The sequence below is a fragment of the Lampetra fluviatilis genome, chromosome 24 (assembly GCF_964198595.1).
Source record: "Lampetra fluviatilis chromosome 24, kcLamFluv1.1, whole genome shotgun sequence".
Classification (NCBI taxonomy): Eukaryota; Metazoa; Chordata; class Hyperoartia; order Petromyzontiformes; family Petromyzontidae; genus Lampetra; species Lampetra fluviatilis.
In genome coordinates, this window is record NC_136298.1 from 6,903,522 (window position 1) to 7,035,782 (window position 132,261).

Consider the following 132,261-nt stretch of genomic DNA (forward strand, 5'->3'; position numbering starts at 1 on the left):
TAAATGCTCGCAAATGATTTTGAACTGTTCACGGAAGCGTGGCTCTGATTGTGTCCCAGCGGGGGTGTGAGTCCAAACGCAAACCACTTGTTTACAATATTTGGCTTCGATAAATGTCCACGCGATAAGCCACTTTGTTGAGCTATCATTTGTAGCCAGGTGACATCTGAAAAGCTTCATAGCTCAGTAAGCTTCACCGGGTAAAATGCAAAGTTTAGTAGTTTATAAAAGGTGACTTTTGCAGCTTCGATTTAGCAGTGTTGGCTACGTATGGTGCGAAAGAAGTTCAAAATGAATACATTCTGGCAATAGAGAGAATGGGGTTGCTTCCTGGAGGACCCTGCCTGATACTGCGGATGTGGTGGGAGGTGTTAGCGCAGTCGACCAGGTAATTACGAGCGCCCAACCAGGTGCCCTCGAGTTAACACTTTCAGGAAATCCTGCCTTCAATCTGCCGCTGACAACTGATGCAATAGCACAGCAGAGGGGGTTGGGTGGCTTGGTTAGGGGGGGGGGGCTAGAGTGTCTTGGCGAGCGATGGGTCCCTGTTCTGAATGACTTCCCAGAGGGCCACGTGCATGGGGTCACGCGGACGCTCTGGGTGTGTTTTTCTTGCGTGCACGGCGGAGTCGACTTGCGTGCGACAGCTACAAACCGTGGTCGCTTTCGACTCAGCTGCTAAAGAAAATGGCGACCCCAATAGTCAGAGCCCTCACCTTCACCTGAATAAAAAAAATTCCAGGAAAACCTCTTAGAGGCTCCGTGAAGATATATTTTTTTCCAAGAAGGGGCCTAATTGCTTTACGGCTAGCGCACTGGACTTGCAATCCAGAGGTCGCCGGTTCGATCTCCTGAAAGCGCGGCAGATGAAACGATGGGGCAAGTTTATTAAACGCCCCCCCAAGTTTATTAAATGCCCCTTGAAGTTTATTAAATGCCCCCCCCACCCCTCGCATACCCAACCGCCTCTGTCCACCCAGCAGTGAAAATGTTTTCACCGGCGTCGATCAGCAGATCATTGGGAAGTGTTGGTATTCCCACATTTTTAAAGATGTTTGGACAATGTGGAAGAGTAGGCCCCAAGAACCCCTCTAGAGCAGTGTTCTTCACTAATTTTCAGAGGTAGCGGGGGGGGGTGCACTTTCGCCGATGAGACATCATCAGTGTGAGGGCCGCCACACATTTTAAACCATTGGGGGGGGGGGGGGGGTTGACAGCACGATGATGATGGGGGTGTTTTCACGTTTGTTTATTGTGGGGGGCCGCACTAAAGGTCATCAGGGGCCGACAGTCGCTCTCGGACCTTGCAATGAAGAACACTGCACTCGAGTGTCTCTCTCGAGCTTCTTCTAGTGGAGGCCCTTCCGCAGTTGTGCGACTAAGTGATGGCAGGGATGCACCATTACTTCTTTAACCATTAAACCTCTTTGATCACGAAGTGCAGGAGGAACTGATGGAAACCAACTGGTTGATGAGGAAGAATTGCGTTGCTGCAGATGGACGTACTTTATATTTCCTGCCTAGGGGCGCAAAGGACTTAAAATTGGTTAACAACCACGATTTCTCAAGCCGTTTTTATTGTTTTCCTAAAGTCTGCAGGTCAACCAATAACTTTTACTGTCGTAGTTCTTCAACGGTCATTTTCCTTACAATGATGCCACATTTTTGTGAGTATTCGCCCACTTCCCGTGGCTTACAAACACAGTCACAAAGACGCATTTTACTCACATATAAAACGTGTACACATTGTAGTCGGCTGGCAGTTTTGCACATGTGCAAACAAACACAAACACGCATCCGTTTATGTTACCGCAAACACAGTAATTCCCGCGCACCTGTTTTATTGGCGTGCGTTGCCCTACAGGGTTCTGGCGTCATAACCGCGGATGCACAGCTGCGTGCATTTACGATGAGACAGGGGATGGGGATGAGAGATGGTGAGGGGGGTGGTGTGGGGAGGAGGCATTCACCATTTGACCAAACGGATGGCTCATCCCGAGTTGGGGGTGGTGGATTAATGAGCATCTCTATCTATGACCCCCGTGAATTTGTTTAAAGACGAGTCGAAATATGGTGACGACCAACTAGGTCAGGGTTCAGAGGAGCTCTGACACCATTGAGATCCTGGGTTTTATTCCAGGTTTGAGGCAGTCGTGATTAAAACAAATCATTAGTACATTTAGTATTCGCACCGTTCTTAGAGAAAAAGGGCTATCTTTAGAATCAGAATCTTTATCCTGGAGAAATCCGATGAGCTATGAAGCTATTTTTCACAGATGTCCAGTAGGGGTGGATCAGAAATCACGAAACCGCTATTTTCACAGACGAGTATAGTCTGCAGTCGTTTCACAGTTAGGAGAGATGTTACTATATGGGGATATTGATTCAGTTAAGTTGCGAGTAATTTTTAATTTTGGCAAATTTGAACCGTGACGCCGAGACAACAAGGCCTACTCATTCGACAAACGTCACGAGAACTTTCACATCCACCGTGAATCCGAGGGTGCGTATTTACGGGTAATACACCCACAGTGTTAACCAGGGTGGCCGTGGGGGCTCGAACAATAACAAGTATCAAATTCGCTCCGCTCGGCCATGTCCCTGGCCAAAATCAGGATGTCATCCCGGTCAACAATGACTGCACAACAACACATCACATCAAATGTGTCTTAAATTCCAGCTGCATTTGGGATACTTGGCCCACACTACCGGTTAAACATATGGAATTAGGCCAACAAAATGAACATTTATTTCCATCGATGATGCCGCGCAGCGGCTACAAGTCAAACGCGTTTACCGCTGAACGCTAACACAGAAGCGAATGGTATTAGAAAATGTTACCAAATTGCATTCATCTTTAACTTGCACCGTGTCTACACATTGCAGGATCTATCTTAGGCATAAATCTCGCAAACGTGGGTTGTTGTTTTTTTAAGCTGAATTCCACTGGAGTGCACACTTCCAGCCTGGGCCGTCTTCACGCAAGCGAGAGACGGCTGTGGTGCATGAAGTGTGCGCGATGTGATTTGCACGAGCATTTTTGATTTGTGTGTGGAAAACAGAAATTTGGGCCCGCGCAATGCCCAGGAGTTTAACTTTTAAGAACAAATGTGTTGGCCGTGGGTCATTTTCGCGTGGCTCGATCCGCCAAGCACATTGTTTCAAACGGAATGAACCTCTTGTTCGCAAGACACAGATCTTGTGACTTGTTTGCTTCTTTAGTTTCTAACCAGTCCATAGTGAAGAAATGTGTAAAAACAAGTTCGAAGATGGTGCGTTGAAAATGCTTGCATAACGCCACTGCTGTGATGGAAGGGCCTTCAAGAGAGCAAGTCCTAGAGCCTCTCGGTGGTATATTGACCTCCTCTTCCACGTTGGCCAGACCTCTTGCAAGAGGTGGAAGTACCCACAGTTCACCTCACCGAACTGTGCAGTTCCCATTATTCTGCTGGGTGGACAGAAGCGGAAGGATTACAAAAGAATGTACCCACTTCGGGAGGTCAAACCGGCAATCTTTATTTCCAGTGGCCTTGCAATCCAGCTAAGGTGTATATCGGCGCAGTACAGCATTTTACAGGTAACTAAACGCTGTAAGCATTAATCCCTGGGCACAAGAACGTAAATGTCCTGTACAAAACACGTGACTGAGCGTTGTAAACATTTGAAATGTGAAAACAAATGGTGCCGCAGAAGGTTTTCGCATGGATTTTCGCCATGAAAACAAAACGAAAAACAACTCCCTCGATGAATGCCTTGCAGACTGTGTGCAGTCGTCGCTGCTAAGCCCAAGCTCTCGATCTCTTGCCACGTATCTCAACTCTGCAGGGCCTCGTACGTTCACGAACGCAACGCCTCTCCCATCCGTCATTTCCTCGCCACAGCTGCTTCTGCTGTTGCCTGCTTGCTGCTGCAGCTGGAGATCCCCGTCGATGCCTTCATCATCACATCCTGACTCGACTGCTCCAACTCTCTTCTCCCCACGGCCTTACCAAATCCCTCAAACCCACTCATTGCCAAACTCCAGATCATCTAGAACGCCGCTGCCAAAGCTCTCGGCTGCCGCCGTAAACAAGACCACGTCAATCCAGTAGTCGGGTCCCTCCACTGGAGTGCAAGATGGCAGCCCTCACGTGCCCCACTCTTGTGAAGTGAAAAATCACGACAAATGCCATCAACGCGGGCGACCGAACATCGATCATCATCGATCTCCCGGTCTCCAGAACAACAACACACAACTGGCTCCCAATACAGTCCTGGTTCAATTTCAAGACTTGACGTTCGCCATCCTAAAGAGCCTCCAAGGCCTCAATATTTCCGACCTCTCATCTCCCTCTACTCATTTCCGTGCACTCTCTGCTCCAGCAACCAAGCGGTTCTGCTAAAGCCACACCTCCGATTAGCACGGTTGGCTACTTGCGGTGTGAAGGAATTTTTACATTTTACTACTATAATGAGCTAAGAATGTCTGTGTGTCCCGCGTGTAACGTCACTCCACGTCGACTAGCCCCCCTCATTAATAATCATGAGCGGGTGACGTCACTACACATGTAACACCCCCCCCCCCCATCATTAATAATCATGAACAGGCGACGTCCTCCAAATAGACACCCCTCTCCATTCATAATAATTAACGGGTGACGTCACTCCACATGGGGGGGCGAGGCGCCTCCCCCCCCTCCTCAATGTCAACTGACAACCCTCACTACAAAGGCAGAACCCTCACGTCACGTGATCTCCGTAACGCTGTTGAGACATAGAAGTAAAAAGGACGTCATGATGAACAAGGGATTATAACCTTCAAATTAAATAGGTCTGTGTCACCGCGGCCTTACAAATTGCACACGAATGGATGCAATGAATATCACGTCGCGGTCTGCTTTTCACTTGCAAGTTTCAGATTTACTGAAATACACCCGTCCTTGGACGGGCAAAAGGCTAGTTTTAACATACATCCGTAGACACATGGAAAGTCCCCAGTTAACCGTTGCTCAATGAGAGGTCGCTCGTTATCCTCTGCTGCCCGGGCCGTCTGGAACTCGCTGTGCCCAGCCATCTGTGCCGTTGGCCCCTGTTCATGTCCAAGGCTCAAGAACTTTCCTTTTTTTTTGCTATCCCTCTCACCCGACTGCCTCTTTCTCTCTGTAAACAAAACTATGCCCATCTGTTCTGTGCAGCGTCTTGAGATGTGGTTGCATTTAGATGCTTTATAAATAGACATTATTTTACAATGGTGCATCACCGGAGCATGCGTTTGTTGTTAATCAGCACCTCCTATAAGGTTGGCACATCACACAAGGGGATGGACTTGGCCACCTTTGCATTTGCTGATGTTTCCACTCGACGTGCCAGGCACTCCTTACGACTGGGTAAGACCTAGGCGCTAATAGCGTTCACCTGCTGCCGTTAATCACGGCAGAGAATCGAACGCAAAGTCATCGGGTTCATAGTGCAGTGCGCGCCAACCACTGTCACCCCTCCCCTTATGAATACAGACGCACACACGTTTGAAAACTGAAGGATAACCAAAGCCATCTGACAGCTTTGGAGGGACAGTTCCCCCCACTGAATAACGTCCCCCCTCCTTGCAACATCACCGCACACCCCCCCATTTGTTCAAAGGCAGCTTATCAGGGTGGCTGGGGAGACACCCAAGTTCAATTGTGTGGTCATCACGGCCATTGCCTTTGATTCCACCACCCCAAGACATCACTTCCTTCTGCCAAGATACCGGCAGAAGACAACTCCACAGTCGGCACGTGACCTCCAAGGCCTCCCTTTATGTCGCACCTCTAACGTGCGGGGTGTTACAGGGGCAGCTGTGAATACCGGTGTCACATGTGGTTGCCTCCCTCGGCCGTGCCCTTCCAGTTGACTACGTCGCGTAGAATGACAACTGGAAAACACAGCAGACCATGCGTAACCCTGGGCAGTCTTTTGACGACAGAAATCGGAGAAAAAGAGAGACAGACAAGAGCAGGTTGGAGTAGGCATTTGTGAAAACTAAAAACATCCCAATGAGCACCTCAGTGTTTTCAATCGCTGCCTGTTGTGACATACGGATCAGAAACATGGGCCACTGAAAAGAGCGACATGGAGGGAACACATCCAATGAGATCAGTTCGTGTGCAAATGTAAAATGTAAAACTCTTCAGTAGCGTGCGACTGCGGTCATCCAGAACAGACCGACGAATCACAAATACGAAGGAGACATCACAGCGATACGAAACGAAACTTTTTATTTTACCTGGTAAGGCCCACTGAGCGACGTAGCTTTTTTTCAGACGTGACCTGGCCACAAAATGATAGCTCAACGAAGTGGCTTTTCCACGTGGAAATGTATAGCAGTCAAATTACTCTAAACGCATGTTTCTAAACGTGAAGGGAAAACCCGTAGGACCCGGAGAAAAATCCACGCGACCACGGGGAGAACATGCAAACTCAAAATATACAGCAGGCGTCAGGGTCGGGATCGAATCCACGACCTCCTGTACACCAGACGAGGTCGTGAACATCTCCTAGCCACCGTCGCTCCTGGCTTGACCACCTGAATGTGAAATTGTAGTTGTTGCTCCGCATGTACATGAGCCGTACGAAAAAAAGAAGGGGAAGAAGAAGCAGCTCGTGTGCAGGATCCAGATGGATCGTGTTGTGGCACAGGTCCCCGCGAGATGATGATGACGGCTCATGGAGGAATTTCGTGCAGCAGCGGATCGATCGTGGCTGGCTGAAGATGATGATGATGGAATCTTCCCGTGGAAGTTCTTAGTACAATCACGGACGAGCGATGGTTCTGTTTAGCGTCGCCTCTCGTTGTCGCGTTTAATAACAACATAATTGTACAAAAGTCGTAGACCTGATGGCGAGTGGTGGAGTAGACCAACCCTTAGCCAGCCCAAGGGGCTTGACGCATTCTTTGTCTCCTTTAGGGCCCCACTAGGTCTCCTGCCAAGCGAGTTGGGTGCTTGCCCTGTGCTGTTGAGCAACAACAGGGTCTGCGTTATTGTGTGCGCACGTGTGCGTTTACGGTCGTGTAAGAGGTTAGCGCTACGCTGCGTTGTGAACCCGGCTACCCGAGTTCGACTCCCGCTAAGAGCCAACACCGGTGACGATTATATGAACCGGTCCTGGGCCTCCCCTGAATCGACTCAGCCTCAAATGAGTACCTGGGGCAATGTGTAAACGTAACCACTAGGGAGACAACGCCTGTCGGCCGGGCGTGATGTTGTCCACCTACCCCTTCTTAGCGTGCCGCTTTGGCCTTCATATGTGCTCGCTAACAGTACTTGCCCCAACAGCCTGTTGAGGCTATAAGGTCGGTGCTTTGTCTTTGCGTGTTGCGGTAGCGAGCGCGGGTGCAGTTTTAGTGGTGAAAGCGGGGAAAAGTGGAACAAGACTCAACACAATCGCACAGTGTGTCAGTTTTGGGCGGAAAAAAAATTGTGCTGCCATTGTCAAATTGCATTCACAGCACACAATAGCGCGCCTGAACGGGGTATAGCGGTTAACGGTCTCATGGAGCAATTAGAGTATGACAGCCTCAGCGAGCACACTTAGAGACGCGATGCACATGACTGCGAGTCCTTTATATACAGAATCCTGGCCATGTGGAAACTTATTTATTTACACAGTACAATAAGACATGATTGTTGTGCTGGTGGTGGTGGTGATGTCAATAGAGGACATAATGGACCATGACTCACTGGCAGTGGTCTTTGCTGGTGCTGGTCAATGGAGGCACTCATGGTGGTGCTGGTGGTGGTACTGATAATGGTGTTCGTGGTGATGCCAGTGGGGTGGTGTTCTTCGTGGTGGTGGTGGTGGTGCTGGTTTCGATGTTGCAGGTAATAGTTGTGATTGTGTCTATTCCTGGGGAGCGGTAGTTTAACGGTTAGCGTGCTGCGCTTGGAACTCGGCGAACCCTCCTCAACTCAGCCTCAAATGAGTACAACCTGCTCCGATGTGTAAACATCGTCACTGGGGAGAGAAAGGCGGTCAGGCGTGGTGCTGGCCACCTACCCCCTCGTGTACTGTGCCGACCTTCTTAGGTGCTCGCTAACAGCACTTGCCCCGACAGTCTGATAAGGCTCTACGGGTGATCTTTGTCTTTGTATTTATTGTAGCAGTGGTGTTGATGATGCTCCTGCTCGTGGTTGTGTTGGCGGTAGTCGTGATGTTGTTGGTGGTGGTGCGACTAGTGCTGGTAGTCACGGTCGTAATGTTGTGCTGGTGGGGAGCGGTAGTGTAGTGATTAGCGCACTGCGCTACGAACCCCACAACATGAGTTCGATCCACGCTCATAGCCAACACCAGTGACGATTATCCGAACCTGTCCTGGGCCTCTCTTCGGTCAACCCAGTCTCAAATGAGTATCTGGTGTGATCTTTAAACATCGCCACTGGTGAGACAAAGGCGGCTGGGCATGGTACTGGCCACCCATCCGTCCCCTCGTGGTGCCGTACCGGCCTTCATATGTACTCGCAAACGGCACTTGTCCCAAAAGTCTGTTCAGGCTATCTTTCGTGTTGGTGACGCTGGTACTGGTGCTAATGGTGCTGCTTGCGATGATGATGGTGGTGGTGGTTGTGCTGCTGTTGCTGCTGGTGTTGGCGGTGCTGGCGATATCACAGAGAGTGGACATACCACGACGATGATGCATCAATGCCGGGGACTTACTCTCTCCAAACAAAAAGATTAACTGTAGAAATGCAATTACGGCAACGATCGGGTATAATTCAATTTCCACGCCAGGGCCTCGCAGGGAATGACTCCCGCTTGAAGAATGTTTATTACAGAGCCCTGGCAGCAAAGCGGCCCCCTCCAGAGGCCCGCCACTCGCTCTCATCGCTTGGCCAACTGGAAACCCCGGAGTTGTGGGTCTCGACCCGGGTGCGCATCGGGCAGCACGTGAGTCATGACGTTGGAGGCTTTTAGTGCCATCCGCTACTCAAGCGGATGTCCTGAGTGTTTTGCTTCCTCCTCTCTCTCTGTGTTCTTATTGCATCCGTGGCATGCCACGAGCGGTCGGTATGGGACATCTGGTGCAAGAAATTAAATGTCGAGGCACCTGTCCCATTTTCCCGCAAAGCTGCTTTGTAGCTGGGTGTCTGAAGTCCCACCAGGGCCTGTGGGCACCAGGTGCAGTAGCACCGCCTGCACACCCGATAGGTAGCTATGGGCCGCAGAAATTACATCCCACGTGGAAATCGAAGAGAGCGATGGTGATATCGGTTCATGTGCAGGAGTGTGCGTGGGACGGTGGCAGCACTGGACCGTTAGGAGTGGTGACGAAGTGGGGAGGCCTTCATCCAGCAGTGGATAGATAATGGATGATGATGCTGATGATGGTGAAAATAAAAGTCAAAGTAATTTCCTGCTCAAATGAGCACTGAGGCCTGGCGGGGGAGAGTCCATCCTTAGGCCACCCCACTGATGATGAAAAACCTAATTGGTAACACATTTCAACAAATAGAAATGCTTAAGGAAATGGGCATACATCACAAGCAGAACCCTCTTGAATAACTTAAGACTCAGTGGGACCTTTAAAATAAACAAAGAAATATATTGAAAAAAAAATCAAAGTCTATTCCCACTCGACCTAGCATGGGGTAGCGCTCATCTTGTTTACAACTAAGAGCCAGTGGTGAAAATCCCACATTCCTATGGCAAGGGTTCTTTTCCATTTGATCGTAATTGATTGGGAACACATGGATCACAGAACGTACGGAAAGTCAGAGGCATCATATTGACCGTGCACAACAGAGGTCAGTGGCCGTTGGGCAGAATGCGTCACTGGATTGGATGATGGCCGGTGTTAGCAAATAACAATGGAACGAGCGACAGCCAAATGAGTGGAAGGAGGCAGAGGAAAAGGGAAGGGAGAGTGGGATTTGTACAGTTTATAATATTTATAATGAGCACAAAATAATGAGCAGGAAAGTATTCAGTAAGGGTTATTTTTCATCACAAGGCGATGAGAGTGCATGACTCCACTAGCCCTTTATGATGAGATACCGATGCTTGCATTAATTACGGCGCTCTGATTAATATCCAGGTTGACAGGCTTGTCGTAATTTACTCATCATATACAGAAAGCTTCGCAGATTCCCTTCATCCAACACGTATGGGGGCAAGAGGACCAGCCCTGGCCCAGCCTCCTCTTCTGCAGTCAGTCTCCTCGTTGAGAGATGGGAGGCTCAAGTGCCATCCCCGGGCCAGATTACAATTTCACCGGCCACTCACACTCACCCCGCCTTTCCTGCCTTCCGGGAAAGTGAGCGCGCGCTGCTGAAAATGCTCGGTGTGATGTGCCTGGCAGGAATGAACCATCCAGAAACAGAAAGAAGAGAAGAACTGGCGGGAAAGTGGGGGTTGGAGGTGACAGCTTGAGATGATGATGGGTGGTGTGGGAGAGGGGAGAGATGGCAGTTGACGACCAATGCAGCTGGGATTAAGATCACGTTTCAATTTGCCCCCCGACACACACATACACTGACCGCGACATAACTCAGGAGCAAATCCACAACCTCTCCTTGTCTGTCGCTAATACTGCCTCATACCCAGCGTAGATGTTGAGTGTGTAGGCTGTGCAATTGCACCATGGTTCATGGATCCAGGCCCCGGGCTACAAAGAGGGGAAGGGGGAGGGAATTGCACTGGGGGCCCCATTTAATGTATTTGTACCAGAACCCGTGCCAACCATGATGTGCCACTGACTATACTTGATACTGTACCAGAAAAAAATACATAATAGGCGTATGCTTTGGCCAAATCTTCTTCAGAGAAACAGAGAGACTGCAGGATTATTTACCGACATAATTAGAAATCACACACACTGTGGCGAGTAAAACACTTTGAGGTTAACAAATGAACATTTCTTAATTTACAGAGTGAAAGCTTTTCCATGAACACATTCCTGCGGAGGGAGCTGGTAGGAACGTTGGGTTGCTTGGTCAATGGCCAGGGTCAACGGCAGCGTGGTGTAATCCGCAAATATGCCCGACTGTGAGGGCGGGCACAAGCCGGTGTGAGTAGGTTAAACGTTGAGTTTTATAAGGGCACCACGGGGTGACCAGCCCCTCCTCACCCAGCCCCACCCCTCCCACCCCCCACCCAGCCCCACCTTCCCCACTCAGCCTCTCCCCACCCTCCCCACCCAGCCCCTCCCCACCCAGCCCCTCCCCACCCTCCCCTCCCCTCCCCACCCAGCCCCTCCCCACCCAGCCCCTCCCTCCCCACCCAGCCCCTCCCTGCACGACGGACGTACACAATAATCCCCTGTGGGCTGGTGTAACCAGGAGGTTCCTACCAGTAAGATGTTCAAACAATGTACTGTACTGCAGTAATCATAATGTACAGAAATGTTTCTTCCCATGCTATGTAAATCATTGGGGTTGTTTGACCATACTTCACCACGCTGGTCAGTGCGGGGTGCTGAAGGGTGGGTGGGGGGGGTCCAGAACCGGGACCGGTTCAGATATCACTCGTCACTGATGTTAGCCAGGACTGGAGTCGAACTCAGGTCGCCGCGTTCATAGCGCAGTGTACTAACCATTGTCACCACTCCACCCCCTTCAGAAATCTCGCCAGGGTGGCGAGGAGATGTTAACTAAATCGCCTGGTATACAGGAGGTCGTGGGTTCGATCCCGACCCTGACGCCTGCTGCTGCTGTATATTTGGAGCTTCCATGTTCTCCCCGTGGTCGCGTGGATTTGTCTCCTTGTCCTCCGGTCCCCCCCCCTCCACACATTTAGAGTCAACACGCGTTCAGAGTATTTGGCTGCTACAAATGCCCACTCGATAAGCCACTTCGTTGCGCTATTGTTTGTGACGGCTAGGTCGCTTCTGAAAAATAGCTCAGCAGCCTTAACCTGTTAAAATAAAAGAAAATGCTTTACTTTGGTAACTCTCGCAGCTTTGATGAAAAAACCTTTGTGTCAATTGAAGCTAGACGGTATGACTGCGCTCCGGGAAGGGTGGATGTGCCTAGACGAACAGTGAGCAGCAGTAGGAGGGGAATGCTACCGGTGACTCGAGCTGATTGTATTTCCTCAGCGAGGGCACCTCAGGCTGCTTCCGCGAGGTGACTCGCTTCGCGTTTGTGCCGCTAGAGTGCGTTTGCCCCGCTTTGGCAACGCTCGAAGCGGAGCTTCCCCACGCGACTCATGGTTGGCGGCGTCTGTCCATGCAGTCGTGCCACCCAGGAGATCTCACCCTTCCCTTGCTCACGAAACTGATGAAAATAATGAAAGGAGTGAAAGTAGTTTGAGAAATTGCAGATCTTTCTGCCACAATCCAGTGGTGTGCATTCCACATTGCTGTGGCGGGGGACGAGTTCAACTCAAAATGACAAGAAGATGCATTTTTTTCACATTCGGTAACAAAACCCCTCACTATTTCAAGAGCCGCAGTGCATGTGAAGACGAAACGGCGGCCCTTAATGAATAACGCGTCACGAAGCAGTCCGTAAAAGAGCCGCACGCGGCTCCTGAGATGAAAGTTGCCGACACGCGGTCCAGCCGCATTTCTACTGGAATACGTCGATTTCTGGCGAAGGCCAAAACATCCCAGTGCGAGAAGAAGTGCCTGCAAATTGCCCAATTGGCGGGATCCTCCTGCAAAAAGAGTATTGAGACTCGGTGAGGCTTGCGTAGGTAGACAAGCCTAACGCGAATTGAATTGCAAGCGTACACTTCTCAATGCTTCTTTGTGCACTTATCAGCTTTTCTCGCACTTACTTTGTCGTGTGTCCATGTCTATGTTCCACGTGTCAGGTACTATAGTATAGTACCTGACACGTGGAGCATCGACATGGATGCCTTTTGGCGTCATCTGGTCCAACACCATGTGAGACTAGGCTCTTATAAAAGCTGTCTCGGGTGTGGACCAATCAACTTCAAGGACAGTGCATACATTATCAGAGTTGTGTTTTATGTTTGCATTCCGACCGCAGGTATTGTGGTCAATGCAAACATGACTCCTTGTAAAAAAGGTGTCAGTTTTGTTGCCAGATAAAATGGTAAAAAAACAATTATCGTAACTATCTTACTGAGGCACATTGGGAATAATTGTACGGATGAAAAGCAACATACCAATGTGCCTCATCCATAGAGTTAAAAATAAAATCAGTATTACCTGCTATGACATATGAATGAGAGGCTTGAATTTTTGTTGTTAGTGTTAATTCCATAGAATTTGGCTACGTTGGGGAAAACGTGTCACATTCTTTTAAAGTGGCAGCTTTTGGTGTGGCTCAACCTGAGGGCTGAGTGAATTCTGGTTGAACTAATAAAAAAACACTCACAACATGAATTACTAAAACTGCCTTATGTAATGGGGCCACCCACAGCAAAGGCAGATAATAGGTTAATATAAATTAGCCACTCTTCCATATCTTCACATCATTATCATCATCCATGGTTAATCCACTTCTAGATGAAGGCCTCCTCCAAACCGTCACCGCCTCTCACAAACCTGAGATGTAATAATACAAGTGATCATCCACGTAGTACCTGCACATGAACATATATCTCCAAACAAAATGACATTTAAAACAAGTCAATTTGCCCTATTGGCCTTCCACACTTGTGTCAACAAGCAGCAGTTGTTTAAGCAAATAAACTTTGCAGCGGTTTCGGCCTTGTGGGTCTCATCAGCAGAGTCAAGCTTGGTAAATAAATGCTGCGGGATCACCGGATGCCAATATCGACAGCATTTACCTAAAAAGTCTGACTCTGCTGATGCTGATGCGACCCCAAACATATTGAAACTCCGTCAAGAGAGAGTTTGCTTTCGGAAACAAAGATGCTGCTAGATAATATTTGGCCTGATAAGCCAAGAGGGTGATTTACTAAAATAAAAAAATGAGCGTTTACCCATACAAGCTACGGGTTTGGGTACAAATCTAATTAGGCTGGTTCGTCAGGCCCGCCAGATCGCTCAGTGCATCACCACAAGCATTAGCCAGCTTATTTCCGCGTCTTATTTAATTACTGGCGTGCCTGGGCTTAATGTATAACGCTTATCTGCTCGTATTGTGCGTGTGTAGCTTGCCATTGTTGATCCTGAGGATTTCTTTTTTAGGGGGAAAAAAAACTTCCATATAAGGAGCGCAGATGGATGTGCTGCTGTAAATGAGTGACGTTGTGAACGGGCTAAACGATGAGTCGCTTAGGCTCAGGGGAAGTGATGGGTGAGCGACTGTCAGCACCCAGCCTTGCAGGCCTGCATAGTAACTGATTTAAGCTCGCCGATAGTAAATTTGAGTCATGAATGTACACACGTCATATATAGAGGATGCTGCCGTGGTTTGATGACTAGCACACACTCGACTCGCTGTGGAGCTCTTTTTAGAAGCCACCTGGCCACAAACGAAAGCTCTACGAAGTGGGTTATCACGTGGACATTTGTAGCGGCCAAATACTCTCGACGCATGCTTCTAAATGTGGAGGGGAAAACCGGAGAGAAAAATCCACGAGACCACGGGGAGAGAGACACATGCATACTCCAAATATACAGCAGGCGTCAGCATCGGGATCGAATCCACGACCCCCTGTATACCAGGCGAGGTAGGTAACATCTCACCACCGCGGTGCCCCTACATGTCAACATGTACAGCATCGTAGCATAATCCAGAGATCGACGGTTTCGATGCCATCTCCCGGCGCGGCGATCGAAACATTTGGACAAGTCGCAGTGTGGGTACTGCCACGTCTCTCCAAGACGACTGGCCAGCGAAAACAGTAGGCCACATATCGTCTAGAGGGGCTGTCTGGTGTTCCCTCTCATGCAGTGTTCTTCATTGCAAGGCTCGCGGGCCACTGACGGCCCCTGATGGCCTTTCGTGAGGCCCCTGACGTGTGAAAACACCCCATCATCATTGTGTTGTCAAACCCCCAATGGTTTCAAATGTGTGGCGGCCCTCTCACATTGATGATGTCTTCTCGGCGAAGGTGGCCCCCCTCTGAAAATGAGTGAAGAACACTGTCCCAATGGAGGCGTTTCCGGCAGAAGAGGCGTCAAGCAGGAAATTGCAGGGCTGCACCTTTACCTTCTACTTTATACTATGCGCACACATCAGCTCGTGTGCAGGATTATCAAAGCGCAAGAATTATTTCGATGGATTGTGCGGTGGGGGAGAGGGAGCTCATCTAGCAGTGAAATGAACAAGGAGCTGTAAAATATGGTTGGATTACCAAATGGTGTGCAATCTCAGCTTATACGAATATATATTTATTTCTTGATATAATGCTCCACAGCTACACATTGAGGTTTGTGTGCGCTATTGCTTTTCTGTGCGTTGAACGAGGTACTATAGTTTATATGGAGTGCTCTTACCAATAACATCTGGTAATGCAGCTGCATTTGTTTAACACTCCCGACCGTTGATGAGACGCAGCAAGTCGAAACCACTCCAGGGTTTTCTCGCTTGATCTGGAAAGCCGATAGGCTGATGGACTAAAACGTGGGCGGCGCGGGGGAGAGACGTTAACTCCCTCGCCTGGTATGCAGGAGGTCCTGCGCTCGATCCCGACCCGGTTTTCCCCTCCACTTTTAGAAACAAGCGTTCGGAGTATTTGGCTGCTACAAATGTCCACGTGATAAGCCACTTCGTTGAGCTATCATTTGTGATGAGGTTGCTTCCGAAAAAGAGCTACGTAGCTCAGTGTGGCCTTACCTGGTAAAATAAAATAAAATTATCAATATTTACTCTTTGTTCTTTCGGTAAAGTCACGTAGAAAATAAAATAATAGAATACGACGTTTCGGTTGCAACACAAGCAGCCATCATCAGGTAAGAATGAATGATAAAACACAGACACGGAAACAACATAGGCAGACACATGCAGAGACACACCGAGCGAGAGACACATCAAGACAAACAGAAGGACAACGAATCTGTGCCGAGGCCTTAAACAGACTTTGACTTTTAAACAACTTTTATTGCCGCCAGCAGCAAAAGCACTGGAGGCGATTCCGATATGAAATACACAAAGTCACCAGCGAACAAATGAAAATAAACGCTACAAATCCACGCGCTGTGGCGCTAAATGCACCGCGCACAACACTAAAGAAAATGCACGTGGTTGTGGTGGTCATCGTGGTGAACACGAGGGTACCGTCCACGCTGGTACAGAGGGCTTTTCCGGCTCCCCAGCGTTCGAAGAAGACGTGCACATCACCGTAAACAGAGAGAGGGGGGAGGAGCTGGATCAGAGAGAGGACTGGGGAGGCGGACAAACGATGAGACCAGCAGAACAAACGTGGGGTCAATGAGGGAGCAGTGTGGAATTCCGGACCACAGTGGCCGGAGGAGAGACAATGGTGCACACATGCAGAGACGCACACTGCTCCCTCCTTGTCCCCTCGTTGTTATCATTCATTCTTACCTGATGATGGCTTGCTTGTGTTGCAACCGAAACGTCGTATTCTATTTTTATTTGATTTTCTACGTGACTTTACCGAAAGAACCAAAGAGTAATTCCTGCAGTCACGAAAGCTTCGAATATAGTTTTATCAATATTTGTGCAGTATTTATATGTGGAGCGACAGAAAACGAGTTCTGATTACGTTTTATCCAAATCCGAAGCGATGATCGCATAACACGTATTGAAAACGGGTAATTATTCAACTTGGGGGCAGTGACAATGGCCTGGTTGTTGAACAGGTTCACGGTTCGAACCCAGCGGCCGCCCTGATTATTGCTGCGGGTGTAATCACCGCAACGACGATACGCGCCGTCTGCCTCACAGCCGACGTTAAAGATCCCCGTGACGTCGTTCGCGAGAGTAGGGGCCCACATCGTGTGCCGGTGTCATGGTCCAAATTTGGCAAATTCGAAAATTACCCGCTAATTACTGTTGGGTTGATGCGCAGCAGTCACCCCCCCCCCCCCCACGTCATTCTTGCAAATGAAACTATCTCGGATAAACAAAATACACTTGAACGCATATGAACATATATCGATTAATATCGATTCATATTGATTCAAAGAAACACTGAGATGGATATTTTTTTTCCGCCTGCGGACGACCGCTTGTGTTGCGATCGAAACGTCGTGATATATTATTTTAATTTAGTTTTCTTTTCTACCTACGTGACCAAAGAGTATGGATTCCGGCAGTCACGAAAGCTTCAAATCAAGACTGAGTTGGTTATTTCTTCTGGAGGAGCAGTGGCACAGTGGTTAGCGCACTGCACCGAGTAATGTATCCTACTTATTACGGGAAGCCCCCAAGAGCTTTTCTTTCTTATGGAATTAAAAATCAACCGACAAAAAGACAACTGCGTCTTGCGTTTGGTAATACATTCGTGATGAGCAGAAGATTACACTTCACCATTTTCACAACAGCAAAATAAATAAGCAGACAATGTCCCCTTCATATGTTCGTCTCTCCAAACACAAACATTAATTCGTTCTTACACAACCCATCGGCCGCACACGCCTTCTGGGGGATGCATAATGTCAGCAGCATTGATTCAATGCAAGCAACCTCTGGACCGGTTTCGACATTCAGTCTCTCCAGCCACATGCAGTGTCTCTTCAGTCAGGCTCGCTTGAATCAATGCTGGTGAACTTAGACCCATTTTTACGATATGATAAAAAAAATTCGTCACTCTAAATAAACACAAGCGTCTTTGGGAAGAATATAAATCACACGATAAAAAAAGCGGGCGATATGCGTCAAGTCATAGCTGGGGCGACTCTTTTATTTTTCAACGAGTGAAGGGAATATCCGCACGTGCGCTGGTGCGTTGTTGGGACAGGATACAGCTCAGTCCCATTGCCTCTCAATCCCCCCTCCTCTCCCAGCACACAATCGTGAATATCTGGCTCGGAGGCCGAAGTTCCGCCCCCTCCTCCAGCCGCTTAAAGCTCGAGTGGCTGCTTTGGAAGCAGTGGGAGGAGCGGACTGTGTTTATACTTACTCGGCGAGCCATTCCGGATAGTTTCAGCGATTCCCTCCGCTGGCTCAGTCGGATGCCCGTGGCAGAAGTCGCCCTGGGCTTGGCTGTAAACACGGCGGCGATATAAAGAAGACGGGACTCGAGGGGGAGGGAAGGCTGCCGGGTCAGTCGGCGAGCGATCATTGTCGCGAGATTTCCAGCGGAGTCGTGCCACGTCTGTATTGTCGAGCGGGCAGACACGTCGTTGGTTCGTTGAGCTGTGCACGGGCGGCGCTTCCAATGAAGACGAGCGGCCACGGATCTCCCGTAGGGTAGCGTCACGCCGCGTCGCGCAGTCTTTCGAGCGGAGGAATCCGCCAAACGAGAGCCGAGTTCGCGGGCGTCTCGGCAAGTAAAGCCGAAGCAAGGCTCCTCTCACCGCCGTCACCCAACTACGATCATCATCATCTGTGTTCCACCACCACTATAGCACCACCACCGTTCTACCACGACCACCACCATCTCACATAATCATCGTCTTTCACCCACCACCACCACGGCCTCGTCAATCAAGCACGGCCACCAGCATCATCTCATCACACAACCACCACCATCATCATCTCATGATCCAACCACCATCACAACATTCAACAACATACAACAACCACCACCACCAGCACCTGCCACCAACACCATCATCATCCTCCAGCCACCACCACCGTCTCACCATCTAACCACCACGGTCTCATCTAGCCAAAGCGATCGAAGTCCGTCCCGTGGCCAAAGCGAAGACATGCCGGGGCCAGGGTACAAATACGACAAGGCGGCCGACGGGGACTCGCAGGGGTCCGAGAGAGGGGAACCCGGAGCAGCATCATCAGCAGCATCATCATCAGCAGCAGCATCATCCGCAGCAGCAGCAGGGAGCAGCAGCCCCGGCGAGTCGTCGACGAGGGCACCCGCGCCACCCACGCGCGCGGTCCACGGTGCCGTGGCCATCGACGTCGCGTGCGTCTTCCTGGGTGAGTTGGATGATGATGATTCACGATCGACTGATCGATTGATTGATTGATTGACAGGCCCGGTTGTCAATCCACTGCTGGGTGAAGGCACGCCGGGCCAAGTCGTGGAGGTTGTTCGATTTAAAAAAAAAAAGATGCGTGGCCCAGCTGTACCCCCGTTGCCGGGTACACATTGCGCAGTGCGCTAACCACTGCGCCACCGCTCTATTCCGCATCGCCTTGGCCGACGGTGCTGTTGTTGATTTAATCGAGAGCGGTACACCTTGCGCCGGGGGCCACCAAACTCATTTCTTGCGTCGCCGCAACGAGTACCGGTGGTCTATCGCGTGCACTCCGCGCAGATGTTAATGCATTGTAAACACGTTGGCACGCGCCTGCCGATTGCTAAACACACCCCGCTGATGTAGAGAGCGCAGCATCAAGATTGCGATTATTGATTCCGACGCTCTTCCATCTTACGTACGGGCACACGCAACACGTGGGCACACAACACGTGCAAGGTCGCTTCTCATTATTGAATCGGCGGCGTTCATCACTGCGCGAGAACGCGCGTGGCAAGTGATCAATAATAATTGGTGCGCGTGCAGCGTGTGACGACCAAATCTGTATTGGACCGGAGACGATTGGTAAATGTAAATCGTCCTTGCTGGGACAACTGCCGCGCGGGTAATACTTGGCGTCGGGACGATAAATACTCTTGTTGTTGCTTATCAGGGAGGGTTCTGCTAAATCGGACTTCCACGCTTTGTCAGAATTGCACTCGTGTATGCAGAGTTTTGGAATAATTCAAAAATATCCATCTGTATGCATCATCGTAACTATGTTTGTATATACAGTATATAATCGAATGTTGGCGATGGGTGGGCTTGGGAAGCCGCGTCCCCATCTCGGCTAATATATTTTAACTATCTGTTAACTAAATATAACTATCTGTTCACGCACGGGCGCGCCTGTGTGGATTGTCGTCGTGAATTGATTATAATTATCTAACCTGCCGAGTAACACACACGTTTTATATTTTAATCCACGACATATGAAGCCAGTAGACGATATATAAATCAAAGTCAAACACAGCTGCACATCGTTTAAATGTAACGACCCACTTTATAGGTATCACCCACACACGTTGGGTGTATGCTCCAGTCAAGTTCGAGTTCAGTGATGCCTCAAACCGGTGGCCGGGCACACACCCACACGGGGCATCCTCCACACGCCCTCTGGAAACCGTGGGTCGAACCCGTTCCGATTACAAAGACAGACTGAAAGGGGCAAGTGCTGTTAGCGAGCACCTAGAAAGGCCGGCACGGCACACGAGGGGGTGGGTGGCCAACACCACGCCCGGTCGCCTTTGTCTCCCGAGTGGCGATGTTTACGCATCGCACCAGATACTCATTTGAGGCTGAGTCGACCTAGGGGATGCCCAGGACCGGTTCAGATAATCGGGTCGCCGGGTTCGTAGCGCAGCGCGCTAACCGCGACACTACCGCTCCTCTCCTGGCTAAACAACCCTATGACCACCAACACGATGTGGGGATGCCTTCATCCAGCAGTGGATTAATAAAGGGCTGTAAAATACTATTATTAATACTACTACAGTATCAGATTTACGCTATAATCTCAATCCTTATTAAAACCCTACCGACGATTAAATGTCCATTCCACGTGTTTCCGTGTTTAAAAAAAATGCAGTAATTTGTTTATTCGTGCGGTTTGAAAACCCAATGACCGTGCTCCCGATTTCCAGTCGTCCTTTCTTCATTGCCAAACAACAACAACAGCAGCAGCAGCAGATGCCTGCAAGAGTTTCACCTCGATTCTACACTGGGAGAGAGCATCGATCGGTGTGCAGACTGGTGGTGATTGAGATGTTCACGGTCGACAACGCTGATTATCAGTCCACTGCGAAGTGTGAAGGCTCTTCTTTCACGCACGCCGCCTTGGGTTGTTTGACCATACTTCACCATAGACGCGAACGGGAGCATAGAAGTATAGTCCGACAATGGCTTTTGTTGCATTTGCCTCTTTCGCTCAGGCACCACGTAAACCCGCGCGGCACGACGGCGACTTATCCGGGCTCGATCTGCCTCGGCTCTTGACATCTCACTGATGATATTGCCAGGTCCACGACGCTGGGTATTGGGCGGATCTTGGATGGGGCACGTGTGCAAGTTCGTTGAGTTAGACCGTCGAGAAATATGGCGATTTATATTTTTGAGAGAGAAAAAAAGTTTCGGCTCGAAACTTTGCAACAAAGTTAAACGTTAATTATAGGCGTGTTTATACAATTTAGCCGCTGCAAACAGCCTTGAGACTATGTCAACAAGTATGGGGGACTGCTGCTGGCGACTGTGCAGAGGCACAAATCTAAATCCAACACGGTCGACTCGTCGAAAAAACACACGTGACAGCGCTTTGTCGATCCGCTGCTGGAAGAGAGCTTCCCCATCTCCGCCGTGTCCATCACGGGGGGTTGTTTGACCAATGCTCTCCACGTGGGTCAGTGCAGGTGGTTGGGACAAGTCGGGTCGACGTGCTCTCGGACTGGTTCAGACATCACTCGCCACTGATTGGTGTCGAACTCGGGATGCCGAGCTCGTAGTGCAGTGAGCTCAGCGCTGCGTGACCGTTCTCGTCATTGACGCTGCATTAAATCTGAAAAGAATATACGTGGTTATCCATTTACAGATATCCCACTCATTTTTATGTTATTTAAGCTTGTCTACCCAGGAAAGCCTCTTTGAGTCTCAAGACCTTATCAGGAGGGTGCTGCCATGTCTCCACAGCAGGGGGCGATGCTACGACGTGTAATCCCTATTTGGTAATTTCCAGGGAATTTTTCAGCATTGGGATCTTTGGCCAATGCCAAGTTACATTGTGCGTGTGCTTCTTAACTCCTGGAGGATATCGTAGAACCTTAAGGAAAGCCTCGCAGAACAGGGGGAGAACATACAAACTCCACACAGAAAGGTCCACCAAGTGAGGAGTTGATTGTGGGCCCTGCTTGCTGTGGGGCAGAGGTATTGCCACGCTGCTGCCCAAATGGCCCTCTTACTGTTCCTCTGAACAGCCATCTGAATACTATGAAAGCGACGGTTCCGTATCTCACGGTGGAGAGTGTGGCTACAATGCCAAGTTGAAATTAAAGGTCGCTTTCTCCTGTAAGTCCTACGTGCTGTTTTAGAGGGGTGTTTATAATTGGATCATCCTGTATAAAAGATTGATCTTTTGCTGAACGAATTCACCTGTTACATTCGGGTCAGATGTGGAAATAAGCAGCTCGGCACACAGGTCGCGGGGGTCGGCACGGGCATGATTCACCAAAGGAATTAACCGGGGTGGATGACGTCTATCACCGCCCCCCTACGGGAAAAAAAACGGAGCTGCAGAAAATATAAGAATGGTGGGGGAGGGGAGGGGAGGGTATCTTGAGCCGAATCTCAAACCAAACCTGGGAACATGTTGATTCTGTGATGAAGACATTTATTTATTAATTTATCCGGGAGAGTCACACAGAGTCCCCGTGCTCTTGCAGGCATTGAAGTAGTGCGGTCTTGGCGTGGGCCGTGGTGCAAGGAATAAAATGGGGGGGCTTTCCGTTTTGTCTACTTTTTTTCTTTCCATCTTCGTAGCACATCACCTGGGTCCCTCCGGGCCGTGGTTGCACCACCTGCGCACTCGCGAACGCTCACGCCGCCGATGTTTGGCCGAGCCAAACGAGTGGTTTTGCGAACGGGAAGAAATCCTGAGGGTGTCCTTGAAAGACCACATGCGGACGGGTGGGTGGGTGGGGAGGTAACCAAAAATATCGCGCAGATATCTGCAGGAATCCAACCCTGTGCTGCTATCTCTCGGCCACCTCGCAGCCAATTCCTCTGCAACACCTGGCGTACCCAGGTCAGTCTCCCATCCCAAGTAGGGGTACCAGGCTCCAATTCCGCTTAGCTTCTGAGATCTGAACGCATCGGGAGCATTCAAAGTGATCTGGAAGCCATTCGGAAGCCACTGGAGATATGCCCTTTTAAATGTTGGTTGAACACTCATTTCTTTGGAACTGCTTTTTGTGTTTCATTGGTTGTTCTTCCCCCCGCACCACCGATTAGCACAGTTGGCTACATATGAAAGACGTTCAACATACATACATACATCTGGCCGGAGGGTGATTGATTCTTGGCCCAGTATGGGGAGGAGACGGTGATCTCTGCAGGGAATTAATCGTGGTGCTTGAAAAGCAAAACGCGATGCGTAAACGACGCCGTTGTGAAAAAAAGAATCGAATTCCCCTCCGCTAGCAGCTGACACCTGGGTAAGGCAGTGCACATTTCAGCCTATGTGTAGATATCGCCTATAGTGCAATGACTGCGTTGGCAGTGCTGTTTATGTACAGGCTAAATGTGCTTCGTATATTGAACTTTTTTCGCACCGTACGTAGCCAACTGCGCTAATCGGAGGTGCGGGGGGGACAAGAAACTAAACACAAAAAGCGGTCCTAAAGAAACGGGTTTTCAATCCAGATGTAAAAATGAACAGCTCCCAGTGGCTTCCTAATATCGGAAAGAAGAGCGTTCCAGACGGCCTCAGAGGCGCAGAACATTACCGATGATGTTATGATCAACAACTTCCCTTCCCTCTTTTACGAAATCGCCCAGAATTTATCGCATCCCTTTCAAACCTCAGGGGGTGTGGGGGAGGCAAAGAAGGGTTATCTTGTAGAGTTCTTGGAAGGGCGACCGCCATGCATCACGAGTGTTATAGGCTGATGCAGGGCTGCGTGGGAGACAGCAGAGGGCAGTTCAACAAGGTCCATTATTGTGCTGTACTTCTATGCTCCCACACCTGTAAACTCCCCTTAATTCCACCCGCACTGACCAGTGTGGCGAAGTATGGTCAAACAATCCTAACCACCAACACTCCGTGGGGTCGCCCTCATCCAGCAGTGGATTGACAAGGGGCTGTACACGCACCCAATAAGGGCTGTGCGCACGAGATGAAGCACTTACTGGTCAGCGCTGTTTCCCTAACAAATCCACTCCCCACTTGAGTATCCCTTTGACCTTTATCGTTTAAAATAATCCACACGTGTTGGCCGCTGTGGTTGCCAGTCGGCCTTCCGCAACACGCGCCGGTGGTATGTGTTAGCTGTGAGTGGTATGCTGTGTATGTATACCTTGGGGTGCCACGGTAGCGAGATGTTAACTACCTCGTGTGGTACAAATGAGGTCGTGGGTTCGATACCGACCTTAACGCCTGTATATTTGGAGTGTGCATGTTCTCCCCGTGGTCGCGTGGCTTTTTGTCCGGGTCCTCCGGTTTTCCCCTTCACGTTTAGAATCAACAATTCTTTCGGAGCATTTGGCTGCCAAATATGTCCACGTGATGATAGGCCACTTCGTTGAGCTATCATTTGTGACCAGGTCGCTTCTGAAAAAGAGCTACATAGCTCAGTGGGCCTTACCTGGTCACAACAAAATATAAAAAATACCTGTTGATACCTTTGCCGCTCTCAATAAGTCTGACTGCCAAGGCGTCTCCCGTAAGAAACGGGATACGAGAAATATTAATAGAGGTCGCTAATGTGGCTTCTCTCCTCTGCTTTGCGTTCTTAATCTGCAACTTCTGGGAAACAGTTGGCAAAATTAAAACTCTCTGCCAACAATATTAATACATGTGCGTTTGGGGTTCGAGTAACTGTGTGTGGGTGGGTGGGGAGCAGTGGCACCGTGGTTAGTGCACTGCACTGCATTACGAACCCGGCATACCCCAGGTTATACTGGTAGGAACCGCCAGGTTACAGGGGATTATTGTGTACGTCCGTCGTGCAGGGAGGGGCTGGGTGGGGAGGGTGGGGCGGGGTGGGGAGGGTGGGGAGGGGTGGGGAGGGGTGGGGTGGGGAGGGGTGGGGTGGGGTGGGGAGGGGTGGGGTGGGGTGGGGAGGGGAGGGTGGGGAGGGGAGGGGTGGGGAGGGGTGGGGTGGGGAGGGGTGGGGAGGGGTGGGGTGGGGAGGGGTGGGGAGGGGTGGGGAGGGGTGGGGAGGGGTGGGGTGGGGAGGGGAGGTGGGGAGGTGAGGGTGGGGCTGGGTGGGGCTGGGTGGGGCTGGGTGGGGGCTGGGTGGGGGGTGGGAAGGGTGGGGCTGGGTGGGGGGTGGGAAGGGTGGGGCTGGGTGGGGGGTGGGAAGGGTGGGGCTGGGTGGGGGGTGGGAAGGGTGGGGCTGGGTGGGGAGGGGCTGGTCATCCCGTGGTGCCCTTATAAAACTCAACGTTTAACCTACTCACGCCGGCTTGTGCCCACCCTCACAGTCGGACATATTTGCGGAATACACCACGCCGCCGTTGACGCTGGCCATTGACCGAGCAACCCAACGTTCCTACCAGCTCCCTCCGCAGGAATGTGTTATCGCCGTCCACGATCAACACCAGCGGCGAGTGATTGAATGATTAACTGCTGTGGTGTGTACGCATCAGCACTGATAAGACGAAGGCGACTGGACGTGGTCCTAGCCACACACTGCTCTTGGATGCGAATTGCTATGAGGTAAGAAGTGTGTAATTGGACATGGTGTTATTATTTGGTTCTTTCGGTTAAGTCACGTCTAAAGATAAAATAATAAATTAAATTAAATAATAGAATACGACGTTTCGATTGCAACACAAGCAATCATCATCAGGTATAATGAAATAGCGACATAATATCTAACCAGAAAACTATAGACAGACATATTAGCAGACAGATATCACAAGATACATACATAGCGAGAGCAACACAGGTGACCTGTGTTGCTCTCGCTATGTATGTATCTTGTGATATCTGTCTGCTAATATGTCTGTCTATAGTTTTCTGGTTAGATATTATGTCGCTATTTCATTATACCTGATGATGATTGCTTGTGTTGCAATCGAAACGTCGTATTCTATTATTTAATTTAATTTATTATTTTATCTTTAGACGTGACTTAACCGAAAGAACCAAATAATAATTCCTGCAGTCACGAAAGTTCTAAAATTAAGATTGGACATGGTGTGTGGTGTAATTGAGTTGAATGTATAGGGGAAGTTACCCGAGTGTGTTTTAAGCTCACCTATGACAAGCGTTGCAAATTGTATACTAATAAGAATAATCATTTTAATTTGTTTGTCACTCAACTGCTGGACGAAGGAGCTCGGGTCGCTGGGTTCATTGCGCAGTGCTCCAACCACTGCCATCGTTTCTACATCGATTGGCAGTCATTGAAAACTGGGAATCGACAATATTGTAACACCACCACCATCTTCTCCATCATGTCATCTTCATAATTATAGGACAATTCGTCATCACGATTGGCAATCGTATGAATCACCTCTATGGAAACGCATCTGTGAGTGTTCTCTCTTCCTGTTGAGACTCGTCGGGATTTTGGGGCCTGTACCATTATGGGTCGGCGCACCTTTCATGAATCCCACCAAGAGGTTTTGGCCAAACTCTGTCCAAGTGGTGAGTTTAGAGCTCGATCTAAAACCTGGGAGTCAACATTGGACGGCGTCATCCCCATGTCACAGACAACACGCACTGGTATATAAGTGACACTCTATCCAGCGTACAATGTATATCCTGATCTTAGTCCCACAAGTCCTGTTTTCCCACACCTGCCGGAGGACGGGAGGTTGGCATCATGAGCGATGCTTTGAAGAGGTTAACATGCCCATTTCCACACCTCGCCATCGCTTTTTTCTGCTCACCAAGTCGACACCCGAATTAAAAATTCCACTCTTACATCATTCTCCCTGTCTGGCTCTACGTCTCCCCCTTGGTCACTGGCTTTTGGCTGCCCCTCAAATGCCCGTCTCGGTGACCTGCCTTCCTCCATCCTGCACACCACGTGTTCCACCCATCATAACCCCCACTTCCTGATTACACCTACAACACTTTCCTGCCAAATTTTAATCAGAACTTCCAAGTTGCTTATCCTATCCGCCTCCATCGTGCATAAGTGTCCTATCCACCGCAACCTCCTCTTTCTGATGTGTTCTACATTGCTTTCCTGCGATGTTTCAATCAGAAAATCCAAGTTGCTTACCCTATCCTCTGCCATCATACACACGTATTCCATCATTCACAACCTCCTGTTCCTGGATTTCATATACAAGGCTTTCCCACGATGTTCATCAGAACTTCCCAGCTGCTTAGCCCCAATCCAGCCATGAGATTCCACCATCAGCATTCACCTGTAGTCAAAGGGCAGCAACCTCTCCTTTTTCCTTTCTATTTGCCATGCGGTGTCCGCAAGAATAATAATGGTCGCGATCGGCGTCTTCGTGTCTCCGCCTGTCGCTATATCCGTGTTGGCCGCGTCGCTCGCCAGGGATTTCAACCACGCGGCCTTCCCAGCCAATTCTCGTGATGGCCGACAAAAGGGTTCACCCGCCCTCTCCCCAAACCCCAACTCCCCACCCTACTCGCCCGAACTTCTCCGCCATCCCCTCCGCCCCCTCCATTCTGTCAGCGCATTTTAAATCTCCACGTGATTTGCTGACACCGCGAAAACTAAACACCACGAGGGCTTAACGCTTCCCAGAGTCGCTCGCTCGCCGCGGTTAACGGCACGAGCACGTTAAGTCCTTTATTTGTAACCAGGCGGACGTCCAGCTGAGATTGCACGTGTGCGGTACATTTTTGTAACTCCACTGCTAGATGGATGGCGCTCCCCACGTTGGGCTGATCGTTGGGGGGGGGGCGGTTTAACCATACTTCACCAGGATAGTCAGTGCTGGTCCGTGAATGAAGGCGAGGAGCAGAGACACTGGAACATTGAAGTATATTACAACAATGCATTTAGCTGCACCGCTCCCCGCTGCCCGCTACATCGCCCCGCAGCCCTATGCCAACCTAATGGGGTGCATGTTGGTCACACGACCAAGCGCTGTGCAGGCCAAAACATCCTGATGAGCTTCTGAGTGATTGGACGCATTCCAGGTGATTTGGCGATTGGGGATTGTGTTTTGTTTTTGCATATCAATAAAATTTGCGTGGCTTAAATAAAAATAGGATTAGTTCCACGGTAACGGAATTAAAGCACGGTCACACCACAGACCCTGACAAATGACACAATTTAACGTGCGCAGCGTTTTGCAGAATTGTCTTCATAATTCAAATGTTCTGAGTTTTTTCTAGATTTGAAGCTTTCGTGACTGCAATGATTCATATTCTCAGGTTTTTTCGGTAAAGTCACGTAGGTAAAAACATTAAAATTAATGAAAGTAAAATAAAACAAAACAAAAATAAAATTCACGACGTTTCGGAGGCAACACAAGTCTCCGTCATCAGGTGGGACCGTCACAGCCGAATTAGCTGCACTTGATGCAGCTAATTCGGCTGTGACGGTCCCACGAAACGTCGTGAATTTTATTTTTGTTTTGTTTTATTTTACTTTCATTAATTTTAATGTTTTTACCTATGTGACTTTACCGAAAAAACCTGAGAATATAGTTCTGAGTTTTGTAAACTTTTTTGTACAAACAGCAGAGTTGGTGCCATGATACAAACAAACAAACGTCTCTGCATCTAACATCTTTTCATTTGCTCCCCGTAATTCCATTACCGCGGAATTGTCCACGGGGTCGCACGCATACACCACACCAAGTATCCTCCTAGCCAAGCCAAGCAAGCGAGTGAGCCTCGCCGCGGACACATTTTCCCATGGAACATTTTATTTAGCCCATGGGAAGCGGGGTTGGAGGAGGATGAAGGGGAGGGGGGGCGACCTCTGGAAAGGGTGCGGTGTTGTTGGTGGGAGCAGAGGGTTGGGATTGGGGTTTAAGGGAAGGAGCTGTGGAGGAGAAAGGGAAGGGGGTTGGGTGGGGGTGATGGTGGTGTTGAGAGTTTTGCTGGTTTGCTTTAGAGAAGCTTTGTGCCTCTGTATGTGTGTGTGTGCTCTTTGCAAATGAATTGAACAACAGGAGCCAGAGCTGGTTAAGACGGCTCTAGTAGTAATACCCCCACACCCCCCACCTCATCTCCGAATATCAAGCGCTGCTTGTACACGTATACACGAGGGATGATCGATAGGTTTTTGTGCTGATCTAGTCCACTAGTAAATAATGTCATCATCATCATCATCGTCAGCAGCCATGATCAATCTACTGCTGGATGAAGGCCTCCACAGGTCATCGCCATCATCTCTCATGGACCTGCGATGTGACAGTCTAACTCCCGCGCGTGATCTGATTCCGTCACCCCACGTCCGGGGTGGACGTGCTCTTGCATTGCCAGGTGGCGGTTGTGTCTCTAAAGATCCCGCCCGTCGTCACCCTATTCAGTGGCCTAGCCTTGTCGGCATGGGCCCCTGCTGCGAGGAATTAAATGGGGCCCCCTCGTTAAAAAAAAAAATTCCACCGTCTCCGTGGCATGTTGCCTTGGCCTCTCGAACCCGCGGGCCCCAGCGCAGTGACACCACCTGCACAATCAATAGCTACGTCGCTGATCTTGTAAACGTCGTCCATCATTCTATTCTCTTCAAGGGGTCTATCACTTACGTGTCGAGCGACATTCCCCTAACACGGTTATTCTTGCCGTTTAACCACATTTGGATATAACTGCAGCGTCGGACGTCAAACGGCACCACAAATGTCAATGTTGCGACTCGTGCCCGCAGCGCACGTAGCCCACAAGGCAGATGCCCCGGTGTCGGCGGCGAACCCTGAACCCAGAGAAGCGGGGCCCCTACATAGCCACCGACAAAATAAAGGTATCGTGTGTCGATCCCGGCCAGCCGATGTTTACGTGCACGCACCCCCTCGCACACACCTTGAGAGTTCAAAGGGTACCCCGTGATGGATATTAACATGTGGGGAGCAGCTGACTTCACGCCCGACTTGGGCTATTGAATGCGAGGGGTGAGCGTGAGAGTAAATCTCGGTGGCACCAAATCACCTTCCTCGGCTGCATGCAACACTTCCATAAAACAAACCCCCCCCCCCAACTCTGCCTGGACATTATTTTTTTGATGTTCGGTGGGGCCAACCATTTTTCTTCTTGGCAGCTCGTGGAATTTAGCAAAAGTGGAGGTGTGCCATTCGTTGAGTTATGATCATTAATCTACAGCCCCCTTTTTGCCGACGCACTGCTGGATGAAGGCCTCTCAACGCCGCGTCGGTGGTGGAGGCTGTTTGTTCAAACTTCACGCTGCTCGGTGCGGTTTGGTGATGGTGGAGGGGCCCCCCAGGTATCACTCGCCACTGGTGGTAGCCGTGGCCGGCAATCAAAGTGAAGTCTCCTGGTCCAGGGGGGTTAACCACTGCAACGCCAGTTGAGTAATTGATTCTGAAAAGAATTGTCCATCATGCTAACTCAAGCGACTTCGTAAAACATTGTGATAACCCGGCGAATCTCAAGACTTATTTTTAGTGCTGCATTGAGACGTTTGCCAAGTATCTGTTTGAGTATCCAGTTGAGATTTGAGAGAGCGTGAGTATGTTGGCACGGCGTTAGTCATAAGCAGCTGCCCTTTTGTATGGAAAATCCTTCCGCTTGGCTCAAGCCAAAAGTTTCACTTTCAGTCCATAGCTTATTCATTACAAAGCAAGTTCGAGTGAATCAATCCACTTATCTTTCCTGGCTGGGAATTAGATCATGGGTGTTTGATATCAACAGCTGACCGACCTCCGATTAGCACATTTGGCGACGTACGATGCGAAAGAACTTCAACGTACATACATACGTACATGGACTTGACCAACTCGCCATGAAAGATGTGATCCGAGAGGCTTGTTGGTAGAGACGAGAGCGCTGCAACAAGAAATACGTCGCTCACAGTACAGTGTCGTGCATCTGACTTGCCGGGGGACCTAATCTGTTGGCGGATACCTGAAAAGGTCAGATTCGGGAAGGTCACATCACGGTGCACAAATTCTGCACGGCATGGGCGGCTAATTGGCCAGGGCGGATAAGCGACGTCGGTTGGACTGTCGCTGGTAGGCCAAGTGGCCCCGACCCAGGGGACGGATATTGGATATGTTCCTCCCCCGGGCCGCTCCATTCCGTTGCTCCGCGTTCGTTCCACAGCGGCTTTCCCCCGTTCGCCGGACATGTATAGGCCATTGTGTGCGCTCGTGTCATGGTTATGATTAAGCATCCGAACGAGACGTTTAGGACTCCCAGCGAAGGAATCTCAGCACGTCTTTGTAAACAAGTCTCCGTGCGTGTGTGCGCGTGCGAGCGGGGGATTTTTACATGCTTGGAGTAGATAACGCCCCCTTTGGCGCACCACAAATTTCATGGCCGAAGAAGCACTGCATTTTCTTTGGGGGGGGTGGTTCTCTCTGAGTGTGAGAAGAAGGAAAACAACAACCTTCAAAGGAAAAATAGAAGTGTTGATCACGCAGTTCCCGTGCTACATATATCTTTGTGCATTCACCACACACAAGGACAAATATCCCACCCCCCCCCCTCCCCCGTGTAGCTTTTTAACAAACTGTTGCATATAGGCATGTTGAACTTAGTTTAACACGTTGGCTTTCGTGGCCAATATTATCCATAATAAATGTTTTTGGGTTAGGTCGGGTGAATATGAATGTGTCGTTAAACCCGCTGTCACCTGATACAGCCAATTAGTAAGATTTGTCGCTTCATGATGCTGGTTGTAATTCCTGGTGAAACGTCGTACTCGTATGGTCAACGGTGTGGGTTCACTCTCCAACACACCGGTGTGCTGAACTAGTAACTAATTGGCATGTTTTGTTTACGTGACAAACCTTACTGATTGGCTGTGTCGGGTGGTGGCGGGTTTAACGACGCAACCATGATGATCGGAGGTGCAGGGTAAGTGCTGTTGGGGTAAGTGCTGTTAGCGAGCACGCATTAAGATCGACACAGCGCCACCAGGTGCCTCATTCAAGGCTGAGTCGACCCAGTGGAGGCCGATGAGTGCTTCTAATATCCATTGTCACTGATGTCGTCCGTGGCTGGAAATCAAACTCATGTCATAGGAGTCCTAGTGCAGTGCGTTTTAACCAGTGCATCACCACTCCCCATGAGATCCCCTGGCAGTTGGACGTCTTTGTCACCTTTAAAAGTAACACACATTCACACAGTTAAACAGTCACATGCACAAATCTACACACACACATGCAGTCACAGACACATTCAGTCTTATGCACAGTGACAAACAAAAATCCATACACACACAGTCTCACACTCAATTACACAAGCACAGTCTGACACACAGTCAAAGATGCACAGTCTCACGCACAGTCACAGGCGTGCACGTGCAAGAGCAAACACGAGAAAATGCGCGCGTGCACAACTGACCGCGAGCACCTGAGGAAATACGAGCGGGGACAGGGGAAGGGCCACGCGGAAACCTGGAAAGGAAGCCAGGACGAGGGGCGTGGGAGACGGCAGTGGGGGGCGGGGATCGGGGGAGTCGGGGCAGCAGAGAGTGGAAAAGGGCACCGGGTCAAATGCGACGTGTGGAGGTCGCCGGCTCGCTCGGGGTTCTCATGATGGCCGTGTCGGAGACACGAAACTAAAATATGTTTTTTATTTCACCAGGTAAGGCCTATTGAGCTATATAGACAGCTCTTTATTCAGAAGCAACCTGGCCACAAATGATAACTCAACGAAGTGGCTTATCATCACGTGAACATGTATAGCAGCCAAATGCTCTGAAAGCATTGTTGATTCGAATCGGCAATGAGGAAAACTGAAGGATCCGAAGAAAAATCTGTGCCACCACGGGTAGAACATGCAAGCGCCAAATATACAGCAGGCGTCAGGGTCAGGATCGAACCCACACAACTACCTGCATACAAGGCCAGGTAGTTAACATCTCGCCAGCGTGACAGAACCGCTGAGATCATAGTTTTGAATCTGGGATTCAGCCCCCCACTCCATCCACCCCCTCCCCACCTTCAGCCCAATCGTTAATGACTCCAGGAAAAAATATTTCACCTACGATTGTAAGTTTGGTTTATTGCGTCATTCGGGTATATTCCCACTCTGCGAATTAAAAAAAATGTGGATTTGATTACCATGTGGTGAACGACTCATAGCCTGACCTATAAGATGTGCGCCCCTAGTGAGGCTTGAAGTGACTTCAATAAGTCGTTCTGTGATGCCAACTTCCAGCGTTCTCCGTGCTATGACTCATGCTGCTGGAACACTGCTCGCTGGCAGGAGTTTCCAATCGCAATCTCTCTCCACGACAAACGTAACAAATGACACACCTGCATTTTTTTCAAGTCGAGCGTAGGTCGAGTTCGGAAAATACGAGCCGTTCTATTCGCGTTGGAATATAACGAAAAAAAAGTTGGCTGGCGCGTGGGAGGCAAGCGGAACACCCGGGACACACGCGCGGTCCAAATTAAAATTCAGCGGCCGCTGAAGCAAGAACCATTCGTCATTTGTCGCGACCCAAAGAGATCCACATCGCCGGGAGTTGGGGAGGCCGGCGATGTGTCGTAATTTGCACGGCTCGTCACGCGTAATGTATTGTTCAACCGCGATGATGCATTGCATTGTTCGGCCGCGTTGACGGCTCATTTATGATGGTGAACCAAAACCGGCCGATCCTTCGCCGTCTGTCGGCCCCGGCGAATGCGTCGTTCCCAGCCGCCAGATGGGACCGCCGGCGAACCGTGAATGGGCAACCCCCCGGACCTTGCGCGTCTCGGTTCGCCTGCTGGTGTGCGGTGTTTTGTTTTGACGGCGAGCGCCGACGCTGCTGCCGTAGTGCGCGCACGTACGCGCCATCGTGAAAGCAGCGGGGATTTTCGCCTCCGCTTTGTGTGCCGGTGTCACGGGTAGATTTAGTGCGCCCAACGTGATAAATGGGCCACTGCCTTTGGGGCGCAGTATTGTGTGTGTGTGTGTGCGCGTGTGGCTGTGGGTGCGTGTGCTTGTGTGTGCGGGTGTCTGCATGCGACAGATCTGTGTGTGTGTGTGTGCCGCTCTCTTGTGTTTCTGTGGGGGCGTGTGTGGGTGCCTCTGCCTGCGGGTGCTTGGGGTACTTGAGTGTGGGTGTCTGTGTGTGTGGTCGTGTGTGTGTATTCAGTGACGATTATTTGAACCGGTCCTGGGCCTCCCTTAGGTCGACTCGGCCTCAAATGAGTACCTGGTGTCGTGTGTAAAAATCGCCACTAGTGAGACGAAGGCGACCAGGAGTGGTGCTGGCCACCTGACCCCTCCCGTGCTGTGCAGGCCTTCATAGGTGCATGCTAACAGCACTTGCCTCAACAATATGTTGAGGCAAAATGGGGGATCTTAGTATTGTGTCTTTGTCTTCTGTGTTTGCGCATGTGTGGTGTGTGTGTGACTCTCTTTGTGTGTATGGGTGTGTTTAGGTTTCTTTATGTGTGTGGGTGTCTGTGTGGGCATGTGTTGGTTTGCGTGCACGCGTGTGTGCAAGGCTGTGTTGGCTAGGTCATGTATCCTGCATGCCCAGCCACCGCATGCCCATGCAGCTTCTGTTTGGCCAGATAGACGAGGCTTAATGGGCACGACCTGGGCTAGAGAAGATATGGACTAACGTGGTACAGGAGGATATGGAGCTTGAGTGGACTTACAGAAGACTGGTACCAGCAGTGTCAAGTTCGGCCTTTATGGAGGAGGCTCATGAAGGATGCTGCTGGGCAGTTTGAGGCAGTCGCCCTCCAACAACAACGCAGGGCAGAGAAGCCACGCTCACAATGACCAGGCGGCTAAAATGCAGAAAGTTGGCAAAGTGGGGAGTACAAGTGATGCATCTGCCAGTCAACTCAGTCACTTAACCCATGGCACCTCGGTCTGTCCTATGACCTCCTGCCAGGGAGCCTTGAAAACTTAACGTGGCCTCAAAGTTCACCTAGCCTGGCACAAGTTTAAACTACAATAAACTATTTTTATTTTACCAGGTAAGGCCCACTGAGCTGTATAGCTCTTTTTCAGAAGCGACCGGGCCACAAATGATTGCTCAACGAAGTCGTTTATCACGTGGGAATTTATCGCGGCCAAATACTCTAAACGCGTGTTTCTAAATGCGGAGGGGAAAAACTGGAGGACCTGGAATAAAATCCACGTGATCACGGAGAGAACATGCAAACTCCATGTATACAGGCGTCTAGGTTGGTATCGAACCCACTACCTCCTGTACACCAGGAAAGTTAGTTAACATCTCGCCACCGTGGCGACGTGATGACGTCGCCGCTACGTAGTGGCGAATGGCGGCTGTTGTTGTTGTTGTTGTCTGTTCACTTGTGTCTGTGCTGTGTGTGCGCGTACTCAAAGAGGCTGCCCCTCCGTACGATTTGTACGCTCCCGGCGGCGGTTGCACAAATCCCCGCTCAGCCAGCGCGAACCATGAATGCGCTTTCGAGGCGGAAAACTTCGACGCTCTCTCGGGGCTATTGTGTGACCATGGCTGAGCGTGGAGACACTGGTGGGATCAGTTGTCTAGGGACACATTTGTGTGCGTGCGTACGTACGTGCGTGTGTTTGTGAGGTAATGATTAATAATAATGCAACTATTTCCTTTGTTCATCAAAGAAAGCCCCACTGAGTGTTTTACAAAGTTTTCTCGGAAGGGTTCAGCTTTTGGAAGTTCGGCCAATTTTAACGATGAGAGCTTGGCAAGTGGGAGTGGATTCCTCTGTTGTGATAAATTATAGTTGTTTGTGCCATTTGTTTTCATGCCATTTCTCAATTCCTTTAATTACCGAGGGGTTTCCATTGTTTGGTAGCTGCTATAGAGAGTATTTGACCCTTATATATCATTAATGCACAGCGTTGTGGGTTGCAATTAGCAGAGGTGTGGACTCGAGTCATGTGACTTGGACTCGAGTCAGACTCGAGTCATGAATTTGATGACTTGCGACTCGACTTGGACTTGCATAACAATGACTTTGTCCCACCTATGAGATGTGGACTCGAGTCATGTGACTTGGACTCGAGTCAGACTCGAGTCATGAATTTGATGACTTGCGACTCGACTTGGACTTGCATAACAATGACTTTGTCCCACCTCTGGCAATTAGCATGAATGATTAGATATACATTTTTATTATTACTCGTACAAATTTCTAATGCTGTAAGCTCTGCAGATATAGATTAAATCCGTCGCTGCACTGTAATCTCCTTGCAGCCTCAGACGCCAAGCCTACAACAGTTGGAATTTCGTGCCACACTTGACCCTTTCCTATTCCTATGGCGTACGTGTACGCTGACGTACGTGTAAGTCATAGGTTTTTAAAAGGCCATGCCAGAGGGCATGTGGCACAGTTTGGCACCAGCAGTGTACGGGACACCCAACCTGCAACTTGCAGACGTCTCAGAACGGCAAAGGGTTAATAGACACAACCGTGTTTAGCCCCTAATATGTAATGACATCGGGCGCATTTGAGGGTGATTTGTGAATATGCATGCGTAAAGGTAACAGGTAACACAATGGTTCATGATTCATTGCACTATGGGTCTCTTATCCTTGTGTGTTCAGAACCCGGCCATGGGTGACACCATGAGCCAGTGTTATCTGGACTTGTTGTGGGTCTCTCATCTGTAAAACTCCGCCTGAAAGGAGCCCCTGGTGCGGTGTTTAAACATGCGGAGACAAAGGTGGTCTAGCATGGTACTCCGTGTACCAGCTTGTGATAGGTGCCCACTGTCAGCACTTACCCCAACAATATCTAAGGCTGTGCCAGAAGGCGAGACCACCCAAGGAGCAGAGTTTGTTGAATGGTTGCCTCATCAGATAGTTTTTTGCTTGATAACTGAAACGTGAGACACGAGCGTGAATGTGGAGCGAAACAAAATCGGAATCTTTATTCTCGAGAAATCCGATGAGCTATGAAGCTCTTTGCCGGAGACGTCCAGTCGGAAAGAGAACCAGGCTGATGGTGGTGGTTGCAGGACGGCATGGGCTAAGCCCTCCGTAGGTGATCTCGAAGCAATGGTTCCTCACTCCACACCCCCCTTAAGCCTCCCCTTCCTCGCGGACTCTCGTGCGCGTCCCCCGCTGAGCGAGCGTTTCGGAATTTAGACCTCCTCCATTTGGCGCCTCTCTTGGGACGAGGTTCTGCAGAGGCTCCTATATCGGCAGCGCTTGGGGCAGTGGCGCTCACGGAAGCCGTCGAACTTGGCAGTCCAAATTCACCCCCCCCCCCCCATGCCCCCCCCACCACCTCCCGCCCTGACAAGGAGGTTGACCTTCAAAGGAGCAGCGTTATGCAGCAGCCGCTGGGTTTGCCCTGAGAAATAGAATAAGTGAAAATGCCTATGCGAGTGGTGCGGTGAGATGCGGTCCCGTATACGATGCCTTGGTGTACATTCGGAATGCCACATTGTATTGAATAACATGTTCGGGAAAAATGAAAGCATTATTCAATGATGCATAATGGATCGTAGATTTTGCAGCGCACCCCAATGTGCAGCAATCCTAGGAAGTACAGTATGGAGCAATATGAAATCTGATGGGTAGCTGTCAGGGAAATATGCGTTTTCATATTTGCAAATTCTTCCTTTTTTTGCCCTGGCTTGGGTCTCGGAATTTTGGATAACGCTCCGGTAAATTTTTGGCCGGTTTTCATAGCACAGGTCTCTAACATCAACTCAACTTTGTACACTCCGTTTTAGACGGAGCAAATGCACTATTACTTTTTAAGCATTGGTTGGGAAGCGCTAATGAATGACTGTTATGTGAGTGGTCAGTGATGTAATTGCGTTTCAGATTGTAGTAATTTGCACTTGGCAGGCGCTTTTCACGAGGTCTCAAGGCGTCGTGCGTGAACGGGAAAAGGGTAATAAAGAGAGAGAGAGAGCCGGGTGGCAAAATAAGAGCCGGAGAGGACCAAAGCCGATTAGAAGAAAGTTCTAAATCAGGACTTGAAGGGTGTGTTTTAAAATTGTCTTTAAAGAAAAAAAAATTCTCATTTAGGGTTTATACATTCAGAATTGTGATGTAATTTTATTGGTTAAATAAAATATATGTATATCTTTATTTTCATTCACAGCATCCTAAGCACTTTTATTGCAGCAACAAAAATGAAGGACGCGCTGATGTATATCATGGCCTTGGGTGGGTGGGGTACATTTATTATTTGTTAAATCAATGTTACAATTTGCCCCAACCCTTCTGCTGTGAATGAACAAAACATTTTATTGGAGCAAAATAAAGGCGACAGTGTGAAAAAACACCACGTTAGCCTACAAGGACACACTAATTAAAGCAAGTGGCGGCGCAATGGATTTACTAATTGCCGTTGTGTTTGCTCTTCTCCAATCTCGCAAGTCACAACCGCCCGCGCACTGATATTCCCCAGTAGCCCCAGACGCTACGGAGACACTTAACGCCAGGCGATTGCGCGCGCTGTTTACGGGAAACTGAACCACCGACCTCCCGAGCAAAATGCAGCGGCTGGGTGGGGGGAATCCGTGTTGCCATCCCCGGTGGGGCCTGCTAGGAGAGAGATGACAGGACGTGGGGCCAGTGGTAATTAAAGCACGCGATCGATTTCCACCAACCGCTGGCGGCGGGGCAGGTACGCCGCCAACGCCGCTGCCGCAAATTTACGACGGAGCAATGACTTGTGACTAATTTGCGGAGCCTTGCGCGGCGTGTGCGCGCACGTCTGCGTGCAAATCCATAACCCACGAAGCTGTGTCGAGCAGAGAAAATGCGTAATAATATACGGATAACAGATGTGCCTGCTCCGGCACCGCTGGACAGAGGCTAATTTAAAACACGCGTTGCACGCCCCGGCTGCCTCCTTAGCCGCTTGTGCGCACAGACAGAGAGAGAGAGAGCAAGAGTGAGGTGAGCGAGCGAGCGAGTGAAGAGGACTGTCACGGTACTGCGCAAAGTTTAAATGCGTGTGTGGCAGACAGCGTAAACGGGTCGCTAGCGTCTGCACGCGGGCCTTGCTACCGTGAGTTTGCTCTCTTCTGGCTTTGCAAATGCAATGAATTGGAAGCATCAGCAGCACGTTGTGCACGATAACAGTGGTGGTGATGATGATAACAATAATGATTGCAGACAGTGGAGCACTGCTGCTCAGAAGTTTGTAGATTCAGAGGCATATCTAAAGTGGATGGAAGGAAATATATATACAGGGTGTCCAGATAAGTATTATCTGCTATTATTGAATTATAATGACATTTCATTGTGGAGTGGCTGTACTACAAACCTGCCAACCTTTAGTTAAATTTCAAATTTATTTAATCCAAAATGATGAAAAATAACAGGTGTTAAGATATTCTTTGGGTCTTTCGGTAAATCACGTAGATAGGTTCAAAGAAAATAACCTATCTACGTGCCTTTACCGAAAGACCCAAAGAATAGGAATTCCTGCAGTCACGAAAGCTTTAAGTCAAGATGTAGGTGTTAAGATGTTTAAAGACCAAATAGATACCTTTTGCAAGGCATCAAGTCCGCATTAACCAAACGTTACTTGTGGCAAAACATGCAAACAAACACGCTCTGATAATGCAGTATATCCATTCTCTTTGGTTCTTTCGGTAAAGGCACGTAGGTAGAAAAATTAATAGATCACGACGTTTCAATCGCAACACAAGCAACCGTCATCAGGTGTGAAACAAACACAGCAGGAGGACTGCTGACGTAGGAGTATATGCATTGTCTTTTAAATTGATTGGCCTACACCAGAGAGACAGCCTTCTTTATGGCCTTGTCTCGCCAGTGTGAGACCAGAGAACGCCAAAAGGCAGGGGGGTCTTCTTATAAGTCCCCTCCTGCTTCGGTCCACCCAGCAGTGCAAGCGACTCCACCACAGCGAGTCCACCGGTTGGTCGCCTGCGGTGGGGGCAAAGGGTGGTTCCTCACCTCTTCCAGGAAGTCTGGCCAGCGTGCAAGAGTAGGCCTAATACCCTCTCGAGGGTGGAGACCCTTCCGTCAGCAGTGGCGTGAGCGAGCAATTGCAGGGCTGTACCTTCACCCGGAATCCCAAACACGGGGATGAAACTCATGATTTGCTCTCGTCTGTCCCCCCTCCAATCTGCCCTCTCACCCCCCCCCCCCCAGCCTCGCTGCCCTTCCTCGTACTCGAGATCAACGTGGTGGACCCGTTCCAGCGAGGATTCTTCTGCGGTGATGAGACCATCGACTACCCCTACGAGAAGAGCGAGACCGTGTCCGACGGACTCCTGATTGCCGGCGGATTTCTCATCGCCCTGGCCACCGTGAGGACATACCTACACCAACCACGGGGCACAAAGACAAAGACACAGATCCCCCGTATAGCCTTAACAGATTGTTGGGGCAAGTGCTGTTAGTGAGCACCTAATGAAGGCCAGCATGGCACACGAGGGGGTGGGTGACCCGCACCAAACCTGGCCGCCTTTGTATCCCCAGTGGCGATGTTTAGACACAGCACCAGCTACACGTTTGAGGTTGAGTCGACCTCGGGGAGGCCCAGGACCAGTCCAAATAATCGTCACTGGTTTTGGCTGTGAGCGGGAATCGAACTTTGGTGCTCCAGGTTCGGAGCGTAGCATGCTAACCGCTATACTACCGCTCCCCACGCGGCACACACATGCACACACGCATGCACACGCTCGTGTGTGTGCACGTGTGCGCACACACATGCACACGTGCGTGCGCACGTACACACGCTGTATCTTAGCATGATACACCCCCACCTGCACATAGCACACACCTGCACAGTCTGTATCGGCACCTGGTGTGCTATTGCATAGCAGGATCGCGAGAGATGGCAGTGGCTTGGGGAGGTATTCATCCAGCAGTTATCATTGCCACATGTCCTGGTTTCGACAGTGAACTCAATTTAGATCGTCCTCTGGGAACTCTTCAAGCCCTGCCAGGATATGATAAAAATCCCACTTTTGTTATATCCCGACAGCTTTTTTTTACAGATGTTTGTTGTCCTTACCGTGCACCTCTGATAAGCACAGTTGGCTAGGTACGGTGCGAAAGACATTCAACATACATACAACACACCGCACCAGACAATGCATTTATACATACAACACTCCCTTCCTTCGGTATTGTGAGATATTCTTCTTCCCATTATATGTAGTGGGTTTTTTTTTTCACAGCGACGGCAACTCTTATGTTCAAACCTGACTAGCGCAGAACACCCGTGGAGAGTGTGGTCACAACCTGCATGCTCCCACGTTTAAGCTCCTCACCTTCAACAACCTTTTATATTACCAGCATGGTAAAGTATGGTTAAATACCCACCACAATCTGCATGACATGGGGAGCACCTCGTCCTGCATTGGAACATTACATATTACATTCCAGGGGCAGTCGTGGTTCAGTGGTTAGAGTATTGCACGATAAAGTCAGAGACCTGAGTTTAATTCACAGCCACGACTAACTCTACTTTTGTATGTATGTTGAATTTCTTTCGCACCGTATGAAGCCAACCGTGCTAATCAGAGGTGTTGGGCGAAGGACAACAACCTTAATACAAAAGGCCGTTTTTTAAAGAAATGAGACAATCTCGATGATTTTAAAGTGCATAGCTCCCAGTGCCTTCCTAATATCGGAAGGAAGAGCATTCCAGACGGCCGCAAAAGCACATGTGGAAGCGCGCAATGCGGTGACCATCCTTGGTTACTGGTTAGCCAAAAGCCATCCGATCGCTAGCCAATAGTCGTGATATCTGAACTATTCATGGGCCCGTTCCACTTCACCAAACCCACGCTTACCAGCATGGTAAGGAATGGGTCAAATAACCACCATGACCTTCATTGCATTGGGTGGCTTCCAGCAGTGGATTGACAATGGGCTCTAAATGATGATGATTGTTGTTATTATATCAATGTGCACTGCACATGCCACGTCTCTACCCCATATACTCTTGGCTGCGTGACGCATTTTTCAAGAGTGATGGTTCTTGAGTGACAATGTCATGACATAGAGAGAGAGAAACCCACACCAGTTGCCTCTACAAATATAGACACCGCCGATAATAAAACGCTTTGTGTTTGTGTCCTAACATGCACGGTGCAGTGGTAATATTATTGTACGTGGTAATATAATCGCCACACAGCAGTCCTCACTGTCAGTCTGCTGCTGGGCGACAGGTTTTGCGTGCCGTGCGGGTCGTGGGGGGTTACTTGACCATACTTCACCACGCCGGTCAGTGCGGGTTGGTGACATGACAAGGCAAGACCGGTTCTCACATCGCTTGGTACTGACGTCAGCCGTGGTTGGGAATCGTGCTCGGGTAGGCGGGCTCGTCGAGCAACGTGCCAAACGCGAAATATTTCGTGAGAGTAATTTAATAATACACGCATTGTTTCCTTGCCTCTGCACATATCATTTAGCATTCATCCCAGGATTCCCTTGCGAGAGAGATGTTATTGTCCCAGTGGGCACACACCTGGTTAAATAAAGGCGACTAAATTAAATTACTGTGAATGGAATTACACGGCGGAGTTTAACAGCCCGGCGCTTATCATTTAATTAACGTGTTTTCTTCGTCTTGTTGGCTCGACAACCCCCAGTGTTATGAGCACGCATGCCTAGGCCAAGAACTTTGTTCAATAATTTCCTTCTCTTGTTTTCTCTCTTGCCCTCCCTCCCTCGCTCCCTCCCCCCCTCCCCTCCTCTCCCATCGCTCGCCCGCCTCCGCAGTTCTCATTCCACGTGCCGTGCGTGCCCAGTTGACATTATCGCGAGGAGGAATACTGCCTGCGCTCATAATGCGAACCCCACTTTTCAATTGCAGCTGCGTGCCAAACCCGGTGCGTTGAATTTGAGAGAAAATTTTCCGAAAAAAAAAAATTCGGCCAAAACAAAAACTCTGCGTTGGATCGCACGCGTGATGACTTCATGCCTCGCGCGTCCGGGGAAAGTTCAGCCGCTCGCTCGGGGCCAAGACTCTGAACCGTCATAACCCTGCGCACTCCCTGGTTGGCGGTGGTGGCGGCGGCAACTGCGTTTGACAGCGCAGGAGCCCACCCGGTCCACCCCCCCCCCACATTATGTGCATTTGCAAAATACCGGGGGGTGGCAGGTGGGGGGGACGTCCCGCGATAGCAGCCAGGAGCTACCCGCAAGTTGCCAGTTAAAATTCGGGAGCACCCAAGGATCTCCTAAAATGCATTTTATAATTTATAATTGTTTTCTGCTGACGTGTTTAAGCCTCTGCCAATTGAGCAACAACAACAAACAAGCAAATAGCCTGATTGCACATTCGTTTATTTGAAAGCTGATATCATTTCCTGGGTAAATATTTGCGAGACACTCCTTGTTCACCAAAGCCCCATCTCCTCCCTCCTCCTCCTCCCTCCTCCCCATACTTAATTTACACGCGCGGCCTCCACTGCCCAGCAATGCGCCCGGCGCGCGCTCAATATAGGATGTGAGTAATGGCCCTCGATAGGCGAGATAAGCCCCCCTTAAACAATGGAGCCGCGGGCCCAGCGGCAAACCTTGGTTCGTCATCCCGCCACCACTTGCCGGGCAAAAGCAGTGAGCTGCCATGTAACGACAGGTCCAGTGTGCAACAGGGCATTAGGTGGGAGGGGGTGGGGGGATCCCTGCTCGGAAGGTTTTAATTTCAAACCAACAATGTGAATAGTGTGCAATTGTCATTTGTTCTCATCTGCGCTGCGTTCAATCGTACGATACTTGAAGGTCAAGACGGCCCCCTCCGTCTTTCTGCTCTGGCACTGCTCAACTTTGGCATTTCTTTCCAGCGTCCCGTTTGGCCAAGTTCTTATAAACTCTGCTCAGTTCAATGAACGTATTCACTTTTCTACTACATTTGGCGTTTTGAGCGTTTTCGGCCTGCGCTCAGCAACCAGGATAACAATTTTTTTTTTTCAAGTGGGAAGAGAGAATTAAATGTTGCGGGACTTATAAGAGAGAATTGTATGGATGCATCTCGCCGGTGTGGAAGTTGCCTGCCTGACTCACAATAGGAAGATTGCGATTGATCTTTCACGGTCGCGGGTTTGAGTTTATTTGATTTGTTACACGGATCATCCCGTTGAGCCAGATGCCCGGCTATTTTACACGGGAGATCCGTGGTGCGTGAGCACACCAGCAGCAAGAATAACAACGCGAGTATTGCGGGGAACGAGTTACAGGGTACTTAAGGTGTATTGCAGAACCAACAAACGGGGGGTTTTAACGGTCGTAAATGAAACACACGCGAATCGAAACAAACTGTGCAAATATAATATAAGAGCATGACGTGCCAGACAAAAGGTTAGTTGCAGAGGCAAATAGGCTCTAAAGTTTAGTCTAACAGGGGCATATATGCACGCGCATTTACAAGGCATGGGGCAAACGTAATGTGGGAGCAATAGGCACTGTAAAAATATAGGTACAGGTGCAAATACGATGTGTGTTTTGGTTTAATGTGACCATCGAGAGCAGGGTAGTGAAGTGAGGGAACCAAGGTGGTCGTCCCACAGGGGCGATGAACTGGGAAGTCGGCAGTGGTGTCTACACGGAGAGACTGAGCAAATGCACAAGGTAGTCCAGTGGCTTAGAGGGCGAAGCTAGCACCCCTGAAAACCTGGGGTTCGAATCCATGTTACAGCTATCCGTGATTAAATCTGGTTCCCGGCAAGTATAGTGAGTTTTATGGTCTCAGTCCTGCCATTAAGAATGCACAAAAAGCCTCAGCGTTTAATTTAGTTTTTGCACTTAATTTGGCTGAAACTTTTGCTCTGAAAATGATCAATTTTACTCGCATGGGACAATATCATAGTAGAGTGTATAGGGAAGTGGGTAAAGGATGAAATAAGAATAGGCACTCGGACTTTTGTTGGGGAAAAATCCTGAGAAAAATATTGTCGGCCGCTCTTCCCATAGGGTGCACTACTTTGTGAGATTTCCAAATGGATTATATCAGCACCATGACGTCACACTGATAGCACAATTGTAATAGACCGGGGGAAATTTATAAAAAGCAGCTTTAATATGAAGAGACTTTCCTCCACAGTGCCCTTGGACTTTTGATTGTATTCATCTGAGCGCATATTTGTGGTCGGATGCAGTGCATCTTTCGTTTTGTTATTTGTTTGGAGGGGGGCGTTTTGATGTCGTACCCCCTCTTCCCCCTTCCCACCCTTCCCAACTCACCAACCTTGGTCCGCTTTGATCCAGCCGCTGTTAACTCGGTCCAGGGAGGGGGGGGGGTGGTGGGGGGGGTTACGGGGGGACCCTTGTCGATGCACTGAATCATCTGCTGGTACCCAAAGCTCTTACCGATACGCCGACACGTGCTGGTATGGCCAGGTGGCCCTGCATGCAATTATCACTACATTTCACGAGTGAACAAAGGGGGGGGCGGCTAAACTAGAGACACGTGAAAATGTCATATTTTTGTCCGCCCCCCAACTTCCCTCTTTAACCCCCCCCCCTGCCCGCCCGCTTCGCACCTGCGCACGTACCACGCAACACGCGATAACGCACTCTCAAAACCTGGGGCCCGGGTAAGAGAGGGCCACCTCCCCGCACGGAGTGGAGCCGTGCTAGCAGATGGAACTCGCGGCCCGCTGTCGGCAGGAAAAGACAAACATTGGTGTAACGTCAAAGAAGCGGGGCCCTGGTGGGTAACTTTATCGCAACGTTTGCGTATCGCCGTGGGCTTTAACGCGAGCGGCGAGTGACGCGATCATCCGACCATTTATTTTATGAAACGTCAACCATCAATATGTGTAAATGCACGATACCGGGCGTGGAATTATTAATTCGCAATAGTTCAAAATCGGTGCTCAAAGTGCGATGTTTCACTCCGAAGGCCAACTTTTGAGTTTTGGTTACAGACGTTGGTTTGTTTCGGGCTCTCGTTATCAACACTTTTTTTGTCGGCCGGCGTCTTCTATGCGCGGCTGTGCCCTCTCACCCAGAGAAAACTGTCCCGGTGTTTTTTTTTTTAAGCCCCCCCAGCAAAAAACAAATGGCTTCACCAATGCTATGTTGGTTCAAGTAAATGCTTGGTTACTGATGCCGTCAGCCCCAGTGCTTCTCTCTTCACGGTGTGCTCCAGCTATTTGACCCCTAGCTCGCGGTCAAACTTGTCATGTCCACCAATATGCACGGAGTGTGACGTTGCCTGTTCCGTGAACTCAGACCATGGATGACAGGTTAATTAGAAATAATGGAGAGATTCTTAGTTGTTCTCTGTCATTGAGAGGGAATAAATATATTGATGTTGCAGCTGAAATGAGAGAAAACCATCGTCAGGAAATATAATTATCATGGAGAATATTGTTTGTATTATTATTATTTATGATGTAATATTTTGCTCCTTCACGTCAGCCGCTGACATGCTGCTGGGAACTGGGAGCCTTGGTTTAGGCGTATCGGTCATTGGGGGGGGGTGAGTTATTTGTTTGACCATACTTCACCGTGCTGGTCAGTGCGGCTTGGTACAGGAGGGGCATGATGTTCCAGATATAGAAACTTTCCGATGGGAGCGGAGGGGAGGGGCCAGCGGAGGGGCGAGGTCCTGAGATTTAAATCTTTTACTTAGGGCCCTATATTAATGAAAAAAGCCATCAATGCATTTTCTCTGGTAATTATGAATACGGTGCCAATTTCCAGGGTCTTGGGGCATTACCCCAATTGCGACTGCCCCCCTGCCCCTCCAAGATCTCCCACCAATGGGTGCTGCCGCTATCATCCAGTCTAGCAGTCGAGCTCTGCCAGCCCACAAGGCTCTCAAACGAGCTTGACATCTTCAGCAATTGACTGGAGAAGGATATGCAGTTGAATGTCAAGACATCTCTCTCATTAAAAGACTTGAATGTCAAGACATCTCTCACATTAAAACAGCTCCGTTATAATGATTTGTCCATCAGCCTGTTACCCCAACCCCAGAGTTGCCAAACAGCCACAGACAGAGATGGTAATCTCAAACACCCTGCGCGATGTGACTGCTCAGGGACAAACTTTTACGCACGAGTGTGCTTGGATCGTAGGCAACGTCGGGTTTCGCTATAATAGAAGCAGCCTGCTTTCACCTGGAATAAAGAACATAACGAAAGCCATCATTGCTTTCATTGTCTGCAAATGCAAAAAAAGGTCATCAAGTGACAAAAGACTCGCGCACACAATCTAACTACAGCCTCATAACTCTCTTGAAGCCCTGTGCTAGTTTTTTTTTTGCCGGCATAACATAACAACGCTTCAAAGCTCTGCGCCCGCATCATAACCATGAGTTTCGCTTTGATGAATGGAGGCCCGCTCTAGTCTGACAATCAATTATGTGGCCCAGTGCATGTCGACTGTGAGCTATGCCCCACATATATGTTCGTGGATATGTATACGTACGTGCGAGAGAGGGGCGGGGGGAGGGGGGCATTTCAAAGCCCAAAGTGAAGCTAAGTATTGCTCCGTGTATGGAGACATACGTTCTGCGTCTCGCACGCCCCGATCGGCTCCCGGTATCTATTACTTAGAGGGGACAATGAATTGTGTTGCTCCCTTTGGGGCCCCCGTGGGTGTGTGGGGGTGGCAGTAGAAGGGGGTTAAGAAGAGGGGTGCGGGCGAGGGATAGGGGCAGGGGTGGGGGGGGAGGGTAAAATGGGCTTCAAAGGGGACGTGGTCCCGTGGCATCTGGATTCAATAATGCGGCTGAACACGTGCCTCCTCCCCCCGCTGCCTTCACTCCGTCCCGTACTCAGCGCTGCCAATCCCACAGAGCGGAGGAACGGAGATGGTGGGAAGAGGGGGGAGGCATCAAAACAAAACACAGATAAGCGGGGGGGGGGGGGCACGGTGGACGAGGGGGGGGGGCACGGCGGACGAGGGGGGGGGGCACGAGATGCAGAGACAAATGGAGATGAGAAAGCAGTCGCCGCAGAGCAAACAAGACGCGCCACGATAATGTTTGTTGTTGAATGGCGATGACCTCGCTTTGTTTTTCAACAAACAACAAAAACTTTGTCACGTTTCTACTTTTTTTCTCTCTCATTGCACTCGTTGCGCACTTGCGCGCTCGCACATTTCTCTTCCTCTTGAGCGCGTCGGTTGATTCAGTGCGCCGTGTACCCCGCGTGTGAAGGCGGCGGCGCGTGGCGTTTTACGAGTGCGGGTCATTTTAAATGACGCTACTTTACGTTTTTTTATATATATGTAAAAATCGATAGTTTTGGCAGACTTTTACTCGCTGCAGCTGTGACAAGCATACTCGCTTTTTCGCTTTGTTGCACGCGTTGCGCGTGCACATATCACCGCCGGTGTACGTGGGCAAATGCAAATTAATTAAATCTCAACGCAATTTGCTCCGTGACGCATCTCGGCACCCCGAGCCTAATCCGCGCCAAGGTCACGCGCAAGGGCTGTGATTTGCATTTACAAGATGCATCTATTCTCGTTAGCAAGATTATTATGTCATTTTGGGGGGCCACTTATATGTGCGTGTGCTCGGGTGTCAAATTGAAAGCATGTGTCCACGTAAATTGTGTGCGTGTGTGTGTGAGAAAGTAGTAAATGGGCGCGCGTTAGAAAGCACATGGTGAGCAGACGCGTCGTGTTTGCGCTGCATAGCTCCGTGCAATGAGGCCCTATATCACTCTGAGCTGCGGACACATTGAACACAAAGACAATAATCCCCTCACCCCCCTCTACCGCCAATAGCCGTTATAGACTAGTGGGGCAAGGGCTGTTAGTGAACAGCTATGAAAGGCCAACACGGTGCTGAACGGGGGTGTTGTGGCTCACGTCCCTTTGTCATTGCAGCAGTGGAATAACAAAGATGAATGTCAATAACATAAAATGATTAACGTTCCTACACACACACACTCGCAAACACAGTCGCCGGGCTCTGCTCGTATGAGCGCAGCGAGGAAGGTCGGCGAGCTTGAGAACTAATGCACGCACGCAAGAGCAACGTGCGTCACGCTTGACCCGGCCTTGAGTCAGGATTCCATCTTAAAAACGTCATTGCTGTGGCCCGAGCACCATGGTCCTTGCTGAGCGCCGCATGTTGCACAGAGGCACGGCTCAGCGCGGTTTCTCCCTGGTGAGCCCTTGCCCAGGGACACGGCTCAGCGCGGTCTCTCCCTGGTGAGCCCTTGCCCAGGAACACGGCTCAGCGAAGTCTCTCCCTGGTGAGCCCTTGCCCAGAGACACGGCTCAGCGAAGTCTCTCCCTGGTGAGCCCTTGCCCAGGGACACGGCTCAGTGAAGTCTCTCCCTGGTGAGCCCTTGCCCAGAGACACGGCTCAGCGCGGTCTCTCCCTGGTGAGCCCTTGCCCAGGGACACGGCTCAGCGCGGTCTCTCCCTGGTGAGCCCTTGCCCAGGGACACAGCTCAGCGCGGTCTCTCCCTGGTGAGCCCTTGCCCACGGACACGGCTCAGTGCGGTCTCTCCCTGGTGAGCCCTTGCACAGGGACACGGCTCAGTGCGGTCTCTCCCTGGTGAGCCCTTGCCCAGGGACACGGCTCAGCGCGGTCTCTCCCTGGTGAGCCCTTGCCCAGGGACACAGCTCAGCGCGGTCTCTCCCTGGTGAGCCCTTGCCCAGGGACACGGCTCAGTGCGGTCTCTCCCTGGTGAGCCCTTGCACAGGGACACGGCTCAGTGCGGTCTCTCCCTGGTGAGCCCTTGCCCAGGGACACAGCTCAGTGCGGTCTCTCCCTGGTGAGCCCTTGCCCAGGGACACGGCTCAGTGCGGTCTCTCCCTGGTGAGCCCTTGCACAGGGACACGGCTCAGCGCGGTCTCTCCCTGGTGAGCCCTTGCCCAGGGACACGGCTCAGCGTGGTCTCTCCCTGGTGAGCCCTTGCCCGGAGACACGGCTCAGCGCGGTCTCTCCCTGGTGAGCCTTTATCCAGGGACACGGCTGAGCGCGGTCTCTCCCTGGTGAGCCCTTGCCCAGAGACACGGCTCAGCGCGGTCTCTCCCTGGTGAGCCCTTGCCCAGGGGCACGGCTCAGCGAAGTCTCTCCCTGGTGAGCCCTTGCCCAGGGACACGGCTCAGTGAAGTCTCTCCCTGGTGAGCCCTTGCCCAGAGACACGGCTCAGCGCGGTCTCTCCCTGGTGAGCCCTTGCCCAGGGACACGGCTCAGCGCGGTCTCTCCCTGGTGAGCCCTTGCCCAGGGACACAGCTCAGCGCGGTCTCTCCCTGGTGAGCCCTTGCCCACGGACACGGCTCAGTGCGGTCTCTCCCTGGTGAGCCCTTGCACAGGGACACGGCTCAGTGCGGTCTCTCCCTGGTGAGCCCTTGCCCAGGGACACGGCTCAGCGCGGTCTCTCCCTGGTGAGCCCTTGCCCAGGGACACAGCTCAGCGCGGTCTCTCCCTGGTGAGCCCTTGCCCAGGGACACGGCTCAGTGCGGTCTCTCCCTGGTGAGCCCTTGCACAGGGACACGGCTCAGTGCGGTCTCTCCCTGGTGAGCCCTTGCCCAGGGACACAGCTCAGTGTGGTCTCTCCCTGGTGAGCCCTTGCCCAGGGACACGGCTCAGTGCGGTCTCTCCCTGGTGAGCCCTTGCACAGGGACACGGCTCGGCGCGGTCTCTCCCTGGTGAGCCCTTGCCCAGGGACACGGCTCAGCGTGGTCTCTCCCTGGTGAGCCCTTGCCCGGAGACACGGCTCAGCGCGGTCTCTCCCTGGTGAGCCTTTATCCAGGGACACGGCTGAGCGCGGTCTCTCCCTGGTGAGCCCTTGCCCAGAGACACGGCTCAGCGCGGTCTCTCCCTGGTGAGCCCTTGCCCAGGGGCACGGCTCAGCGAAGTGTCTCCCTGGTTAGCCCTTGCCCAGGGGCACGCTCCCCACGCTGTGGTCCTGACCTTGGATTATCTGCTGCAAGACGGCAACCGCTGGGTAATGCCAGGCTGACGAGCGTTTTATCATTTTGGAGAAAAATGTAAACTCGAGTGCGCGCGCGCGTGTGTGTACGTGCATGGTGCACTTCAGATAAATGCTGTCTTTGGAGCAGGAGCTCCTTAGCGGGAACGTTCATACCGTTGACCGCTCCCCGTGTCCACTCCGGATTCTTGCACCTCCTTAAAGAAGACAGAACCCAAAAAAAACAAATACTGCCACTGTTATCTTGTAGATAGCCACCTAGCCGTTGTGTTTCTGGGTGCCTGACACGACTTGAAATATCAGCAAGGAAAGGAGGAAACTCTACATTTACGCTCAAGCATTCCATTGTAGCACCGCAGTGACATGAGTGCATTGACTTTATCAAAACCTATGCAAGTGACGGCACAGTCACATCATTTTGCAGCTCTATAATGGCGCACTTGACTCTCTATTGGGGCACTTTTCCCACGAATGCAACTCCAAGCTGATGCCAGACAGCCCGAGACACGCATCCTAGATACGTGTCTGCAAGATATGAGCTGCTTTCTTTGTTGGATCGCCTCCTTACCTCAGCTTTTTGCGTTGAACAAGGCCCCACAGTTTAGAAGGCAGACACTTTCCAATAACATCTGGTAACCCAGCAGAGTTTGCTTAACAAGCTTAACTCTGGCTGATGAGACCCAGGAGGTCGAAGCCGGTCTATGGTTTTCTTGCTTAAAGAAATGCCGCCGTTCAACATGAGTCTGGAAGGCCGATAGACTAAGACATATTTGTATTCGTATGTGGAGACACGGAACAACAAGAGTTTCTTGATTGCATTTACTGTTGAACCAAAACATCAGTGACCTCGTGCGTATTGTAAAATGGGTAGCTACTCAACTTATACCATTGCACAGCAGCTCTGCTCGTGTACGTGTCTGGAGCGATAGTGCTACGGTTAGCGCCCTGCGCTACGAACCCAGCGACCCGAGTTCAATTCCCGCTCACGCCCGACACCAGTGACGATTATCTTAATCGATCCTGGGCTTCCCCTAGGTCGACTCAAATGAGTACCTGGTGTGATGTGTAAACATCGCCACTGGGGAGACAAAGGCGGTATGGCGTGGTGCTGGCCACCCACCCCCTTGTGTGCTGTGCTGGCCTTCATAGGCGCTCACGAACAGCACTTGCCCCAACAATCTGTGAAAAGGCTATCTGGGGATCTTTACATTTAATCTTTTTAACTAAACTTTTTTAGATTTTACTAGGTAAGGTCCCGTTGAGCTATATGGCAATTTTTAGAAGCGAATTCGCCACAAGTGATATCTCATCGAAGTGGCTTATCATGTGGAAATTTACAGCAGCCAGATACTCAGAAGCATGTTTCTAAATGCGGAGGGGAAAAACCAGAGGAACCGGAGAAAAAATCTACGCGACCACGGTGAGCGAGACGACACGCACACTCCAAATATACAGCAGGCGTCAGTTTCAGGATCGAACCCACGAGCTGCATACCAGGCGAGGTTGTGAACATCTCGCCACCGCGGCGCCAGAGGGACAGCTGTTGCAAAGAGAGCGATAGGGGAACACAATGCTCGCCCCCCGTCTCAGATGGAAATACATCCGTGCCCTCTCTACAGTGGCAGATCAAAAGTGGTTTTCTCTCCCTCCCTCCACCCCCCCCCCTCATATTTAAGCAACCCCTTTACAAATAATGGCGTGCTCCACAACTAATGGGCCGCACGTGTGCATGCGTGCTTGCCCCTCATGAAAGGGCTCCTGCATCAGATGCAGAACGCACGGGGAGTTTTGTGTTTGCACGTGCGCCCCCACGTTATTCAGCTCCCCCACAGCCAAGGGTTTCCATAATAAGGGCATTAATAGATTGCAGCCCTTTCTTTCCTCGAGCCACCGCTGGATGAAGGTCTCCCCCGTGCCGTGTGTGCCGTGTGGGCCGTGTTGGAGGCGGGAGGGTGCAGGGTGGGGGGGGACAGAGGGTGTTTGACCGTACTTCACCATGCTGCAGGCCGTTGCGGCTTGGTGAAGTGAGGGTGCCCTGGAACTGTTTGGACATCGCTTGCCCGCCGATGTCGGCCGTGGCAAGGCCTCTGGGTCCACGTGCTCGGTGACGCTCCACCATCCCGGTGGGGACGTACGTATGCGCACGGTACTTCGGACTCCTTTCTCGCCCCGTATGTAGCCAACAGTGCTCACTGGAGGTGTGTGGGGCAAGGACGACACACCGAGCGCAAAAAGACGGTTCGGCGAGTGGTCCGTTCGAGTTGAGGCTTGAGAGGGGGGTATCTTGGTGCAGCGTTGGTCGTAAGCATGGCACTACCACTCCCCCCAGGAACTTCCAGGGTTTATGCAGGATATATCAACGCTATATTTAGCAAATGCTCTTTCATGTTTGATGCCCCGTTATACGTGGAATAATATTGCATCTGTGTTAGATTTTATAAACTATTTTGTTCCATTTAAATTCCTTGTTCGGTCAGTTTGAATCTTGTGTTTTGTCGGGATATGTTTATCAAATGCCTTCACGTCTGGCTGAATTGTTCCTACATTTTTGGGTATGTAACCATCGATTATAACTTTGACTTTAAAGTTGTTAAAATGCCTCTCAGTTTTTTTTACTGACCTACTTTTTTTTTAATTTTCATTTTTTGCAGTTTTAAGCCGCACTTTCGACTCTCACTTATAACGGGGTATGGGGATGCCTTCATCCAGCAGTGCATTGCTTTTTGCCTTTAGTTTGTTGTTCTCGCCCCGCACTTCCGATTAGCGCAGTTGGCTACGTACGGCGTGAAAGAAGTTCAACGTACATACATACAATACCCATAGAGACGTGTGTTATGAAGTCAGCTCTTTGACTTAACATGGACATTGTAACTTATTTTATCCGATGAAAAATAAACATTTAGACTAAATAGGATCCTACCGCGTTCTAAAGAGAGGACACTCTTACGACTACGGCTACTTTGTGCTTTATTACGATCTTGTCTTTGCACGTCTGCCAATCGTATTAATTCCAGTGAAAGTTAAGTCGTTATGAATTGGCCACGACCGAGCATTGGAAAACGTGCTCTGGTGGGCTGCAGCCACTCTGGTTTGGGATGCCCTGCCGCCTTGCTCCAGCTTCCAAGGAGCCGTGGGTGATTATTAAAGACACGGTCTAATGGCCAGGTGCTCGCGTGCCACCGGTACACATGCACTTGCTAATCATTCACATTTGCCGCCTCTGCACGCACCCCTGCTCCACACGCCTCCCTCTCTTGCTTGGACCCACACCCTCTTCCTACTCCCTCCGCCCTACGCCTTCCTCCAACTTTCACCTCCTCCGTCTGTAACTTTGCCTCCATTATCCTCCTCCCTCTTGCTCTCATCGTTTCTGCTTCATCCTCACCCTCGTCCTCTCCCCTCTGTCTCTTGCTGCTTTTCATCTCATTGTCTGTACCGCTTCTTCTGCCATTCTCCCTCTCACTTCTCCAACCTCATCCTCCTGCATCCTCCTCCTTCATCCTGCTCCTGGACCTTTTCTCTTCTCTTCATTGGCCTCTTAACTCTGTCTCCATTTTCACCCTCATCACCCACCTCTCTTCTGTTCCTCCTCCTCCTTATCATCACGATCTTTTCTCCCGTTCCTCCATTTCGTCCACTCATTCATCATGATTCCCCCTCCACCCTCCTCACCTCCGCCAATAATTCTCGTCCTCCACCTGGTCGTCCTCGCCCTCCCCGCGCAGGTGATTGGGGGTGAGCTGTATGCCACCTGTTCTTCCTCCTCCTTATCGTCACCATCTTTTCTTCTGTTCCTCCATCTCGTCCACCCACTCATCATGATTCCCCCTCCACCCTCCTCACCTCCGCCAATAATTCTCGTCCTCCACCTGGTCGTCCTCGCCCTCCCTGCGCAGGTGATCGGGGGTGAGCTGTGCGCCGCCTGCTGCCTGGGCCACCGTTGCCCGCCCGTGCTGAAGAGGGGCGGCTCGCTGCCCGGCGCTCTCTACCGCACGCTGGGCGCCTTCCTCTTTGGCTGCGCCGTCAACCAGTCGCTCACGGACGTCGCCAAGTTCTCGGTGGGCCGGCTGCGGCCGCACTTCCTGGACGTGTGCAAGCCCGACCGCGCCCTCTACAACTGCTCCGAGGGCTACATCACGAGGGTCGTGTGCACGGGGGACCCGGCCGTCATCACCGAGGCCAGGTACTGCCATTGAATGTTCAGCAAAAAGTCAAACAGATCGTGCGGGACACGAAGCTTCCGGGTCGCTCGGAGGTCAGAGCACCGAGCTGGCGCTGCCGAGAGGCTGGGTTCAAATCCGAGTTTCAACCGCCGCCGCCACCGACAATTAAACGAGTTCTTAGAAGTGTTCACAATGATGGCGATATCGGCACATTTTCTCCAAAAATGCAATGCAAGAGGTGGCTGGGTGGATTCAAAGGTTAGAACGCTGTTTTCCACTGCCGCTGAAGGCCTGGGTTTGAAGCCGACTATCAGCCGCTGGAGGTTAATTTGCCGGTTTCTCCAGTGTAGGGAGTTCATGGTCTCAGTCTGGTCACCTGATGACTGCACACACACAAAAAGCGAAATTTTTTATTTTGTTCTGCACTTAAATTTGGCTACATAAGTCCAGGTCTGAGAAATACAAATATTGGTTTTATGGTCACATGGCACGCAGAGTCATCACAGATTGTAAGGGAAAGTGCATTCTCTGATCCATGGGACACACTGTTTTGCAACATTTCCTAATGGATTCCACGTTTCATGACAGCGCAATTGGAATCCTTTGGGGGGCGGGAGGGGGGGGATACCAATCAGCGTTGAAATAAAACTTCCCAAATGTTGATTTCTATTATTTAATGTTTATTGGTTAAAGGGACGAGACTGTCAAACTTTCACAATTTCAGCTCCGTTTAATCTCAGGAGGATGCCTGGATTCAACCCAGGATCTCAGAGCTTCTGGCTTCATGCTCTGACATGGCCATCGTGAGCCAAATCACAGTCACTGAACCATCTGAACTGTAGAAGCTCTCTGTTATTAAACTGCGTGTGACACTCATAGAGACGTGTATTTCGAAGCCAGCTCCTTGACTTAATATGTACATTTTCTGCTGTACCATCTGCTTACAATTAAATGTGTTTAAAAATGGTTATTAATGAATAAAGTTAGGGCATGCATACCGCGCTAATGATGTAATCTATTGTTTTTGGTTACAGGAAATCGTTCTTCTCTGGTCATGCCTCCTTCGCAATGTACTCCATGGTGTTCCTTGCTGTGAGTACCACACACGTGCACGCGCACGCACGCACACACAGGCATGCACACGCATGCACGCACACACACACACGCACGCACACACACACGCACAGGCACATAAAGATATCACGCTTAGCTTTAAACAGACAAGTGCTGTTAGCGGGCACCTATGAAGGCTGGCACGGCACACGAGGAGGCGGGTGACCAGCACCACGCCCGGCCGCCTTTGTCTCCCGACCGGTTCGGATAACCGTCGCTGGTATTGGCCGTGAGCGGGTAATCTAACTCGGGTGGCCAGGTAGGTGAAGCAGTGAGCTAACCACTTCGCCACCACACATAAGCGTCCACGTAGGCACACTCGCAAAGTGCTACACGCACAGACTGAGACGCACGGATGTGCACACAGATAGAAACACAGACTCCCACAGGGCAGCCAAGGCATATAAAAGCGCTCCCCTTTCACGTCCTATCATAAACTTGTGCAGAACATATAATTTATACTTTCGGAAAGCACTTCGCTTTGTGGGTAGCCAGGTTCCACTGCTCACAGAGTCGACGCATTTACGACACCTGTACGAAGAACGGCAGTAATTTCCCTCGGTTAATTGCGATCTTTTAAATGCAGTAGACGTGTTGCCCTAACAGTATTTCATGTGGCTCCAATGGAGGCTAAGCTACACCGCATAGTAAACAACCAAAAATATAAAAAGCACACGATCTGACATTTTTTTGTTTTTTTTACGAAAGCACATCTTTAGAGGGTTTTCTCATTTACTCAACCACAGCTCCATGAAACAGCACACCGTTCACTGCCTAACGTGGCCATCTATCACATGCGCATTCGAGCTCCCAGCGCCGCCCAGGTGTGGCTATCGGAGGGTGATCGAAGAGCGGCCCACTCCAGAAATGCGTTCGGTCACTTTCGGAGACCGCCACGCTTGCCGCCGGGGAGTTTTTAAAAAAAACCCCGTCATGGATCGCCGAGCTAAGCGGTAAATGGATCTGCCGTGCCGGTTAGGGTTTGGAGGGGCGCTGGGAGGGGGGGGGGGCAAGGTGATCTGGTATAAGAGCGCTTGATACCGGGTTGTTTCGAAAACAAAAAAGTGCGGACTTATTGCAGTATTTGTTTAAGCTTGTGAGGGGACCAGTTAAATTGCTTGGAAATATAACTTCCCATTTTTAAACTGTATTAATGTTGCCCTGGAAAAGGAAATGTCCCCCCCCCATACCTACCCCCTTGAAGGTTTGCATTTGGGGGGGGGAAAGCACAGCTGGTATTTTTTGCTGGGTAACTTTTATGATTGCTCTGAAAATTTATGAAACTAAACTGTGTCTCGCAGAAAACCAGGTTCGTAGATCTTGTTTAAAACTATTATACGTCATCCCCCCCCACCCCACCATAAAAATAGCAAATGGTATATGTTCAGGCTATGGTGAATAATAATGTTCATTTTCAGCAGTAAAGATGTTTTATTTTAAACATGCCACAATTGTCATATATGCTGCCCTATAATAGAATCGTCAATAATAGTCTTGCGGTTTGGGCCCCGGCACATTATTCTCCAGAGCAGAGGGCTTTAGAAGCTGTTCACCCTGCAACCGTTATGAAAAAATATGATGTTTTTCAGCCACAATCTACGCAACGTGGAGTCGTGCAGATGTTAGTGTGTGAAAATATAAACTCTCGTTACCCAGGCTTTCACAAACTTTTCGTTAATTTTAAAAAACTTTTACAAAAAGTCGGGGAAATCGATAGCTCGGCAGTAGAGCTAACGGCCCGCAATTGGAAGGTGTTTAGTACAAATCCTCGTTGGGGAATGACCCAGCCCATCATGCTTTCAGGGTAGATAAATTAATCCCATTTTGTGGGGAAATGAACAGCGGATGGACTTGCCCCCACCATAGGAATATGAAATGTCCACCACTGCCTCAGGGCTGTAAATAGGAGATGAGCACCGTGTCAGTGCTCATTTGAGCGGAGATTCACTCTTCGACTCTTGAATCGGTGTTAATACTTTATGGTGCGCGTGGTTCTGCTCCAACATTGGCCAAAGAGGGCATAACAGGATTGAGTCATTTTCCCTTAAACGGATGACCCTTGAGGTGGGTCCTGCTGTGTGGGAATCACATGAGCAAGAAACCTGCTCCCTCGGGAGCAATTGGAAGAGTCTGGTTGCCCCCCCCGCCCCCACCCTCCCCTAGCCTCCCCCGGCTCCCATAAAGCTGAGCCCCACCACAGCAGCTCATTGCCACGTTTCACAATCTCCCCTCGACCTTTGACCTACGACCTCGTGGGGTCAAGGCAGGAGGCGGCTCGTGTGTCTTCCTTGGTGGGCGAGTTGAGCGGCTTAGGGGGTGACTGTTCATGTCGGGCGATCGTTACAGCTTCATATGACAAGCTCGGCACCAGCAGTACGTTGCCATCACTGCGATGCTCGTGTTTGACTTTTATTGTCATCATCATCACCATCGTCATCATTGCGATCATAATTTAAATTTAATTCCTAATTATCAACATTGTAATCATCATTCATCATCAGCATTCATCCTGATCATCATGAATGAATATTCATCATTCATCGCTAGTGCCGTCGTTAAGAGGCATATCGATTCATTTTTAGGAAGAGGGTTTAATTAAACGTTTGACTCGTCAGTTACTGCACAACTCGCCGGAGTTGCTTGCAATATGACCCAAGGGTCAAGTAAGCCACCTGACCAGCTTCATCATCAATGTTATCACCATCCTCAAAATGCACCTGTGTCCTCCAGCAAAAGGAAAGAGCATCTGCTCAGATCAACAAAACGAGACATTTGTAACAGTTCCTTTGTTTACATGCCAGGCATCCTTGCCGATTCTCTGACGCGCTGCTTCCTGACTCGGGAGAGGATAAGGGATGTGCCCCCTACGATACCAGCAGTGGTTGAAGTGCAGATTCTGGCCATTTGTCATTATGCCCAGACCTGGAACAACGTGCGGATGGTGTGCCAGGTCAGGTCACGGTGGGACATTGTGTGAGAGAGAGAGAGAGAGGAGGGGTGGGTGGATGGTGGGTGGGTGGGTGGGGTTGAGGAGTGTTAGGTCTAGATGATTGAGGATATGTGGCAGAGCTTGTGGTGAGTGGGGGGAACTGGACAAGAGTTTACCCGCAATAACCTCTGATCGAGTCTCTCTCTCTCTTACGGGCGGTAACATTACACAGCAGCCACAACCGTGCACGCTTCAGCAAAACAAAATAAAAAAAACCCAGAAAGAGCCGGCTTCATTTCACGCATGTTAATCAAATTTGTTGTGAATTTTCCTGACACCCCGCTTTGTAGTCGGTTTGATGTAATGCGTCCAAATTGCAGCGTTTTGGGCCCCGGTCGGGTTTCATTTGCGTCAACGAAGCGAAAGATAAAGAGAGGTTAAGCCAGCTGTGCGGCGGCCACGCACATAAACTCCGTACGTTGCCTTGTTGATGAAAAGAAAATCTGCACTGCCGGTGTCCGACCTTCTTATCTCACTTCCAATTTTCGTTGAATTTATCTTGATTCTTTTCTTCTCTCACACGGCTTGCAAAATCAGCAGCACCCCCCCCCCCCCCGGTGACCACTGTGCCACGGCCACTATCCTGGGCAGGCAGCCTCCCCCCGCGCTGCAGCGACGGCTGCGGCGGCAGAATGGTGCAGAATAAAAGAAAATAATTCCAGGCCGCCCTGCCGTTATCAGCCGGCACGAAGGCGAGGCACAAATGACGGCTCCGGAAGTGAGCAACACCCAAATCCCTGTAGACACCCACCCCCCCCCAGAAGCAGCAGTAGCAATGAGTTTTGGCTGCTGCCAAGTGCCACTGATGTCGAGTAGATTTGCTTTGCTCCTCAAATTACCAAGTCTCCGAGTCCGCTGATCGTGGCTGTGTCGATTCTCGACGGGCTGTATTTGTTAAAACGCTGCTGGCCACTTTTCTGTCTACCCCGTCTTGTCGCTGACCACTCCGAATGATCGCTGGAATTGGTTCACTTTCCCTCGATTGTGATGAATAGTGAGTGTCCGGTGAGTGTTGGTTCTATTCAGTGTGAGGACCTGGGAAGTATCATCATTGGACCTCCTTTGCCAGTACCAAAATATAATAATAGGGTTTTTCCCCTTTTTTCTGGCAACAAAACTGAAACCTTTTTACGAGGATTCATGTCTGCATTAACCACAATACCTGCAGTCAAATGCAAACAAAAAACACACGATGATAATATACGCATTGTCCTTGAAACTGATTGGTCCACACAAGTGTTCGATAAATGTAAGGCGAGTGGTGAGTTTCTGGTGAATGTGAGAAGTGAGTATGAGTTGTAAGTGTTTGATGTTAGATGAGCATTCTGTGCATGGTGAGTGAGGGGTTGTTAGTGTCTCAAGTGTTGAGTGTCAAGTGAGTGACTGGTGGTGAGTATCAGGGGAGTGTTCGGTGATTGATGAGTATCTGAAGGGCGTCAGGTGAGTGTCTGGTGAGAGTGAATATATAAGACAGTACCAACTTGGTGACATGATCAACGCTCGTCCGCAAACGATCTGGCTCAGTGACCAGCGGTGCCGAATACTTGACTGGCCATCCACGCTAACGGGGCCATGTGCGTGACATAAAGCCGGCTTTATTTGTGAGTTTCGCTCGCCGTTCTTGCAAAGGTCAGTAATTTCCAGGAGCGGGACGGCGATTTCTTCTTCGCTAGCTCCTGGCGTGCGCTTGCCACCGCTGCTCCTTGAGGAATCCCTCTGCTTGCCAAGGCATTTAGAAGTGGGGACAGCGGGGGGAGGGGAGGGAGCGAGGGAGGGAGGGCTTGAAGGATCCAAAAAGGCTAAATGGCAGCGGCACTGGCAAAATAAAAAAAACTAAAGGCGAAAGTTTATTTGCGAAGGGGAGTCAAACGGTTTGCAAGTCCCACCTGAGGGTAGTGTCTGTGCCTGTAATTTACTGGGAATGACATTAGTAATGTTCTTTATGTATGTATGTATGTTGAACTTCTTTCGCAACTTGCATTGCCAACTGTGCTCATCGGAGGTGCAGGGGAAGGACAACAAACTAAAAACAAAAAAGCAGCTCTCAGGAAATGAGTTGTAAATCTAGATGATTTAAAAGTGCACAGCTCCAGTGGCTTTCTAATATCGGAAGGAAGAACGTTCCAGACGGCCGCAGAAGCGCATCTGGTCAAGTGCCTCGGCGGTAGAGTGAGCCTGCCCGCAATCGGAAGATCGTGAATTAAATTGAGAATCAGAATGGAGATGTTTATTTCCTGAGTTATGTAATAATAACTCTTTCAAATCCTGGTTGGGATTGACTCAGCTCTCCATCCCTCCTTGGTCGATAAGATATGTACCAGTTTGTGGGGAATTTAATAGTGGCTGTCCTATGGATAGTCTTGTCCTCGGCATAGGAACGTGTAGTTTCCACCAGTGGCCCAGGGCTGTGAATAGACGGGGCCACTGCCTTGCTGTTAATTTGAGCAGGAAAATCGCTTTTTTACTCCTGCTGCGTCACGCACACAGATGTTGCGTAGTGTTGTGATGTGATAATTAGGACAGGGTTTACAAAGCCAGTGCCACATTAACTTGGGAACTTAAGACATTAATTTTAATCATATTAAAGGAACTCTTTCTGACCCAAGTAAAAAAAAAAATACTCCTGCGTAATAATTTATGTAACGCTGAGATTTAATGCGGCCAACACTTTTTTTATATTATTATTCATCTTATGAACAACTAAGCGTACTTAACATAGGAGTCCTGAATTCTCACTTGGAAAAAAACAAATGTAAGCTTATTTATTGGTTGAATTTTTATGGCTTCCTTCTTTCACCACCCTCTGTTTTTATGACTTTTGTTACAAAACCTTTTTGGAATGCCATGCTGGTTTTGTTTCCACGGAAATTTGAGAACTAGTCAGATGCTTTAGTCAAGCGAGCACCGTACACAGTTAGTCAGCATTGCTCTGTGACCTAAGCTCTTTCTTCTTAAACGCATTGGAATGAGTGCCCTTTATTTGAATGAAAGCCGCTTGATGAAAGGGGAATGCTGCCACGGTGTAATGGGTAGCACAATTTGGGACCCACCGTCCTGAAGCCATCGGTTTCATCTCGCGGCGCTGCAGCTGAAACGACGGGCAAATCTCCTCCTGCGCTGTGCGGTAAAGTGTGGGTAACTCATCATAAAGGCTTTTGGGTTAGATCGCATGATGATGAATGTGTCGTAACCCTCCACCACCCGACACGGCCAGTAAGGTTTGTCCCGTAAACAAAGCGTGCCAATTAGTCGCTGCTTCATCCTCCCACCGGTGCGGGCCGAGGTAGCAACTGCCAGCTCTCGAGGAGGCCCTTCTGCCAGCAGTGGCGTAGAACAAGCAATTGCAGTGCTGCATCTTTGCTGTATACCTTTTTTGGTTGAATGCCGTTCATGAAAAAAAAGGTTTTATGGGGGGGGGGGGGGGGGGTGCGGGGGGGTGGGGAAGCATCGTCTTAAATAAATGTCCTTCCGAATAATGTATCCGACTGAAGAACAGGATTTAGAAAAAAAGTTCAGATTTTGTTTTGAAGTAAATGTAGTTTCAACATGGTAAATAATGTTAAAGCTAAATAAGCTTCATGTAACATGAACCTATTCAGGCCGGAATGGTGCACGAGGGGCTGCTGTGGCCAGCCTGACCGCCTTTAAATCCCCAGTGCTATTATTTTCACATACCACAATAGCTTCTCATTTGAGTCCGAGTTGACCTAGGGGAGGCCCCGGTTGGGTTGGTATACCACTTGTCACTGATGTTTGCCATGACCGGGAAACTCAGGCCACTGGGAACCCCTGTGCACTATCAACTGTGTGTACGTGTGCGTATAAAAATACACAGATCCCCCGTATCGCCTTAACAAACTGTTGGTGCAAGTGCTGTTCGCGAGCACCCATGAAGACCAACAGGGCGCACGAAGGGGGGTGGTGGCTAGCACCACGCCCGTCCACCTTTGTCTTCCTAGTAGCGACGTTTACACACTGCACGAGGTAGTCATTTGAGGCTGAGTCGACCTAGGGGAGGCCCAGGACCAGTTCAGATAATCGCCACTGGTGTTGGCCGTAAGCGCGAAGGGAAACCAGGGTTGCCAGGTCCATAGCGTAGAGCGCCAACCGCTACAACCACAGCTCCCCCACTATGTGTGTGCTTAGCCATATAAACACACACATAGCTGATGAAGAAAATTTAAAGGGGCTTATCCACTGGCGTGGATTGTTGTAAAATGCTTTTGCGATCCCTCTGAGGTATTTTTGTGACGGAATGTTCGTCCTCGGTCCGTTGTTTTCCTGCGGTCGGCAACGTGCTTGTCGCAAATGGGCGCTGTCCCCCGCCAGTCTCTGCATCTGTTACCCACATTAACTATGACACGATACATCCCAGCCAGGCGTTCAGTTACCTAATAAGATAAATTATCCGCTTACTGTTCTATTCCAACACTCTATCGTGCCCACTTTTGATTCTCGCGTGCATTGAAATCATCTGTTCTAGTGCTTATTTTAGATGTTATACATCGTACGCCGCATTCCATTTTCCGTACGACATATTTAACGTTAAATAAATAAATACGTCGACAAAGGTCCCAAGTCTCCACGTAAAAATTAAATTGCCTTCTCTTTCTTGTTTAGCCCATCAGCCTATTGGCCTTCTTAGCCAATGTTTTCGAGCGGTACTTGTTTCCGCAGGAGCGCTCTGGACTGGCTTTGACGTTACTTGTGTCGTCAACAGTCATGGGCTGTTAAACAAAATGCTGCCGTGTTGCCAGACGTTGTTGGCAAGAGACCTCCTCCGCTTACGACGCGGAGTTCGTTCAGCACGAAACGGCGAAAGTATAAATAAATGAGACCCGTTCCGTGCTATTGTCATTTTCCACAGGAAAATGCCAATCAATATTTCAAGCCAATTCTGGAGGTGGCTCAAGATAGGTCACAGCGCTGAGCTAGCACGGCATTGTTCCTGGGTATGAATCTAGGCAGTCACCCGTGATCAAATTGTGTTCTCAAGTGTTGCGAGTTGAGTGGGGGGGATGCCGCTGCTTTGTCTGTGGATTAGAAAGCACTTCAAGGGATCGCAGAAGTATTTCTGTGATATCCACTTCCGTGTGCCATTCTCGTACAGAGGAAGGTCGCGCACTGCTGTGCTAATCGCACCTCCGATTAGCACGGTTGGCTATGTACGGTGCAGAAGAAGTTCAACATGCATACATGACACCAACAGCGTGGGATAAAATCGGGGGAAAGTCACAAGTTGTACACGGAAGTAATTTCTTACATTAATTCCCAAGTCGTTAGGCAATTTCCTTTCATTTTATTAGCTTTATAGCCCATTGTGTGATATCCACTTCCGTGTGCCATTCTCGTACAGAGGAAGGTCGCGCACTGCTGTGCTAATCGCACCTCCGATTAGCACGGTTGGCTATGTACGGTGCAGAAGAAGTTCAACATGCATACATGACACCAACAGCGTGGGATAAAATCGGGGGAAAGTCACAAGTTGTACACGGAAGTAATTTCTTACATTAATTCCCAAGTCGTTAGGCAATTTCCTTTCATTTTATTAGCTTTATAGCCCATTGTGGCTACAAATATTTTTTGCAAAGGAGACCTGAGGATTATAGATATATGTACGACAGAAATAATTACACAGGTAAAAAAACAACAGGTGTTCTACAACTTAGTAAAACTAAACATTGTACAAACCCAGAAAAGTATGAAAATATTATTTAACATTGAACAGAAATGTTCTTGGGAAGTGAAAACAGTGTAAAAGTGTATACATTAAGAAAATTTCAACTCGATTGCAATAACAGCCATTAAACGGTAATAATTCAACTTGATTGAATACACCTCGAGTAACATTTGTAGCCGATTACATTAGTAGCGCTGAAAATAAATGTACAGCACATTATCAGTTCACTGCTCGATGAAGGCCTTCCCCATGCTGTGTCGGTCTTGGGGGTTGTTTGACCATACTTCGCCACGCTGGTCGGCGCGGATCGGTGAATGTGGGGAGCCCCAGACCCAGTGAAGTTGTCGGTAATTAAAGTGGCATCGCCACGTTCATACCGCAGCACGCAAACCGGGCCGCACGTCCCCCGCCACCCGCCCAGATGGCCCTCAACCCGGCATTTCAATTCACGAATCCCATTAGCTGCCGCCCTCGCTTATTCCCCGAGTGCCTTGAGTCTTACTGTGAACAACGATGACAACAAAAAAATCCCATTGTCATCGTTTGTTTAAACTGGATACGTTTAGCGAGCGGGGAGGCTCTTGATTGTCGGGGTTTAAATATGGGAGTGAGGTCAGATGTTGTCTGGTCTGTTGCTGATTAATACAGTTCGGATCCACCCCTACTTTCCCGTACAATGCCCCCTTTCTGTCAACCTTCACAGCCAGAGAATGCCCCTCGGCTAGAACGATGGCTGACGGTCTTCCCGGGCTCCTGTGGAGAGTGAGCGAGTGTGCGAGAGGGAGTGTGTGAGCGAGCGTGCGCACCGGCTTGGCCGTTTTGTTTGCGTCGAGGGCTGTCGCTTGTGAGGCCGTACGCAGCATTTGTAGGGTTTGGGCGGAAAATGCCTCAGGCCTACACAGCCCAAACTTGAAGCAAGAACCATAACGAACAACAGCAAAAAAAAATCCCCATCTGGTTAACGTGATTAAAAACAGAACAGCATAACAATGCTTAACTCAAACAGGCTGTACATTGTTTATAAATCCAAGTGTATTTTTTTAGACCGGGACAAACGGGCAGTGGCAGTTAAATATTTAAGATTTCTTATTAAAGTGTTCCTAGTTTTCGTTGAATGTGCATGAGCTGCCTCCACATCAGCAAATACAAGTGGCCAAAGTGGGAGGGAGTGGGGCCTGTGGCTGAGGAGCAGTTTCCTGAGCGCTGCTCTCTCAGACATCATCAAACCAGGAGGCATTTCACCAGTTTACTTTAACTTCCAGAGAGGAAAATATACATTAGGTCGGAAATCATATATTTGTCTTCATCAATCCCACACATCATTATTAGTAGCGTTGCTATCATATGTAAGCAGCTGTGGTGCAGTCGCGACATGCGGAAATTGTGAATTAAAGATTAGCATTCTGTGTGTTGGCAAGGAAGGGGGAGGACGTTTTTGTTGCAAGTTTCAAGTTTACTTTGTTTAACCAGGTGCGAAAACTCAAGAGACCAGGGGGTGAGTCTCGTCTTAAAAGGGGTCACCTGGCTCGCCACAAAATGACGAAAGCAAAACAAAAAGAACTGCAATGAAGAAAATAGAAATCGGCACAAAAACAACTATGAGGACATGACGAGTAGACATTTTAACCATACTGCCCTATAAAATGGGAGCCACACTACCCTCCCGTCGGAACCTCCGATTAGCACGGTTGCCTACGTATGATGCAAAAGAAGTTTAACACGCATACGTACAACATACATGCAACATACATACAACATACATACATGCATACCAACCTCACGCCAAAGCAATGACAATCCCCACAGATCCTTTGCAGTGGTAGGGGGCCTCATTGCTTGTTGACCAAGTCACACCACCTTTTAGAATTCTTACAATTCGGTGAAAATGCCAAAGTTTCCAACAGGCAGCTTAAATGAATGTATCGAAGATCCTCGGAGTAGCCGAAGAAACGTCCCAAGTCATCCTCTCGACCTTCCTTGTTTAATTCCTTTGAAGCGTATACTACACATAGTAGTTATATACACACACTGCAGACATTTACGCGGAATTAAAAATCACGCGAAACACTCGTACGCATTTTGAAGTATCAGGTACACATACCATTTGTTCACTTTGTATGTACATTGCTATACATACTCAACTATAATGTACACTATATAGATAAGCAGATTCTTACGACCCAAACGGATTGGCCTATGCAGGGCTTGGACCTATTAAGTCTTAGATTCCCTCACTCATTCTCCTCTGCTGCCTCCATAGTCTGGAACTCCCCTTCCCGCCTGCTATCCGTGCTGTCAGCTCCCTGCCCCTGTTGAATCGAGGCTCAATAATGTATTTGTTTTGTTTCTGACCGGCTGCCTCTATCTGTCTATAAAATAAATATCCCCATTGTTTCTGTACAGCGTCTGGAGATACGGTCACATTTAAATCCAAATTGTAAACAATATGCCGAACAAATGATCTTGTATCCACGTTCACATTAATACTCGATACAATTCCAGTTTAAGCATTCGCATACAGTATATCACCTGGCTTTTATACAATTCTGTAATCGTAAGACACACATGATAATATTGCCCTTTATTTACCCAATACATTTTACTCAAGATTATTTTCCAGGAGGGTCCATTATCGGGATGTTTGGCCAATTACATGAATGATGAGTTGTTTGGCTTCGTGGGGGGAGGCGGGGGGAACCAGAGTACCCAGAGAAAGTTCACACACGTTTACACATCAGAGGAAACATTTTGATGCACAGACAATAAGCTGCGCAATTGTTTGTGAACCCCTCAAAACAATGGATCAGAATCTAGGCAGAATGTCTTTTATTGGTGCAGTCCTGGGTACAACGGTGTCAACAAATCAAATCTGTTAACCCAGATTCTTTGAGTCTTTCGGTAAAGTCACGTAGATAGGTTCAAAGAAAATAACAAAAAACTACGTTTCTATTGCAACACAAGCGTTCTTCATCAGGAAGAGGGTAAACCCATCATCATAACAGAAACATTATACGTGCTGGAAAACCATGTACCTCCTCGGAAACTGCTGATGGTTTTTGCAGAATCCACGAAGGCCGAGCGTTTTCTACACATTTTTGTGTGTTGCTTGAAGCTAATGGTGGCAACCAACATTTCATGCCTGGAACTACCAATGTCTGTTCGAGGGGAATTTAAGACATTTGCATCGTTGTTTCAACGTCGTCGCCAAGGTATGGATTCAAACCGGCGTCCTGCGGGTTGCAAGTCCAGTGCGCTGCTGACCATTGCATCACGGCGGCATCAAACCGCCGCCGCGTACTGTTAAAAAATATATTATTTACTTACTCCCTTCTTTTGTTGAAACGGTAAATTAGTCGGGTGGCTTGGGGCCGCTCCGGTAACGGAGCGTGCGCTGGCGCCCGCGAGCACCCGGGGGTGAACGTGGAGCGAGGCCGGCTCGCGCGAGCCAAACGGCTGTCGCGTCTAATGAGCGTTAATAAAGTGCTCGCGCACAGAACAAACTGCAAATGCGATTCATTTATGGATGGGCTGTGGCCGAGGTGGTGGTGGTGGTGATGCTGCGGCGGCAGTGGAGAAGGTGTGCACGGTGTGGGGGTTCCTGGGGGAGAGGAAGGACGGGAAGGGAGATGCTCGTGGGATGGCCGCTGGTGATTGGGGTGGCAATCAAAGAGGTTGTGAATTTAACACGTGGCAGGATTAAGTGATGAATATTATCCATAATATAGGGGGGCAGGGGGGGTGGGGGTTAGATCGCGTAAATGTGTCGTTAAACCGGCCACCACCCGGACACCCCATCGGTGTGTTGGAGAGTAAACCCACAACATTTACAATTCAAGTACTGTGACGTTTCGCCGGTAATTACATGAGGCTGGTTGTAATTACCCGAGAAACGTCGAACTCGAATTGTAAATGTTGTGGGCTCACTCTGCAGCGCACCGGTGCACTGAACCAATAACGAATTGTCACGTTCTGTTTACGTGACAAACCATTCCTAATTGGCTGTGCCGGGTGGTGGCGGGTTTAACGACACATTCATATTTACGCGATCTAACCCCAAATAACAAAAAAACCTACTGCGGATCAAAGAGGTTGTGGCGCAACTCAACTCTGGGACGTTCACGTCACCGCATCCGCCACGTCTCCACCACCGAGTCGTGAAGAACGCGGCGCCACAGGCACCAGCGTGATACCAGAACGTCGTGTTCCGTGTTCATGTTTTCTCGCGCAGCAAACACAATTTTCTGTTCTGCGCTCTCTCTCTCTTTGTGCCAAGTCCAACTTTCACATCCCCCCGAACCCCAACCCCCCCCCCTCCGTTCGCTCGCGTCCCCCTCGACCTACTGCGATCGTTACCCTTGAACGCTGCTCGCGTGGGTCCCCCCCGAGGGGGCTGTGCCGTGTGTCCCTGGTGCACCCCCCCCTCCCCCCCCCCAGCTTTCCCCTTCATTTGCCCTTTTTGACTTTGTTTTCCATCTGACATTGGTGACGCACCTCCGTATCCCCAAGAGGAGGACTCTGCAACCGCTGACTGATACGCAGAGCTTAGCGAAAATGCGTCGAGGTGGAAGTGGTTGGCGCAATGAAGTAAGGCTCGCGCTCGCGAGTCCATTTCTCTTTAACCGCGCATGGGGTTGAGCGGTGGCGCAGCGCTTGCGGCGCTGCACTCCGACCCCGGCGAGAGATAAGTTTTATTCCCGGGCCACGGCTAACATCACTGCCGAGTGATATCCGAGCCAGTCTTGATCCACTCCTTCGCCGACTCGCGCTGACCAGCGTGGGTAAGTATGGTCGTACGACACCCCCCATAATGTACAGAGCGTGGAAAGAGGCCTACACCGAGCAGTGGCTTGAAAATTATTTGTAAATTCTTGTACGAGTTATGATTTGCTGACTGCGTAAAATCGTGATTGTGTTGGTAATTAAATGTCTTCGGTTAAGTTGAGAGGAAAAAAAACCTTTTGAAAATATGATGTGTGGACATAATGAGAATGTTTGCTTTGCAATATCATATTACAGCAATTGATTGTGGGTTCTAATTATAATCTTGCTGCTTTGGGGAAGAATATATTGCGGTTAACTCTACACAAACAACCATTTACTTGTCTTAATGCATCGCATGCGCTCATACACATCTCTCCATATACAAACTGCTGCTGTTATGAAGAGCCTACGAGATGCATGGCACACACACACACACAATAATTCATTGATACATGCAATCGGCAACAGAAGAAAAACATAGATTAGAGGGGAAAATGTATTCACGAATTTATATACTCACACACAGTGTTGCGATAAAAACACTGTAGATACAAAGATCCCCCATGTAGTCCACACAAGCTGTTGGGGCAAGTGCTGTTAGGGAGCACATATTAAGGCTGGCACGGAGCAATAGGGCGTCGGTGGCCAACACCACGCCCGGCCGCCTTTGTCTCTCACGTGATGATGCTTGCACACCACATCAGGTACTCATTCACAGGCGAAACAAAGTACACACACACCAACACACACCAACACACACCAACACACACCAAGACGAACATACCCCCAAAGGGCGGCGCAACATATGAGGCGGTGGTGTTATCAGCACCGTACGAGGCCGTCTTTGTCTCACCAATGCCACTGTGTTATAACACTCCACCAGGTGCTCATTTTAAGGCTGAGTCGCCCAAGAGGAGGGCCAGAACCGGTTCAGATACTCATCACTCCTTGCTGGTCCACGCACAATTAAGTATTGACGCGTGCGCAGTCAGGAGTGGATTAAAAATATATATAGTTTATGGTTTATATATAGTTTAATATATATAGTTTAATATAGTTTACATATTGTTTATTGATAGTTTAAGAAAAGTTTATTGATAGTTTATATATTGTTTAATATATGGTTATATATATAGTTTATGGCCCAATATTATGTTCTCAAAGCTTTAATTACAAAAACAAGTTGTCACACACTTTGGGCCAAAACTTTACATGTGATGATGATGATGGAAATAGGAGCAAAGTGCTGAGCACGCACTCTTTTATGCAAACTTCTGTTTTGCACTTAATGGCCTTTGTGTGTGTGTGCTGTGCGGTCCTCCGGTGCGTGTCCCCTCCCGAGCGAGTGAACCGGCAAGCCGCCAGCCTGCATGGCTCAAAGCAGGGCCCCGGGACCTCCCTTTGTTATTCACAATGCCGAATTGAATCAAACAGCTCCAGGGGAGGCTCATGGGCGTCTTACAATCAAAGTGGTTTTTATTTTTATTTTACGAGTATAGGCCCCCCTTAGCACGATTTTATTTCAGTTGTAACAAAAAAAACCGAGAAGCCGCCGTCCCTACCCCCCCCCTCCACTACTAGCACCCGCCACACATGTGCGCATACATACATGAAGCCAGACACGCGCATATACAAAGAAAGAGATCCTCCCCCTCCCCGTACGGCCCACACAGACTGTTAGTGCAAATGATGTCGAGTAGCAGCTATTGAAAGCCGGCACGGCGCACGAAGTTGTGGCGTAGCCAGTTACCACGCCCGGCCACCTTTGTCTCCCTCGTGGCAACGTTTACACAACACGCCACAGTGGCTCATTTGTGGCCGAGTCGACCTTGCGGAGGCCCACGACCGGTTCAGACAAATCGTCACTGGTGTCGGTGGCCGTGAGCGGGAGTCGAACTCTGATCACCGGGGTTCGGAGGGCGGCGCAGCGCTATCCCCGCTACCCGCTGCGCCACGCTACTCCCCCACACGACAGAGAGAAAGATCGTCGCGCACGTACGCATGTACACGTTCTGAGTGCACCGAGTTATACTTGCTGCAGTGCTCCACTTTTTCTTGTATTTGTTTTGCTTTTGTCGATTTTCGTGACCCCAGGTCACTTGCGAATTCGACTCGTCCTGTTCTCCTGGAGTTCTCACCTGGTCAAAGAAAATCAACTCGGCTAAATTAAACACACGTGTTTTACCCACACACATGTACTCGCGTGCACGGATCAGCCCATATTCACACGTGCATGCACGCAAATTCACGCACGCTGACGACATATTTGTACACCCACACACATAGGTGGAAATTTGTGTGTACATCAGTCAACACAGAGAAGCACATATGTATGTTGAACTTCTTTCGCACCGTACGTAGCCAACCATGGTAATCAGTGGTGTGGGGGAAGAACAACACACGAAACACAAAAAGCATGCTTACAGACACACATCTCGTCTGGATAGCCTTCTAGACTGTTGGGGCAAGTCCTTTTATAGAATGCCTACGAAGATCAGAATGACGCACAAAAGCGTGGTGCAGCCACCACCACCCCACCCGCCTTTGTCTCTACAGTGCTAATGCTTTGACACCAGGTTTTCATTTAAGGCCGAGTCGACCAAGAAGAGGCCCAGGACCAGTTCAGATATCACTCGCCACTGATGCTTGTCGTGACCTGGGAATCGAACTCGGTTCACCGGGTTCCTCGCACGATGCGCTAACCACTGAACCACCGCTCCCCACACTTACATACACAGGCGCATACATGTGTATGTCATCCACAACCTACCGCTGTACATATACAGAATTTTAAAAAATACCAAGATCTTCCAATTAGTCCTCTAGACAATTGCAGCAAGTGCTGTTAGTGAGCGCCTATTTAGCACCACTTGTGGCGATGCATAGCCGTGAACCAGCGCTTCGTAAGCAAAGGGTTGGCGGATCGCACAAAGATTTGCAAAACACCCAGAACTGCTGGGCACCAACAGAAGATGGCAGTACGGCAAGTACATTTCTTGAATGCATTTGTTTTGAGGCATGAACGTTAATATCCTTGCCTTTTTTTTTCCTCCGCGTACTCCGGTTTCCTCCCACATGCAGAAAAACAAAACTCATTAATGCAATTTGATAAGCATTCCATTGCAGGGCCACCATAAAAAAAATATTGAGACTCAGCAAGGCTTTCCTAGATAAATAAAGGGCTCTATTATTATCGTTATATTGGGGGTCAGTGTGACCCACGAAGGGGGGGACCAGCATGGCCGATAGCGCACGTGTCCGCGCGCAGACGAAGGAAGGAGCCCTGGGTGGTGTGGTTAAGCGCCACGTACACGGCACAGTCGGCCTCACTTGCTCATCTCCCCAGTGCCGATGTACGTACGTAGTTTGAACTTTTCTTTTAGCACCGCACGTAGCCAACCATGCTATATCGGAGGTGCGGTTGATCGTGCCACGCCGGGCACTCACGTGAGGCCGAGTCCACCGAGGGTGATTTAAAGAAACTTGCCCGTTTTACCAAATGGTGCACTGGGAGATTAACCGGCCAATGACCTCTGGGTTGAAGGTCCCAGCGTTTTCAACCATTGCACCAAAGGCACCATCCCCCTGCCCACCCAGCAGATGCAATGGGTACAACCACAATCGGTTGATGGGAAGGTTGCGTGTGTGCGTTGGGGTGACGTGTGGGTACGTCCCACCTCTGCAGAGGGAACTGGCCAGTTTGGAAGGGTAGACCAAATCTACCCTCCTCTGTTGGAGGCCCTTCTGCCGGCAGTGGCGTGAGCGAGCATTTTCAGAGCTGCACCTTTCCTTCCATGACCTAGATAGAGAAGACTCAACACAGTGCCCACACTCATCAAAGACAAAGTTCCCCCGTTTAGCCTGAACAGACTGTTGGGGCAAGTGCTGTTCGCGAGCACCTATGAAGGCCGGCACGGCACACGAGGGAGTGGGTGGCCAGCACCACGCCCGGCCGCCTTTGTCTCCCTAGTGGCGATGTTTGTACAATGTACAAGGTACTCATTTGCGGCTGAGTCGACCTAGGGGAGGCCCAGAACCGGTTCAGATAATCGTCGCTGGTGTTAGACCATGAGCGGGAATCGAACCCGGGTCGCCAGGTTCGTAGCACGGCGTGCTAACTGCTCAACAGATTACATGTAGCACGGTTGGCGCAGTCGGAAATAAGTTCAACGTACATATGTACGTTAAACTTCTTTCTCACTGCGCCGACCGTGCTAATCGGAGGTTGCGTGTTTAAACATTTTTTTTTTTTACGCAAGACCTTTTTGTTGTGTAACGCATTTGCGCACTTGTAGTTGTTGAATGCGCACCGACTCCATTATTTGTCAGAACCGAATATAATGGCACATTTTTTTACAAACCCACCAACTCTCTTGCCAAAATATCAGTTGTGGGCTCGCCGGCACCAGAAGGAGTCAATTTAGAAAGAAAAAATAATAATGGCAGAGGAAACACGATGGAAATGATTTAAAGATTAGCCAAATTTAAAGTGTTCAATGTGTGAATGGTTATTGCATCCTTATTTATTTATTTGTTGTGTTTTTTGTTTGCCAGCCACAAACTCAATTAAGTCGGTGAAGCTCGCCTTTGTGAGGATTCCATCGAGCCGATAATCTAATTTAGTTTTTTAAACTTGACACTCTTTTGTATGGATCTGCACTGGTGTCGGATGAGCAGTGCTGTGTTTGTGCGTCGAGCGGTGTGGCCCGATGTGGAACCATAACTCCACATTGTCTGTCTGTCCTCACGCCCCAGAGGACGTCCGTCCCGGAGATGGAGGAGTGCTGATATCGACACGTATGCAGGTGCCAGGTGGATTATCATCCAGCAGTGGATTCATGATGATGATGATGAATCCAACCGTGTTATTGATCATTGGTCATGATCATGATGATCAATGATGGATGTTGACACTGATAACGATGATGACAATGATGACATTCATAGTCCAGGCATGGTAGACACACACGCTTGTATACCACCTGCTTGGATGGGATAGACGATCATGTAGATGTCATGCACCTACTATCAGATGCAAAACTCTCAATCGCGGAATTGGACAAACATCCCAACGTAGGGCCCTCTTGAGAAAGAGTCGTAAGTCACGGTGAGGATCTCATGTATCAAGTTCATTATTAGAGGCAGAAAGGTCTCTGTAGGAAGCAGAGCAGCATGCACTTTAAGTTGGTGACAGTTTGTGAGCATTATCGCCTCGTATGGATTAGTTTGCTCTTGGTACATTGTTGGAATTGTAATTCTACACTCTTACCACTCTGTATGTATGTATGTAGAACATCTTTCGCACCGTACGTAGCCATCCATGCTGATCGAAGGTGCAGGGGAGAGACTGCAAACTAAACACAAAATAGCAGTGATAAAGAAATCAGTTTTCAATTCAGATGTAACAGTGCACAGCTCGAGTGGCTTCCTAATATCGGAATAGAAGAGCATTGAAGACGGCCGCAGAAGCGCACGTGAAAGCGCGCGAAGTGGTGACCGTCTTTGTTCGATGGCCAGCGAAAAGCCGCTGCGAGGATGACCGTAGTTGGCGTGATGATGGTTTATGCTCCTTGACGAGATCAGCGAGGTGTCGTGGATAATTTCTGGCAAGCACATTGTGTGTGTGCAATGAGCGCTTGCCCACCTTCACCGACCCGCGCCGACCAGCATGATGACGTTTGGCTGAATGACTTCCACAACTGGCATCGGTGTGGAGAGGCCCTCATCCAGCAGTGGATTGCGCTGGTTTTACTGCCGCACGCCGTGGCAGATCCAGAGGGGCGGGATGGGCACTGATTGGCCTGCACCCTCCCCACCCCTCTGCTTGAAACCCCCAAAATTGATGTTTTATGCAGGGCCCCGATTTTAAAAGCTCGCTATGTTGGGATTGGTCCCCTCCCTTGGAAGTTTCTAGATCCATCTCTGGCATAAAAGTATATATTTCTTTCAAATATATAATAATTGAACCTCACTTTCCAGGCAGGACTGTCCTCAAAAAGGCGATTGAGATTCGCTGAAGCTTCCTTTTAGGTCGGTAAATAATTATGATCATGATAACCACGACTCCCAACTTTCACGACCGACTTTGGTGTGTGTGTGTCTGGACGCGAGCACGTGTTTACGAACCACAACCCCAATCACCCCACCCACCAAAAGAGTAAAAAAAACACAACGACGATAATTGCATCGCTTTGGGACTAACGTTGCCGCTCGCCAATGCTACAATTAATGCCAACCACGTGGCAAGCATTTGTGCAGCTCAACACCGTGAACAAAACTCCGTGCATCACGTGCCGTGCGTCTTGTGCCACGAGTATCAGAATCATAATATTTTATCAGTATGTATTCATAGTGGAGGAATCTAATGAGATGTAAAGCTCTTTTTTACAGTTGTCCAGTAGTTTCACAGATGTCCAGTAGAGTACACATGCCACCCGCAGTGATGTGCTTGAATCCACTGTTGTATGAAGGCCTCTAATCCGTCGCAATCTCTCACGATGCCGCCATGTAATAATCCACCTGGCACCTGCATACGTGTTGCTATCAGCACTCCCCCACGTCCGGGACAGACGTCATCTCGGGCGTGTGGGCAGACAGATGATGCGGAGTCACGGTTCCACATCAGCCCGGACCACTCGACACACACACGCAACACCGCTCATGCGACACGAGCACAGATCCATAGCCGCAAGTTTAGGATGCTCGCTGACAGCACTTGCTCCAGCAGTGTGCATGTGCCACCAGCAGCGGTGTATCTGTGCCACCCGCAGCGGTGTGTCTGTGCCACCCGCAGCGGTGTGTCTGTGCCACCCGCAGCGGTGTGTCTGTGCCACCCGCAGCGGTGTGTCTGTGCCACCCGCAGCGGTGTGTCTGTGCCACCCGCAGCGGTGTGTCTGTGCCACCCGCAGCGGTGTGTCTGTGCCACCCGCAGCGGTGTGTCTGTGCCACCCGCAGCGGTGTGTCTGTGCCACCCGCAGCGGTGTGTCTGTGCCACCCGCAGCGGTGTGTCTGTGCCACCCGCAGCGGTGTGCCTGTGCCACCCGCAGCGGTGTGCCTGTGCCACCCGCAGCGGTGTGCCTGTGCCACCAGCAGCGGTGTGTCTGTGCCACCCGCAGCGGTGTGTCTGTGCCACCCGCAGCGGTGTGTGTGCACCATGGTGTGTGTGTGTGTGCAGCATGGCGTGTGTGTGTGTGTGCACCATGGTGTGTGTGTGTGTGCACCATGGTGTGTGTGTGTGTGCAGCATGGTGTGTGTGTGTGTGTGCACCATGGTGTGTGTGTGTGTGCAGCATGGTGTGTGTGTGTGTGTGCACCATGGCGTGTGTGTGTGTGCACCATGGCGTGTGTGTGTGTGCACCATGGCGCGTGTGTGAGTGCACCATGGCGCGTGTGTGTGTGCACCATGGCGCGTGTGTGTGTGTGCACCATGGTGTGTGTGTATGTGTGCACCATGGTGTGTGTGTCATGGTGTATGTGTTCACCATGGTGTATGTGTGTGTGTGCACCATGGTGTGTGTGTGTGGCACAGCAGAATAGTTGCATGGCAGCGATTGCAATTTAGGGAGACAGTGCTGTCCACTTGCCCACTCTCTCTTTTTTACACATTGCCACTGCCATGTGTGGGTTGTTAAGTGCTGTTGAAAAACACTGCTCGCTAAGCTGGGGGTCTTATAAACGGTTCCTGCTGGGGGGGGGGGGATCCAAAAAAATCCCAAGACTGCTCCTGTGCGTGCGTGCGTGTGTTGTGCCATGTGCAATGTATTGTGCGGCGAGGTACGTGCGCTATATCAGGTAAAGTGGCGCATTAGGCGCACCATGTGCGGCGTTTTGCTGCGTTGAATTTATCGAGCGCATTGCTGAACTCTGAGCGCGTTTTTAACGCGAAGCATTAGCATCGTGCGTCCAGCACCGTGGGTTCACGACACCCAGCGGTGCCCAGTTGGGTTTGACATAACCAGCAGAAATCCAAACCTATTCCACAGAGGTTTGACAATGCCTAGAGTTCTGGATTCTTGAGATCACGATAATTACGTCGAATCGCGTCTGTCAAAATGTTGTGTTTTTCGAGTCTCGAGTGTTGCATGGGGTTGGAGCGATGGCGCAGTGGTTAGCACACTGCGCTGTAAACTCGCTGATCTGAGTTCGATTTTCGGCCAATGCTAACATCCGTGGCGAGTGATATGTGAACTGGTGTTAGCACCCCGTGCCTCTGCAGTCCCACTGCGTGGTAAAGCATGGTTAAACAACCCCAGTGGCCAACACGGTGTGGGGATGCCTTCAACCAGCGGTAGATTGACAATGGCCTGATAATGATATGTTTTTGATGTAGCGTCCTCTACCCTGGGGCATCTCGGAGCGCTTTACATCGCATCTCATCTCGACACATTTGAAAGGGCATCCCCTGGTGGCAGCTGTCCCTGTGTGGCACAAGGTGACTCGGTACCTAGCCTTTCAAATGGGCAGTAGTCTGCCAGGAGGAAACAACAAATGTTGTGTGCAATTTCAACTGTGAGTTCCCATTTTGATTTCATCGTAAATGTGAATGCGCCTCGTACGGCAACGACGCTGTTCCAAGCGCAACACCAAAGGTATCGCGTGCAACCCAGCCGCTCCTTGCCGCGCGTGCGCCAGCATGTTCCGTGGTCTCTCATTGTGCTGTGCGTGTGATGCTTGTGTCTGATGTGTGTGTGTGTGTGTCACGTGCAATGTATTGTGCGGCGAGGTACGTGGGGAGCGGTAGTGTAGCGGTTAGCACACTGCACTACAAACCCGGCGACCCGAGTTCGATTCCCGCTCATGGTCAACATCGATGACGAAAATCTGAACCGATGCTGGGCCTCCCATAAGTCGACTCAACCTCAAATGAGTACCCAGTCAAGTGTGTAAATATCACCACTGGGCAGGGTGCTGTGACCACCCACCCTCATGCGTACCGTGCCGGCCTTCGTAGGTGCTCGCGAACAGCACTTGCACCCAACAGTCTGCAAAGACTATACCGGGGGATGTTTGTCTTTGTGACACGTGCCATGTGTGTAATGAAGTGTGATGTGTGTGCGACACGTGCCACCCTCGTAGCTGTACGTGGAGTCTCGCCTGCGCTGGCGGGGCGCACGCATCCTCCGTCCGCTGCTGCAGTTCGTGCTGCTGCTGGTGGCCGTCTTGGTGGGGTTGTCGCGCCTCTCCGACTACCGGCACCACTGGAGCGATGTACTCGTCGGGTTTGGCTCTGGGGCGACTGTCGCATTTACTGTGGTGAGTGGAGATTTTAATTTACGTATTATCATTATTATTGTTGTATGTACGTTGAACTTCTTTTGCACCGTACACAGCCAACCCTGCTAATCAGAGGTTTGTATTATATAGTGCAGTGCGCCAACTTACCTGTCAATCAATTTGTCATTCATGTGCTCATCGTTCATTTAACAACGAGGATTTGTGAGTTTTTTTTACGTGCGTTTGCACATTGTTGTATCCTTCGTTCCAGCGAAGGTTATAAAAACTGGGCAGAATCACAGCAGGGCTGGATCGTTGTAATCAGCAGTTATCCACTTCTGATCACAATCCACTCTAAAAATCATCATGAAAAAAAGGCCATCCCATAGCCAATTGCATTTTGCCGTCAAATGTTTCAACAACAGCATTGTCATCTTCGCCGATGACTTACGACGACGATGATCGTGGTTACGAGTCTGCGTTTGGCAGCATCAGCATTGACCTGATCGGGATGAATATCACCGCTTGGTCGTAATGTTGGAGCTCGCCGCTTGCATATTTCTTGCCCGCGTTTTATGCTGTAATTTATTGGCTGCAAGGAATATTCCTCCTGGCTGTGTGCCATCGTTAGGGAGGAGAAGGGAGGGGCGCGAAGGGAAGGAGCCCAGTGAACCCACATGAAATAGCACAGCACAGCGAGCGTGGCCTCTTCATCGGGCTCGTTGGAATGTTTACACCCTCATTAAAACGACAACAATAAAAACGCCCGTTTGTTGTCTCAACGCCGCGCAGATTCTCGTGAAAGTGAGGCCGCGCGCTCTCGGCAAGGCGAGCGCCCACACGTTTTCCATTGCAGTTAAATGGGATTTGATCCAATTTCGTGAAGCAAATGTTTTTGAGAAAGTGGAACAAAATTGATACAAGGCAGACAAAATCCATCCAAAAAGCCTGGATGGTCCCCTTACGCGTGAGCCAAATTGATCGGTGGGCGGTTTGACTTGGCCGGCCGGTGGAAATTTACTCTGTTGTACCTTGTGGCGAACAAGGGCGGACCGCTCTCCGTGTGCAAACTCTTTGAGCGCTCCGCTCCGCGGTTTTGCTGCCACGTGCGGGGGTGACCTCTGTCGAGCCACGGGGGGCCCCCTTACAACGCGGGTCCTTCACACGTCGCGATGCCCACGCGGACTGCAGAAAATGTCGTCGACGCGACGCACCGCGGTCTTCATTCCGCGCCTTGCTGCGGGGGATCTGGGCGCAGCCCCACAAGCTGTGACCTCCGTGCCCCTGCACTATGCCGCACGGCGGTTGCTGCATTAGTGGCCACTTCTGCACGGTGTGATGGATGTTGCAACGCCGCCAACACCGCCACCACCGCAGTGTAATGGTCACCACACTCACCGGACTTGCAGTCTAGACGTCGCCGAGTTCGATTCGATCTCCCGGCGTGGCAGTTGCAACATTGCTCCAGTACAAGTTTCCTAAATCCCCCCCCCCCCCACCTCTGCCCCACTCAGCAGTGTAAATGGGTGTACCGCAGTCATCAGGTTGTGTGTGCGGTGGGGTACAATGTGGGAACTCCCCACCCCTTCCAAGGCAACTGCCAATTGTTGAATAGTATCTTCTTATAATGGTAGGTTTTTACCCTTTTAACTGGTACAAAACTGACACCTTTATTCAAGGCATCATGTTTGCAATGACCACAACACAAGTAGTCAATAAAGCAAACAAAAAGAAGCAACTCTGATAAGGATAATAATATGCACTGTCATTGAAGTTGATTGGCCCACACCCGAGACGGCTTTCTTTAGAGCCTAGTCCCCATTGGTGTAGGGCCAGATGACACCAGAAGGCGTACAACTCAAAAACAGTGCAATATCAGAGTATTGAGAGTTCGGGGTAAACATTTACACTATGAGATCTCTTTTACCAGTGGCAAAATATAATGGTAGGTTTTTACCCTTTTAACTGGTACAAAACTGACACCTTTATTCAAGGCATCATGTTTGCAATGACCACAACACAAGTAGTCAATGTGTTGTGGTCATTGCAAACATGATGCCTTGAATAAAGGTGTCAGTTTTGTACCAGTTAAAAGGGTTTAAACCTACCATTATATTTTGCCACTGGTAAAAGAGATCTCATAGTGTAAATGTTTACCCCGAACTCTCAATACTCTGATATTGCACTGTTTTTGAGTTGTACGCCTTCTGGTGTCATCTGGCCCTACACCAATGGGGACTAGGCTCTAAAGAAAGCCGTCTCGGGTGTGGGCCAATCAACTTCAATGACAGTGCATATTATTATCCTTATCAGAGTTGCTTCTTTTTGTTTGCTTTATTGACTACTTGTGTTGTGGTCATTGCAAACATGATGCCTTGAATAAAGGTGTCAGTTTTGTACCAGTTAAAAGGGTAAAAACCTACCATTATATTTTGCCACTGGTAAAAGAGATCTCATAGTGTAAATGAGTATCTTCTTGTTTCTTTCGGTAAAGTCACGTAGAAGGGAAATAATAAAATAATAAAAATAAAACATAATAAAATACAATTCTCACGACGTTTCGGCCACAATGCAAGCAGCCGTCCTCAGGTGAAGAACAGGGCTGTCGGAAAGACAGCGTCTGAATGAAAATTTGTTGAAGAGTAGGCCACAGGCTGTCTAGAAAGGCCCTCTAAAGTTCTCTCTCGTGGAGGCCGTTCCACCTGTAGTGGAGTAAGCAAGGAATTGCAGGGCTGCGCTTTCACCTGTATGGAAACCCCAGTAGCCTAACCAACCGGCATAGCCATTAGTGATGAGGCAGGGTCAGAAGTTCAGGTGAGTTGATGAATGGGATGATTAAAAAAAAACTTCTGAGCGCTTTATGGAATTATGCCAAATGTCGTGGGGTAGCTGCAGGATTGAATGTTGCACCGTGATCTCAAAAATATTAAAAACAGAAGCGCACACATGAAAACGATCCAGCAGACTTGCCATGTGCCCATTCTGCCATTGTTTTCATTATTCTTAGCGTAAAATACAAATGTTTGCACATAGCAGGGAGGCTGTGAAAAAGTTTGGAAAATTGTGTATTACAATTACACTTTGACTGTTAAATAAATCAATCCACTCACTCGTCCTATGGCTATAAACTGACAAACATTTAGTCATACACCCTTTATTTTATAATAATGTACTCGAAGGCGTGTGACCGCAAGTCATGTGTGTAAGCTCTGCTGTGTATGTTGACGTTTCTGTGCAGTTCAATGTTAACAGTCAATGTTCAGCGAACTTCACGCAAATGTTGAACGCGAAACAGAATGAGCAACGACCCAATCTGCTTCTGTCTATCGTGCGTTCTACTCGGGCTCTCACCCCCTGTGTATATATGTAAAGGGCTGCAGCGCCGATTTTTATACAAACAATATGAAGTGCAGATCGTTTACAAATGATTGGATTTTGTCGAGGCCCCAACAACCAACGTGTTTTGACTTGACTATGACCGTTTATAATTGGGGCTGGGCATTTTCTCTCCCTTCCTCCGCTCTAATTTGTTCAACTCTCTTAGATCACAGCTAGCAGCCAGGCTCTCCTTTCGTTCTACCTTATTCCAATTGTGCCAAGCCTGTGCATACTAGTTCAGCTTTTTATTTATATTAGGGGGCCCAGCCCCCTCCATTGACCCCGTACTACCCCTACACCCACCCCACCCCTCCCCGATGCTACATTCATGAACGTGATGATTCACCAAATCGCTGGTGCCGTCTGGGTGAACGGTTACAGGCCCTCACCGTCAGGTCCTTTTTTTTCTTGCCGCGGCTCTGTTGCGATATCGTGCTGACTGCGGCCGCCCGTCCGCTGTTTGTTGTTGTTTCTTTTTTTTAGGTGTTTCTCATCTCGGGGCTTTTCACCGACAACTGCCTGGCGGTGCACAAGCGCAGGGAAGCAGCGCGGACAAACGGGGACTTGGAACAGGGCCAAGTGGCCAATCACAACGGCCACGCCGACGCTGCAGCCACTGCCACCGCCACCGCTGCCGCCATCCGCTGCAGCGCCCAGAGCGGTGAACGTCAAGCGACGCCCCCGGAGCCCGCGGTCAGCGAGTGAAATTACCGACTCCGGCGTTCTTTTTGAAGGGAGAAAAAAAGAAGTAAAACCTTGCCTGTCTTTTTGTTGTTGCGTGCGTCAGGCGAGGAGGCAGTTGCTTGGCTGTATCGGCAAAGTGAAGTTGGAGGGAAGGAGGGAGGAGGGCGGATGGGGGAATGAGTCATCGCAGCGAAGTGTAGTCACGCGAGATGATGTGTTTTGGCCGATGGCACAATTTGTGACATTCTGCGATGAGGTTGTCGGTTAGCCGAGCGCACATTTGACAAGGAGAGAGGGGGAGAGAGAGGTCTTTGTGTGGGGGGGAGGAGGGGGGCAGCCTTAGCTCAGACTATGAATTAGCATTGTGGACTATCGTTAGGCCAATGAGGCAATAGATCCTCAGAAAATTGCAACGGACAAATGTGCCAGTGTTAAACTGCCATGAAAATTACGTAAAATTACTCCGTGACCTGCCGGAGAATGGGTTTCTTTTTCAATGAAAAGGCGAAAAAAAATCCATTCAACCACTGGCCCTGTTGGAAGAGTGCTAGTCTTATCATGCCTTTAAACAAATCCGGCAATTTGACAGCAGTTTTTCTTTCAAAAACGGTGGGCTCTTTCACTCTAGTATGGCCTGAAGGCTATTAGATGTGGCAAAGACTGTGTATTTTTATATAAATGTTATATAAAGTAACTTTTAAGACAGATACCATCTATTTTAATGTGATGACTTCGGCCTATATTAAAACGCGCATTCAGTTTGCTCACTAATAATGCTCAAGAAGCAAACTGTTGATGGAGCTTCTCTCCTCTTTGGTCTGAATGACAGCTTTCCTTTTATTAACCACTAAGTCTGACCGATTTGGTCGAATGAGCGGAAAACGTTTTGTGGTAACGCCTTACAAAAAATGTACCATTGGCTCACTATGGTAAACCATGGTAATTGTGTATTTTTTTTTGTATATCCGATTATTTGGTGACGCTGCTAAGTCGGCGGTGGGTGCACAATCACGAATGACGATACAACAACAAACTCGACACAGTCGTCATTTTAAGACCGGGACCTTGAAAATAATTATAATAGACAGACGTTTTGCTCAATCGCCCTTCTTCAGGGCTCGCTATGTGCTGTGAAGAAAAGCCATTGTCTGAACTGAAACGTCGCTTATTATCTACTTTATTCTTAGGCCACATGGTTGTTATTGACGAATGTGTTGCATTTGCTTTGCTATCCCGTCTCCAACCTGTTGTTTTATAGTCTTGTAGAAAATACGCCATGTAAACGCAACAATACTTCATAGAAAAAATGTAAAATAGCGGCCAGGTTTTATATGTGAATGTAGCAATATTCAACAAAACCATCTTTTGGTTTACCATAGAGCATTGCAAAGTACATATTTTTTTTACTCTCGAGTGCACTTAGCGCCTTTAATCTAAGTATTAGCAAAGATGATGGTATTACTATAGCAGCTACTTTATTTTAATTATTATTATAAATGTAAAAAAAAAAGATTTATGAGATGTTTAACTTCGTAGAGGTGTGAGGCCCCTTTTTAATATGACTTCTCTCCACACACATCGTCTCTGGGTGCCCCACGCATTGCCTGAACGCCCGCGCGCTGTGCTCAAGCCTTTTGTGCCACGTGGGTGTTCACGGCTGTGCCAAACGGCTCTCCGATGCGTTTCACGGGTCGTGCCAGCGCGCGCACGTCGTTCGCCACCACGTCTGACGTCTTCGCCTGCGCGCGCCGGCAAGTTGAATCGGAACTGGTTTCGCGTTTCCCGAAGAAGCCTCTCCCCGGCGCGTGGTGGTGGAGTGAAAAGGTCGGGCGTCGGGCCCGAACGACGGCGCGGTACCACTGGCAAACGCATCGGAGAGAGCTATAGTGTTCAAGTCCTGTTTACATTACGGAGGCGACACACATTTGTATGAGCTTTGTTGAACCGTTAATTTACTTGTTTTTTAAACGAGCCCGGAAGGACAAATGATCAGTATTCAAACTTAATGTGATACAACTGAAAGTGTTTTTTTTTAACTAAGCATTTCAAGACGAAACTTTTCTTGTTTTTTTCTCATGTTTTTTTTGTAGTTATATTTGTGCGAGCGGTGCGTGTCTGTGTCTGCGTCGATATTATTTTTTTTGGGTTTTCCACAACCTGCCTGTGGTGGGGTTAATCACAAACATGCCTCTATTAAATAAACTCCTGTGTATAAGAGAGAGCGCAGCGCGTTACCGGACTTGCGCATAACTTGGGCAGTCCCAGCGACTGCGGTTTTGTGAGTACAATGTACATCGTGATGCCTTTGTCAAAATAAAACACATTCTTGTAATGTAACACACGTGGCTGTTCTGCTGCTTTCTTCATTTCAACATCACCCCCCACGTCCCCTGCCACCCCCAACACAACACCATGTGGTGGTGGTAGTAGTGGAGGGGTGGGGGTATAAGGAGGGGATGGTGGATTCAGGGGAGAGGGGTAATTACAGGCCCGCGTCTCTAAAAGGGGAGGAAGTTTATTACTGGTGAGTATTTGTTGTTGTTTTTGTTTGCCTAAGAAAGCCTCACCGAGTCTCGAGACTCCTTTTCGGGAGGGCAATGATGCGATGTGAAATCCCAATTGAGCAATTTGCAGCTAATTTTTAATCATTAGGATGTTTGACCCATACCAGTTACACTGCATGTGTTGTTGTTTTTTGCTATGAGAGGAAACTGGAGAACGCAGAGGAAACCCCACGCAGAACAAGCGGAGAACATTTATACTCCAGGCAGAAAGGCACCCTACCTGGTCATGAATTAATCCCAGGCTCTTCTTGCAGCAAAGCCACGAGTGTTACCGCTGCATCACCCTGCATGACACCCCTTACACCAAGGTTGATGTATTGCAATGCTGCAATGGTAGATTGTGTGGCGATTCGGATTACTGAAATTCAGATACAGTGAATGGAAGATAATACAATGTACGAGTATTTCTATTCCTTTAATACCATGATTGTTGCGGCTGATAACGGCGTTTAGATTACGTTTTATTGAGAGAGAGAGGAGAGATCGTATCCAAGAAAACGAGCACCGTGGAGATGGAGTGATGAGATCAGTGAATGTGCGGGAGTGAGATCAACTCTGAGCGACGTAGGCGCTGTGGGTAGGCCTTCATCTAGCAGTGGATAGACATTGGCAATTGATAATCTAACACCAGGTGGGACGTCATTCTCCTCCGCTTCCCCCATTGACCGGAACTCTCTTACCCCAGCAATCCATGCCATTTTACTCCCTGACCCTGTAAAAGTCCAAGTTCACGACCTTCCTATATTTTGCTCTGCCTATGCTTTTCGCCTCTCTCTATAAAATACGTTGGACCCGCTGTTCCTCTGCAAGCGTCATGAGATGTGGTTGCGTGGTCAGATGCTATATATGCTGTGTGTATATATATACACATTACATAAGGTCCACTGATCTAGACGCGTGTGGTGAATAGAAGGGGGGTATTGTCGTGGAAAAATTTGATAATCCGCATAAAGCTCCGCGTTGAGCATGCAAGGTTTGTTGAGCGGGTGGATTAAGTGGATAGAATGAATGGATTATTAAAGTTCATTTCACAGCCATCTATGGGAAGATGACACAATAACAGCATTTAAATTGTCACGCGTTTGACTGAGTCTGGGAAATGTTCTTTTTTATATAGCATAGAGGAAACGTGTGGTTATCAAGTTTCATATTCAAGGAAAAATCCCTACGGTTACCTTGAACACAGTGGCGTAGCACGCTTGGCGTGAATCCCGGTGCAAGAAGTCACATGCGGGTTGCCCACCATCCTTCTTCATTGCCTGCTGCCTGGGCCCCATCTGGCCTGTGGGCCCTGGTGCAATTGCACCTTGGGTGGCTCCCAGACCCTGGTCTGGCCCGTGGGCCCTGGTGCAGTTGCACCTTGGGTAGGCCAGAGGACCGGTTTTCCCAGAATGTTCCTGTTCGTCAGTTGTGTAAGTCGTGATAATCATAATTGCACGCCACTCAAGACAACGCATTGACACGTAGTTCTCACCGAGATATTCTTCATATCACGGTATCTTAATCACACCGCCTGCACAGCTCACGATAGCAATCGGGCACTTCGTGGAATTGTAAATATCACCCCCACTTCGCAACTCGCCAGGCAAGTAGTGTGCTGGCGCGAAAGTCGGGGTGCGTACCGATTCGCATTAAAACGGGCAACAAACAGCGCTTTCCTGGCACACACAGAACGCGGTACATGGTGATCCAGATGTTTTGTGCCCCCCCCCCCCACCATTGAATTCCCTACCAACTTATTTTTTTTGTTTTAAAGTAAGATTTATAGAAAACAGAAATGAATATGCAAAGGAACAAAATGTTGGGGGTTAATTAATTGGGGGGGAAGGGGGCCGTGGGGGGGGGGGGGTCACGAGACATCTGGAGCACCCTGTACAACTCGGATATGCGCAAAGGAAGAGAAAAGTCTGTTGTCGTCACCGAACACCTCTCGAAGAGGACATCTCTTCCGACAACAGCAGCTGGCACCGGGGCTTGTTTAAGGTGGCCTCTTTGGCCGCTGCAATCGGAAGTTCCAGGAGGGTTGTCCGCATTAGCGCTGTGTTTTGCTGTTTTGATTTAAAAAAGAGGCAAATGGAAAAAAACGGCGTCCTAACACGTAGCACACAAAAACTAAATCCGGCCAGCCGACCCCATGGGATCATGGAACTTGGCCCATCGAAGGATGAAGAACTTAGACTTGCGCTGAGTTGCTTGCGTGAGCCATGCAGCTGGGCTTGTGGAAACCATTCCAAGAAATGCATTTTGATTATATTTAACACATGGTTACTTTTCACGGAGAAATATATCACCATCTATCCCTGCCATATGCGCAATCTGCCATCTATATAGCAAAAACAAAATGTGTTGCTAAATATATATTGGCGTGTTTAAAGCTGCTTATTGTACATGACGCATCAATCCATTGCAGCGGTGAACCCAGATACCTGGAGTTCAATTGTCGATCACGGTTCACATCAGTGGTGAGCGATGCAACACTTCAACAACCTAGATTTGAAGCTTTTGTGACTGCAAGGATTCATATTCTTAGGTTTTTTCTGTAAAGTCACGTAGGTAAAACATTAAAATTAATAAAAGACGGAGGCTTGTGTTGCCTCCGAAACGTCGTGATTTGTATTTTATTTTACTTTTATTAATTTTAATGTTTTACCTACGTGACTTTACCGGAAAAAAACCTAAGAATACTTCAACAACCCGCACTCACCAGCATGGTGAAGTATGGTAACAAAAACAACCCTCACATGGTGTCGGAGGGACTTCATCCAGCAGAGAATATATATATATATAATGTATATAAGGTATCAAAAGGTAGGTGACTATGGGGTCAGATCACTGAACCACCACCACTGAGATCCTGGGTTCGAATCCAGATTTCAGCTACCAGTGATTCAGGGATGAGCCGTGGATCCAGGTCAGGTATCCATGGAGCTCCGTGTCGGGTTTTCCAGCAAAGAAATCCATTCACCCATCCAGGTATAACAGGTCTCGCAACAGCCCACTTGTTCATTCAGCTTTGCCTCCCCTTTCCTTATTGTACTCTGAATTACTTTATCGCTTGCTCACGTCGCCTGCAAATACAAAACCCGAGCCGGAGCTCACTGCCGACCAGACCTGGATCCATGGCACCATCACCACGGTGACACTGAGTTCTGAAGTGTATGAGTTGTTAATTTCAGCCCAATCAAAGAAGACCGTACGAAACCCATAATGAATTCAGTGATTAATTATAAAGAATGTATTCTTTTTTTTATATCACGGATGATTAATGTTTACATTTTGAACGTAAACGTCAAGCTGACATAAAACGAATGTAATTAATAATAATTGTCAGCCGTTTGCTAATCATCGAAGTGGTGAAGGCCTCCCTACCATGTCAGGCATGAGGGTTGTTTGACCTCACTTCACTACCCTGGTCAGTACGGGTGGGTGATGTGAGGGCCAGGATTTGTTTTTATTTAATGTTCACTATATTGCACAAATACGTCCTTGCTGATTCAACATCCTGGAAATGATTTAACAAATAAACATCGTTAAGTGGGTACACAGTACAACGTATGCCGTAATGCTAATTCCAAACAACAACAATAACATTAACAATTATAAACATAAATGTTACTGGATAAGTGTTAAAACATTTTTTAAAATAATTCCATTCCATGAGCTGTATACCGGTCCACATTTTGCTACTCGCCAATAAACTCCATTGATGTGTTCCACACGCACCCCGGTGATATTATGTGTAGTTTGTGCCAGGTGATGATGTCCGTTGCACTGAATTACATCAATTTATTAGTGGACAGAATAATTACTAAATAATACACTTAAACAAATGTCTGATTACACATTCAATACCCCACAGCCTATTTCATATTTCTGAATCTCATCAGCAGAGTGTAGCCTGCCAGCTTGTGCTAATCTCGACACCTCAACAGTAGCCCAGAGTGGACATCATCAAGGCACACACATTCTAAGCAACGTCAAACGTTATTCCCATATCTCACTTTGCCTTCCAGAAAAAAAAACACCCGTTCCGAGCCATAATTACACATTGAACGGAAAGGAATGTTTCGGGCCGGTGGGAGAGAAAAAAAAATCTATTGAATTTACAAGTACTCTGTGTTTAGAAGTTTGAAAGCTTTGCGTCGCTGAGGCCGCTGGTGGGTCGTGTGGAACTCAATCCAGGAGGAGGAGGGCAGGAGGCACGCGGGCGCTGTGTGCGAGCGAGCGAGCGAGCGCCCGTTTCCTGGCCTCACGTGGAAGAGGGCAATTTTCTGTAAACACGTGCACATTTCTTACTTGAACCGAGAAGCGGTTGTTATGTTTTTTTTCTTTTCGTGCGTGTGTTGTGCTTTTTTTCTTCTTTTTTTCTTTTTTTACCTTCCAGTGGCGCCCAGGTGTCGTTACGACGTCCAGCACCAATGCCAACCCCGCCTCTCTTCGGCGATGTTAGCGGTAACTGGATGATTTTGAAACCCGTTTTGACTGGCAAATGACACCCGTTTTGGCCGGCAAATGACACACAATGGATACATTTTGACTTTGAATTTGCTTTAAAAAATCGGTACGTGGTAAAATTCTTTAAATTTTGTCAGCCTTACATCGGCAGGGTTGTCAATCGTGCACGCAACTCGTAGACTTTTGCGGTGGGTGATCTGTAATCCAGAGCTATGGGGGTAGGTGGATCACAAAGAGAATGAGTGCTTGAGAGACTCACCTTCAGAGTTAGGAGCCTGTGCCTCGAATAGGCAGTAGAGTAAATAAGTTGATGACAAACATCTGTGACGTTTGATAGTAATCCACTCTAATCTGATTTCCTTCCATAATAATAATGTGGGAAAAAATAGCATGATAAATTAATTGGTCAAACATCTCAACTAGGATTCCACCGCATGATAAGCCATGCTCTTTTCCTCGATCAATGGAAGAACATTTTACTTGCTAATTACTATCCACGAATTAGCGAGTTGTTGTAGGGATGTTGAACAGTGGTTAGCACGCTGCGTTAGATGTTAACTACCTCGCCTGGTATACAGGAGGTCGTGGGTTCGATCCCGACCGTGACACCTGCTGTATATTTGGAGTTTGCATGTTCTATCGTCCAGTGGTTCCGTGGATTTTTATCCGGGTCTTCCAGTTTTCAACATCCATTTAGAGTATTTGGCTGTTGCTATTAACGTCCACGTAATGACAAGCCACTTCGGTGAGCTATCATTTGTGGCCAGGTCGCTTCTGAAAAAGAGCTACATCGCTCAGTGGGCCTTACCTGGTAAAATAAAAAATAAAGTTTTTTTTTAGTGTATATACACTACTACTTAGCTTTAATACCCATCTGAGGATACCATGAGCGGTGAGTGACGTCTGAACTGCTCATTGGCCCCCGACCCTTTACCAACCCTTACTGACCACCGTGGTGAAGTATGGTCAAACAACCTTCATGACCGACAGCAATGGCGTGGCGAGGCATTCATATCCAGCAGTGGCTCGAAAAAGGCCACTAAATTGTTGTAATAATGATTTTTAAAAAACCCCAGCCTTTTAGCCACAACAAGCACACGTGGCTGGATATATTGCCAATCATGTACTTGTAAATTGAAAAAAAACACAATTACATCAGAAACTGTTTTAAAAAAACGCTGCTTGCTCAAGTTTCGGTGAAAAATAACAACAATTTAGAAACTGGATACAAGTACATTCATTGCCAAGACTTAAAAGAAAAAAAAAACCTGCTACCGTTTCATACGGGACATTGGCACGTGTGCGTTTCGAGCACATGCTCAGGCGTAAGTTCTACCTTTAGCCATTATTCTAATAAAGCCACTCTTCCACTTTAGCGGGGAAAATTGTTTGGGTACTAATATTCCAACATTAGGGATGGAGAATTCCCCGAGAATTTGACACCGCCTCCTCCGCTGCTGCCTCTACCACTCGCTCCCTGCTCGGTCTCAAGAAACCTCTCAATTAGCCTGCCTGGGAACCTGCAATTTCTATTTTTTTTAATATTTTGACTCGATTAATTACGACATACAATATCCTGAGAGTGACACGATTGTATGAAATGTATATTTAATATGTGCCCGCGCGTAAAGCCATACTTCTACAAAAATATGCGAGCACACTCGTATGGGTAATGGCCAACACACTTAATTAGTAATTAATAGTAATTATTGAAATAATTATCATACAGCCCTTTGTCGATCAGCCACTGGATCAAGGCATCCCCACAATGTTGTCAGTCGTGCAACGTTGCCTGACCATACTTGACCACGCCGGTCATTGCGGACTAGCAAAGGGAGCAGGTAGCCCCAGGAGCAGTTCAGATATCACTTTCCACTGAAATTAGCCATGTCCTGGAATCCAACTCAGGTCGCCGGGTGCATAACACAGTGCGCTAATCACTGCGCTCCTGCTCTACCGACTGGCTACTTAGTCGTCCTCAGGGGGGATGAATATAATTGGCATGCAGGTAAATATAAACAACTGCAGCCTTACATCCTGGCCACCAATTCAGTGGCAACACATTTATAAAAATGATCCTTTTTGGTTTGGGGCCAAACGTTTCCATACGTCTAAACCGCTGCCTGCTAAGTCGTTTTCGTTAACCCGTTTTGCTCAGCAGTGGCCTCTCCAGTTGTAACCCCACAGTGCTCTGTTGCCAATTAATTACCGCGTCAAAACCCAACCCCAACTCGAGTTCCAACCCCGGCCCCGGCCCCACCGCTAACCCCCGACCCCCCGAAGGTAAAATTGCGCGGCGCTTTCTGCCGCGCATGACCCCCAGGCCTGCCCACTCTAACAGCGAGCATAATCCCTGCTGCAAGGTCGGGTTGGGCCACTTTTGGCGTCGGGGCCAATTGCCCTGGCGATTAGGTGCGACGAGATGTTATTTCAGCGATGGTCAATTGGAGGTGACTGTGCTTGTTCCAACGAAGGGTAACGATGATTGTGGCTTGCGGATGTCGGGCGTTGTGGCTGAGATCAAGCGAGCTGGATGCAGGGTTGGTGGATCGAGCACAGATGGAACTTTTCATGAGCGTGAGACGCTGCGTGCGCAGGTAGTGCACGTGTGCCAATGTTGTAGCTCGGAGGCGAATTAAGATTTACGCTGACGTGGCAAAACATCTGACACGGCCAATAACTTGAAACAAACTCCTCCTTGTTGGGTCTTCGATTGCGTTTTATACTTTTGCACACATTCGTGAGCAAAAAAAAAATATCCCGCTATTTTTTTTTGCTCACACTCCAAGGTGCGGGGCTTTCCACGCCGGTGCGAGGCTGTGAGTAATACGAAGAGGCAGTTCGGCGTGTGAGGACATCTGTGCGTTCTGACAAGAGCGTGCAGGCTGCACCGGCGCTTGATTGACCTGAGTGGTTTTAAATGCTCGCGCGCCAATGCAAGGCCGTTGAACTGCGCGGCAAATGTCAACACGCAATCACACATAGCGGCGCATTCTGCGATGTGTAGCACCTGTGCTTAAGCCTAATTGGAAATGGCGAGTCGATGTGCGTGCGTCCGAGTGTGCGTGCGTGAATTTGTATGGGAATGTTTTATATATATAGAATAATAATGCCACTTATATAACAAGGAAAGCCACACTGAGTCTCGAGGCTCTATCTCAGGAGGCTCCTGCATTGGGGTGTTTGACAAATTCCACGAATGTTTGGCTTCGTGTGGTAGGACACTCGTCCAAGTAATAATCAGGCTCCAACCTGCTTAGCTTCCGAGATCATCGGGCATATTTAGGATGGTATGGTTGAAGGTAAATCATGTATGGGCCTGGGACGTGACAAAGACATCCAAGTGTGTGCCGTGCGCGCCTTAATAGGCACTCGCAAACAGTATTCGCATACCAGGCAAGCATGTGAGACTCAATGGGGAATATTTGTTTTGCAATACATTCCTGCGGAGGGAGCTGGTAGGAACGTTGGGTTGCTCGGTCAATGGCCAGGGTCAACGACGGCGTGGTATATTCCGCAAATATGTCCGACTGTGAGGGCGGGAACAAGCCGGCGTGAGTCGGTTAAACGTTGAGTTTTATAAGGGCACCACGGGGTGACCAGCACCTCCCCACCCAGCCCCACCCCTTACCCAGCCCCACCCTCCCCACCCAGCTCCTCCCCACCCTCCCCTCCCCACCCAGCCCCTCCCTGCACAATGGACGGACACAATAATCCCCTATGGGCTGGTATAACGAAGAGGTTCCTACCAGTATTAAATTGCAACGCACATTACATATAGTCACAACAGTTAAGGTGGTTTCCAGCTCAGATGAGTGCCGGGGAGACCCTCTTCTCAATTTCGCATTCCTTGTGCCAGTGGTGGAAAGTCCACATTGATGTGGCAGGAACAATCAATCCACAGGAAAACCACGTTTGACTTCCCTCAAGGTATTGCGCATAATTATTGACTTCGGAATAACTTCGGACGGATCTGGGAGGTGGGATTTGTGTCAATATTTACACACGGTTCCAATATAGCGCAGGTGCGCACCTTACCCGCTGTTGATGTGAATTGTGCGCGCGGCAATTGCAGTCAGTCAAAGTGTGCGCACGCCATTTTTTAGAGCATTTTTTAAATACTTGTATAGCAGCGGAGGCTCGGGGGGGGGGGGTTTGTGTTTTCTTTTTTACAACACGCAATATTACGTGTGTGAATGAATGAAACATGTGAATGAAAAAAAATATGTCACGAACCACCAAATTTCCTTTTCAAAGCTGGAATGCACATGCAGGGCGTGGGGCCTACAAAGCGCAATCGACTCTCACCTCCCCACCCGCCCCATCCGCTCCACCCACCACTCCCCACCCACCCACCCACAAATCCACAACTCCCACCAACACCTAATTGCTCAAAGGCAAGCCAGCTCTCTGTGGCATCATTCATGAGAACAGGCCATTATGTGCCCGTGCCATTGCCCAAATACAAAATACTTATTTGTTTAATTGTGAACAGAACGTAACTTTGTCATCTTCTCATTGCGTTTGTACCAGAGGCTGCGGATGTTGTTGTCAGCCTTTAACTTCCCACTGCTGGAAAAAGGTTTCCCACATTTTCTTCAATCCCTTTTTTTCCTTGGCTGCTCTTGTCCAATCGTGGCCTCTGAACTCTGTGATTTCATCTGGTTGTCACACAGGCAAAGGTATAGAAACGTTAACAACGGTGAACTTCACTGATTGACACCAAAGATCACTCCAGTCGGTGTAGTTGTACATGTGTTGTGTGATTGCAGGGGGGAGATCAAAAGAGACACAGGGAGAGGCATTGACTTTTAAATTAAATATGAAATACTATACCCCTAATATAAATGTTCAGTCAATATAAGTCTATTGCCGGATGAAGGTCTCGCTACATCACGTTAGTTATGAAGGTTATGTGACCGTACTTCACCTTGCTGGTTCATGCGGGTTTTGGTGAAGAAAGGTATGATGCAGGAACAACATCACTCTGTGGAGGCAGTGAGGGTTGGCGGATTGCACAAATGTTGCGAAACTCCCTTCCCGTGGGCCTCGATGAGGTTCTATAACCCTGGCTCGCCAAGAGAAGGCAGTACAGCAAGTTGACTCATCTCCATCTGTTTTCATCTGTACGGGGATAGAGTGTTGCCTCTTCGCCCAAGACGTGGATTATCTACGGATGCTCGCGCTCCCCCCCATTCATTGGCTGAAAACATCTTAAAATAAAAAAAACCCAAAGCAGGCTCCTCCTGAAAAAGGAGGCCTACGACACCAGTGGCTTTCCTGTATAAATAGCTAAACTATTATTATGACTCTTCAACGTTTACGCGTCCCTCGTCATTGATGGTAGCCAGGAATTAAACTCAGGTGGCTGGGTTCCAAAGGGTGGCGTGCGAACCGCTGCTTCACCATTGATAAATGTAGACGTGTGATATTAAAACTCGAGATGTATCCAAGATGATTATCATCATCATGTGCATGATCTGCGACTGAGCAAAAACCAGACGGCATGCTAACTAATCAGACGATCACCACAAATAGACCCCACACGGTGGTGAAAGTCACATGCCTTGGTTATTTTGAATGCGGCTGAAATGCATTAACTGGGCACTGCAGCAATTTACACATTTCCAGTGTAACAGTTGTATAATTCACTTGCACGCACATTATACAACTGCATAAAGCATGGGGTTGCGAGTGGAACTTTTCTGCGTCTTGTGTTTTTTTTAATTCGTTCCTGCCTCTTTCAGCCGCGCCTTTGGCGACGAGTATTATTTTCACGTGTTAAGAATTAGCTCGGCGTGCACACAGAGAGACAAAGATCTCCCGTGTAGCCTCAACCGACTGTTGAGGCAAGTGTTGTTAGCGAGTAGCATCTATGGAAGGCCGGCACGGCACACGAGGGGGATGGGTGGCCGACACCACGCCCCGCCCTCCTTTGTCTACCCAGTGGCGATGTTTACACACCGCACCAGGTACTCATTTGAGGCCGAGTTGACCTAGGGGAGGCCCAGAACCAGTTCAGAACAATTGTCACTGGTGTTGGCCGTGAACGGGAATCGAGCTCGGATCGCCAAGTTCGCTGCGCAACGCGTTAACCGCTACACCACCACTCCCCACTAGCACAACAAAAACAAATATCTGCCATTTAGCCTTGAGAGACTTTTGGGGGAAGTGCTGTTAGCGAGCACCTATAAAGGTCGGCACGGCGCACGCACATGCACACACATGCACACACACGCGCTCGCGTGAACATAAACACGCGCACAGCCACGCTTTGCACATTTCCGGACACTGGAGGCGAGGTACGGAACAGCGAATTACAGCCTGGAAGCAGATAGGTCGTGTATGGTGAGGGTGCCATTAATTATGTCATCTATTTATGTACACAGACGTACGTACATATGTATGGGATGAGAATTGTTTTACTGCTGTCGTCGAAACAAACACACACACACGGCAGCATTCGCCATCATTATCGTCAGCCGTGATCAATACACCGCTGAATGAATGCCTTCCCAAGCCATCGACATTTTCTACAATCCTGCGATATAAAAATCCATCCATAGCCCCTGCACACGAGCTGATATCGGTCACACCATCTGGACCGATGTCCTTTCGGACGCATTCATTTCCCTGGCCGCTACTCCATCATTAAGCTCGACCATCTGCCATCATCCCATCTAGCTAGCGACGTGTGTCCTGCCCAAGCCCACTTCCTTTTGTTTATAACAGTTTGAATAATATCATCAATCTGCGGTTGTTCTTTAATCCATGTATTCGTCTGTCCGCTTTTATGGTGGGGAAAAAATTGCTCTACATATTTCATCTAACATTCATAATACTTGTTATTTTTCACAGGAAAGAGAATGCGTCTGTGACTCAGCAACAATGTGTCTTATTAAGTAGGAGATTAGGATATTTTACGACAGATAGAACTCATCATTCAATGGAATATTTTCTGACCCCCCCCACCACACATTCGATTAGCACAGTTGGCTACGTACGGTACGAAAGAAGTCCAACATACATACAACATCGCATAACTTCATGAACAACGCTGCTAAGTAGGGCTCAAGGTGAATACGAGAGAAAAAAGGGTCACGCACAACCAGTTTGCCCAACGATTTAAAATACGTTTGGAAGGACGCAGCTATCAAACACGTAGTGTCTGTATACATGGCAATGATGTTGATGCTGGATTGGCTTCAAAACGATTCAATAAATGGGCTGATGAGAGCATACTGGAATGCTTTTTGGAATACATTGAACAAAAGCAACATACCAATGTGCCTAAAGAATAGAGTTGTGTTCTTTTTTCAAACGGCACTTATTCCAGTAACAAAAAAAAGCAAATTAGAAACTTAGTATGTATGTAAAAAACCCAACAACCGATAAACCAATGTCATGTGTTCGGCCGGTGTAACACCATTGTGTAAATAAATAAGGCACGTATTGAGGCATAAAACAAATACTGTAATCAAATGTCTCGGGAGAGCAATTTACAATCGTTAAACAAATTACCTTGTAGGATGCTCAATTGGTTCCAAATTCGACAACGCTTAAACCAAATATACACGTGCGCACGCGAACCCGGCGACCTGGGTTCAATCCCTGCTCACGGACAACCGCTGGGACACGAAGCACGTGTCTAGATATAGCATGGGCCCCCCATTAAGTTGTCCCTGTCCTTTATACGCGTTCTCCATTGCGCAGTGTGTAATAATATAATCAGCAATGGGAAGGGAAAGCTGGCCTGGCACACGATGCTAGCCACACCGTTTCCTCGCAGCATCATTCCAACCATAATAGGCGGTCGCTCACAGCCCTATCTTTCCCCCTGCAAGTCCGTATACTTATACGGAGAGGAATGATTTGCCTTTGATGTCACAGTTGTCAGTGCATTGCGTTTCAACTCCAACCTTTTTCTCGTTGATGTTAACATCCCACAGACGGACAAATACCCCTTCCGACGTCTCCCACTTCTTCACGATCCTCTTGCAACCTCTATCCAGCGTGCTGCTCCAGCAAGTCGACATCTTCTCCCCATGTCTCGTGTTCTGTCACTACCTCTTCCTCCTCCTTCGCTTACATCAGCCAACTATTCCGCCGCCAATGTTCCCCATCTGTCACCTGACACCCCTACAGCTCGATTTTTCTGCCCAATTGCATGTCAATGTTGTTGCTTTGTAAATTAAATTTTTTTTTATCCCGGTTGAATTTTTTTTTTAAAAACCTCCTTTCCGTTGCTCTTTGGCAAGTTTGTAATTCGCTCACTAATTATTTCGCTAAAGGAACAGCTTCATTTCCTGTAGATCAATTGCAACGTACTTGTTCAAACTACCGTGATCAAATGTCAGTTCAACCTAAATATAAAACGGTGAAATACTTGGTGCAGTCACGTGGTCAACATTACAACGGCCAGGGGTGGCATGGTATCCGCTGCAATAGTCATCGTTGCTACCCTGAATGGGTACCGTGATGATACCCGAAGCAAGCACTTGCCCCACCAATTGGTGTGGCTATACGAGGGGGCCTTTGTGGGTGTGTCAGCGATCACATATGAAGACCGGCACGAGCAAACGAGGGCATGTTGTGGTGTGGCTATCCCCGCGCTTGACCGCCTTTGTCTCCCCAGTGCCAATGTTACACACTGTGCCAGGTACTCATTTCAGGATTTAGGGCTCGGCTGAACTTGAGGAGGCCCGGGGCCATTTCAGCTCTTCGCCACTGATGTTAGCCGTGGCCAGGCATCAAACTCAGGTCACCGGGTTCATAGGGCAGTTTTCCAACCACTACGCTACCATTTGGGTTGCCACATCGGATGTACAAAAAAAAACCCGAGACATATCATGTCGATGCATTGTCTTGAGTGGGCGTATTATTACGCAACTCGTCAAACACCGGGACTTTTAATGTCCCGGGAAGACTTCAGAAATGTTTCCCACGACAGCCGGCTCAACAATTGGACGATCTTGGAAAAAAAAACAGACAGGTGGCAAGGCAACCTTAACCGACTCACAGTTTGCTCGCTAACAGCACTCTTGCTCTCACAGGCTATACTGTGTCTGTGTATGTGTCAGCTGTGGACACGCTCGAGCCGTGGTAGGTGAGCAACGTGCGCGCGGTGCCGGAATGATGAACGACATCGGCCCCGAGAGGGCTTCCTAGACCCCCTGACAGCGACTGCTATTGTTCTCGCCTGAGCGTGACTTTTTCAACGACCGTTCCCCCCCCCCCCGGGTGCTCCACCGCCCACCCCTCCCCTCAAACCCCCCCCCCCACCCATATCCCTGGGCGGGCCCCCCCCCCCGCGGACGTGAAGGTTTTGACGCGGGCCGCTCTGGGCCAAAGGCCCCCACCAGCAACAAAGGGGGGAAGGAAGAGGCACATCCACCGACCACGCAGTCTGTGCGTGGCTTGTCTCGATTGCGCGCGTACGTGTTGTGTGACGTGTGTGTGTGACGTGTGTGTGTGCGGGGAGCGGTGGTGTAGCGGTTAGCGCTACGAACCTGGCGACCCGGGTTCGATTCCCGCTCACGGCCAACATCAGTGACGATTATATGGACCGGTCCTGGGCCTCCCTTAGGTCGACTCAGCCTCAAATGAGTACCTGGTGCGATGTGTAAACATCTCCACTGGGGACACAAAGGCGGCCGGGCGTGGTGCATGCAAACCACCCCCTCGTGTGATGTGCCGGCCTGCATATGTGCTCACTAAAAGTACTTGCCCCTCCAGTCTGTTAAGGCTACACGGGGGATCTTCATATTTGTGCTCGTGCGTGATGGTGGGGAGCGGCGGTGTAGCGGTTAGCGCGCGAAGCTACTAAACCGGCGCCCCGAGTTCGATTCCCGCTCACGGCCAACACTGGTGACGATTATCTGAACCGGTCCTGGGCCTCCCCTAGATCGACTCAGCCTCAGATGAGTACCTGGTGCGATGTGTAAACATCGTCACTGGGGACACAAAGGCGGCCGGGCGTGGTGCTGGCCACCCCCACCCCCTCGTGTGCTGTACCGGCCTTCATAGTTGCTCGCTAACATTGCTTGCTCCTACAGTCTGTTAAGGCTATCCGGGGGAGCTTTGTTGTGCGTGATGGTCAGTGCTGAACTGCATAAGTAGACTATGCATTCACCTTTGCTTCAGATCCAAATATCATTGTTGGGTCGCCCATTGTTGCGAGAACTTATTTTTCCGATTGTGCTGCTATTTCAAAATATGTACGTTATGATTTCGTTCACTGACCTCCCCCCCCCCCCAGTTGGGTTTTAAAGTTGAAGCACATTCATTTTGATTCATGGGAGGTTGTTCACTCTCCTCTGCTATCCCCAAATGAAAACAAAACCAATAAAACGTGTTTTAGCAAGTAAGACCCATTGAGCCATGAAGTTCTTTGTCAGAAGCGACCTGGCCACAAATGATCGCTTAATGAAGTGACGTATCGTGTGGATATTTATAGCAGCAAAATACTTCTAAACCGATGTTTCTAAATATGAAGGAAATAAATCCACGCAACGATGCAAACTCCAAATATAGAGGTGTCAGGGTTGGGATCGAACCCCCGACCTCCTGCATGCCAAGCAAGGTAGTTAACGTCTCACCACCGTGGCAAGATGTTCACTCCCATCCCTCAGCCATCCACACTGCTGACCCCATGCTACTGGTCATGGGATGGTTTTGACCATACTTCACCAATTTGGTCAGTATGGGTTGGTGAAGGGGCTAGTGATGGGCTTTCAGATATCACTCGCCACTGAGGTTAGCCGTGGCTGGGAATCGATTTCAGGTCGCCGGGATCATTGTGCAGTGCACTAACCGCTGTGCCACCGCTCCACACCAATCCGCCCAATTGTTACGTGGGCCTGATTTTGTTTTCCCTAGCTATTCACATCCCACTGTTTTGTACAAAGCATTGAGATGCGATTCTATTTCGAAGAGATATAGCATCCAGAATCGCCGTCGTCCATGAATCACATCGCTAGTGTCGAGCACGCATATCTGCAAATGTGTTCTTGAGTTAGAATTTTTCGCGAGATACAAATCGTGCACACCGTCACGTAGCCCACCATTCAAAATAAACCCATCACCCGCACTGGCCACTTACGCACTGGCATCTTGCTCTCGTTAAACAATTCACCCGCACGTCATATATTTTTTTTTAAAGAATCATTGAAACTTGCACCAAAACTACGCCTCGGAGGGAATCCAATTATCCCTCCACTTTTGCCCTTACACATGCAGGAGGTCAGTGTATGTGGGCTAATCAAAGCCACGTCCGCTATAGGTCATCGTTGTGCGCGATTCAATTGCACCTAATGGTCTTGGGTAAAGATCACGGCTCACTGTAATATTTAATTGTTGTGCCCGTTAGGAAAAGTAATTAAGGAGGAAAGACACTGATTCAATCGAGCGTGGATTTCGCGAGAGGCGTTTCAGAGTTTGGCACGATCGCTCTTTCACAAACCCACATATCGAACACGTTTCATTTTGTATCAGCGCAAACGCCACCGTCACATCGACGACCGTTAGGAAAAGAAAGTGGGGTTTTGTAGAGGAGCCGTGGCTCGAAGGGGTTGATGGTATCCAAAGGAGGCAATCCTGACGGGGTCAGCTCATGTGCAGAGAAGCGAGATGGATTGTTACGTCGAAACACTATGAGAGATGGCCGTGGCTTCAGCAGGTTTTAATCCAGCAGTGGATAGATCATGGCTGATGATGATGGTGAAGACGACCAAACCACCTTGGTGACATGGGACTGCATTCTGAGAAGTCTCTCAATAGTTCATTTTTGTTTGACATGATATCGTAAACCTGGTGCCTTTTGTTTACTGTTCTACACGTGCCACTGACAAGCACAACGACAACGATCCCCCTTATATTGGTAGGAACCTCCTGGTTACACCAGCCCACAGGGAATTATTGTGTCCGTCCGTCGTGCAGGGAGGGGCTGGGTGGGGAGGGAGGGGCTGGGTGGAGGGGGGAGGGTGGGGAGGGGCTGCGTGGGGATGGTGGGGCTGGGTGGGGAGGGGAGGGTGGGGAGGGGCTGGGTGGGGAGGTGGGGAGGGGCTGGTGGGGAGGGTGGGGAGGGGCTGGGTGGGGAGGGTGGGGCTGGGTGGGGGTGGGAGGGGTGGGGCTGGGTGGGGAGGGGAGGGGCTGGTCACCCCGTGGTGCCCGTATAAAACTCAACGTTTAACCTACTCACACCGGCTTGTGCCCGCCCTCACAGTCGGGCATATTTGCGGAATACACCACGCCACCGTTGACCCTGGCCATTGACCGAGCAACACAACGTTCCTACCAGCTCCCTCCGCAGGAATGTGTTAACCAACACAGACTGGTGGGTCAAGTGCTGTTCAAGTGCGGATAGCGAACACATCTGAAGACTGGTTTACGGTGCAACGAGAGGGTTGTGTGGTTAGCACCACACCCAGCCACCTCTGTGTCCTGAGTCACCGATTTGTACAAACTGACCCAGGTGCTCATGTGAGGCTGAGTCGAATTGGAGGAGACCCCAGGACCGCTTCAGATATTCATCATTGATGTCGGCTGCGGGCGGGAATCGAACTCGGGTGGCCAGGGTTCGTAGTGCAATGTGCTGACCACGATACTGACAAAAACACGGACACGCAGAAAGCACACACATACGCCATTACCCGGCAGATAACAGTTAGCTAGACTCCAACAGCAACATCGTAAACTTCAAAAAGCGAGGCGAGCGGCTGCAACTAGCGAGATGTATGTTTTCCCCAGTACCACATCGTGCACTGCGTTGTGTCAACGATATTCCGATATCTCGCGAGTTTTCCGCTCGCATTGTCCACGAGGAACCGTAATTTATTGCAGATCGTGTTTTTACTTTTTTGGTGTTCTCGTGGAAATACATTTAATCTGGCGAAATAACCGAAGACCTCACGAAATATGAATGTAGCTTTTGGCGCTTCCCCAAATGTCACCGCAACCCCTGGAAAATAAAATCACTGGCGGTCTGTAACTGAGACTAATCACAAAAACAATCGTCGTCATCAATTATGGTCATTGAAAATAATGACGAATGTTAATCTGTGTTTGTTTGTCTTTGTGTTGTGTGTGTTGTATATATTTTTAAAAAATTTAGCTTCAGGAAATAAGAAGGAAAATAAATCTTGGGTAGTGTCACAGTGGTTCGTGTGCTTAAACTATGAACCCGGTGACTCGAGAAATGATTGCAGGCCACGGCTAATATCCTCCTTACACCAACCCTCACGGTCAAGCGTAGTAAAGTATGGTCAAACAACCCACAAGACCGACGCGCTAAGGGGTGGCCTTCATTCAACATTGGATTGAATAAGAACTGCAAATTATTCATCAAATTTAATAAGAAACCATGCATGTGTAGAGTAAAAAGTAGCAGTCCAGCGCTTGCTGCAGGATATTGCATATTACACGCCTGAGTAAAACTTACAACGCGTATAGGTCAAGAATGTTTAAACGATGCCTCTGATGTTTGTGTATATTCATCATCTCTCGTGTCACTGCTGACTTCAGTGTCATCCGGGTCAGTAACTTCAGATGAGTATAGATACCGCATGCATGTCTGTGTGTGTGTGTACACGTCCAGTTTATTGAATGTGTGTGCCAGTCTTCTCAGTTAACCCGCCACATCTGGGTCTGTCCCGTCACCTCCTTCCAGCGAGTTTTCACGACTTCACGTAGCTTCAGAGTGCAGCTAGCCTAGTTCAAGCATTGTGGTAACATCACCAGTCACTTAATGGTGAATGGTGGCTGTTGATGAGTATGTGTAACTACAGATAGGCTTTCGTAGTAATCCACCGAGAAAATAGGTTCCGCACAATGAAGATTGTTATTATTCATTATGTATTCTATATCTTTGGAAGTGGCCGAGTGGCTCAGATGGCCAAAGCGCTGATCTGGCATCGCTGAGATCCAGGGTTTAAATCCATGCAGCTGCTTGTGATTTGAAAAAGAATGGGTTCTCAAGTGTCATCGCATTAAACTTGGGTTCCAAACTGAATTTGTACAAATTCCAGATTGGAAAATGTAAAATATCGTTTTGACCAACCCGCCATGCACCGAAACTTACTCCCTGTAGCAGGACACGTGGGACAGTACTGCCACCTTCTGTGTGGACCAGAGGTCACATTTAAGGGATCTCAGAAGCAGCTCTGTGATACCCACTTCTGCGGGCTGTTCTCTGATGTGACGAGTGGCACTTGTACTCTTAGTTCTTTCGGTAAAGTCACGTAGGTAAAAAATGAAATTAAAATTAATAAAAATAAAACAATAAAAATCACGACGTTTCGGAGGCAACACAAGCTTCCGTCTTCACCTGAAGACGGAAGCTTGTGTTGCTTGTGTTGCCTCCGAAACGTCGTGATTTTTATTGTTTTATTTTTATTAATTTTTATTTCATTTTTTACCTACGTGACTTTACCGAAAGAACTAAGAATATGAATCATTGCAGTCACGAAAGCTTCAAATCTAGAGTGGCACTTGCTCCGTTGAAAATTTTGATTGTATCCTTCATCTCATGACACGAATCCGATAACACATTCAGAATGACATTTGGAGAAAGGTCAAACAGTAAAAAAAAAGTTATGAACGTGTGTGTGTATTTTGGTGTATGTGTCACAGTTACTGTGTGGACCGGTGTGGCACAGTAATCTGTGCACTGTGTTATGAACCCGACAAAATGCATTTATTTCCTATCCACGCACAACATTAATGGTGAGTGATAGTGGAAGCTGAACCAGTCTTGGGCCTACCCATGGTCAAACTTAACCTTAAATTGATAACTGTTACGATACACAGACATCAGCACTGAGAAGACAAAGATGGCCGGGCGTTGTGTTAGTTACACTACCCCCTTGGTCGCTGTTTCGACATAACAGGTGATTACTAACAGCGCTTGAATAAATATTCTGTCTAAAGGCCATGCAAGGGTTTGTGTGCACGTGCATGTGTGTGTGTTTTCATGAAACCACACCGTTGCACAAAGAAGAAACGTCCATTGAGTTTACACATTGACCTGTATTTGAGACAAATGCAATTCATCCTCTTGTGGTGTCAAACAAAACGATTTATTTTCTCATGATAATTTACAAATTTGAGCTCAGAAGCCAAACGCACAATGGTCGTTTCATTGCCCTTGCCTTGCATCCGTTGGCACACGACAGCCGGTCATGAGGCTGGATGCACCTCTTCCTCTTTCCTTGCTCTGGTCATGGTGACCGCTCCCTGTCGACCTACGTTTCTCTTTAGTAAGCCCCCCTCATCTGCATTGTCAATCCACGCTCTTGGATAGACGGCTACTGGCCGTGATTTATAGGTCTCAATTATGTTTTATTTTCTCACCGCCTATACTTTTTGCGAATTATCTCAACGGTTCTTTAAAGTAGATTTAACAATAGACCGCACGCATTGGTAAACATTAGTCCGCATAGAGATGTCTCTGTGTAAAATTAAAGGTTATTTGTTCAATCTATATTTATGCATAGATCAGACAGCCGGACTCTAATAAAGTTGGTGGCATTTCAACAACGGTGAGACGGATGTCGGGAATTTCTTGGCAGGACAAGACGAGCAATTTGTAAGTTCCGAAAGAAAACGTGGCAGGTTAGCATTGTAGATACGATCTTGATTTTAAGCTTTCGTGACTGCAGGAATCCATACTCTTTGGTTATTTCGGTAAAGTCACGTAAGTGTAAAATAAAATAGATCACAACGTTTCGGGCGCAACACAAGCGTCCGCTTTCCCACCTGATGACGGGCGCTTGTGTTGCGCCCGAAACGTGATATATTTTATTTTATACCTACGTGACTTTACCGAAAGAACCAAAGAGTATTGTAGATATGGTTAGGCCAAAGAGGCTGCGCTGTGCAGGGTGGAGGAAGGCCAGTTACCGAGACCAGCAGCGGATTGATCTCCACTAGTCTGGCGACCGAGGCGAAGACCTCAGAACAGATGGTGGGACAATAATTGTTGGGACAATAATTGTTAGGGCAAATGTTGGAGATCGCGTGACCACTGTGCCGCAGCTGTAGGATCTGAACGAAGGTTGAACAGCGTTGGTCGCCGAGGTGTGGTGGCTTTTAACAGCCTTGGCGATGATCACATCTTGATCGTATAAATTATTGGTCGGCAGCTGCCAGGAATCGAAACCCGGCCTCAATGGGAACCAGTGAAGCTTTAAGCGTTGCTCCACGCCTGACCGCCACAGGATCTGCACCCCCCTCCGGCCCCCCCACTGAATAAACACGGCGCGACGAAGGTTGATGACAAATGATAAAGCCACACACCGGTACGAGTTTAGTGGGGGGGAGGGAGGAGAGCGGGGGGGAACGTGAAGGATGGTCAACTTCAGACCTGGAGGGCCGGACGCAGCCCATCTGTCCACGTCAACAAGACCCGACGGAAGGGGGACATGAGCCCTCACTAATGCCCTTATGCTCGTTATCCCACTCACGAGTGAATGGGGAGCAGACGTTTTGGGCGAGGAGCAATGGAGTGTGTCTGTCCCGCTTGAAGCGCCGATGAGATATTTTGTTTCAGATATATAAATTGCACGTGTCGAAATGCCCCACGTATTTGCCAGTGTTTGTGGAAAGCTGTGCGTTGTGTTTACATTCAGACGCAAAGAGCGTTTGTGCGTAAAATGTGCAAAAAAAAAGAACGGTCGCGTGCGATAATTTTCTGTTTATAAATACTGCATGTGTGCGAACTTAATGATTTGATGGTTCAAGTCGACTTAAAACTTGAAGTCGAATTTTTGTGATCGACATTTCACCGAAGCAAAAACAATATTGTTTTTCAAAATTAAATACAGCACCCTCATTTCATCATCATCCATGGGCTATCCACAGCTGGATGAAGGCCTCCACGTTGCGTCGCCACCCCCCTCAACAAGTCTTGCTTCCCCACTCGCTGCCTCTGCGCGTACGCAGCCGAATCTCGTCGCTGCATCGCCCACGTGGTTGCGCTCCCTCGTTTGTGCTGCCAATCCGTCACAAGTCTCGTCCGTCGCCGATCACCCCTTCAATCGACGCCCCCCCCCCCGGACCCGCTCTCCTCTCCTCCGCTCCATTACCACCAACGACACGTGACTGTGTAAATAAATTCGTCGTCGAAAATGTCGATCGTTACATGCACAGTCAGCATATTCCATTGGTCGTGATTAATCGATCCGCCATCGGCTGATGCTTTGTTGCGCTTCTCCTTGTTTTAATGTCTGTCACACAGGCACACGTACAAATATATATACACACACACACAATGTCATCTGGCAACAAAAACCATGTGGACACTGTAGTCCGAACAAAGAACAAGCCGACGGTTGTGTACGAACACATAAATAGAAAATGCGCGGAGTGCCGTGAATTGGGATGCGTTGGCCTTTGGACGGCCTAGAAAATGCTTTGCTCTTTCCCCCCCCACCCAAAGCTCTCCGATAAATCAGAGGATGCCGGTTCAAAGAGCGGTTGTTTAGAGAACAAAAATAAATACGAGCCCTCCCCACCAACCCATGCAACCCAACCCCTCTGCCACAGCCTTTGTGTGTGTAGATCCGTGTGTGTATGTTTAAGTGTGTGTGTGTGAGCTTGTGTGTGGTTATGTGGTTATGTCTGTGTGAGTGTGTGCGTGTTTGTGTGCTCGCAAACAGCACTTGCCCTTAACGTCTGTTTATGCATTATGGAGATCTTTGTCTTTGTGTGTCTGTGTGTGAATGTGCGTTAGTGCACGAATGTGTGTGTAGTAGTACTCTGTGAGTGTATTTGTGTCTCTTTGTGAGTGTGTGCCTGTGTATATACATGTGTTCTGTGAGTCTGTGTGTTAGTCTATGTGTGAGTCTATGTTCTCCCTGTCAGTGGTGCAGTAGTTTGCACACGAGCAATTCCCGGCCACAGCTAACATCAGTGATGAATGATATCTTAACCAGCTGTCGGCCTACTCAGGCTTGCACGAGTACCTGGTATGGCGTGTAAAGCATCATCACCGGGGAGACAAACGTGGCAAAGCATGGTCTTGGTGACATCACCCACACGTCTTCTGTTTTATCTTAAATGCGTATAATACTCGCTAATAGCACTCCTCTAACAGTCTGTGTTTGTGTGGGAATGCGCTTTTGTGTGCGTTTTTTTGCTCAAAGAGCAATCGTCCAGCACACATTGACTCCGGTTTGTGAAAACGCATCGTTTATCTCTGTGCTCGTGATAGCTGCGTTTATTTTAAATTAAATTTCAACCCGAAGCGGCACCGTCAAGCAAACGGCCCACGTCCTTTTATGTCTTCCTTCTGTAGCAAAGGCTGTGGAGTTCACGTTTCAACAATCGCGTCGGCTTGTTGTGAAGAAGCCATTTGTTAAGGGGCGTTTCTTCACCAAAATGCGTCATCAGAACAAGATGGAATTCATACGAAACGGGAATTGATTGAAATTAACCGCGTAACTTTAAAATGGTGAATTCAACAATGCTTGGAAATATCTAGATCTGAACCGGGACTTGACCAGTTCCAGGTTGACATGGGCCCTGGTGCAAGAAATGAAATAGGGCCGCTATCTAATTGCCCCATCCCCCTCTTTGTACCCTGGCACCAAGACCCCACTGACCAATTAGACCCCGTGCAGTTTCACCGCCTGCACACTGGGCCGGGCATTTCCACAATTTCAGACATGCCTTTCAGACAATTTCAATACTTGGGTAATTATTAGTTGTCGTAATTAAGTGGCTTAAGAATCAATCAGGACTATAATTGAGATAGAGATCATTTGTATACCTTCCTTGATAAAGGGAGAAAAGTTCATAAAATGCCACTGTCAGATGTACAGGAACCAATTCACTCTTTCATCCAGGCTGGGATGATGATGGTGAATTAAGTTTAATGTACGGGTCAATTTACTGTATTGGATTATTTACTAAATGAGTCAATTGTCTAAATTCTCTAAGTAATTTCAAAATTACCCCATGGATTATTATGGTACTTTGATTGTGAAGTTGCCTAATCTACAGAACTTCTCGTATCAGCCAACTCAGCGACAATTCAGCTAAGACGTAGGTTTTCATAGCCAATGTTATGATGCATAATTATTTTTTGTGGTTAGGCCACGTCATCATCTGTCCAAATCTTTTATCGTTAAGAACCCTCCACCAACTGACACAGCCAACAAATGAATTTGTAATGTGCACAAGCGTTTACTGTGCCAGTTATTATTATTATTCTTGTTTCAGTTCATCGGTAAGTTGAATAACAATTCTTACAACTAAATTTAACAATTATATGTTCATACATTATCTGTCCCTACGTTTTTGTGGGTTTTTTTCCACAGCTAATAAAGAAGCAGGCCGTGCAATGGTACAGTGGTTGCACACTGTGAACGCTGCCACCTGAGTTTGATCCCCAGCCAAGGCGAACTATTATTCTTTATATTAACCAGTGAGCTGAAATAATATTTGATGTTAAACGCTTGTACGGATGACAATTTAATTTCAGAAGGTTGTCCGTGTTTGGTGGTGAAGGGTCTCAACGAAGTAAATTTGGTCAAATTATTAGGTGGCCTAACCCAAAAATCCATAATGAACGAGCAATATTTGTTTAACAGGCCACAGCCTATAGTAATAGGTTTTTACCCTTTCAACTGGTACAAAAACTAATACCTTTATACAAGGGATCATCTCGGGTGTGGACCAATCAACTTCAAGGACAGTGCATATCATTATCAGAGTTGTTTCTTTTTGTTTGCATTTTGACTGCTTGTGTTGTGGTTATTGCAAACATGATCCCTTGTATAAAGGTGTCAGTTTTTGTACCAGTTGAAAGGGTAAAAACCTATTACTATATTTTGCCACTGCTAAAGGAGATGTATCATAGTGTAAAGGCCACACCCAGCTGATGAATCTCAGAGAGTAGTTTGCTGATTAAACAAATGATGCTGGCAATCATTGCTCTGTGATGTTTAAAGGTTGTTGGCGTTTCACGTAATTTTGTGACTGCAATTAATTAGTTACAGACGTTTGTTCATCTACTCTTGTATGTAGGCCTACTACCCATGCCGTGTCAGTAATGGGGGTTGTTTGACCACTCTTGTTTGGTGTAGGGGAGGGCGCTGCACCAGTTCCGATATCACCTGCCACTGATATTCGCAGAACGATTAACGCGGTTGGCTACGTATGGTGCGAAAGAAGTTCAACATACATACATACGTGGGAATAAATCTCAGGTGGCCAGATTCGCAAGTGTTTATACCACTGCACAACCCCACTCTCCGTTTATTTATAAGCTGTGAAAAATAGCCTCGGGACGGAGAATTGTACTTCCTTTGCATCACGTAAAATAAACAATGCATTCTAATAGATTGCAGTTTTCTGTTTCACTGGAAGTATACTTTAAATGGTATATTATGAATAGCAAAACCTGATAGTATGTCTGTTTAGGTGTGTGTGTTTGACATGGAGCGGTGGCATAGTGGTTCGTGCGCTACGCTACAAACCTGGATATCTGAGTTAAATTCTCCGCCATGACTAATACCAGTGGCGAATATCTGAATCAGTCATGAGCCTCCTCTAGGCCGACTCAGCCTTAACTTAGTAGCTTGTGCACTCTGTAAACCTCAGCACTGGTGAGACAAAGACGTCAAGGCATGGTGCTGGCCACACCACCCCTCATGTGCCGTGCCAGACTTCATAGGTGCTCGCTAACGGCACATGTCCCAACAGTCTGTGTAGGCTAAATGGTTGATATTTGTCTGCGTGATTGGGATGATATGAAAGTGTGCTTTGGAGATACAGAAATTTACGTTGTTATGACAATTAAGAATGGGCTGTGTAATTATCACAATATTTATCCTTCATCAACATTTGGCCTCCAACCTTCTCACGCATGTGACACGATCACAGTGCCCATGCTAGTAACCGGATGTTAACGCCATGGTGAGAAGTTGTTTATTCCCCTAAGTGGGGAAGGAATTGTTCGCTCAGGAGGCGCATGCACGAAATCAGACAGAGGGAAATATTTTTTCAGCCCAAATCAATTGCACGTCCCACTCCCGATATATATGTATTGTCCCGTTAATAGGAGCATGCTAAACTCTCCGAATTCATCCGATTATGAAAAGACTTGATTTAAGCCTCAACATTTTTTGGGCAATATCGTAAATGAGTGTTTGGCTTTGTTGCGGAAGGAAGCCGGAGGAGTGCCTGGAGGAATCCCACGACAGACACGTGCAAAGGGTAACACTCAACACTGCTATCTCCAAGGCTTCACGCAGCCTCACACCTACAACACCTGGCAAGCACTGGCCGTCTCCCATCCAAGTGCGAACCAGGTTCCAACCCGCTTAGCTTTCAAGACTCAATGGGATTTGGTGCATTATAAGGATATCGTCAATAACGAGTAATTGTTACGATCCCATCTGTTAAAGTAATAATGAAATTCTAGATTTGAAGCTTTCGTGACTCCACCTGAAGACGGAAGCTTGTGTTGCCTCCGAAACGTCGTGATTTTTATTTTATTTTATTTTACTTTTATTAATTTAAATTTTTTACCTACGTGACTTTACGGAAAAAACCCAAGAATACATAATAATGAAATCATGAAAGTTGAGAGCCCTTTGTCTAATCCACTGCAGGATGAAGGCGTCTGCACGCCGTGCCAGCTCATAGGTGTCATCTAACCATGCTTGGCCATGCTGGTCAGTGCAGGTTCGTTCAGATGTCACTCACCACTGACGTCAGCTGTGGCCAGGAATCGAACTCGGGTCACTGGATTCACACTCGCGATTATAATCATTATAGTATTGTTGTTGTTTACTTGTTATCTTGTTGTTTGGTCGAGAAAATAAGAACGAGTATTAATTACAATTAAGCTTGGCCTTTTCTGATTTTCTTTTTAAAAGGCTTTTAATTGAACAAAAACGGATGCAATCATCGAACCTGTCACAAATCGAAGGCTTGATTCGAATAAAAAACTGCATACATTTTTTTATCCAAGTATTAGCTCTTCAAAGTACAAAAATACGTAATTTTTTAAAAGAATGTAATTTAACGAAGTGCATTGTCACCCACGCACAAACTTTCACAATGTGCTCATTTGTCTTGCCGCGTGCCGATGCCACAGATTCAGAGTGAGCTGTGCCACTTCGAATGGGTGGGGTTGACCTTGGAGGATTGCCTGTAAAAAGGTTATTTATTTGTACACCTCTGAAAGGAGGGCTCTACGTTATTTATGATGTGCGCGTAATTTGTGTCTGCAGAATAGCGGTGGTAATTTGTATTAATCATTGGGTACGGACCTCACTTATACTTGGTCTGATGCGCTTTTCCACATTTCTGAAGCAGCTGTGCATGCAAGCTGATGCAGAGGAAGAAAAAATAAAATAAAATCGCTCTCTATCGCGAAAGTTGGCTCCTGCCATGCTGGGGGCTCGGTCTACCATGCCTGACTGTTTCGACATCGACAGTGTGTTCAACCACCACATTGCAGGTCACAACAAGACACACACAATTTTGATTTAAAGCTTTCGTGATTGCAGGCATTCATATTCTTGGTTCTTTCGGTAAAGTCACGTAGAAGGGAAATAATAAAATATAAATATAAAACAATAAAAAAAAATTCTCACGAATTTTGTTATTGTTTTATATTTATATTATTTTATTATTTCCCTTCTACGTGAGTTTACCGAAAGAACCAAGAATAAGACACACACACATACCCACTCAGCCACCAACCCACCAACTCACCCAGTCGCCCACTCATCACCGCACTGCAGGTGAGAACACTTCTCTCTCTGCTTCTGCCCTCGTACTGTTCAACTTGGTAATTTCATCCTGTCGTCTCTCTTTCCAAGTTCTTCTAACCTAGCGGCTTGCTCAATTTAATAAAAAAATGTTTACATGTTGTATATTATCCATAATAGAGGGTTTTTTTGGGGGGTTAGATCGCGTAAATATAAATGTGTCGTTAAACCCGCCACTACCCGACACAGCCAATAAGTCAGGTTTGTCACGTAAACAAAACGTGCCAATTAGTTACGAGTTCAGCACACCGGTTGTGTGTTCGAGAGTAAACCCACAACGCTTACAATTGTAAATTGTAAACCTCTATTATGGACAATGGGGGGGGCAACCCCTCCAGCAATGAAAAATGATAGGAGTTGTGAGTAAGTAAGGACTTGTCCCTTGCTTTTTATTCAACGCGTGTGTGGCGATGGCGCAGCCATCGATCGAGAGTCGAATTCGGACCGCGTTGTGTGATCGCCATCGTGCTCGCTGAAGGTGAATGCCTTCAGGGAAGTCGTGTGCTGTACACGCAACTGCGCACAATTCTGAGTCCATTATAACTGCTTTGCCGTTACTTATTGCCAATTATAGACTCAGACTATTGTCCTATCATCTCATAAAGTCAGTGGCACATAATAATATGCTATACAGTGGCAGTGGGGGTAGCAAAATGCCGATTTATTACTAATAAACCCCAATGATCCGATCGAAATTAGTGATTTCGATCGGATCATTGGGGGGGGGCACGTGCCCCCCCCCTGGCTCCGCCAGTGATTATATATATTATTGGTCACGAAAGCCTACGAGTTAAAATGTTATAAATTACACCTTCAGTCGTGCTCCTTGTGACTGGCCACTTGGCGTTTTGGTGGGCGGGGGGGGTGGGGGGCTTTTGAGCCTGTGCTCAGAAACCGTGACTGACGATCTTGAAAAAGCAACGATTTTGTGGAAGAAATAACAAAAATCAGGATGAAGACGAAAAAAAACACAAAAACAACATGCGCTGTCGAGTTCGTCTGTGTGCCACGTTTAATGTGCATGCGCGGGTCTCTGCTTAAGTGGAATTCCTCTGTGTTTTCGCACCTGTTCACTAATATAAGAGCGCGGCTCATAAAACGCACGCCGCCTCCTCAAATCAGAGCTCGTTTAAAGGGCGGAGTTCCGTGCGTGATAGGCAGTTGGCATGTTTAGTGTGTGTGGGAGCGTGTGTGGGTGTGCGCGTGATAGAGGGTGTATGTGTGTGTGTGTGCATGTGTGTGTCTGTGTCTGTATGTGTATGAATCGGTGTGCGTGCGTGTATGTGGGGAGCGGTAGCCTAGCGGTTAGCGCTCTGCGCTACGAACTCAGCGACCCGAGTTCGATTCCCGCTCACGACCAACAGCAGCAGTAAAGATTATCTGAACTGGTTCTGGGCCTCCCCAAGGTCGACTCAGTCTCTCTAATGAGTATCCGGTTCTATGTGTAAACATCGAAACTGGGCATACAAAGGCGGCCGGGCATAGTGTTGGCCACCCACCCCTTGGTGTGCCTTCATAGGTTGCTCGCTAACAGCACTTGCCCCAACAGTCTGTTAAGGCTATAAGGGGAATATTTGTATTTATGAGTAGTGGCGGCATGGTTATAGCACGGCACTATGAACCATGCAACCCGAGTTTGAAATATTCCTGCACTTACTCGGTAAAGTCACGTAGAAAGAAGTTAAATTATAATAGAATACGACGTTTCGATTGCATGATTGTATGAATGAGAAAACAAACATAGTAAACTTGGAAATATAATGCAATACAACACAGAGAGTCGGCCAACAAAACAGTCAACACCCCACCTGGTTGATTGCGTTCTTCCAAATATTGCTCAATTGCTTGTGTTGCAATCGAACCGTCGTGTTCTATTATTTTATTTTATTTTTTCTACGTGACTTTATCGAAAGAACCAAAGAGTAATTCCTGCACCTCCCCTCGGTCAACTCAGCCTTAACAGAGTACCTTGTTCAGTGTGCAAATATCAGCACTGGGGAGACACGAAGGCGGGTACGGTCATGGCCACATCACCCCCTCGTGCGCCGTGTCATCCTGAACGGATGTTCACTAACAGCACGTATTGCTTTGTGGTCCTATTCGGCAAAAATTGAGGCTCTTTAACTCTGTGTGTTTGTGCGTGTATTTGTGGATTGGCGGCCAAAATTCGGATTCGCGTGATGTGGCGTGAGAAGAGCTGCAGTAATTATAGTAATAGTGGAGTCTATAGGTCATTCTTAATTTGGAGCTTTCGTGACTGCAGGAATTATTCTTTGGTTCTTTCGGTTAAGTCACGTCTAAAAATAAAATAATAAATTAAAATAATAGCGACGTTTCGATTGCAACACAAGCAATCATCATCAGGCATAAAAGAAATAGCAATAAAAATCTAACTAGAAAACTATAGACAGACATAAGCAGACAGACATCACAAGGACACACAGAGAGAGGACACATATCGGCACAGAGAGAGGGGTCGTTTCTGTGACGGTCCCTTAAATATAGATAGGGGGGGAGGGGACGGAGAGAGGGAGGGGGCAGAGAAAATTAGCATATCAATGAATGTACGGCAACGTGTTGCTGCTGCGCAAGTAAGATGACGACGTGGCACGGCACACAAGCTTGAAATTATGAGAAAGGCACACTAAAATTAAATAACCTCGCAAAATATCGAAATGTGATGTAATACAACACAGAGAGTCGGTCAACACACAATTAACGCATAGCCTGGTTGATTACGTATTTCAAAGATTGCTAAGTTAGAATTTAAGTGTGAACTTTCCAAAAGAGAGGACACAGGCAGAGAGAACATGTATTTCTATAGCTGGTTGATATTGTGTCTGCCCATCGTCTCCGGGGACACTTCTCACGTTTTAATGAAAACTAAAAATCACCGACACCAATTGCGTCTAAACTCACCACGCAATTCACCAAACTCGCCATTGCCCAGATCTGTATAACTTTTTGACAAAGTTTGGAAATGATTTGTTTTTTCTCGGAGAATTTGTGAATACAGAAAATTATCGAGCGATTTGGACCTTCCAGCGCTCGTCAGTATGCTGTAAATGCTGAACAATTGCTGCTGGGTTGCTGATGCTGTTTACTATCATGCATACACTATATAACCAATTTTAGTGAACGAATGTGCCACGCAGGGGAAGAGTTGGGTCTTCAATGGTGCTGAAATTTTGGATTTGTAAAAAAATAAATGTGCTGTCACCCTCTCCCCGTTGCTCGCGCTTTGTACCGTGCTCTTGTTCGATAAAAAAAAAATCTAAATACATATTTTAAAAATATATTTTTAAAAAACATGTCACCGATCATTTGAAAGCCATTTAGAAATGAAGGATTTTTGGGAATGTGGCCTCTTCACCACGGCGTGACGCGTAAACTGCGAGCAATGACATGCATACCGGTGGTGTCCATTCCGTGAAAGCCCTGCGATTAGAACACACATTTTAAGCCCCGTCTGGAAAGTTTTGCGGACCGATATTTTCTATTCCATCCATACATTTAAGGGTTAACCAAACAGTCCGGATGACTGGCAGATTTTTTTTTCTTTGCATGGGCAGGGGGAAGTGAGGAGAAGGGCTCAGTGGGGGGTGGCAAAAGGCCCAGGCAGAGGGAGAGGAGTTTGAGGTGACGCCAGGAGCTTTGGAGGAGAAAGGCCATGGCAGGAATTCGAGGGTCGCGTGCGCTCGGTGCCGCTCACCTGGGATTAAGCGATTAAAGTCCGACTGCTGCCCTCCACGGGGGGTCTTGCCTTGCACACGATAACCTGAGACCTGTCGGGGTGGAGGAGGAGAGATGGGGACAAGAGGTGATGTTATAGGAGAGTGGGGGGGGGGGTGGAAGAGGCCATGGTTTGGGAGACCCACTTGCTGCCAAAGGAGACACCACGCAGACGCGTACGAGAAATGGCTTCGTGTTACCGTTGCAATGTAATTTATAGGGTTTTTTTTAGTTACGCAATATAATATGGAGTTATAAAGTGCCAAAGTTGAGTTGTAGTTCAAAATGACGCGGTTAAACATTTGTTCTTCGTAACGTGTGGGTGATATGTGTCCAACGTTGTCCCGTATTAGTTTCATTGGCAGATTTATTATATACAAGATATACAAACGTTTACGACGCATGTCATGCGTTTGTGAAAATTGGAAGCGGAATGTTTCGTGAAACGGTGCAAACCTTTCCGGAAATAGTTTCCTTCAGGGAAATTGAAGAGTTACATTAAATCGGAAGGGAAATTGCTCCAGACACTGGGACTATTCTTCAAAGCACACTATTTCATTTTACAATGTGGCATTGTCCCTAAACGTTGCGCATTCACAACAGATAATATTTTACAGACTTTTTGTTCAGTCCACCGTTGGATGAAGTCCTTCGCTGTGTCAGTCGTTGAGTTGTTTGACACGTCGTGAAAACAATTGAGATGAGGTGGGCAAAATGAACTACATAGTGGAGACCGAGAGAAGGCAAAGTATGCAGAGGAAGACGCACGGAGAGACGGCAATGAGGCAAAATCAAAGATTTCAGAGGCCACGACTGGACAAGAGCAGTTAAGAAAAGGCGCGAATTGAAGAAAATGTGGAGGAGGCCTTTGCCTGGCTGTGGGAAGTCACAGGCTTCCAACAACAACCAAAACAGCTTCACCACACTTGTTAGTGCAGGTTGTACCCACAGCCAGTTCATATATCAATCGCCGCTGATGATAGCCGAGACCGAAGGAGTTACCTCAAGTCGCACAGGGCGCTGAATGTCATTAAATTTAATAAGACTCGTAAAAAAATATGTATACAACCGTGTTTGTATCATGTGACACAGCAACGCAGTGCTGCAATGCCTCATTTTGAAGCACAATATAATTGCTTGTTTACACTTGGAAAGAGCATTTTGCGTGCGTATAGACACGGCGAGGGCTGTGATTAATATATGGATTCAGTCTCCCCCATGAAATCACATCGACGATACTAATAATTATTGTCACGCAATATGCAATCGCATTGCCTTGCGTCCACATACACGTACATCTCAATGCGCGCGTCGCTCTGTGTGGCGTGCGTGTGTGCGCGTGTTTTGCGTGACGAGTTGATAAACAAAAACAGACTATTCCAAAAGCAATTTGCGAACGCAGAAGCAATTTTGAACTGAAATGCTCTTGAGTACTGTGCATGCGTCATCATTTGTTAAAAAAAATATAATGCTACAAAATCATACTTTTAAAATCCCACAAGCCACATCAAAGTCATCACCCGCAGGCCGTATCATATACTTGCTGCACAATACGCATAACTAGGTATTTAAACATTCTCAATCCACTGCTAATTCACGTCCTATCCATGTCAATGTGATTATCTTGTTTAGCTATCAAAATGTATCCTTATGACAATTTTTAAGATGAAGGTCATGGGGTCATAATCGCCGTTGGCATTGATTCCCATAACATCTTCTTGGCATCTCTCTATCTTCTCGATCCTTCTTGAGTGATTCACTCAAATACCCCTAAGTTCTGAAGCCTCGAAATGTACTGCACGGGAGGCGCGGTATACATAATCAATGATGATAGTTGCAAAGTTGACGAGCCACCATTGAGTGCAGCTCTTGCAGTATGCCAGCCACCATCTGGTGTTTGGTCTCGCTGATGTCTCCTGGTACCCACACACACGTTCCACCCATCCCAGCCTCCTTTTCCCCATTACATCTTACACCACTTTGTTGTCATGTCATATTTTTGAACTTCACGAATCCTTCCATGGCATTCTCAGCATTCTGTGCATGCACCTGTATTCAGAGGCCAGAAGGTTCTCCTCCAGTTCCTTTGTTAACGTCCAGCTCTCTGACCCGTACGGTAACACAGGCATTACTCCTGTCTCAAACACCTCTCTCTTAACGCTGAAGTTGACCTCTCTCCTATCACGAAGTGGCTTATGCAGTCCATCAAAACCGCGCCCAGCAAATGGACATTGGATGATCATCATCCCCACTGGTGGTCCTGAGCGATAAGAATGCCACATTCCTATGATGGGGGTCGTTCTAACCTTAACAAAACCAACACAGACGTTCCAATAAGTTGTGCAACCTCGTTAAAGCGGTGCTTGTTTTCCTGATCCTGGAGGGAGGAATGATGATGATGATAATGGTAATAATTTATAGCTCTTTGTCAAGCCACGACAAAATGAAGGCTGTGTCGATTGTGGGATTGTTTAACCATACTTCACTAAGCTAGTCAATTCTGGTTGATTAGCCCAGGAGAGTCGCCACTGATGCTGGATTTATAGCAAAAGTGTGCGAACCACTGGATCCATCGCTCCACATAAAATGATTGTGTTCTTGAAATTTCACATTCAATTATATTGTTATCAGTATGGAGAAAACAAAAGCACACATTTGTCCACGGCATTTCACAAGCAAACACGCACACATACATACACACAAAGCTCAAGACACCGAGAGAGAAACTCATTTGCTCATTGGAGTTAAACACAGATTTCCAGAACGTACAAAAAACACGACTGAAATCGCCGAAGTGAAACCTGGCCAGGGCTTGTTTTTTTAACTCTCCCCAGTGTTGTGTTACAGCACTTCCATAACTTACCGCACATGCGCCTGCGCACACACACACACTCAATATTTCATTTCGAAACGTGACGCGGCTATAAAACAAAGGGCATGCGATAGATCAGTGGATCTTAAACTGGGGGTGCAAGCAGCCCTTGAGGGTGCGACATGCCCCTTCTGGGGATGCGAGACATGGCCTGGTTTGTTTTGAAGGTAAATTATATCGAAAACACAAGTTAAACACGGGCACGTAAGCACGAGCACGTAGGTTTGATGCAACTACTTTGTTGCATCAAACCCCGATGTATTCATGAACATTATGCATTTGTTTTACGATTGAGAATCAAAGGGGTGCAAGGCTGCAGTAAAGGTTAAGAACCACTGCTCTAGATTGAAGAGAAACACCATCAACCAAGACTTTTTATTATTATTTTTATTAAGAGTTAGAGTGGTCGGGGGGGGGGGTATAACGTCGGAGAGAAACTGTAGCCAAAGGGACAAAAGCATTGCGCTGCGCTATCCGCAGAGTTGTTGGCATTGACTTATGCACGGTGCAGAATTACACGCAATATCCGGAGCGGTATACTTGCGGGAGGCTTTTCCGATTTAAATGGGCAGTTTTGTTGAAAGATTTGTGACCTCGTTCTCCCGTGTGTATATATATACAAAGCATTCCCAGCTTATGTGGCTTTAATTAAATGCTATTTGCATATTGGACACAAAAGGATTTTTTTTACAAACCAATATTTTTGTATTTACACAGAAAATACTCAGGAGAGCCTCAAGATTCTTTTTTTTGGTTCAAAAGGGTCGGTCCTGTTGAAAACATTTGGGCATGTTCTTGTCGTATTCCCGTATATAATTTGCACATAGGGGGGAAACTAAAGTGCCCAGAGAAATCACTGCGCACGTGAGAGAAACCCACTGAAAACTCTTCTACATAGGTCATACAAATACTTGACTTACTGCCATCTACTGGTAACCTCCGATGCTGCCTCGGTGCGATGCCGAAGCGCACCGGACTTGCAAGTCCAGTGGTCCCCGGTTCGATTTCCTGGTGCAGCAGTTGAAACAATCGGCGCACTTCTTAAATTCCTGCCACCCGGACCGACCGCCACCTCACTCGGCAAGATAAACGGGTGCCAGTCACATGCGGTGGGGCAAAACGTGGCCACTTCCACCCCTTCCAATATGTGGGCTCAAACACCCTACGGCGGGGTTCTCTAGACTTGCAGGGGTCCCCAACCCCAGGGCCACGGACCGATATCGGTCCGTGGCCTGTTAGGAACCGGGCCGCAAAGCAGAAGGTGAGCGGTGAGTCGGCACGTGGCCCGCCCATCATTTTATTTACCACTTCCGTCCGCGCCTCTTTCCCGCACTGCGCACTCGTCTCAGACACAGTTTTGGTAAGCCCACAAGCTTTAACCCCGAGCCAAAATGAGTAAAAAACAAACGTCGCTGGAAAGCTTCTTTGAAAAGGGGGAAAGACCCAATGATGAACCACCCCCCCCCCCTCGGTCCGTGAAAAAATTGTCTTCCACTAAACCGGTCCCAGGTGTCAAAAATGTTGGGGACCGTCGAGGCCCCATCCGCCGGCTGCGGCGTGAGCAAGTAGCTTCGTGTCCCTCCATCTCGTGGGTGTCTCACACTTTGTTGTGATCTCTGCGTGGTCCACCAGCTCAGCTCACAACTGTACTTGATTCCTGGCATGCGCCACCATGCTCAGCTGTGGCCTCGCCGTCCGAATAAATGTTGCTGTTGGCTCGGGGCACCACGGTCAACCTATTTGTTATCACTCTCTGCGTGCTCTAAAGAAGGGATATTACCTGAAACATTGGCCTACTACGTATTTATAAGAATAGGTTTTACAGTTTCTGGCAATAAAACAGGAGGTGTTCAGATGTTAAAACACCAAACTGAAACATTTTGCACAGAATCATGTCTGCATTAACTACATATACTTGCAAAGACGCGATTCCTTGCAAAGGGTTTCAGTTTGGTGTTTTAACATCTTAACACAACTGTTTTAATGCCAGAAAGGGTACACAACCTGTTCTTATATTTTGATACTGGCAAGGGAGGTCCCATGACATACTACATACTTGTTCTGCTATAACAGGGGTCGGCAACCAAAATAACAAGAAGAGCCATTTCTTTCCAATTCGGTACAAAATTCAGTATTTCAAGAGCCGCAATGCATCTGAGTACATACTGTACATACGTACATATCGTCAAGAAGCAGCCCGTAAAGAGCCGCATGCGGCTCCGGAGCCGTAGGTTGCGACCCCTGTGCTATAAGGTAGATTTTTTTCTGCAGGAAGGGCCCTAAGAGCTGCTCGGCTCTGTTTCGTGGGCGTCTCACGACATTACAGATGTTTTACAGCGCAGACCTGGGGCATTCTTAACTCTCGATGTGGTGAATAGTTTTACATTTCGATTTAAAACTTTCGTGAATGCAGGGATTCATCTTCTTGGTTCTTTCGGTAAAGTCACGTAGAATGGAAATAATAAAATAATAAAAATAAAACATTCAGACGCTGTCTCCCCGACAGACCTGGTCTTCGCCTGAGGACGGCTGCTTGCGTTGTGGCCGAAACGTCGTGAGAATTATTTTATTATGTTTTATTTTTATTATTTTATTATTTCCATTCTACGTGACTTTACCGAAAGAACCAAGAAGATAGTTTTACATTGGTGCTTCTGGGTCCTCCACGGACTCGCCTTATCCTCTGTCCACGCACTTTGGTCCAGCAATCAATACTTTCTATCAATACCCCCAGTAAACCTTCTCTCTTGTGTGTAGGGGGGTGCTCTTCTCCTCTGTTGCCCCAATAGTCTGGAACTCCCTTACCTGAGACACCCCTATACAAGTACAGAGCTCAACGACCATGACCGACTGTCCCTCTCTATATATAGTGTCATTATGGCCACTATTTCTGTACAGCATTTAGATGTTACATTGTATTTACAGATGTCGGTTATTTATACAGAAACATTCTGGCTGAATTAAGTGGCCAGTCCAACCACAATACTGCGAGAATTACCATATCTCCCTTGTAAAACTGCCGAGAAATGGACTTAACGGGATCATCTGTGTAACAAATAAAATAAACTTAAACTCAATATTCTCCGGACTCGGAAAATAAGACACCCCCCCCAAACTTGTGCCCGTTGTCAATAAAGTTCTTCAAATCTGGTCACATCCGCACAAACCTACCAGGTCATAAGAAGACGAAGCCCCAACGTTTTGATATCAAATATATGTGTAGCGAGCGCGTCGTATAATCCGCAGAGAGATGTTTTGTTTTTACATGTGATAGCACAGAGCTATTTATCAAGCACGGTTCTTCTTGGCCTCGTCTGGTGGTTCGTGTAAATAAGAAATCAAAACCCGGGGGAGATAGCTCCACGAGCTCTAAACATGGTCTGCATAGGATAAGCGGAGGTACATGATAATGCGTGATTTATGGGCACGTACAATGTGAGGTTGCGTACATGGAACCGTAGTGGAATTCAACTTTTTGAATGTTTTCTTTTCCCTATTTTTTTTTATTTTCAAAGCAAAAGAGTTCGCAGAAATCGTGCATGATTGACAGTCGCTGAGGGACTGGTTGGAGCACTTCATTATTTGTTATTACTGGTTGTTATATTTTTTTTATCTTCTTTCTCCAAGCAAAGAAATAAATAGGAGTCGTGTGTTTATAATTATTATTTTTCGATTTAAAGCTTTTGTGACTGCAGGGATTCATCTTCTTGGTTCTTTCGGTAAAGTCACGTAGAAGGGAAATAATAAAATAATAAAATAATAAAATAATAAAATAATAAAATAATAAAATAATAAAATAATAAAATAATAAAACAATACAATACAATTCTCACGAGGTTTCGGCCACAACGCAAGCAGCCGTCCTCAGGTGAAGAGCAGGTCACCTGAGGACGGCTGCTTGCGTTGTGGCCGAAACGTCGTGAGAATGATTTTATAATGTAAAATTTTTATTATTTTATTATTTCCCTTCTACGTGACTTTACCGAAAGAACCAAGAAGACCAGGTGAGGTCGTTAACGTCTCGCCACCGTGGTGCCCTCTGGCCACCGTGGCGAAATAACGGCGCAAATTTCGTAAATCCACCCCCACCGCTTCTGCCCACACAGCAGTATAAACGTGCGCACCACTATTTGTCGATCGACAGTCCGCGTGCGGTGGGCTAAAGTGTGGTGGACACGTCCACCTCTTCCAAGATGTTTGGATAGAGTGGCAGAGTAGGCGCAACATACTCAGTAGACGTGCTCTCTGAAGTGGAAGTCCTTCTGCCAGAGGTGCAATGAGCGGGACATCTCGTGGCTTGCAGCTCTACTCATACTCGGACTGGGAACAACATGTGGCTGGTTGCAAGATTCAGTCCCGCGTCGTGTATCTGTGACACGTGTCCTTGTCTCGTCGACGTGCCTTTTTGAGAGTGTATGCCATTGGCAACAGTGCGTGCGTGTGCGTGTGCGCGTGTGTGTGTGGCTTTTCAAAGCTTATTTGTAAATACAACTGGGAGTTTCTCAGCTGTATAATTAACCACGGGGGAATTCAGCCGACGCCATGGCAGAGCGTAAACATAAACGCGGTTATGGCGACCAATAAACCGTATATCATCGCGATTTATACAAGCTGTGCGTATGTGCGATATGACAAGGCTGGCAATTGTCCCTTAATATGGCCTGAAGACTTAACTTTGTCCGACTGTACAAACTCATAGAGTACCCTGTTGTACGCTCTGCGATTCCCGTTTGTAGAAGAAAAAAAACCTCTTCGTGTGCAAGTGCGGGGCATGGCAATCCTTCTTACAATGTTCCGGTTCAACGAATCAGATGCAAAACCAAACTAAACTATATTTTTCGATTTAAAGCTTTCGTGACTGCAGGGATTCATCTTCTTGGTTCTTTCGGTAAAGTCACGTAGAAGGGAAGTAATAAAATAATAAAAATAAAACATAATAAAACAAATTGTGAGAATTGTTTTATTATGTTTTATTTTTATTATTTTATTACTTCCCTTCTACGTGACTTTACCGAAAGAACCAAGAAGATAAACTATATTTATTTTACCAGGTAAGGTCCACTGAGCTATGTAGTTATTTTTCAGAAGCGACCTGGCCACAAATGATAGCTCAACGAAGTAGCTTATCATGTGGACATTTACAGCAGCCAAATAACTCTAAGCGCACGTTTCTAAATGTGGAGGGAAAACCTGGAGGACCCGGAGAAAAATCCACGCGACCACGGGGAGAACACGCAAACTCCAAATCTACAGCAGGCGTCAAGGGTCGGGATCGAACCCACGACTATCCTTTATACCAGGCGAGGTAGTTAACATCTCGCCACTGCGCTATGCCACCGTGCAGTGCAAAACGCCCTGTTACCGTGAGCCTCGTTGGGGTCCTTTGTGTGTCTCTTCCATCAATCTTCAATTTACGTGCCAATATCGCCCCCAGTAAAGTAGGCATCAGTGCACATTACAACAGAACGGCACCGGTACAGGGGGCACAGAGCAACAGGGATGACAGAAAGACACCCCCGTCACGACTTCAGCGACTAACACCGACTGTGAAAAGTAAATTGCAACCGCGCACAGATTAAAGTGTGATTGTGCGCAACGAATACCATAAGAAAGTAAGTCGTAAATACAAATGAAAAGTAAACAGACCGTTTTTGGGTTATTTTAAATGTTCACTTTAATGGGATGGCAAGTCTCTTGAAAATGCTAAAGGCATAAAGGATAAGTCTTGTTTTCCTCCTGATGACGATCGCTTGTGTTGTGATCGAAACATCGTATTTTTTTGATTATTTTATTTGTATTAATTTGAACCTATTTACGTGACTTTACCGAAAGACCCAAAGAATAGGCATATAAGGGATGTTGTTTGAACAGTTGCGGTGAGCAGACGAGACGCGATGGGTCGAGATGGCGGTGCAGGGAGGAATGGGGGGGGGGTGAGTCAGGAGACGGCTGTGTTGCTGGTTGGTGGTGATGGGGGGGGTGCAATGGGAGTGGAGGTTAAGGGGGTAGGGATCCTGGGACTCCGAGACGGATATCGACAAACGCCGAAATCGGAGAGAGGTAACGACAGGTCCAAAGAAAACATGCCTCCCGGGGTGGAGAGCCGTGACATTGTACAACATATGCATGTGCACATTGCGCGTTGCGTGTGCAATCTGCGTGTAATGTATTTGTGTGATGTACTTGTTGCACGTATGTCATTGTATGGAGAGAGAGAGAAAAAAGTTAAAAGGCTATTTTATAAATCCGCTGCTGGATGAAGGCCTCCCCCACACCCTGTTGGTCACGGGGGGGTTTGTTTGACGATAATTCACCGCGCGTTTGTCGATGTGGGTTGCACGAACGTATGTCTACAAGCATATGTAAATCTCTGGCCATCTCTTACAAATGACTCATTTACAACAATTATGGGCATAGCATAACGGCAGAGGAAGGTGTCTTAAAGCAAGCACATTTCTCGTATGTGATCCAATTCACTAAAAACCGTTTCAGTGGTTTAAGAGGTCAATCTGTAGGCTTAAATCAACATTGGCATTGCTTTCAGTTTTTTTTTCTCCCCGAAATTTTAAGACTTATTTAAACTCACCTCTCCACAAGAAAACAGGCTAGGGGTTTCAAAGGAATGAGATACGGACCCAATGCACTTAAACTTGAGCCGATAATTATGATGATATCTGCACATCAGTGTACAGCGCTTGGATTCCACAACTCTCAAAAACCAAGTGATTTGACATGGACCACATGAACGTACACCGCCTGGAAACTTGCCATGTATGTTGGACTTCTTTCGCACCGTACGGTGCCAACCGGTTGCCTACGCACGGTGCGAAATACGCTCAACGTTATATCAGTTCTGCACAGTCACGTTCGCACTGCGAAAGTCAGAGAGCAGCGCTCCACCAGGAGAGACCAAACACAAACGCGGCGGTGGAGGAAAGTGGAACCCGCATTATTCGATTTCCAAACCCCCGCGACGGTCTATTCATTTCCCCATTGACCCAGCATTGTTTGGCGAGCCCTTTGCACGCCACGCTTTGTTGGGAGGAATGCGTCAACAACAAAAAAGTGACGGGAGATCGAGACAACGCCGCCGTAGTGACAACAGTCTGTGGCCTACACGCAAGGGCGATTATTGATAAGGTGAGGTTGTTGCAAGCGTGTCTCATCGAGGTTTGGGCAAATCGCCCGTCAGTTGCGTGCGCATGCGAATTCCAAGTCGCAGTTTGTGGGGGCAAAGCAGGAGGATTTTGGTGCACACCTGAGATGGCAAAAATGTTTTAATAGCACCAACGTTGTTCAACATGAACGTTCACGAATAACAGGGTAATAAAACAAAAGATAATAACTGGGGGGTTTATTGGCACTGGCTGACTGGCCTGCCGTTGTTCGAATTTACGAAAACACCACCTGTACAACAAAAATAACGTATGATGTGATAACCCACTCATCCATATCAATAAAGCGTTGCCACTGCAGGTGGTGCTGACAAGTGAAATATCTGGCCAGGGTCAAGGGACTAATACTTTTTTTCCCCTGGATAAGATATGCATCCATCATCATCATGATCAACACACTTCTGGATGAAGGCCTCCCCCATGCCATAAGCGATGTAGCAAATCCATCTAGCACCTGAACACGACTTGATTCCATCGCTCCTTCTCCGCGGCGGATGTCCTATTGAGCACGTGGTGACAGTTAGCCGAGAGCTCTTAGACCGCCGTCCCATTTGCCCAGAGTTATTACACGGGACATCCCACGTGGCGTATTTTCACAGCTGTGTGCAGCGCACGCGCCCCGTACCTGCGTACACATTCCGTGAGAGTGCAATTGCGGGATTTCTGAAAGTCAGTGTCGCTCACGTCACTCGGCATCATTTACGAAGCCTAGCTCCTCGTGATGTCAATTTGAATCATTTACAAAACAACGTGCAGGAGCGGGGGGGTGGTGTAGGGAACAACGAGATTAATGATATGCCACGGGCTGACATTTCAGACGTGCAGGTGTGTGCGTAATGTATTGTGCAGGCGGATATTTAAAGCAATTTGACTCCGGCATTCACAGCGTGCTCGGTGGCGCGCTACGACTGGACGAGACATTGGTGCACGTGGACACACTGACACACACACAGACACTGGCACACGCACACAAAGAAGACAAAGATCCTCTTTTAGCCTTAGCAGACTGTTAAGGCAAGTGCTGTTCGCGTACACCTATGAAGGCCGGCACGGCCAACACCAGGCCCAGCCACCATTGTATCCCCAGTGGTGATGTTTACACATCACAGTAGGTACTCATTTGGGCCTGAGTCGACCAAGGGGGAGGCCCATTACCGGTTCAGATAATCGTCACTGGTGTTAGTTATGGCTAAGAACTTAACTCGACAACAGTTGGTGTCTGAACCTGTCACTGCATGTGATAAATACGCAGAATTTTTTTTTAAAAGCTGAAATTTTCCATGGCGTGCCCAATGGGTACGAGCACGCACACACTCATGTGAGGCCACTCCTGACATTAGGCAAATGTGTAAAAACAAGGGGATTTGACAACAGAGCGGTGCTGTCTCACATAACAAGCACTTAGTCTGGGACCCCGAAGGGACATCCCTCCAGAGTAAAATGGAACACTCTAAATGTGTCCATTGCTCTCGAAGCCACGCTCCTCCCAATGCCTCCACCCCCACCGCCTCCCACTGCCCTATCTCTGTCGTCATCATCATCAGTAGCAACAATTAGCTATCCACTGCTGGATGAATGTTTCACAAGCCACCCCCTTCCATGCAGAGATCCAACATAGCTCCTGCGCACGAGCTGATCTCATTGGCCAATGCCATTCGTGAATGTTTGGCAGGTGGGGGATCAACCGCAGCACTTGGAGAAATTCCACGCACACGTTGGGGTGCCACTCAACGCTGCCATCTGCTGCCACCTTTGCAGACCCATGCTGACATCACCTGGCAAGCCCTGGTGGTGACCCATCCAAGTGTTAACTGGATATTCACCTTGCTTAGCTTCTGAGATCCAATGAGTTCGAACATAATTGAGGATACATTTGGTCACAGGCTGAGCAATCGAGGCACTTGGATATTTTGGATTTTTACCCGACCATGTTATTCTTCCTCCGTTGCCACCATCAGCAGGTGGATTGCTTTTGAGTTCGTATCAGCCTCTGCGAGCGTCCCGGGCTCTCGCTTTGCCTTGTTGATGGCACAATAGATAAAGGGTAATCAGTGTTGTTTTCATTGCTCGGCTATTGATGAACAATACGCAGACTTCCTGCAAGACCCACAGCCCAGCAGGATCAGTTACGAATGTGGGCGCTGCGTTTTGTATGGCCTGGAGCTGTGGCGCTACAATTGAATGTTGATTTAAAAAAAAAAACAGGTCACAGTGTCTGGTTTAGTCTGCGCAGAACTTGAAGCATAAACAAACAGCAAAAAAAAAGAAAAATCCGTGCATACGCATGGATTCTATAACGCCTTCCAACCTGCATTTTGTCCTAAAAAATATTTAATGAACGATAACAACGGTAGCCCTCACACCAGGCGTGCATTTCTTTAGAAAACTTGAGAACAGCGTTTTGTGTTTAGTTTGTTGTCCATCCCCGCGCCTCCGATTAGCACGGTCGGCTACGTACGGTGCGAAAGAAGTTCAACATACATACATACATGAAGCAGCACATCCACAGGCAGAGAAAAAACAACTGGGCTATGATACCGGCTCTGCGATATATTACTTTTATATTAAAGTTGCCTTCTCATTGGATCATCTTCACGAGACAGACAGGCGGGCAGGGCTAATGCACGAACGCTTTCAACTTGCGTTGGAAAGCGTTGAAACACAAACAAACAGGCCCACCTGTCGCACCTGCTCGAGTGAACTCCTGCCCCTGGTCGTGAGAAGGGCGAGTTCAACACTCACAGACCGGACGCGGCTCACGTTTCCAAGCCAATTCATTCTGTCTACTCGCACGTGAATTCCACGCGCTGTTCACGTGTTGACATGGAAAGATAAACCTCGTGGCCACTGGATGCACTCACTGTCGCCAAATATAGTTCGCGGTAGCGACACACATCGACATATGTACATTGCACAGCCCTGTTCAGGACAAAGGCCTCTTCGTGGCACGTCGGTGGCCGGGGGTTAATTCATCATGCATACGTGTTAAACTAATTAATCATACTTCACTGAAGCTGATCAGTGTGGGTTGCCGAAGGGAACGGATTCGGGGTGGAGAGGGAGCGAGGGGTAAAGTAGATCTGCGACTCGAACTCAGGCGTGCTGTGCGCGTTGTGGAAGTGCGTTCGTCACCGCGCCACGGCTCGACCACCAACTCGCACACGGCGAATCACGTGAAGATTTGAATACAATCAGGACGTATTGATTTTTTTTTTACGTCAAAAATGTTGTCGTTGAAAGTAGCACACAAATGCGCCTGGAGAACGAAGTGCACCCGTGAGTGCATATCGCCGGCTGGGACACGGAGATCAGAAGCCTGGATGATTATTGGCGAACAACGTGAAACAAAATCTGAAAAGTTTGCAAAGAAGCATTGAGATGGGTGCGCATTGCACCGTGTGGCAGACCAATGAACATCGTGGATTGCAGAACAAATGCAAGTTGGTTTGGCTGTTAAGAAAAGTAAGGGGGGTTGGAGCATGGTGCGTCACTCAAATAAATGTTGACTGGTTTTGGAACGGCAGCCAAATGAGACAATTCACCCGCGAGAATGATCGATGCGTAGTGGAGGTGATGAAACCAGCTCATGTGCAGGAGTGAGATGGATTGTGGCATCATAAGGCAATGATCGATGGTGACGATGGAAGAAGGCCTTTATCCAGCAGTGGACAGACCATGGCTCATGATGATACTGATACGATGACTTAGTTGCATGTACGCCTTCTACGCATAATAGTCATCTGTTGCAATTAAATCCATGTTTGTTCGGTGTCACTCCACATGCTGCCAGACAGGTGCTGGATAGCGCGTGTTCAGTCCACGTTAGAACCCTGACACGCGCTACCCATTTGGTCGTAACGATGCATTTGCGCAGGTGCCTTGGCCTGTTTATCACGGCCGCGAAAGTGTTTTAACTTTTGGGCAGTGGGGTCTTTGGGGAGAGCTGCTCAGTAGATCAGGCACTGGTCTCAACATCATTTCACTCAGCGAGGCGAGGCTGCTGCGTTTTAATGGACGCTGTTTTGATTCGTTCCTTTTTGTAGCTGCTGCTGCTGGTGCTGCTGCTGCTGGTGGTACTGCTGCTGCTGGTGCTGCTGCTGCTGGTGGTACTGCTGCTGCTGGTGGTACTGCTGCTGCTGGTGCTGCTGCTGGTGGTGGTGCTGCTGGTGCTGCTGCTGGTGGTACTGCTGCTGGTGGTACTGCTGCTGCTGGTGGTGCTGCTGCTGGTGGTGCTGCTGCTGGTGCTGCTGCTGGTGGTGGTGCTGCTGCTGCTGGTGCTGCTGCTGGTGGTACTGCTGCTGCTGGTGGTGCTGCTGCTGGTGGTGCTGCTGCTGGTGGTACTGCTGCTGCTGATGGTGCTGCTGCTGGTGGTGCTGCTGGTGGTGCTGCTGGTGCTGCGAGTGTTGCTTGTGTAACCTGTGTGTTTGGGCCACCCATGTTTTCTGATACTTTTTTCTCAAATGCAAGCGGTGCTTCCAAGGCACATTTGACCAGGAAGGCACCAAGAGAGGCAGCATCAATTTTTGACAAGATGGCAACCACATTCGCATCCAACCAAATTCACATCCATCCATATTCACCAGTCTCTACCACCATACTTCACCACACTGCTCAGTGCAGGCTGGTTGAAGGAGGGAGAGGCGGGAGGTGGTGTTGAGAGCGATGGCCGCTTGTAGCAGAGGTCCGCGGTTCAAGTCCGGCTGCCACCCTGGTAAATCTTGCGAGTGTGTTAACTATGAATACACACACCGTCTATTTCATAGTTAACGTGCCATTCCCCACGACCTTATTCGAGCAAACAAGAAAGTAAGCCGTGTGCGGTGGCGTCACGGTTTAAATTTGATTTAAAAAAACACTCACAAATGACTTAATTGATAACGCCACAATGCACTATCGCCCCCCCTGGCTGGCAGACTAATGCTCACTTGCAGGCCGGTGATGCATTCACCTTGTGCCACAAAGGGGCAGCTGTCACTATACTGGATAGGAAGCGCGATTTAAATATTAGGTGGTGGTGGTGGTGATATCCACTCGCCACTGATGTTAACCATGGCCGTCGAAGGCACTCAAGTCACTGTGTTTACATCCAGTGCTCTAAGCGCTACACCACTCCCCCACCACTTCTATGCGACCTTTATCAGATGTACGAAATTGTGTCCAATGAATGCTATGTTTATGTGAAGTTGGCCGCAGCTATTTATATCAGGGGTGTGGTGCTGAGGGATATTGCATGTGGTCACAAAAAACTGTAAATTAAAGTCCGTTTCTCCAAATCGCATAAACTGCGATACTGTAAAGGAAACAGATGCCCCCGTTTCAGTTGTGGATGTTTAATTATTATTATTTTTGAGAATTTTTTTTTCACCGTGACCAGAATATCACTATCAGCCAAGCGGCGTGGGACAATGGAGAGCTGACATACGCAAGCGGCGGCGGTCATGCGAACCACGCACGAACTCGGTCCAGGCGTTTCCTTGGCCGCGTGAGTGGAAAGTGTCTCGCCTCACCTCCACAGGCGGAACGCTTTGACAAGGAGGCGGGGATCGGGGGTGAACCATTCATTAAACTAGGGAAAACAGAAATTTGACGAATGAATGAATGAATGGACGGATGAGTGAGCGCATGAATGAGTTTGCGCGTTAATGATTCAGACCTGCCTCTCCCCCCCTGGCAGCGGATTGCGCTCCGGGTTGATCGATGCGCTCAAAGTGATTCAACAAGCATGAGCGGCAGATGAAATCATTTGTTGGGGAGAGGTGCGCTGAAATACACACTTAGGGGGGGGCTTAAAGAAAAAAAATTACAAGTGAACATTTGATTTAAAATAAGTGATTTCTTTGGATTAACTTCCAAAGAACAAGAGGTGGAAGGTTGCCACGAGCAGGGCCTGAGGCACCAGAGTGTGACGGTTCACTGACTGTGCACAGTGTACCGCATGCTCTGGACATGGTGACCTTGAGGTCCCGAGATATTTTAACATTAATTCTGGAAATAAACTAGATTGCATGGGGTCACCCATTGCTTTCAGACGTCTTACCGTCTACAAACCAGTGTAGCATTGCCATTCGCCTTCCCACGTTTAACTACGCCTGATATGACGACTTACAT

The 132,261-nt window shown here is 48.4% G+C and overlaps 1 protein-coding gene across 1 annotated transcript; it reads left to right on the plus strand.

Annotated features, from left to right (window-relative positions):
* The first annotated feature begins 17,794 nt into the window (after positions 1 to 17,794).
* LOC144941103 (phospholipid phosphatase 3-like) lies at positions 17,795 to 84,911 on the plus strand. The gene is made up of 6 exons (XM_078867586.1): positions 17,795 to 18,905; positions 39,880 to 40,037; positions 54,491 to 54,777; positions 55,792 to 55,849; positions 78,375 to 78,551; positions 82,374 to 84,911. The coding sequence occupies exons 1-6, from the start codon at positions 18,677 to 18,679 to the stop codon at positions 82,593 to 82,595; spliced, it is 1,131 nt and encodes a 376-aa protein (XP_078723712.1). The 5' UTR covers positions 17,795 to 18,676; the 3' UTR covers positions 82,596 to 84,911.
* The last annotated feature ends 47,350 nt before the right edge of the window (positions 84,912 to 132,261 follow it).

Bases quoted from the DNA above. Each gene is read 5' to 3' on its own strand.
- LOC144941103 (XM_078867586.1), top strand. From the start codon at position 18,677: ATGCCGGGGCCAGGGTACAAATACGACAAGGCGGCCGACGGGGACTCG. The intron at 54,778-55,791 runs GTACTGCCATTG...TTTTGGTTACAG, and splicing joins GCCGTCATCACCGAGGCCAG to GAAATCGTTCTTCTCTGGTC. The intron at 78,552-82,373 runs GTGAGTGGAGAT...TCTTTTTTTTAG, and splicing joins CGACTGTCGCATTTACTGTG to GTGTTTCTCATCTCGGGGCT.